Genomic DNA, 123356 nt, shown 5'->3' on the forward strand with positions numbered 1-123356 from the left:
GATGGATAGGAGTGCTAGGGGGGTGACAGGAGGTGATTGATGGGTGTCTCAGGGGGCGGTTAGAGGGGAAAATAGATGCAATCAATGCACTGGGGAGGTGATCGGAAGGGGGTCTGAGGGGGATCTGAGGGTTTGGCCGAGTGATCAGGAGCCCACACGGGGCAAATTAGGGCCTGATCTGATGGGTAGGTGTGCTAGGGGGTGACAGGAGGTGATTGATGGGTGTCTCAAGGTGTGATTAGAGGGGGGAAATAGATGCAAGCAATGCACTGGCGAGGTGATCAGGGCTGGGGTCTGAGGGCGTTCTGAGGTGTGGGCGGGTGATTGGGTGCCCGCAAGGGGCAGATTAGGGTCTAATCTGATGGGTAACAGTGACAGGTGGTGATAGGGGGTGATTGATGGGTAATTAGTGGGTGTTTAGAGGAGAGAATAGATGTAAACAATGGATTTGGGAGGTGATCTGATGTCGGATCTGCGGGCGATCTATTGGTGTGGGTGGGTGATCAGATTGCCCGCAAGGGGCAGGTTAGGGGCTGATTGATGGGTGGCAGTGACAGGGGGTGATTGATGGGTGGCAGTGACAGGGGGTGATTGATGGGTGATTGACAGGTAATCAGTGGGTTATTACAGGGGAGAACAGATGTAAATATTGCACGGGCGAATTGATAAGGGGGGGGTCTGAGGGCAATCTGAGCGTGTGGGCAGGTGATTGGGTGCCCGCAAGGGGCAGATTAGGGTCTAATCTGATGGGTAACAGTGACAGGTGGTGATAGGGGGTGATTGATGGGTAATTAGTGGGTGTTTAGAGGAGAGAATAGATGTAAACAATGGATTTGGGAGGTGATCTGATGTCGGATCTGCGGGCGATCTATTGGTGTGGGTGGGTGATCAGATTGCCCGCAAGGGGCAGGTTAGGGGCTGATTGATGGGTGGCAGTGACAGGGGGTGATTGATGGGTGGCAGTGACAGGGGGTGATTGATGGGTGATTGACAGGTAATCAGTGGGTTATTACAGGGGAGAACAGATGTAAATATTGCACGGGCGAATTGATAAGGGGGGGGTCTGAGGGCAATCTGAGCGTGTGGGCAGGTGATTGGGTGCCCGCAAGGGGCAGATTAGGGTCTAATCTGATGGGTAACAGTGACAGGTGGTGATAGGGGGTGATTGATGGGTAATTAGTGGGTGTTTAGAGGAGAGAATAGATGTAAACAATGGATTTGGGAGGTGATCTGATGTCGGATCTGCGGGCGATCTATTGGTGTGGGGGGGTGATCAGATTGCCCGCAAGGGGCAGATCAGGGGCTGATTGATGGGTGGCAGTGACAGGGGGTGATTGACGGGTGATTGACAGGTGATTGACAGGTGATTGACAGGTGATTGACAGGTGATCAGGGGGGATAGATGCATACAGTACACGGGGGGGGGGGGGGGTCTGGGGGGGGTCTGGGGAGAATCTGAGGGGTGGGGGGGTGATCAGGAGGGAGTAGGGGGCAGATTAGGGACTTAAAAAAAAAATAGCGTTGACAGATAGTGACAGGGAGTGATTGATGGGTGATTAGGAGGGTGACTGGGTGCAAACAGTGGTCTGGGGGGTGGGCAGGGGGGGGTCTGAGGGGTGCTGTGGGCGATCAGGGGGCAGGGGGGGGGGAAATCAGTGTGTTTGGTGCAGACTAGGGTGGCTGCAGCCTGCCCTGGTGGTCCCTCGGACACTGGGACCACCAGGGCAGGAGGCAGCCAGTATAATAGGCTTTGTATACATTACAAAGCCTATTATACACTGTTGCAGCGGCGATCCGGATGCCAGTAACCCGCCGGCGCTTCCGAACGGCCGGCGGGTTACGGCGAACGGGGGGCGGAGCCAGTCCCCGGCGGCTGATCGCGTCACGAATGACGCGATCGCCGCATAGCCACTCCCGCAGCCGCCCCCGCCGATGGGCGTATTGCGGTCGTTTGGGCCCAGACTTTGCCGCCGCCCATCGGCTGGGGGCGGTCGTTATGTGGTTAATGGAGCTGCTGGGGGCAGAATGGAGGGAGCCTGGAGGACTCTGAGAAACTCAATCAACTACGAGGTGCTGAAGGAAGCCCCAGGTAGGTTAATTTGCCCATTTTAATGTCTGCTCAGGGTCCCTTTAAGATTCATGGTCACCTGTAATGGCTACTGCCCATAGCAGTAGGATTCGATCAATAGGGCAACAGTTCAGGGACCCAATGCTTTATAGATGCAACGCTATACTGTTACCTATCAGTGTATCTGTACAGCATTGGGGTCCGCAAACTCTGCGCCATGGAGATCACATGCAGTCACTATAGACACACAGACTGGCGATAATGCTGCGCTACATACCCAACTAGTGGTAAAATATGGCATATGTGCTAATTGGTATAAGCCAAATAATATATATATAGTTTTTAAAATCTCTTTTATTTTTAAATTATAACCGTACAATAAAAGTGCACATTTCTCATTAACAATAGAGAGAAATAACAAACATAGCTCAATTATGCATCAGTTGAAGGTCAGTATATAAGATTATACATATTCTCGCATTACTGTAGTGAACAAAGAACAAACATTTGAAATTGTTCAGGTTCATCACCCGCTATATATTAGCCAGCCAGCATTTAAGTATTCCCTATCACACCTCACACAACCCAGCCTCCCAAGAGATCCCATTGCAACCTCATCAAATTCCATTTGCTGTTTCTCCCTTAAAAGAGATCACAGGTCTCATGTTTTGTGGAGCTCATCCACCAGGTCAGCATTATTACATTAACCTCCCTAGCGTTATGATTATTTGCAGATTTAGGATCTAAAAGCCATACAATTTTTTCATAAGCTTTTAGACCCTAAAAACAAGAAGAAAAAGCATACTTCAGAGTGGTCTGCAGCAGCTCCTGCATGAAACTCACTCAGGCTCAGGCTTACCACCCTGTTCTGTGGCTTTCCGACCCGAGCCTGACTCGGGATTACCGCTAATGAGGTTAATGCGCTCAGAGACAATAGTGGAATCTATCTTCCTGAGCACAGTGCAGAAGGAAAGAGCGCCAGTTAGTAGCGATGTGCGTCTTGCCAATTAGCAATACGCTGTGTCAGCCTGTGCTTGACCAAGCCCAACTTAAACCCTACTAGTAGAATTTTTGAGCATTTAAGCTTTGTTTTAGGTTACCTTTAAAGCAGTTTGGACCAGAACAAAGAAGCCTTCAGACATGCCCAGAACACATGTCCCAGGGTGCCATTGGCATGACATCCTCTGAAGCTGTCATGTCCAGTGGCCGCTGGAGAGATACATAAAGAGCGCACTTCCTCTTGCGCAGACTTGCCACGACTGGTTGAAGTAACAGGACCCGATACCGGAGCTGCAGGCAGCAGAGGACGGCGATGTGGGAGCGATCCGTTCCCATGGGGCTGGAGGAAGCCCCAGGTATGTATAAAAATGTAAGTATCATTGGTCTCCGGTTTTCTTTAAGAGGTAAAAACCAAGGAAAGCAAGGTGGTTAAAGGGAGTCTGAAGTGTATATAAAAACAAAAAACAGATATTCCCCTAAGGAGAGGGAAGGCTCTAGATCCTATAGAGTCTTCCTGTTTCTCCTACGGTCCCCACTTTCAAGCACTGTGTTTGCGACGGGTCGGAGACTGCTCACTTTTGCCGCTGTGGAAGGCTTCAGCAAACTCCGGAAGCCCGAGTGCTCCCTAAGACGGCCGCTCCGTACTGCGCATTTGCGAGAATCCATGCTTGCGCATCTGCAGCATGGAGCAGCCGACTTCAGGAGCACTCGGGCTCCCGGAGATTGCTGAAGCCTCCCACAGCAACGGAAGTGAGACTTCCCTCTCCTAAGGTGAGTATTTGTTTATTGTTTTTATATACACTTCATACTCACTTTAAAGTGGTCTTACAGTCTTGCATAATATATGTTTAAAAAAAATAAAAGCCAACCGTCTCCCATCTCCTCATTGCTTATATAATTATCCTACCTGCCTTTGGCCCAGCATAATGTCATGCGAGTGAAAAGGAAAACCCTCCTCACAGTAAGCTTGAACTTTTTTTTTTGCAAAATCTAGCCATTTTGCAAAACTGTATAATATTCAGCTCGGCCGGATCAACCTTATATCACTAGAGTTTAGTCTGTCATAATTATCTCTGAATATTCTAAAGAAATGATGTAAGCGTGTGTACGAGCATTTACTCATGATTACTGATAAGATTTAATTCCAACTTTCCATGGAAATCGCCAGTGACTTGAAATGTGAGTCAATCAAGCCCCAAAGCTGCTGGTTGATTGACCAGTTGCCAGCTAAATAACAAGAAGCTCCTGGGCTTGACTGGCTTTGTTGTAAGTCGTTGTAGATGTGCACGAAAAGCCAGAATGAAATCTCATGCCTACTGAAAGCAGAAAATTGTTTGCAATATCCATTCTTTTTTTTCACAATTAGGCCTCTTTCCCAGTGGGACGTTGCATTTGATGCGACGTTAAAGTCTAGTCTATGTCTACCATTTCGCATTACCATAGCCTTCCCAATCTCAACAAATATCCGGCACCTGCTTGCACAGCAGCAGCTGCTGTCCCAACTGCCCCAATTGCTACCCTTGCGTATGTTGCTGGTGCTGCAGGTGCAGCTGCAAACCACCCTGGGAACCATCCTGTGAACCATCCTGCAGACCAACCTGCGGCTGCCGCTGGAGCTGCCACTGGCATGAGCAGTTGGCATGCCACAGCTGTAACTGCAGTTTTAACAGCAAATGTGAATACTGTATATCCTTTATCCTTTAGATTCTTTTTCTTTTCTTCACAGAACATTTCTCCTTCATGTAACAGACGACACAGCAGCTTCTCTGATTTATTTATGCGTAACTCATATCGGCTTAGAAGCAGACACTCCTCATATTCTTCCAGGCACTCGGAGACATTTTTTTGAATCTTATCTTTTAGATGGCTTGGTAATATCAGCAAAGGCTATTAAAATAATAGGAGAGAAAAGTACATTAGCAATAGATTTGTAACAGCCTAAAAGAATACCGAGGTGAAAATTAACTGATGAGAAACTATTGTATCTATCCTCTTTCTTCTAAGAATTACCTTTTTAGAAGACATCCCACATTTTTATTTTATATTTATATCTACTTTTTAGTTTTTACTGTTTCATCTCTGCTCAATAACACATTCATTGAAGTATACCAGAGCTAACATCTATGAACAGTTTACCCTTTTATATCTCTTCCAAGCTCTCAGAAGCCATTTTCTGCCAGGAAAGTGTGATTAACCACAGATAAAGATAATTACTGATACCCATCTGATATTGATCATTTAACTGGCTTTCTGCAGAAGTGCTAGCTTTATACCGCTCGATGCAGCACCAAGCTATGCGGCCGTTGCCCACACAGTCCCTCTTCTACATTTCCTCTGTGTTCGCCACACACTCTATCGTGATAAGAACAGCCTTTCCCAATCAATGTTTGATCAATGAAAATGTCTCTATCTTTCTCTTGCACTGTCCTTTTCTCACTGTCTTTTACTGATGCTGCTGTAACTTATCTTCTTATTATCTGTGTCACTGACAATCAATGTTAATCGCCAATTTTTGTGCCTATTTGTTGCTAAAACCAATTCCGGGCATGACCCAGTCGTGCTTTGCGAAATAAAAGGTGTCAGGCTCTGTCCTATAGCATGTCCTGCTGACTTGCTGCAGGTGAACTGCAGCCAGGCAGCTCTGAATTCCCTGTATGCATTTTGCTGCATAATTGCTCGCATTTGTAATGGAAAACCTTTCCTTTTGCTGTCAGCTTGCAGCCTTCAATCAGACTAACACAGGATTGAGTGATTACCATTCAGCTGTGTGGGAATTTGCATGTCTGCCCTCATTGGCTGATGTCCATAGAAAAGCCTTTTCTTCCTTTCAGATCTTGCCTGTCATAGCTTTCAGCTCTACCTTAGCTGGTTCATTCATGTGAATTGTGTATTGTGTATCGCATTGTTTAACCTTGTCTTGCTTGCTTGGACGTTCGCTGTACCCTAATAGCTTGGATTCTGCCATCACCACATTGGTGACTGGTAGTATTCCTGCTGGTCCTGTTCCTGTGGACGTGACTGTAGCAGTGGTTGCTATTAGTTACGCTCCTTCTTGTTTGTCATGTCAATGCCAGTGTGGATGTTTGCTATTACTGGGGCAGAAATTAGATTGACAAACAATCCTCCTGTCTGTCTGTTCCTGCCAGTCCTGTTCCTATGGACGTAACTATAAGCTGCGTTTGCTATTAGTTACGCTCCTACTTGTTTGTCTTGTCTGTGTCAGTGTGGACGTTTGCTATTGCCGAGGGAGCGATTAGATTTGCAAGCATTCCGTCTGTCTGTCTGTCTGTTGTCTGTCCTTGTTACTCAGTGTGATGGGCATCAGATGCTCACTGCTACTGTCGCACTGTGCAACCATTGTGTCTTGTTTATTTATGGCGGTTATCGAAAGCTCAGAGCGGCGGTCGCTCTGTGCAATCTTGCTCCCTTGTCCATAGCTCCAAGTGTGATCTGTGTAACTTCCTCCACGAGAGCATTCCGCTCTACTACCTAATATCACCCAGCTGCATAGTCTTGTTTGCTTTAGTGGTACTCTGGCTTTCTCGCCCTCAGTCGCTATATCTTGCACCTACAAGGCCTGGGTGTAACCGAAGTCGGGCAGGTGTTATTTCTGAATCAGCAGTTTTGGGCGCGTGGATTTGAGAGCCAAGCGCCGAAACTGGGCGCGCCATAGCAGCAATGCTATGCTGCGCAGGGCACAAAGTGGTAATTCGGGGCTCTGGTGGCTGCCAGACCCCAAAATACATCTCCCTCCAAGTTGCGACAACTTGGAGGGGGAAAAAACAAAAAAAACAAATTCTTACCTATGTAGAGGAAAGGCTCTGGTTACTATAGAGCGGTCCCCTCCTTCCAGCGCCGTCAACCCGATTGGTCGAATATTGCTATGTGACGCCAGGGGAGGCTTCGGAAATATCCGTGAGCTAGAGTGCTCCTGAAGACGGGCGGCCCCGTAATGTGCCTGTATGAACGTACTCTTGATGCGCTCATGCATGCGCAGCACGGAGCCACCATTCTTCAGGAGCATTTGAGCTCCCAAAGATTTCTGAAGCCTACTGCTGCAGGGGACTCAATGTATGACAATGCTGGAACAAGGGAACGATGAGAGGAACAGGAAGGCTTTATAGGACCCAGAGCCTTCCCTCATCATAGGTACGTTGTTTTTTCAGTTGACTTTAGCCTGAGTCTTTATTGCATAGTTGGCAGGCAGAGCAGAGCCAGGCAGAGAGGAGCAGCAGTTGTGGAGCAAAAGGAATAGTGGATTAGGCTAGCAGCTAAGTTCAGTATGGATGAGAACAAGGCTTTTTTTCCACGGACAATTGATAGGAAGAGAAATGCCTCTCAAACTCTCACAATTGCTTGCTGCTGCCTGGCAACAGCCTACTGCTGCCTGGCAACTGCCTACTGCTGCCTGGCAACTGCCTACTGCTGCCTGGTAACTGCTCACTGCTGCCTGATAACTGCTTGCTGAGCACACAGTTCATCCGTTCAACAACTTTCCATGGACTCACTTCCTGTTGGCCAATTAATGACGTGCGCAGAAGCATGTTGCTAAAATACGCTTCCGTGCATGTGCAATGTGAAAAACTGCAGTGTGTTGTTTAAAAACATGCACGTCGCCATAGACTGACACGACTTCCGATCCCTCACACACCATCCCAGGAGCCGCCCAACAACATAGGTATGTGATCTCGTTAGATAGGGCACTTCCGGTGCAGTGCACAGCACCTTGGGTAGTATGAACTACCCCATAGACTTTCATTGCCCTGCGGTGTGGTGAGGTAAAGATGCCGCACCCAGTGTGAAAGGGCCCTTAGGTTCAGCAGGCCCACTCTTTATTTATATTCCTGAAAGTATTTAGGTATGTATATTCCTGAAAGTATTTAGGATGTATGTATGTATATTCCTGAAAGTATTTAGGATAATGCACCCTATTTATTTCATGATTATAATTTATTGTTACTATTTTTCTATTATACTGTAAATATGTGATGTGTCGCGGAAATCTGAATATTTGGTGTGATGTGACATATCTGAATAACTTCAGATATGTTGAGAACAGCTGCATTAATAATTCTCTCAAGCTGGTGTCTCTGCCTGCATTAGTTCTGAGTGATATTTTGCATATTTTGTTTACTTTCTATGGTAATGGAAAGTACGGCATTTCGAGGCCTAAAACATGAATACTGTAAATGCAATAATTTAGATTTGTCAGCTGATCAGTATTGTTCCATATTAGTCATCAGCAAGCACTCTATATTACAATAATACCACTTAGTGCCCAAGCGAGCTTTTGAAACCCTTTACGTTTATTGGTCCTGCCTGAATAAGAAACCTACACACAACTCAATCCAAATCCTTTCACACAGTTAGGGCCCTTTTCCACTACCAATCGCTAGCGTTTGCGCTAAACGCTAGCGATTGCGATTCAGCAAAGTCCTTTTTTTTTCCCCCTGATGATTGCGATTTTGCTATGTACTGCATTGCATAGCAAAATCGCGGCAATAATCGGTCTGCGGCGTGATCGCGTTTTTCTAAAAGTCGAATCGCGGTAGTGTAAATTACCTACCGCGATTCCTATGTTATTTAGCAAACCCTAGCGATTTTAAAATTGCTAGCGATTTGCGATTCAGCAATCGCAAACGCTTTAGTGGAAAAGGGCCCTTTGAGTTGTAACCCTTTCGCTGTTTGACATGTTTTTTTACCTGATTCTGTAGAAAATCTTTAAACCTTATTATTATGCTTTCCATCTTCTCATCAGTTCCTTTATTCACCTGTACGCTTAGCTTATCACACAGCTGTGGATGCACAAAAATAAAAGAAAGCTGTCATAGGATGCAATGCAAAATGCTGATTTTAAATAAAGCAATAGTCAGTAATGACCTTAAAATAAACCTCCAGACTAAAAACCTACTCAGCAGCACAGTTTTACAGCACCAAAACTTTGTTTTTCTTACCAAAACCTCATTTTTAGCTGCACAGAAGCTAAGCTCCGCCCCATCAAAGAAAACTGCCCGGGCATTTTTCCTCCGACACTGTGCAAAGCATGATGGGATTTCTGATGTTGTTGTTCTTGTTTGCTAGCAACTGGGTGGGTTGATCAGGACACTGGACAGTTGGGGAGTTGTCTCATGCTCCCTGTCACCTTCTTTCAACCAAAAAGATGGCTGCCGTCATGAAATCACAAACATTTGCCTGTTCTTTTAAAACAGGGTGGGTAAGAAATTATATTACTTATCTATTTTAATTTACATAACTAATGTAACTTAATGACAGTATGTTTGTTTAGGCTGAAGTTCCTCTTTAAAGTGACCCTGAACAAACCTAAAAAATGCAATACTGAGCTCCTCCAGCCCCCCCCCCCCCCCTCCCGTAGCCCGCGAGGTCCCTTGTCGTCCTTTGGATACCCTCCATTCTCCCGCTGGTGGCTCTGTTAGCTGCCTAACCCGGCAAGGAGTCATGCGCAACTACCCATGTGATGTACAGTATTTAACCTTCCTGGCGGTAACTTTGCTAGCTGCGTCAGCACACCGATCGCCGCCGCCCCGCGCCGATTCGCCGCTATCCGCGTCGCCGCGGAACCCCCCCCCCCTAGACCCCTGCGCTGCCTGGCCTATCAGCGCCAGGCAGCGCTAAGGGGTGGATCGGGACTCCCTTAGACGTCACGACGTCTGTGACGTCATCCCGCCCCATCGCCATGGCGACGGGGGAAGCCCTCCAGGAAATCCTGTTCTTTGAACGGGATTTCCTGATCGCCTATCGCCGGAGGCGATCGGAGGGGCTGGGGGGGATGCTGCTGAGCAGCGGCTATCATGTAGCGAGCCCTAGGCTCGCTACATGATTTTAAAAAAAAAAATCAAAAAACCGGCAGCGCTGCCCCCTGGTGGTTTTTAATAGACCGCCAGGGAGGTTAATGCACAGGTCCATATCTATAAAGCAAAATCCACTGTAGATTTACATCATCCTCTATACATCACATCTCACTACCACAAAGCGGGACCCCACATTGCTTGGATATTATTAACATATAGGCGTGGTAGGATAGGTCAGAGGTGCTTAGTAGTAGCAGTGCCACAACGTATTATGTACATGTTGTCTTACTATGAGGTGTGGCAGTAGTAAGCAATAATTAGGCAGTCTGTGATATTGCCCAAAGTAAAGGAAAGATACTAGCGCCTATCCTTAGCCATATACAGTCCCAGTGCTATGATCTCTAAAGCGCTATTGGATGATAGAGTAACAACAGTTTTTGTAACAACAGCTATGCTCAATTTGCTTATCTGACCTGAAGACTCCAAACAGTCTGGCAGCGTAGTAGCCTCCAGTTCCCTCTTCTATGCTGGCATTAGCCGCTCGTGTGCAACATGCAATAGCGGCGTGGAAAGCAGCATGGCGGCATCAAACAAAATTCAGTTGCGTAGATTGCGTAGTGTGACGTTGCATCAACTCATAGTGCTTATAGATTCAAATACCAGCAATGTGTAATTGCGACTGACTGTATCCTATATATGGGACTGTATGCAACTTATGACCATATGTCCCGTTTACTGATCAAAGAATTGGGAATCCAACACTATGGAGCAATTACATACTATGAAAATCTCTCTTTAGCTCATTTTTTCCCCACATTGAACTGCTCATGAATGTTCTCCTTGTGTCCTCTATGCCCCTTTGTGTCCCCGTGTCCTCCTCCTCATGGGCACAGAACAGAGAGTCCCCGACATTGCGACAGGTTGGAGGTGCGTATTGACAGGTGTTCACAAGTCAGGAACTCCCTGCATTTGGCTTATAAGACGCAGTGACTTTTCCCCCCACTTTTGGGGGAGAAAAAGTGAGTCTTATAGTACAAAAAATGTAGTAATTAATTGCTATTGCAGCATGGTGGTTTTTTACTTGGTGCTTCACTATAGATCATACTGGTCAGTGTCCTGTTTCCCTCTATGAGTGGTTGTAATCTATATGTCTACCCTTATTCTATGTTTACAGATGACCTCCCAGGATGGTTACAGGAGATGCCTATTATATTTATTGGTTGCTATTTATAATATATAGGCAGTTATTACCTTTTGTTACCTGTTGAATGCATCTATAGATGAGTCTTGAGCTCATATATGCAGCGATTTTGTAGTTCATTGTAACTTTCCACTAGTTATTACCAATTGTATGGCTTTATGATATTGTATCAATACAATTTGCAGTTGAGCAGCATATACTGGTTAATCCTTGCCCTCTTTTGTATATATTTTTCATTTAGCCATAGACCCTGAACAAGCATGCTGATCAGATGTATCTGATTGAAGTCTGACTGGATTAGCTACATGCTTGTTTCTGGTGTCTTATTCAGACACTACTGATGCCAAAGAGATCAGCAGGATGCCAGGGAACTTGTATTGTTTAAAAGGAAATAAATATGGCAGCCTCCATATCATTCTCACATCAGGTGTGCTTTAAATAATTTTAGACTGTAGGACCACCATCAAAAGATGACTTCTGGCTGAATCACTGATTGATCCTTGACACTATAAGTTGTTTCATAGACAGTTTTTAATTTTCTTTACCAGAAAACGGAGTATTTTTTGAAGTATTAGCTTGTTAGTTATGCAGTTCTCACCTCTGAAGGCCTGGAGCAGTTTCCTATACGTTGCAAATAATCCACACACATCTGTAAAGATAGAACATTAAAGAGCACAAATACATAACAAATAACTATAAAGCGTAAAAGTATATTCAGCCCTATACCTGACCCCCATCACGTAAACCAGGGGTGCCAAACTCAAATAAAGTGACTCGAAATTGAACGCTGGGACCAAGTAGCGGGCCAGCCTCAATGTCTAGTGGAAACCTCCCACCCTTTTAACGTTCCCTGGTGTCTAATGGCCCCCTCCTCTATACAATTCACTGGTGTCTAGTATCCCCCCTCCCTCCTCTATTCAGTTTCTTGTGAAATTAACTTGGCACCTCCTACCCTCCCTCACGATTCACCACGAGCCAGGGGTTACCACCTTGGAAGGTGGACTTTTTTCAGGAGCGGCGACCATCTATACCTAGACATAAGGCCGAGTGGGGAGGGTACTTCCCTACATGCGCATCGCAGTGGTGCCTTACGCAACCCACCTTTGTGAGTATATCTGATGCATAGATTGCTTTTCCGACTCACTCACCCTACGATACTACACCAGATTGGGCTCCCGGTTTCCTCCCAACCTTTTTCTACCCTCCCTACATTAACTTATTCTCCTGAGTTTTCTCTCAGGAGATATTTTTTCGTCTTCTATTTAAAATAACTTTTCAGCACTTTGCAACTGAAAAAGTATCAAAAAACGTAGGTGAAAAAGTACTATCAAAATTATTTTGAGTATTTTCTTGCTGCTGGCCTAAAGGGCGGTTTATTGACAATTTTTAAAATATCACTTAGGAGAAAACTCAGGAGAAAAATGTAATTGCAAATGGGCCCTGATGTCTAGTGCTTTCCCCCTCCCTCCCCTATACAGTTCCCTGGAGGCTAATCCATCCTCGCTCTCTGATACAATTCCCTGATGTCGTGTGGTCCTCCCTCCCCTGTACAGTTCCCTGGTGTGTAGCGGCCCCCTCCCTTCCCTATACAGTTCCCTGGTGTCTAGTGGCCCCCACCCTCCCCTATACAGTTCCCTGGTGTGTAGCGGCCCCCTCCCTTCCCTATACAGTTCCCTGGTGTCTAGTGGCCCCCACCCTCCCCTATACAGTTCCCTGGTGTGTAGCGGCCCCCACCCTTCCCTATACAGTTCCCTGGTGTCTAGTTTAATAATAATAATCTAAACCCTTTTCCAACCCCTAAACAGTGTGCCCCCCCTTTAAAGTTCCCAGGTGTCTAGTGCTTTTGCACTGCTTTAAGCTACATTTACGCTTAATCAGTTGTTACTCTTTTTTTTTCATCTCCATAGCAGTGCATTATGAAAAATCTTTCAGTTAAAATGCATATAGTAGGAACTGAGCCCTAGGAAAACATGGACATTACTTTGAAAATCAGTTGTCCTTTCAGTTACAAATGAGAGCAACTGATTAAGTGTAAATGGGGCCTCAGTCTAATGCCAAATAGTGGGAAAACCACATGTGGGTCACATTTGATGGCTCTGCAGCCCAGACTTGCATAAGTAAAGTGGGAAAAAGATTAAAGGAGTTAGCAGGGTAAATGAATAAAATAAGTGCTACTTACCGGGGGCTTCCTCCAGCCCCAAGCTCCCAGCATGTCCCTCGCCGCAGCCCTGCCCGCAGCCATACGCTGCAGCTCGCTCCCAGGCCCCAGCGATGACGTCAGGCCAACCTCCAGGTCAGCCTGTACTGCGCCTGCGCGAGCGGCGCTGTCAGTCACGTGGGCTGGAGCAGACTGTGCAGGCGCAGTCCTGGGTAAGTAGCACTTATTTTATTCATTTTCGCTGATAACTCCTTTAAAGACAATCTGTAATGAAAAAAACTCCCCTGGGGGGGGGGTACTCACCTCGGGTGGGGGAAGCCTCCGCATCCTATCGAGGCTTCCCCCTTCCTACTCGGTCCCACGGCGGTGGTGAAAATCCTCCCGGAACGGCGGGGATGTAAATATTTACCTCCTTGGCTCCAGCGCAGGCACAGTGTCCGCTCTCTGCACGGAGATAGGCGAAAATAGCCGATCTCCGTCCGGCCGATCAGTAGAGCGGACCCGACGGAGATCGGCTATTTTCGCCTATCTCCGTCAGCAGAGCCACAACAGCGCCCCCCGCTGGAGCCTGGAAAGGTAAATATTGCACAGCCTGACAATTGACGCCTGTGCGTTCCGTGGGCTGCAGCGAGACCGCCGTGGGACACAGAAGGACGGGGGAAGCCTCGATAGGGTCCAGATGTTTCTCCCTACTGAGGTGAGTACCCCCCAAGGGAACTTTTTTTTTCACTACAGGTTTTCTTTAAGTGATCTCTGTTATGCTTTCCTGTTCCATGACTGTACTGGTATTCCACACTGAACCACTGAACATTCATATAAGCTAACAGCAGGCCATATAAACTCTGCTATGGTCAGCCTGTTCAACTCTTCTGTAAACAGCCTTTTCAAGACTAGCACAGCTCTGGCTGTTGAAGTACAATGAAAATAACAGGATTTCAATATAGCTGTCACAGCTTGTAGTAGTAATAGAGTTCTCTGATGGCTTCACAGCTGCCCCAAGTCCCTGAGCAGCAGGCTGGTGGGTTATGGATTAGATGATCAAACCCCACCAGCTTCCTTTTTCCATAACCTCCCACTTTATCCAAATAAGCAGTCCTATCACCTCTCAAGTAATGATGAGCCTACATTTTAACAGTCATTTTTGGTTTGTTTTGGATGTCTTCATAGTTAAAGTATACCTGAGTGGAGCAAGGATACCTAAGGTAAGCACAAAGGGATGTTCATGCTGGATCCCCATACCACTGTGTTCTGTCCATTTCTCTCCTAGTTCCCTCTCTGCCCTGTAATCACCCCTAGAAAAGTTTGACTTTTAGCTAAAGTCAAAATTCCAGACAGGAAGAGGCAAGTGTGCTGTGATGTTCCTTCCTACCACCCTCCTTCCCTTCTCTTATCAGGTATAAATGGTGCAGGGAAGAGGAGGGGATGGGAGGGTGATAGGAGGAAACATAGCAGCAATCCTGCCTCCTCCTGTCTGAAAATGGGACTTCAGCCAAAAGTCAAACTTTTCAAGGAGTGATTATGGAGACCAAGGGGAACGGACAACACACAGAGACAGAGGTATGTGGATCCAACATGTGCATACCTCTGTGCGTATCTTAGGTAGACTTGCTTGGGTCATCTCTGCTCTTAATGGACAGTTTCATAAGCTTTTCTGATACCAACCTTGATCTTAGTAGCCATTTGACTGCATGTCATAGTACAGCTGAACTCATCGAATGGGGCGTGTACTTTTGCTCTGCTTACTACAGTTGACAAGTATGTGTTCAAACTCCTCTGGAAATCTAAATCCATGTCTGAGAAAACAATTCAAACACAGAATACATTTATAAAAAAAAAACAAAAAAAAAACAATACTTGCATAGTGATAATAAATGCCGTGAAATATTGGTGAGCCAAGCAATACTAGTAGGTTGTCCCTGGCTCTCTAGCAAGTTAAATGAAATCTGAAGTGAAAAGGATATATTACTAAGTGGTGAAGCCTCGACCCCCAAGGACATACTGCCAAGGCAGGTTCACAGTGCATGGTTCACAGGTTTTCAAAATCGCAAACACAAACAAAATTGCTGAAAAGAATGACATGCTTTTGCATTTGTTTTTGCAGTTTGCCTTTGCGATTTTGCACAGGTAGCCTCTGAGGAAGGTAGCCTTAATTTGATGCAGCAACCTAGTTGTCAGAAATTTTAAGGAGAAGCTAGGTAGTATTGTTGCAGGGGCGTAACAATAGACCCTGCAAGGGATGCAGCCGCAGGGGGGCCCAGAAGCTACAGGGAGCCCCGTCCTGAGACTGACAACGAAGGGCAAGTAGAGAAAAAACGTTCTGCTCTCTGCACAATTGTTCTAATGACTGCATCTGCTCAGCCACTGATATCGAATCATATAAAGTTTTGTAGACAAAGATTTGTAGACAGTCCCTATTCAGTGTGCAGGGGGAGGGGCCCCACCCAAAGTTTTGCAGGGGGGCCCAGTGATTTCTAGTTACGCCACTGTATTGTTGTATTTTCTATTTATAATTCTGTGGGTGCAATATCTTCAAAGCTCTTCTTTAGTTCAGTTCCTCTGTAATTCCAGTATCTGGAGGACACCAGAGCTGTAACCACAGGGAAGCAGTACCTGTAACTGCCGGGGGGGGGGGGGGGGGGCTGCAGAGCTGTAAAGGAGGAGCCCTTACTAACTTTCCCATCCTCCAATAAAGTGGCCCATCCTTCAGATCAGGTGTTTTTGTGGCTACAGTTGTTATGGGTGTAAAGATTATGATGTCCGCCACTTGTTTTACGACCCTTAAATGAGAGGTCCCCAGATTGTGAGGGTCACTAAGGGGAGGCAAGGGAAAGGGTGTGAACATTGAGGGCCCCATCAAAGTCTTGCTGGGGGCCCTATGAATTGTAGTTATGCCCATGGAAGGCACACAATATATGAGTGCACATTAATTCGGATATATAGGGGACATATGGATGTTTAACTCTTAAAGTAACAGTGAATACTCTAATTTGGTTGCACAGAAATGTTTGTTAGGGGTTGCTGTAGAGGGAAGCAAACATTTTTCCATACCAACCCTGATAGCCATTTAGCCTAGAAACTGCCCTGGCTGTGTACTGTCCATCCTTACACACAAATTGATGTATTCAGTGTTCAGTGGAGCAGGAGATACAATGGACAGAACGTTTACTTACCATCTAGGCATCCTGATCCTCCTCCAGCTATGGCATGGCTGGGATGTGGCATCAGCACACACCGGACAGTACCTTTTTGTAGAGCAGCTAAAACTCTGTCCCTGTCCCCTTGAGCCTCCTAGTAATAACACAGGTATATACATTATTATTATTATTACTACATACTGCGCACAATGATTCTCTATGGAAGAGTCTAATTTACGAATGGAGGTCAACAGAGGGTAATGGAGAACAAGAGATACACAGGGCCGGATTTGTACTCTTTACCGCCCAAGGCCACTGTCACCAGCCGTCCCCCTTCGGTATAAGTAGCGAGATGACCCCTCCCCCATTCCCTCCAGTATAGGTAGCCAGATGACCCCTCCCCCTTCTCTCTAGTATAGGTAGCCTGACGACCCCCAGTATAGGTAGCCAGATGACGCCTCCCCCCCTTTCCCTCCCGTATAGGTTGCCAGATGACTCCCTTAATCCCTCCTTTTCCCAACCCCTTCAGTATAGGTAGCCAGCTCGTCTTCACACCGCAGCAGTCATCAGTTTCACACATTTATCCACTTGTCTCCAGTGCAGACGCTTCCTCTTCCTTTCCATCTCCAATGCTGCCCAAGTCCATAGCCGCCGGCCACAATGCAAACGTGCACACAGAGCAAGATGGCTGCTGCACAGGTGGCTGGCAGCAGAGTACCATGGTCAGGCGCTCGCCTGATCTCCCTGTATTGCAGCATTTGCAAGCTTGCAGTTTAGCCTGCTGCTTTGGTGTCCCTGCTCCTGTGGTGCCCCTGCTCCTGTGGTGCCCTAGGCCATGGCCTAGGTAACCTTGGCCTAAATCCGGACCTGGAGATACGGCAACACAGAAAAACAAACAGGAACGAAATGCTATAATGCAGAATGTTTATTGTTGTACGTCAATGTAAAGTAGAACTAGCGCAGCTCCCATCAGCAAATCAGGCATTAGCAATAGAGTACCCACGTTTACATTTGTTTTATGCTGGGCATACACAGTTCGTTTTTGCCTCTCGATTCTCCGCTCGATCGTTTTTGCTGCTCGATTCTGCAGTCGATTCTCTTATCTTACGCTTTTTTTTTTTTTTTAATCTTTTTCCATTCACTGCTATCAGAAATTGAGCGGCAAACGATCGGGCGGGAGATCGGACATGTCGGAAATTATCTATCGAGCCATCTATCTGCCTCAAATACGATCCGTGTGTTCCAAGCATGAGTCTCTGGTATGTCTTAGTCTCTGGAAGCAATTTTCACATTTCATCAATCCTCCCATTCATTCACCAATAACTTTATCGCTACTTATCACACCTAAATGATCTATAGCTTGCTTTTTTCACCACAAATTAAGCATTTTGGAGGTGATACTTGTTTTCACGAATTACTTTCTATGCATTTTATAGGGAAAAACAAGAAAAAAAAAATAATCTCCAATTCCACCCCCTTTAGTTTTAATAAGCAATGCTACTATATATAAAACCCACATATTTTATTTTACCATTTGTCCTGGCTATCAAAACATTTAAATTATTGTGATACCTCGGGGTCCACCCAGAGCAACAAGGCTAGTAGCTGAATAATGGAAGAGGCTACACAGGTTGCCCAGAGTAACTGCAGCTCTGGGCTTCCGATATCGCTACAAATAAGACACAATGGCAGCGCAGTGCGATGTTGCGCTGCCTATGGTCTGAGTAACCAGACAAAGAACGAACAGACAGACTGACTGACTGACTGTTGCCCAGGGCAGATGCCGTCTGAGCCTCTGGCTAAGTAACAAAACAGATACAAGAAAGAAAGACGGAACACTTGCAAGACTAAGCACTGCCCTAGCGATAGCAAGCATTCAGACAGGTACAAGACAGAACTATAGATTGGAGCGTAACTAGTAGCAACCGCTGCTCACAGTCACGTCCACAGAAGCAGCGCAAGCAGGTCAACAACCAGTCACTAGCAAGCATCCACACAGGCAAGACCACAGGAAAGAACATAACTAATAGCAACCGCAGCCTATAGTTACGTTCCCTGAAACTAGAGTAGCAGGAATACTACCAGTCGCTAACGTGGTCATGGCAGAATCCAAGCTATCAGGATAGTGGACTTCACTGACCCACCACGGATGCAGCGAACGTCCATCAGGCATGGAAACAAGGCAATACACAAAAATACAGAAAAATACCATACGGCTCAACTAACGGATAAATATAGCAAGTCTGCATATATATTTATCAAGAAACTAGCTAAAGCACAAGTAATAAGGTCGCATAGAACTACAATAACAGAACTATACAGAGTAACAAGGTGCCCAGCAGATCAGCGTATTGACCACTATGACGGGCGGGGTATGAAATGGGAGGCAGACTTTTATGCCTGCATCAGCCAATAGATGCAGGTATGCAAATTTCCACACAGCTGAATGGTAATCATTCAATCCTGAGTTGGCTTGATTACCATTTGCTAGCTGAAAGACTATCATAACAAATACATGCAGTACTATGCAACAACATGCATGTAGGAAATCCAGGGCTATCTGGCTGCAGTTCAACTGCAGCAAACCATAGGAGGAATCCTGACAGCATCCTGAACTGCAGAGTGATTGCAAATGACAATAAGACTCACTGCAAATGCGCAACCGAATGCAAGCAAACAAGTCAGAACTGCCCAGTTGCAGCTCCACTGCAAGCGACAGAACATGCTACAGAAGAGATCCTGACAATTATAATCCTATTACAATGTATGGTGACAATATATTATTTAGAAATAAAGGTGAGCTTTTTTGGTTTTGTATATTTTGCTTTCTCGCTGTATTCCATCAATAATTACAAGCCATTATTTGCAAATGTAACACTAATATACCTTTGTGACATACATATTAAAAAACGAAGTCCATAAGGTAACTATTTATGTATTTCTTTTACAAGACGTCACTTTTACAATTGTTTCATTTTGGTAATGGAGGAGGGGGTTGGTTAATTAGGGGTTAAAAATTATTAAATTTATTTTGTAATATATTCATTTTTTTCTTTATTTTTACTTTTTGGCCCCAAGATGGCGTTATATACTATCCTGGAAGTTACCAGGAAGTGTTCAATCACTTTTAAATTTACTTTAAATTTTACTTTCGTTATTAAAAATGAACAAGGCTCCTGATTAGAGTCATGTTCATTTTTATACAGGCACTTTGATTGGCCCAGGGAACACACGTTCACCAGTCACCCACGCGTCAGTCCCGACATGAATGACATATTAAGGTCTAATTCTCTGTACTCTCATTCACGGACTTCATCTCACATTCACTCAACACTGCCAAGCGATATAAACTGCGGTCACTGTGGCAAGTCTGAGGAGAAGATGGCACATCCCAGTTGGATGGGGGGACCAGAACCCTGTAGGTAATTAATGATGCTGTCCCTCAAGGGCACACTCAGTTAAGAACCTCTTATCGGAGGTTCACTTAAAACATTTTTTCTAGTAGTGCTCAGTTCACTTTAACCTCTTGAGGGCCAGGGGTTTATACCCCCCTAGTGACAAGGCCATTTTTTACAATTCAGCACACACCTCACAACTTTAACTGTTTATTGCTCGATCATACAACTTAGTACCCAAATTAATGTTACCTCCTTTTCTTCTCACAAATAAAGCTTTCTTTTGGAGGTATCTGATTGATGCTGCAATTTAGATTTTTTTTTTAATTAATTAAAAAAGATAATTAAAAAAAAGTTTTTATGTTATTCCCTCCTCCCCTCCTAAATTAGCCCCAGACTACCATACATACTCTATACAATACATACACATAGCTCCCAACTGTCCCTCTTTTGGAGGGACAGTCCCTCTTTGGGAGCCCTGTCCCTCTTTCCTCCTCATTTGTCCCTGTTTAAGGACGTTGTCCCTCTTTCTATGTAAATATATATATTTATCTACTAAAAAATGTGTTTGATTGACTCTAAACTTTATTCCTATCCTTTAAATTGATATTCTGGGTCACCATGAGCTTGCTGGTTAGTCTGTACCTTTAAATTGATATATTACTCATTTTAAAATGTTACCATGAAGGAAAATGAACCAGGACAGAAAGGACCAGTGTAGTTTGAATTATAAAACAACATATTTTTCTTATGAAATCTTTATGGTATGCATGACTAGGGGTGTGACGGGGCGTGATCAGGGGGTGTGGCAGGGGCATGGCTTAACCTCCTTGGCGGTAACCCCGTGTGTGACACGGGGTAAGCCGCCGGAGGGTGCCGCTCAGGCCCTGCTGGGCCGATTTTAATAATTTTTTTTTTTGCTGGACGCAGCTAGCACTTTGCTAGCTGCGCCAGCACTCTGATCGCCGCCGGCCCCTGCCCGATCGCCGCTATCTGCTGCGGCGCGGGCCCCCCCCCCCTCCAGACCCCAGCGCTGCCTGGCCAATCAGTGCCAGGCAGCGCCGAGGGGTGGCCCGGGACTCCCAATGACGTCCCGACGTCAGTGACGTCATCCCGCCCCGTCGCCATGGCGACGGGGGAAGCCCTCCAGGAAATCCCGTTCTATGAACAGGATTTCCTGATCGGAGATCGCCGAAGGCGATCGAAGCGGGCGGGGGGGTGCCGCTCAGCAGCGGCTATCATGTAGCGAGCCCTCGGCTCGCTACATGATTAAAAAAAAAATTTTTAAAAAAAAACTGCTGCGCTCCCTCCTGGCGGTATTTTTCATACCGCCAAGGAGGTTAAGTGTCCCTCTTTCTCATCTCAAAAAGTTGGGAGGTATGCATACATAGGCATATGCCTATGATAGAAATTAGATTGTGAGCTGTTTGGAGGGACAGTTAAAGAGACACTGAAGCGAAAAAAAATGATGATATTATGATTTGTATGTGTAGTACAGCTAAGAAATAAAACATTAAGATCAGATACATCAGTGTAATGGTTTCCAGTACAGGAAGAGTTGAGAAACTCCAGTTGTTATCTCTATGCAAACAAGCCATTAAGCTCTCCGACTAAGTTAGTCGTGGAGAGGGCTGTTATCTGACTTTTATCATCTCAACTGTTCCTGGACTATTTACTTTTCCTCTGGCAGAGGAGAGTTCATTAGTTTACAGACTGCTCTTAAAGACTCATTTTGAATGCTGAGTGTTGTGTAATCTGCACATATTATAGAATGATGCAATGTTAGAAAAAACACTATATACCTGAAAATAAAAGTATGAGAATATTTTCTTTGCTGCTAATCTTCTAGTAATTATTCATAGTACACAACCAATTCACTATATCATATTTTTTTTTTCGCTTCAGTGTCTCTTTAAGTGACAAGGCTGTCCTCTGTACAGCGCTGCGCTAGATCGCAAAGGGATGAAACTTTAATCAGAGTGGTGGACTTGCCGGATCATACACAGAAATACAATAATTACTATAATTACAATATATATATATATATATTACACAGTTCTAAACTGACTGTACATATATATTGGGCTGATGCGCAATATATGAAATGTAGCTCTCAAACAACTATCTCACTAGGATAAGGCCCAAGAACCAGCGTACTGATTAGTATCAAGGCCAACGAGCAAGTGAATACTCTGGCCTTAAATACCCAAGAGGCAGAGAAAAAGCCCAGCCCCCAGAATTGACAGCACCTCCTGCAATAAGGTGTCAGCTGATGACATCACAGCTGACAACCCATCAGACACACCCCCTCAGCCTATAAAGGCAGCTCTGAGCTGCGCGCGTCCTGCCAGAAACAACACGCCGACCCACATCTACAGGGGAGCCGGGGATGATTCACGTCTACAGGGGAGCCGGGGATGCAATTGACCAAAGAGGAAGAGGAAGCTTCCTCCACCTGCTCCACATTATCAGAACAGCCTCCAGAGACCACACCAAATAAGTTTGTTACAGTTATCTGGTGTCTAGTGCTTTCCCCCTCCCTCCCCCAAATGCCTTCCTTAGAGATCTAGGGCTTCACCTCCAATATAGACTCTCTGGTGGTCTGGAGTGAGCAAAACATAATGCAAAGTGGGAAACCACTTGGGGGCCAAATCTGGTGGCTCTGCAGGCCAAAGTTTCACATGAGTGCTTTAAAAGGACGTAGCAAAACAGCTAATAAGAACTCATTACCCAGGATAGGAAAAGACAGAAGAGCAAATTATTATAACACATAGAGATACTTTTACAGACCTGTATTTTTTCAATAATATGGGATTTACCGGCTGCTGATCCACATCTCTCTGGGTTTTTCCAATCTCTGATCAGTACATCAAAGAACTAAAAAATGAACAAACAGAAGAAATTTGCAGCAAAGCTTGGATAACGTGTGCAATAGAGCTAGGCCTGGCTAAAAGAGGGAGCTAGTATAGTTGAGGCGAGCCAACGTGAAAGTCCATAGGGAACAGTTCTCCAATCCCAGCAACATCTACAACTTGAAGCATTCTAATTGGCTTAATAGTGTGGTCATATTATTACTACAACCAATCACGTTAGTGTAATTTCCCTATGCACGTTCACGCTGGCTCACTTCAACCATGCTAATGAGGACTGGTTAAAAGGGGTGTAAGGAAAATTATTAATATTAGAAGACTATGGAGGATTTTTCTTTATATTTGTATGAAAAAAATACATTTTGACTATAGCAATCAATGTGCTTCTGTATTTAAACCTTTAAGTTGACTTAAAAACAAAGTGAAGCTGAGCAGATGCAATTTGAGTTCAACAGGGTCTTGTGTACAGCATTGTTCTACCCCCAGCCTTTCTATCCCTCCCCAAGTGCTGTGTACTGTAGTAATGCTTGAGGAGTCTGGGCATGGAGAGAAAAAGCTTTCTATTCTCTGAAAAATTACTCTAATGACTGCATCTGCTCAGCCACTGATAAGGAATCATACAAAGATTTGTAGACAGTGCCTGTTGAGTGCGCAGCAGCCTCTTCTGTACAATGCCCAGCCCACAAGCTCTCTACCCCTCCCCAAGTGCTGTGTACTGTAGTGATGCTGGAGCAGAGATAGCTCTGCTCCATCAGAGGAGGACAGAGTGAGTGTAATAAGCCTAGGCTGGGAGCACATTCGTCTGTTGGTTTTCTGTATGCGTTTTCTGCACACCATGTGTAACTATATGTGTGTAAGCATGCACGTTTTATCACATAAGCTAATTGAATTGATAGAGAAAACGTGTGCAGTGCTTCATCGCTGTCTGTTTTTGTCTGCATGAGGAAAACCCACTCAAGTGAACAATAGCCGATTGAATAACATGGTTTCTCAGTTTACCTGTGCAGAAAGAGAGGGGATGGGAGTTGGGGGGGAAGCACATTTAAAGTTTCGCAGGGGGGCCCAGTGAGTTCTAGTTACGCCCCTGCCTTCTCTGCCACAGTCTTCCCACCACTCAACTTACACATGCAAATTTTACTTAAAGAAACCCTCCCCTTATGTCCTTATTCCAGCGTTGTCTCCCCAGTGAAATTCAACCTGTAGGTCGAAGGTGGAGACTGATGACGTCATGGCAAACCCAGCATAGGATGGTTGGGTGGTAAGCTGACAGTTGTGGGGCAGGCCGGGCTGGAGAGACCGGTACTGGCACCATGTCAATGGCTGTCGACATCATGGCAATGGATAAGAGTTACCCCCCTTCTTATGGAGGAATAATTCGGGGTCGGATTACCATGCTTCTGGCCCCCAAAAGTGCTGGAAGGGCTGCATGTGCCCGCTACAGCAGACTTTCTATACTGGGGCACCAACTATATCTGGCTACAGGCTACCTATACTGGGCCACCACCTATACCTGGCTACCTATACTGGTGCTAGAACCACCTATACCTAGCTACCTACACTGGGGCACCACCTATCCCTGGCTACCTATACTGGGGCACCACCTATACTTGGCTACCTTTATTGAGGACACCACTTGCACCTGGCTTCCTATACTGGGGCACCACCTATACTTGGCTACTTATACTGGGGCGCCTATAGCTTGCTACCTATACTGGGGCACCACCTATACCTGGCTACCTATACTGGGGCACCACCTATACTTGGCTACTTATACTGGGGTACCTATAGCTTGCTACCTATACTGGGGCACCTGTACCTGGCTAACTTATACTGGTGCACCACTCATACCAGGCAACCTATACTGGGGGCAACTATACCAGGCTACCTATACCGGGGCACCACCTATAGTTGAATACCTATACTGGGGCACCTGTATCTTGCTGGCCTATACTGGGGCACCAGCTATACCAGGTATACCAGGCTACCTATACTAGGGCCATCTACACCAGGCTACCTATACTGGGGCACCACCTATAGCTGGCTACTTATACTGGGTGAACCTATACCTGGCTACCTATACTGAGGGCACTTATGCCTGGATACCTATACTAGGGGCACCTATACCTGGCTAGGGCAGGGGGATTAGCTGAGACAGAAGAGGACAAGAGGTAACACAGGGGGATAAATGAGGCACAGGGGGAACAGAGGCGGACAAAAGAGGCACAGGGAGAAAAGAGATGAGACGGGAGATGAGGTCACACAGAGGGACACAAAAGAGACACAAGCTGAGGTGAGAGAGGGGACAAAAGAAGCACAGGAAGAAAAGAAAAGGACAAAAGAGAATGGATAAAGGATAAGAACGGACCTATAAGTCCCTATCTCCATTTGTTAACCGGGGACTACCTGCATTTTGCTAGTATTTGACTCCACCCACAACATGCCATGGCCACACCCACTTTTGGTCGCATCACGCTTTGCATGCCGCTTTCTTCAGTATCGGAGTCATGCACATTTTTCATCGCAGCGCACTTCGGGCACGGACACGGGGGTGGGGCGGCTAGTGGGCGGGCACAGAAACCAGTAAATGGGCCCAGGTAGGGGGGGCCAGGCCTTATGATGTGTGAGGGGCCCCAAAATTTCTGATGGCAACCCTGCCCTCTTGTACGCAACCCCATTGTTTCTCCACCCCACACCTTTCTCTTTTCGGTAGGGTCAATACTAAATACACACCTACTTTTCTGTACATTTTTTTAGGCACATTGTGTGTGTGTTTGTGTTTTTCACGCACATATCTAATGAAAGTCAATGAAAATGTGTACGCGCTGTGTGAATTGAATCTGCACTATATATGTTTTTTTTCCATGCATACAAAAATGCAAATGACATTTTTAAACAAGCGTACAAATCTCCATTCATTTTTATTGTGTGTGCAGCGATCGCATTAATGCAAATTAACACACAAATTTTTTTTAACATTAAATGCTAGAAAACATTTAAGGCTTACCTTTAGTTCAAAGAATTGTTTATTCTCCACATTATTTTCTGTATTATTTTTCGCTGGATTACAATAAATCTGGGAGGGGGAGGAAAGAAATTTGTATGTATCTATTAGTCTATCTTTCCATCTGGATGCAAAAAATACAGTATGCACTCAGTCCTGTCATCTCCTCTGATTATTGAAAGGACACACAGGCCAGGTAATCCAGTAAGAGTACTGGGGGCGTATGTATTAGTACGCCACCGGTGAGCCGCCGGTCCTGTTATGTTGGCTGAGCGAGCGGGTAGGTTATGGGAGTTGAGTCGGGTGCTTTAGTAGTTTAAATAGCCTCCTTTCAATGACTACCTCCAGCCCTCAATGAGTTATGTACTGTCGAAATGTGTAGGCTGGAGCTTGGAGGCACGCGGGCGCTTTGAGTCTGGTGGCTTTTGCCTGGAACAAGGAAACCTGTCAGAGGTTTGCTGGTTGTTATCTGTAGTGAGGGCCGAGGCAGAGGCAAGAGAGGCTCCAGCCTCAGGACGCAGTGTAGGAGGGGGAGCACAACTCACTCAGCTATCATTCCCCTATTGTGTGTGAAGCAGAGAGAAATAAGAAAAGGGGATACATGGCAATGACTGCAATTTAGATAACTAGGGATAAAGGAGTTGGTGTGGGGGGTTGGAGGCCCTGGGGCGTCTCTTAGTCTAATAGCAATCAGTGTGTGGCAGCTGGACTGGGAGGGATGGAGGGGCGCACTTTGGAGGCTCAGCCTTGGGTCCTGGAGAACCTTGTCCCGGCTCTGTCTGTGGTGCAGCCACGTGTACTGATTCTGTTGTGCTTAAATCCACAATCCTGTAGAGATGCTTATACATCTAGTGGTGTATGGGCAGATCTGTGTATGGGCAGAGATCTTTGTTGGCTGCCCATACACCACAGGCCGAGGCCCAATCGCTTTCAGCATGAAATCTGTCAGTAATCAGCCTAGGATCCTGCTTGTCCAAGCCGCCAAGTGTAAAATTTCCCCAGGTCCCCCTCTCCCCACCTGCCACAAAACGTGCCTATGCATGTAACATTTCTCCTGTCCTGCTGCCGTGACACCAGGCTTCTTCCGCTGAGGGCAGATGAGGCTGGGAGTCGGGGCAGTCGGACAGGTGAAATTTACACTGCATGGGCACCAGGTATGGGGAACATTTTACACTTGGGGGCCCGTTGCATTCATTAGTCGTTGCGATATCAAACGGCATTACCATCGTGCACGCGATCAAGCATCTATGAGCAAAATCTTTCCAGCTGTGAGGATCCGCTCGGCTGCCTGCGCAGGCAGGCAGCCTTTTGACCACTGTTGAGGTCTGCATTCTGCAGGTCTCTGGAAGAGAGACCTTTTGTCAGTTTGGCAGCTTGCTGCTGAGGAATTTGCATACGTTTGTCATGCAGATTGCCTAGCCACATCCTTTGTAGGCTTGCTCTATATATACCATGTGATATTACAGACCTGGGCTGGTCATAAGGGTTAGTCCTGTGTAACACTCCTGAAGTGTCAGCCTTGCTCATTGTTTGAAGATTAGCTTAGAGTAATTCCTGGGACTGCACTAGGCAGGTTCCCTAGTGCAGTTAGGATTGCTTATCTGTTTTGTTTGTCTGTTGCGATTGTCCTGTCCCTGCGGTGGTCGACAGGAGATCATTCTGATCTTTGTTCTTGGAGTATAGCTGGAGCAGCGGTTGCTACCAGCTATCTCATCTGCCTGTCCAGCTTGGATTGCACTCGCCTTGCGCTAGTGCTGTGGATCCTTCTGTTCTGTCTTCCTGGATCGCACTAGCCTCTTGCGCTAGTGCTGTGGATCCTATCTCTCACTTATTCCTGTTTTCGTGTATCTGTCTTGTCTGCTACGAACGCTTGCTGGAGGCTCGGTGAGGTAACCGTTAAGCAAGCGCTCGCGTCCTCTGTTTCATGTTTGTCTGTCGGTGGTTAGTTAGGCATGCTTGTCTCTGTTGTGCTTATCACGCGGAGACCGCGCATAAACGCGTGCATTGTTGCGAATGAGTACGGTGTTCGCGTTTAGTTAGGGTTTGTTGTTTTCCTTGTCTCCTTATTGTATTATTTGCTGTGCCTTTGCTACTCTCGTGCTCTGCCTTGCTGTAGCCTTGTGTCACCTCTGGCAATCGCCTCTCTCGCGATTGCGTTCCTACTTCACATCTGCTGTTGTGTATGCACCGTCGCGGGTTGGCGACTAGTTTGGTGCACACACATACAATCTGTCCCTGTGCTCATTCTCTTCCGCAATCGCTTCTCTTGCGATTGCGTTCTCACTTGGTTTCTTCTGTTTTGTGTCCACCGTCGCAGGTTGGCGGCTAGATTGGTGGACATACATACATTTCTCATCTGTGCTTATTCGGTCTTGTGTCGCTGTTAGCAATCGTCATCTCTGGCGATTGCCTTCTCACTTTGTCTTCATGGTTGTGTGTTCATTGTCGCAGGGTGGCGACTAGTTTGGTGGACACACATACCCTCTGTCGCTTTGATCTCTCTCTTTCAGGGCTATCTTGCCCTGCGTTTCTTCCCTTCGTGCAATTCCTGTCTGGCGTGTGTGGCAGGGCAGAGGAGCTGTTCCTCTGCACTCCACAGCTCCACCTGCCGACAGGAATTTCCCTCTACAGGTGCATTGCACCTTTTGCTGGGTTCCCTCAAATTACACGCTTGTGGAGGATTTCTGCAGTGTCAGCGCACGTCTTGTGCGCTGATCACGGAGAGAATTCCACAATCGTTACAGGTGACTAGTTTGGTGGACACACATACCCTCTGTCGCTTTGATCTCTCTCTTTCAGGGCTATCTTGCCCTGCGTTTCTTCCCTTCGTGCAATTCCTGTCTGGCGTGTGTGGCAGGGCAGAGGAGCTGTTCCTCTGCACTCCACAGCTCCCTCTGCCGACAGGAATTTCCCTCTACGGGTGCATTGCACCTTTTGCTGGGTTCCCTCAAATTACACGCTTGTGGAGGATTTCTGCAGTGTCAGCGCACATCTTGTGCGCTGATCACGGAGAGAATTCCACAATCGTTACACCAGCATGTTTGATCGACACATTTGGCCAATTTCACCCTGAAATCAAAACTCAAATTGTTGATAGGGTATGCTTGTTATGACACCAATTTTTATCCGAATCGGTAGATTTATGGGCACCTTTTGAGTGTAAGCGAACTCATAATTTCCTGACTATTGATTGATCTGGAGCACAGTCTCTACCCTCTACTTTCTTTTTGTGCATATCTATTGATCTAAACATTTGAATCTGCATTTGGTATATTCATTCCCTCTTACCTCAAGATAATCTATATCTGTCTTTTTCATGCTGGAATTTAGATTGTATACCTAAAACATGAAAAACAAAATAGTCTGCATTATTATTTTTAATATTATTATTTATATAGCGCCAACATCTTCCACAGCACTTTACAGAGTACATAGTATTGTCACTAACTGTCCCCTTGTTGTGAAACAAGTTGAAACAACCCCAAAAAAGTTGCTTGCTATTGTTCACACAACTGATAAGACGCCAATCCAACAGTTTCACAACAAAAGTTGTTTGATAATTGTTCTGCATAAAAGACCGCTGTTGAGCGTGTGTATGGGGACTTTACAGAGGAGTTGGCCAGGACCAGATATCAGAAAGCTCTGATTGGATGGTTCTTATTTTATTACAGGAAAGCCGTAATTTGGCAGTGGAAACAACCTGACCCCCCTGCGTTACAGTACTGGAAAAAAATTAATAAATGACTCACTACATTTATATAAAGCCGCTTATATAGCTAGAGGCTGCGCCTCAAAATTTGAAAAAATATGGAAAATATGGATTAAGAACAAAGAAACTAATTGAGCTTTCTAAATACTTTATACGACCTTTACCTTTTGAATTTAACAGCCTTAAAACAAATTTTCCTATATGAAGGTATCTCATATTGTTACCCTGCTGATATTTGCCTAATGTATACAAGAGGTATTTCATAATTACATGTTCATTTATAAATACTGAGTTCTATATCTGAGCTGTGGGGGGGGGGGGGGAGCCCAAGGATTGTGCTAGACACGTTACAAATCAGTAAGGATTGTTTGTTCTTTAGGGCTGGTTCAGACGGATGTTTGTGCAGCGTCGCGTTTGGGGGCGTTGCGGCGGCTGCGCGGTCAGGCTTTCAGTAGCCTTCGCGTCGCGTTCTGATGCGGTCACGCTTTTTCTTCCCTTAGGGAGACATTAGCCGTCGCGGTTGGCCGTCCCCTGGAAGCGACATGTAGCTTCCAGGGGCAGCTCGAACGCTAGCGAAAATCGGGACCCGAACGCCGCGTTCGTGTAAACGCGTGTAAAAGCTCGGTGTAAACGCTCCCATTCACTTGAATGGGAGCGTTTAACACCAAGTCCCGAACGCTGGCAGTAAACGCTCTGCAAGCGTCCGTCTGAACCAGCCCTTAGTTGTCTGCCTCTCACCTGCGTCTCTGGTTTGGCAGGCTATGGCCTCGATTCATCATTGTCTTTGAGATAACTTTTTACAGTTCGTTAAATTACCGAATTCGAAGTTTATCGATTTCTAGTTGTATTCATCAAGGTTTTTACGTATTCGGTAATGTGTCGATAACAACGCGGTAACCATTCAGTAACGTGACGATATTTCCATTTTACAGCGGTAATTTAACACAAGGCCATAAGATTCCCATGGAATTGTGGGTAAAAAGGCAGTCCTTTGAACACCACCTAGCAACATTCCGAATAGGGCTTAACACCTGGACCAGGATTTTGGAAGTGGCTTGAGACAATCTCACAATTTCGCCAGCTACGGCTTGATAGGAGCCTTTTCTGAAAAAATGTAGTGCAGCTAGTAATTTAGTTAACCCTGGCACTGCCTGTGTTCCCTTACAAGATGATGTCCTGGTATAGCAAATAAATCCATTCTCTTGCAAATTGATGTTTCTAGACCTTATTCTTGCCCTTCTGCGCCTTTGAATCATTCTCAGCTGATACATAACCACTTTAAATGGCTCCATCTTCTCTGTCAGCAATGATCTGACAGGAATAACGACAGAGCAGTGAAGGAGATAACTAATCCTAAATGTAACGCTAAACCACGCCCACTTTCATTTTCATGAATTGCACTTCCCTTCGTTTTACCGCATCATTACCTAATGCTCGCTAACAGCTGTAGATAACTTTGATGAATCCTGAAATCAACTTATCGAGTTAGGTATTTTACTGAGCTGTCGGTAATTGATTAATAAGTCTTGATGAATCGAGGCCCATGTCTTTTAAAAAAAAAAAAAAATTCTGTTTGCTCTTTACTTTTTGAACACAATAAAAGGAATTTTTAAAAAATCACTAGCGTTTTGCGATCCCAAATGTGAATGGGTCCTCAGGCTCTTTTTTCTCTAGCCGCTGCATGCGGTGGCACTTCCTGCTTTGTGGGTACGCAGATAAATCCCAGAAGCCGGGCCATGCAAGCGATTCGGCATTATTTCCTATGGTAGAGTTTCCCCGCGTGATTTGCCTGTTGGGAAACTCATGGATTCAGCCCGGTTTCCGCACTTGTGGAAATGGTCCCTAAGAGATTCCAGCTTGCTAAATCCTATAAGCTAGTTATTGATTTTGCATAGAAATATAAATCCAAAGTTCTTTTAATCATTACTTTTGATGTTTGATTTAGCTAGAAATGACCTAGCAACAGAGTCTCCAGGACATGTCAAACTGATAAAGTATTTTTCTGCTGAAATAGTAGCTTTTTGCTAGCATTCACAATGACTTGCACTTTAGAGACACCCGCCTCGAGTACCATATATACTCGCATATAAGCCGACCCGCATATAAGCTGACCCCCCCACTTTTACCTAAAAACACTGTAACGATTGTGGAATTCACTCCGTGGTCAGGAATTGTACGAAGGGAAGAAACGCAGGGCAAGATAGCCCTTAAAGAGAGAGAGTAAAGCGACAGAGGGTATGTGTGTCCACCAATCTAGTCGCCACCCAGCGACGATGAACACACAACCATGAAGATCAGGTGAGAAGGCAATCGCAAGAGATGGCGATTGCTAACAGCGACACAAGACCGAATAAGCACAGAGGAGGAATGCATGTATGTCCACCAATCTAGTCGCCAACCTGCGACGGTGGACACACAACAAAGGAAACCAAGTGAGAACGCAATCGCAAGAGAAGCGATTGCGAATGAGAATGAGCACAGGGACAGAATGTATGTGTGTGCACCAATCTAGTCGCCAACCCGCGATGGTGCACACACAACAGCAGAAACGAAGTAGGAACGCAATCGCGAGAGAGGCGATTGCCAGAGGTGACACAAGGCTAAAGCAAGACAGGGCACGAGAGTGGCAAAGGCACAGCAAATCATACAATGAGAAGATAAGGAAAATAACAAACGCTAACTAAACGAGAACACCGCACTCATTCGCAACAGCGAACGCGTTTACCGTGCGATCTCCGCACGTTAAGCGCAACAGAGACAAGCACGCCTAACTAACCCCCGCCACCCAAACATGAAACAGAGAACGCGAGCGCTTGCTTAACGGTTACCTCACCGAGCCTACAGCGTTCGTATCAGACAAGACAGACAGACGGACGAGAAACAGGATAGGAAAGATCCACTGCTCTTTCCGCCAGAGCGAGTGCGATCCAGGTAAAGTAACAGAGCTAGCAGGATCCACTGCTCTTTCCGCCAGAGTGAGTGCGATCCAAGTTCAGGGACAGGATAGGAAAGATCCACTGCTCTTTCCGCCAGAGCGAGTGCGATCCCGGTTCAGGGACAGGATCACAGATCAGAAGGATCCACAGCCACTACCGCTAGGGGCTAGTGCGATCCAAGCAAGACAGGCAGATGAGATAGCCGGTGGCAACCGCTGCTCCAGCTATACTCCAAGAAAGCAGATCAGAAGGATCCACAGCCGCTACCGCTAGAGGCTGGTGCGATCCAAGTAAGACAGATAAAACAGAAGGGGCTACCAGTAGCAACCGCTGCACTGGTTAGCACCCACAGATACACAGGACGATTTCCTATTGACCACCGTTGGCGACAGGACAATCACAGCAGAGAGGCAACATAGACAAAACAGATAAGCAGGCTAACTGCACTAGAGGAGCTGCCTAGTGCAGTCCCTAGAATTACTCTAAGATACCTATAACAATCCAACAGGGAAGGCTGACACTCCAGGAGTGTATTTAACAAACCGTTATGACCAGCAAAGCCTTCTGGTCAGCAGAGACAGCTGGGCAATTTGCATGTATGCAAATACCTCAGCAAAGCAACTCTGAAAGTTGCAAGATGAAGCCAGGTCTCTTTTCCAGAGACCTGCATCTCTCAGACATAAGGAATGGTCAAACAGGTGTCTGCCTGTGCAGCCAGCTGAGAGGATCATTACAAAAACCCAGTAAAAAATGATTGACCCCCATATAAGCCGGGAGTAGGAAATGCTGGCCACCTTATTCCCCTAGTGTGTCCCAGTATAGCTAGTATAGTGCCCAGTATAGCTAGTTTAGTGCCCAGTATGGCTAGTATAGTGCCCAGTATGGGTAGGTAGTGCCCCAGTATAGCTAGTATAATGCCCAGTATAGCTAGTATAGTGCCCAGTATAGCTAGTAAAGTGCCCCAGTATAGCTAGTGTAGTGCCCAGTATAGGTAGGTAGTGCCCAGTATAGCTAGTATAGTGACTATAATCAGAGAAAAAGCATGTGTGCATCAACCAAGTGAACCTGACAAATCTGGCTTTGCAAATTTGGCCTATTGGCTAATCACGAGACATTGCTCATGCAAATAAGCATTTGCTTTCGCATGCCTAAATATGCAGGGTCAAAACCAAAAACCGCAAAACAATCGCCCTGCGGGAATTAGTTCATGCTATACAGCACTATCCAGGGGCGCCACGAGGAGGCTTCCCATTGCCCCCATACTACCGGGGGGCCGCGGGGGTCCCAGGCACTCTCACCGCCTGGAACCCACACAGCGGCACCCCGGAGGTGGAGGCCAGGGGGTACAGGCGATCTCCCCAGCGTGGCCAGCGCCGGGAAGAGCCGCCCACACACACCTCCCAGGATTAAAAACAGGCACTTACCTTAACGTCCATTGCGTTCTGCTATATGCGCATAACCTGGGCGCGACACATAAGGGGCGGACAGGCGTAAATAGCCTGCTCCAGGGCTCTCACCTCCTAAAACAAGCCACTCACTACCTGCCCTCAGAAGAAAGAAATGCAATGCTGACTATAATCAGAGAAAAAGCATGTGTGCATCAACCAAGTGAACCTGACAAATCTGGCTTTGCAAATTTGGCCTATTGGCTAATCACGAGACATTGCTCATGCAAATAAGCATTTGCTTTCGCATGCCTAAATATGCAGGGTCAAAACCAAAAACCGCAAAACAATCGCCCTGCGGGAATTAGTTCATGCTATACAGCACTATCCAGGGGCGCCACGAGGAGGCTTCCCATTGCCCCCATACTACCGGGGGGCCGCGGGGGTCCCAGGCACTCTCACCGCCTGGAACCCACACAGCGGCACCCCGGAGGTGGAGGCCAGGGGGTACAGGCGATCTCCCCAGCGTGGCCAGCGCCGGGAAGAGCCGCCCACACACACCTCCCAGGATTAAAAACAGGCACTTACCTCAACGTCCATTGCGTTCTGCTATATGCGCATAACCTGGGCGCGACACATAAGGGGCGGACAGGCGTAAATAGCCTGCTCCAGGGCTCTCACCTCCTAAAACAAGCCACTCACTACCTGCCCTCAGAAGAAAGAAATGCAATGCTGACTATAATCAGAGAAAAAGCATGTGTGCATCAACCAAGTGAACCTGACAAATCTGGCTTTGCAAATTTGGCCTATTGGCTAATCACGAGACATTGCTCATGCAAATAAGCATTTGCTTTCGCATGCCTAAATATGCAGGGTCAAAACCAAAAACCGCAAAACAATCGCCCTGCGGGAATTAGTTCATGCTATACAGCACTATCCAGGGGCGCCACGAGGAGGCTTCCCATTGCCCCCATACTACCGGGGGGCCGCGGGGGTCCAGGACCCCCGCGGCCCCCCGGTTGTATGGGGGCAATGGGATTGTTTTGCGGTTTTTGGTTTTGACCCTGCATATTTAGGCATGCGAAAGCAAATGCTTATTTGCATGAGCAATGTCTCGTGATTAGCCAATAGGCCAAATTTGCAAAGCCAGATTTGTCAGGTTCACTTGGTTGATGCACACATGCTTTTTCTCTGATTATAGTCAGCATTGCATTTCTTTCTTCTGAGGGCAGGTAGTGAGTGGCTTGTTTTAGGAGGTGAGAGCCCTGGAGCAGGCTATTTACGCCTGTCCGCCCCTTATGTGTCGCGCCCAGGTTATGCGCATATAGCAGAACGCAATGGACGTTGAGGTAAGTGCCTGTTTTTAATCCTGGGAGGTGTGTGCGGGCGGCTCTTCCCGGCGCTGGCCACGCTGGGGAGATCGCCTGCACCCCCTGGCCTCCACCTCCGGGGTGCCGCTGTGTGGGTTCCAGGCGGTGAGAGTGCCTGGGACCCCCGCGGCCCCCCGGTTGTATGGGGGCAATGGGAAGCCTCCTCGTGGCGCCCCTGGATAGTGCTGTATAGCATGAACTAATTCCCGCAGGGCGATTGTTTTGCGGTTTTTGGTTTTGACCCTGCATATTTAGGCATGCGAAAGCAAATGCTTATTTGCATGAGCAATGTCTCGTGATTAGCCAATAGGCCAAATTTGCAAAGCCAGATTTGTCAGGTTCACTTGGTTGATGCACACATGCTTTTTCTCTGATTATAGTCAGCATTGCATTTCTTTCTTCTGAGGGCAGGTAGTGAGTGGCTTGTTTTAGGAGGTGAGAGCCCTGGAGCAGGCTATTTACGCCTGTCCGCCCCTTATGTGTCGCGCCCAGGTTATGCGCATATAGCAGAACGCAATGGACGTTGAGGTAAGTGCCTGTTTTTAATCCTGGGAGGTGTGTGCGGGCGGCTCTTCCCGGCGCTGGCCACGCTGGGGAGATCGCCTGCACCCCCTGGCCTCCACCTCCGGGGTGCCGCTGTGTGGGTTCCAGGCGGTGAGAGTGCCTGGGACCCCCGCGGCCCCCCGGTTGTATGGGGGCAATGGGAAGCCTCCTCGTGGCGCCCCTGGATAGTGCTGTATAGCATGAACTAATTCCCGCAGGGCGATTGTTTTGCGGTTTTTGGTTTTGACCCTGCATATTTAGGCATGCGAAAGCAAATGCTTATTTGCATGAGCAATGTCTCGTGATTAGCCAATAGGCCAAATTTGCAAAGCCAGATTTGTCAGGTTCACTTGGTTGATGCACACATGCTTTTTCTCTGATTATAGTCAGCATAGCTAGTATAGTGCCCCAGTATAGCTAGTAAAGTGCCCAGTATAGCTAGTATAGTGCCCCAGTATAGCTAGTATAGTGCCCAGTATAGCTAGTATATTGCCCAGTATCGCTAATAAAGTGCCCCAGTATAGCTAGTATAGTGCCCAGCATAGCTAGTATAGTGCCCCAGTTTAGCTAGTATAGTGCCCAGTATAGCTAGTATAGTGCCCAGTATCGCTAGTAAAGTGCCCAGTATCGCTAGTAAAGTGCCCAGTATAGCTAGTATAGTGCCCCAGTATAGCTAGTATAGTGCCCAGTATAGCTAGTATAGTGCCCAGTATCGCTAATAAAGTGCCCCAGTATAGCTAGTATAGTGCCCAGCATAGCTAGTATAGTGCCCCAGTTTAGCTAGTATAGTGCCCAGTATAGCTAGTATAGTGCCCAGTATCGCTAGTAAAGTGCCCAGTATCGCTAGTAAAGTGCCCCAGTATAGCTAGTATAGTGCCCCAGTATCGCTAGGTAGTGCCCCCCGCCTCCCCTCTCCCCCGCGGCCGCCGCTGCTTTCACCTGAGCCGGCGCCGCTTCTTCTATTCCCCTCCTGTCCGGCTCCATAATTCACAGCAGCGCTCTTCACGGCGGCTGTAGCAGTAGAGAGCGCGACTTCCTGTAGCGGCAGTTACTATGGGGCGTACATCAAAAAAGAGCGTCGGGAAAAAAGGGCGCGTGGTGTAAACGATAAGCAGTATTATCGTTTATAAAAATATTGTGTAGAATTTCGTTTACAAATAGTGTTTTAACAATTTATAAATCATTAAATAATGTGTATGAAATCGGCAATTCTTAAAACGTTAATCTTCCCTGTTTCTAAACTGAAACTTATAATTACGTTTGTTAAAAAAACAGTAATATTTGTTTAAACATTATAATTATATATTGTTATGAATAATCTTGATTTATCGTTTATTATTATTATAATAAAATGTTAAAATATTGTTTATAACAATGATATTAATATGAGTACATTCATAATAACTGTTGGTTAGAATTATTAAAATTGTACTAAAACTATACCTAACCCTACTCTCACACAGAACCCTCCCTGTACCTATCCCTAACCCCCAGACCCCCTGGTGGTGCCTAAACCTAAGACCCCCCTGGTGGTGCCTAAACCTAAGACCCCCCTGGTGGTGCCTAAACCTAAGACCCCCCTGGTAGTGCTTAAACCTAAGACCCCCCTGGTGGTGCCTAAACTTAAGACCCCCCTGGTGGTGCCTAAAACTAACCACCCCAAAGCCCTCCCTGTACCTATCCCTAACCCCTAGACCCCCTGGTGGTGCCTAAACTTAAAGTGGACCCAAATTAAAAATACAAGATTTCAGAAATAAAATCTATTTTCTAAATTATAATAATAAATAGCAGCCTTTTTTCAGCTGCATGATGACACATATGAAATATTTTACATTTATTGGAGAAACCCCTCCCTTCCTTTCAAATTGCCAGGATTTTTCCGGCAAACTGGTGGAGTAGATGGTGTTTGGCAATGGAGGAATTGCTAATGGCTGCCCCCAGTATAACCCTAGTTATGAAAAGAGAAGGGTGAAAAGCATGCACTGAAATGATCATAGGTTTGAAGGAGTATTTATTTATCTTTGTATGTGTCAGAGTGGTGCAACTAAATATTTTCAATTTAAAAAAATGTTTGATTTGGGTCCGCTTTAAGGCCCCCCTGGTGGTGCCTAAACCTAAGACCTCCCTGGTAGTGCCTAAACCTAAGACCCCCCTGGTGGTGCCTAAACCTAAGACCCCCTATGGATAATAATGTTTTACAAACATTAATAAATAAAAAATGTTATAAAAAAAAATTTAAATCTTTTTTTGGGTGGATAATAATGTTTTAGAAATGTTTTACAAATAGTGATTGTAAAAAATATATTGGAATTTACGTTAGGTACTGATCGCTTTATTTTGTGAATAATAATGTTTTAATTAGTACGGGTTAAAATGTTAAATAATGTTTTAATTAAATAGGATAAATAGGTTTCGTCACAGGCTCATTTTGTAAAGTTAAATCATCACAAGCACAGTTATAAAACATTAAAAATCTCCGGGCGCCGTTTGTAAAACGTTAATAATCTCCGGCGCCCTTTTTTCCCTGTTCGGCACCCATTAAACGATATTTATAATGGGAGTGAATGGGGCGCCTTTTTTGTCCACTTGTCTCATGCGCCCAAATCTCCAGCTTCCTACTATGGGAACCGCTCTCTCTCTACTGCAGCCACCGTGAAGAGCACTGCTGTGAATTACGGAGCCGGACAGGAGGGGAATAGAAGAAGCGTCGCCGGGTAAGGTAAATGCAGCGGTAGCGGCGGCCGCGGCAGGGCGGTCCTGGCGGGGGGGGGCGCGGACCACCACCACCACATGACTCGCATACAAGCCGACCCTCCAACTTTTGACCCACTTTTTGGGGGTCAAAAATTCGGCTTGATACGAGTGTTTGGTTTTCCAATCTCTCTGACTGCCCCCCAGGCCCTTTTATATATGGCTAATGATGAAGTTCCTGGAAGTTTCCGACCCTTATATAGATATATGTTATTGGCTGCCCAATGGTCAATAGCCCTCCAGTGGAAATCCACTGATTTGGAGTTAGCTCTGGTTATTCAGCGTCTTGACTTGATGATGTTAATTGATCAAGTCTATTATTATAGTGTTGAGAATATAGCAAGATTTGATCTTATTTGGGATGCATGGAAATCCTATAGGCAATTTTAGTTCCCCTTGGACAGTTGTGTGATGGGTTTCTAATTGTTTTGTATACCTCTATGACATTCGGGACTCTTGTGCTTAGACAGGATGTTATTTTTCCTTTTCCCCTTTTTTTTTTCTTTTTTTTTTTTTCTTTGATTTTATTTTGGGGTTAGTTCTAGGTTAGGGTTTTCCTTTCAGTCAAGAAGAGCAATGTACTATGGAACTTATTAGATTGGACTGATCCCTAGGATCTCAGTAGGAGGCACTTTTGTGCCCCATTTCCTAGGTTGAACGGTATGGACATCGGAATTTTGCTCTTCAACATATATACGTGTAGGATGTTTATCCACGTTTGTTTTTATCTTTCTTCTGTATATGTTTTGCTATTTTAGCTTCTCCAGCTTGTTGTTATATTTGCCTTATTATATAATAAAGCTCTTTATATATAAAAAAAAAAAAAAAAAAAAAAAAAAAAAAAAAATTCGGCTTGTATGCGAGTATATACGGTACCTGTATTGTGTTGTCAGTCACCCCTGTTATTATTGTCTGTAATCGTATGTATTGTACAGTGCTACATAATATGTTGGCACTATACTGTATAAATCCAATCAATAACAATAAAAACAAGAGCTGGCCAATAATCTTCTAATGGAGAAACCCATTTTAGCATAATTGTCATAAGAGTGATTCTCTGTATTTTTAATTATGTGTACTCTTTGTCAATTTCTGGGGACAGGAAGTGCTCTGGGATAAAAAAAATAAGAGCAAGTATTTTCAATGGGGACACAGACAATATGAAAACCTGATAGAGATTATAATGCCATAAACAAAACATTTTAACTGGGAAACAATTGTAAACAATAATATATTAGTGAACATAAAATGCCTTATAGCTAATACAGAAATCCTTACAATGTCTTTATTTATGCTATGAGGGGAGAAGGGCAAGCATTTTAGTGTGTGTATCAGACAACCTCCCCATGTTCCTTTCCTGCTCTGCTATTGGTTACTTACAAGGTGGGAACTGATCAGCATGGTTAATACAGACAGCTTTGCACTGACTCCTGGGTAACTTGGTGGATTTGTGGTGCCTTTTGTGTCCAGGAGATATACTGCCATCTGGAGGGAACAAGATTTAGTACCTGTTAGCTGCATTAGAAAGAGTTTTGCTGAGAATTCTGGTTGGAAAAGTCTATGCAACAATGGGAATTGGAATTCAAAGATCTTTTTACCAGGGTTTCTTTTTAGTTCAGTGTTGAATCTGTATGCAGGGAAATGGGAGCCCCGGCAAAACATGTCTAGCCACTTCCCGACTACAGGTTATTTTTCCTTAAAACCAGAGCAGTTTTTACATTTCACGCTCCTCTCATTCATTCAGCAATAACTTTATCACTACTTATCACACCTCCAGCGCCCTGCGCATTCACAATATGAGATTTTTTTCGTACCGCGATTGCACAGGAAGGACACGCCAGGGTGGCGCAGGTGCAGTGGTCTTCAACTGGCTAAATCGCTGAAAATGAAAACACTAGCTGGACTAACAAGCCTAATAACAAGAGTGTGCTGAAAAGCTAAAGCGTAATTACCATATTTTTCTGACTATAAACTGCACTTCTTCTCTCCCAAAAGTGGGGAGAAAAATTCACTTCACCTTATAGTCCAAATACAGGGAGTCTTACTAATGCCTACCGATACAAACTGCCGACCCGGACTCCCTGCATTGCCCCCTGCAAACAGAGCCACATGGGAACAAACGGAAGACACAGAGACAGACAGAGCCACATGGGAACAAACGGAAGACACACAGAGACAAACAGGGGCACGGGCAAAAACAGAGGACACAGCAGCATTAACGGAGGATACGGGCAGAAATGGAAGACACAGGCACACTAAGGGACACGAAAGAGGACATAGGAGGACACAGAAGGTCACAAAAAGGCACAGAGGCGGACACATGGATGACACAGGAGTAAACAAAGGAGCACAGAGGCGGACATGGTGCAAAAAATATGGTATTCATTTTTGTTGGGAGCTGAATGAGTTTTTACATCACACTGATATGGCTGCTGTCACTTGTGAACATTTTTAAGTTAAAATCGAATTCCTTAGATAGAAAATAACAGTGTAATGCTGGCAATACACGGGTCGATCCGGCGGCTAATCGGCCGCCGGATCGACTCCCGCCGCGTCCCCGCTCGTCCGCGCGTGCGCGCAGTTCGATTACCGCTCGTCCCTGCCGGTGCTTCCTTATCAGCACTCGATTCCCTGCCATTGTCCGCCGGCGGGGATCGAGCGGGCGGGGGTCGAACGGCTTGATTGGTCCAGCTGAATATTATCAGCTGGCCGGATCAGCTGGTCGATACACGGTACAGAAACGTACCGTGTATCCCCAGCATAAGTCTCCAGAAAAGTTCTAATAGGATACATGATGTAAGTTGTGTATCACTTGCCTTCTTTCCATCGTTATTCAGAATGAAGGGCCTACTCCAAATCCAGATTCCTTGTGTAGCTTTATCAGGGTTGTATCCCCATGGAAAACCGTTTAGTGGGTCTTTCTCTTTCCCCAAATTCCATCCACTTTTCATTTCCTGTTAACATAAGTAAAACATTTTCAGTGCTATTCATGTGCCACGGGAATCGTTATCATTTTTCTAATCTTTCACATAATTAAACTGAAATCCCACTTTTGTTGAAAAATAAGTAATCTCTAAAGATCACCATTACAAATTGCTAAAATTAGTGTGCCACAATGAAATAAACAATTGTACCTATCTTCCTTCTACTAAAAATGACTTTTTAAGATATTCCACAGTTTTATTTTATGTTTAAATCTACTTTTTAAGTTTTAACTGCTTTATTGTTTTTCTCGATGATGCATTCATTGAAGTATGCCAGAGCTAAAATCAATTAACTATTGAACCTTTTTATCTCTTTCCTGCTCTCAGACTCTCAGAAGCAATTTTCTGCTAGGAAAGTGTTTTAGAGTTGGAATTTCTTATCAGTGAGGGTCACACTGTAGTCACTTCCTGTCAGGACTGAGTCAGCCACTTACATACCTGATATTTAACTCTTTCAAGCAAAGAAAGAAAAAAAGGAACATAGCATAGTTATTTGTGTGCTCGGCACTGTACATACCCATGTCTATCGTATCATGTCACCTTGGGTATCCTTTAATTCAAACTGAATACCTTAATTCAGGGCACTGCCTCAGGCAAACTTGTGAGGATGCGCACCCCCCCCCCCACACACACACACACACAATCTGGAGTGATCGCACAGCACCCGACACCCGACTTAGTGTGCTATTGTGTTGAGCATGGCATGTGAGAACATTAAATAAAGCAAAGTAAATTCAGCTTCATTTAATGTTCTTACATTCCATGCTCAACACAATAGCACACTGGCTGGCTGCCTTTGACAAACAAACTGCTCACCGTCATCCAATCCATTCCTCCCCAGTCAGGACAGTAGTGCCACCTCCTCTCTTCTGCTGTGCAAGTCAAATGAAACACTGCTGCTCTCCTGCCTTCCCCCTCCTCACTCACTGTCAGACTCTTCACACAGCACAACTAGCTGCTTTTCCCCAATGATGACCTCTTCACCTTACTCACCTCTCGCTCCTCCTCCTCCTCCTACTCTGACTACATGCTGTTAGTGTAAACACAGATCAAAAATGCCACCCCTGTAACCTCTGCACCTGATGCAAATGTTTCGCCTTGCTTCATGAGAGAACCAGCCCTGGGTGTATGGGCAGCCAACAGATCTCTCTCTAATCAGATTTGATTAGAGAAAGATTTGTCTTTTGGTTGAATCTGCTCATCATCACTAGATGTATGGGCTACCTATAGTCTTTGCATAAGGGCCCGTTTCCACTTGTGCGGTGGGAATTTGTTGCAGAAAGCGCAAAAACGAATTCACATGCGTATGCGAATTCGTACGCGTTTTAATGTGAATTTACGTACGTTTTTAAGTTTTTTGTAAGTATGCGAATTTAACCATGTCAGTGCCTGTGTGCTTTTACTTTGATTTTAGTAAAAAAACCTACGCGAATTTGCATGGAAAATTTGCATAGCGAAAACGCATGTTAATTTCCTATTAATCACATTGTATGCGAATCGCACACCGCAAGGCATTGTGCGTATTCTGATGGCTCTGCTGTGCAGATTTTTCCTGCACAGCAAACCGCACAGATTTAGGCTGCATTTCCACTTGTGCGGTGCGAATCGCCGCAGTAAAAATTTGCATGCGGGTCTATGTGAATTTTCATGCGAATTTCCATGCGAATTCGCATGGATGACGATGTATGCGAATTTAACCATGGCAGTGCTGGTGTGCTTTTCCATTGTTTCTATGCGAATTCGCATGAAAATTCGCATATCCAAACCTCATGCGAATTTCCTATTAAATACATTGTATGCGATTCGCATTGCGGTATGCAAATTTTGATGGCTCTTCCATGCGAATTTTTTCTGCACAGAAAAACGCAAAGGAATCCTGACAAGTGGAAACAGTCCCATTCACTTGTATTGCTATGCGAATTTGCATGCGAAAAACGCATGCGAATTCGCGATAGTGGAAATGGGCCCTAACTGACAAGTGGAAACAGGACCATTTACTATCCTTGGCTATGCGGATCTGCATGCAGAAAACGAATGCAGATTTGCTATAGTGGAAACAGGCCCTAAGTGTAGAAGTGAAAAGTAAATCTACACATATAAAGTTTGATAACAGCGTGAATGTTGAAAGTGACACAGATATGGCCACTGCACTCACGTTCTGTAGCCGGGGGGGAGCTGGGAATCAAACGCCAAATCCAGGCAAAAAAAAACTGAATAAGATATCCCGCTGCACCAAGTGGTTGGGTAAACGTAGAAAATCTTTATTCCGACATCGTAATGTACAACTAAAAGCTCATGCGTATCTGAGCATAGTGTGGCTCCTTAAAGGAACTCCGAGCAGTAACTCAATTCAAAATCTGAACTTACCTGGGGCTTTCTCCAGCCCACCGTAGGTCGGGAGGTCCCTCGGCGTCCATCTGGCTCTTCTCCCAGGCCTTGGTCAGAAATGGCTGCCGGCGACACTGGGCCCGAGTGTCGGGCTCCTTCTTCCTGAAAGGTGATGTGAGTCGTCACCACACCGGCCGCCTCGCGTCATTACTGCAGCCGGCGTGACAGTGCTGCGCATGTGCGGTTTAATCGCACATGCGCACTACTGTCACGCCGGCCGCCGTGATGACGCGATGCGGCCGGCGTGGTGACAACTGACGTCACCTTTCAGGAAGAAGGAGCCCGACACTCGGGCCCAGTGTTGCCGGGAGCCGCCGGGGAGCCATTTCTGACCAAGGCCTGGGAGAAGAGCCAGATGGACGCCGAGGGACCTCCTGACCTACGGTGGGCTGGATAAAGCCCCAGGTAAGTTCAGATTTTGAATTGAGTTACTGCTCGGAGTCCCTTTAAAGGACCACTATCACCAAAAATTGTAAAATTTAAATTACATGCAAACACATACAAATAAGAAGTATGTTTCTTCCAGAGTAGAATGAGCCATAAATTACTTTTCTCCTATGTTGCTGTCACTTACAGTAGGTAGAAGAAATCTGACAGAACCAACAGAACCAACAGGTTTTGGACTAACCCATCTCCTCATAGGGGATTCTCAAGGTTTTGTTTAGTTTGAAAAGCACTTAGTGTGTGTACATGTATTTTAAATGTTACAATTTTCGCGATAGTGGTCTTTTAATCATAGCAAGATGTCGGAATAAACAATACATTTTCTACGTTTACCCAACCACTTGGTGCAGCGAGATATCTTCAGTTTTTTTAGCGTGAATGTTGTTTGCAGTCATTTAGCATCGAAAACGCTATTTTCAACTTTGAAAATACATTGCTTTTTCGCAAAAAAAAAACATTTTTGCCAAAACTCTTGCCATAAATTGCCATTTTTGCCTAAATTGCCATTCATGAGTTAAGAACAAATTACCTTCTAAAGCTAGAAATAGCAAAAATTTGAAAACAATCAACCTGCGAACTCCAGCATAGTAAAGGAAAACAGGGCGGCCAATCACAGAGGAACAGAGGTGTGGGAGGGGAAAACGGGAGGGATAGAGGCTTCAGCCAATCAGGCTGAATTAGCATGCACTGCAACTTCCCTTCTGTGGCAGCCATTCGAGATAATAGTCTGGGGGCATTAATTATATTGTATTGGGGGGGGGGGGGGATTTTTTATTTATTATTTTGAATTGCCTGGTTAGCATCCTTTTAACTTATTTAACAGCTACTTTTAGATGTTATGCCTGACAGTTACTCTTTAAGGTAAGTATCTGATTTTGATTCCGAGCTTCGGCTCTGGATGACTTATTTTGAAAGGCTGGTATCCTGAAACAGAGTAATCCTGGAAGAAGTGCTGGAAGTAATCAGGTATTTCTTTCTCTCTTTCTCTCTGTTTCTTTCTTTCTTTCCTTCTTTCTCCCTCTCTCTCTCTCTTTCTCTCTCTCTCTCTCTCTCTCTCTCTTTCTCTCTCTATTCTTTCTTTAGGTGCAAGATGGCGCCTGGATAGGAAGCCATGGCCACAGAGCTCTGGTTGTAACAACTTGTTTTCTCCTTTTCTCGGGTCCTCCCCTGGCCATGGCATACTGCAGGGGTTTGTCCCAGATCCCCCACTCCATCGGTGCAGTGTGCGGTACACTTGCCCCACAGGCTCCGGCTCTCCAGCGCTCGCTCTGAGGAGGAACGGCTTGCCATGTGGGACACCCCAGCTGATTCAAACCTACATGATGCCGCTGATGCTAGAGCGGCGGTGGATCCGGACACACACCAGCCGTATTGCCGCTGAGGCTTGGCTCCCCAGGACCCTTGACAAGACAATCGGCACCCCTCCACCACAACGAGGCAAACACATGGGAGAGCAGCCGACCCAGAGCTCAGCGTCCACGTAGGATCACAAGCCTTACTGTACCACCGCTGCTAAGGAGACCAGGACCCCACCAGCACTGCTTGAGCAGGAGACCAGCCGCCACTTCCCCAGCTGTACAGAGCCACCATGGCCATGGCAGGAGCCCCATCTGGCTCTCACTCCATCAAATCAGCTCTAGGTGTCCTCTCTGTGCACGCCGCTGGGCATGCCTCATCTCTCCTCAGCCATTTGGAACATCTATACCAGGGGGCCCAGCATGCAGGTCACTGCTAGACTTCTGCTGCAGGACATGCCAGTTGTAACCACTGCCACTGTGCACACATGCAGGACAGGACACCATCCCCACACGCTGGCTGCAACACATGAGCTAAGCCACCACTCCAGTGCCTCTTTGCAGCGCTCTAAGAGCTTCATGCAACTTCCTGTGTAAACAGGAAGTTGCTCTTAGAGATCGGAAGACCTCCGGCGAGAAGGAGGTAATGTGTTCAGCCTGCCGCCGCCGCTGCCTGCCCGCTGCCTGCCCGCTGCCACCAATGATTGCAGGAGGGGGAGCGCTGAGAGGAGAGCCTGAGGGAGGGGGGGGAATGTCCCCCCTCCCCACCGATCTGCGGCCAATCTCTCCTCTTATGCTGCGACCCCTCCCGCCCCACAAAAGTCCCTGAGTGGGCCCTAGGCCCCCCCCCCCCCCCCGCGGCGGCAGGGTCGCATCCCCTATTGTTACGCCAGTGGTGGGGACCCTCGGACTCTATCTCTCTCCTATCGCTCCTTTCTTGTTTCTCTCCTTTCTATTTCACCACCTGCACTTTCCACGACATGTGGTGGGGTGTCTGTAATAGCTGCAGAGCAGTTGAGCGCCGCATAGAGTGTGGCAGCTCCGCTTGACATAGCACTCAGACGGACCCATCTAGTCAAATGTATGTGTAATGTGCAGCGTGCAATGTAATATGATGACTGCTTAAATATCTCTGCAACTATCTTGTATATTTCTATGATTTTGCTGCTACTGTACTATCACCGACCCTGTATGTGCCAAAAATAATTCCGGGTACAACCCCCGTTGTACTTGGCAAAATAAATGATTGTGATTATTTATTTCAATAGGGGACGCAGAGATTGCAAATGCACCAGGGCACCTGTATCAAAGGCACCCACCGGGGACTCTCCTTCAACTTTATTAGCTCTTCTTTGGTTTTGTGCTGATAATAATTACTTCTTGTGGTAATCTTTAACTTACTGTTCCCCTCCAGTGCTTTGACACTGGGGCTATCCAAATCAACTATATACAGATTGATTGAGGGGCCTCAGTATAAAACTTGAATTTCTCTGCAGTGGCGTAGCTAAGGAGCTATGGGCCCCGGTCAGGCCCGAATTTACATCACAGGAGCCTATAGGCACAGATGTCCTGGCACCCTAAAATTCACCCACAAACCCCCACCAAACTGCACTGCAAGTGCGCTGGCTGGCCCAGCTGTCATCTCTCTCTTAGTTCCCTTGTCCATCATAGGTAGCTAGCATTGCCCCCGACTGAAGAGAGATCTGGTCAGTGGAATGCCGTGACGTGGGTGAGTAACCTCTCATATACACTCCGCTCTGGACTTTGCATAGGTAAGGTGGGGGACGAGGCACTTGGGAAGGGGAGTCAGCTGCCTTTCCATCATCAGGCACCTGTAGAACATGCCTACAATGCCTTATGGTAAATCCGGCCCTGGCCCCGATGCTAGTTTTTCATGGCCCCCCTCAGCCCCAAAGCACTCTATACAGTACATTGTTACGGCGCACCAAAACCTGCCAAGGACAACTGCAGTGTAAGAGGTGCAAGAAGAGGACAGGGAACAGCTTGTTAATGATTATTATCATACAAAGCATTTATAGAAGTGATCATTACAACCACAGGATCAATAAAAAGCTAATACTGCGGTTGAGGGAGGGCCCTACGGCGTTTCTGCTAAGTGTGTTCTTAGCCTCAAGTTTCATGTATGGACATCTACTGTATGATATAAACCTAATACATTTGTCAGTCTCACCAGACTCCGAAGGGCTCTCATCAGATAATTCATCAAGAAAGATTTTCCTGAATGCCTCTCTCCCACCACGCTGATCACATAGGAAGGGTAGTCTTTACAGTCTTTATACTCCAAGAAGCACCTCCGCAGCACAGACTCCTGGAGGTATAACTGACCATTTCTATCCACAGACACCAGCTGAAGGCACTGCACAAAAAAAGAACAGAAGTTACAATCAGTAAAGTGAAAAAGTGGCGATTAAAACACACATTCATGGAATTTGTTGTCAATGATCATTTGACCTTATGCATAAATGTATATAGAGTGAGAACTGTGAGTTGCTTATAGCCACTGCAGCCTCACTCACACTATTCTGTGGGTAAGTGACAGAGAAAACAATATGTTCAAGTTACATTTTCTTTTGAGATGTATCCCCCCACACCTGAGTTGTGCCCATTTCTTGCCCTTTTAGGTGCCCTTGGCAAAGAACAACACCCACTGTCAACTCCTCACCCTTGCTGCTAAAGGCTCATACACAGTGGCGTAGCTAAGGGGCTGTGGGCCCTGATGCAAGTTTTAAAATGGGGCCTCCCAAGCGCTCTATACATAACAATTGATACAGCGCACCAAAACCTGCCAATGACAACTACAGTGTCAGAGGTGCAAGAAGAGGATGGGGAACAGTTTGTTACTGATTACCACTATTGAAAGTATCTATAGAAGTCATTATTATGAGCACAGGACCAATAGAGAGCTAATACTGTAGATGAGGGAGGGCCCTTCGGGGGCCCCTCTGGTCCAAGGGCCCCGATGTGGTTGCAACCTCTGCAACTCCTATTGCTACTGCTCATACACACGGGCAACTATTCCACTCAACTATCATCTAAACTTGGTCTGTTGGATTATAGTTGGACGTGTGTACGCTGGCAAAAGACAAGACTTCCAACTGATAACAAGCGGTTTGCCCAATCCAACCGAAGGATCAACCTGCCCAACTATCGTGCAGGTTGGCCACATGTGTACAAGTAGTCGGAACAACTTTCTGTTTTTGCCCAGCTATCAATTCGAAATGAAGGAGGCACTCAACTGGCGTTTTAAACTTGCGTTTATCACAACAGTAGCCGACACGACATGTTTCGGGGTTTCCCCCTTCCTCAAGTGTACATGCAACCTCATTTTTTGCCCAGCTATCATGCAGGTTGGCCATGTGTGTGTTTTGAATCAGGATGATACCACATACTTAAAAGAATAAGAGTAAGCAAGCTTTCGGTTGTATAGCCTTCGTCAGGCTAAACAGGATTGAAGACTGACGAAGGCTATACAGCCGAACTCTTGCTTACTCTTATTCTTTTAAGTAGCCAATAAATGGTATCATCCTGATTCAAAACTTCATGATATTTTTGCATAATACTTGGACAACAGTCCCATCCCACACCTTTTATTGTGTATTGAACAACTATATAAAGCAAAGTGTGCTTAACAGGGTTTCTATGGAGACCTGGTCACTGAGACCTTTAGTCCAGCATTCTTTCTATATCCCCCACCTTTTAATTGCAATCCCCTGGCCCTTCCCTTTCGTGTAGCTGGCGCATGTAATCCATAGCTCTGTTCTGAAAATTGTATTCCATTTAGCAAATTCATTCGTGATTCTGACCTGGTTGTTGTAGCATTCTGGGCAGTGATTTCGAAATAAGCCAGGGACATTTTGATACTCTGAGATGCAGTTCCAGCAGAAGACATGTCCACATGCCATATAGATAGAACTCTGTACTCTTCCATTACAAAGGGTGCAGATAGCATTGGCTGCATGTCCAGTCTGCCGATACATGTATTTAACACACACACACAAAAAGAAGTAAAATCCAAGTAAAATTTATGAAGATAAATCATGTTATATGATTTATGTATTGTAAAATATTACAGTTTTCACACTTTGTGAAGGTGGCTATTTAAAAAAAAAAAAAATAGCATAAATACAACCTCAAATAAACGACATAAGACATATTGCACTTTGTAAAAATGAATGTAAACCTATGGCTCTGCTAAAAGCGGTTGGGGGGGGGGGGGGGGCAGGGGTTGGTGGCTGGGGGGAAGCCTTTGGATCCAAAAGAGGTTTTCTTCTGTCCTCCTCAGCTAGGCAAGAAATGACCTTAATTTGGAACGAGAGCTGCTAAAAAGGCGTATGCTGAGAGGATGAAGCATGACCTGCACTCAAATGTCTCACGGGCTGTATGGAAAGGCATGAAGACTGATACCAACTACAAGCCCCCTCCCCAACATGCAACTCCCAGCCCTGAATTAGCCGAAAAAAAATGTTACTGCAGGTTTGAGAGTCAGACAGCACCTGTGGAACACCTGGCATCATTCTCTCCCCCTCCTGGACTTGAGAACAATATCCTGAGCCCACCCTCTCCTCCAGGGGTGGTTGAGGCTGATGTCTTGCACCTCCTGTCAACATTAAAAGTCAGGAAAGCCTCCAGCCCTGACGGCATGTCTCCAGCATGCCAGAAAGCCTGCTCTCAGCAACTCGTTCCCACTCTCTCTGCCGTTTTCACCAAGTCACTGACGGAGGGCAAGGTCCCTGCAAGCTTCAAGAGGTCCACCATACCTGTCCCCAACTTTAGGCCCTTGGCCCTGACGTTCGTTATTATGAAAACCCTGGAAAGAGCGGTCTTATCCATCCTTAAAGTCATATAGTCAAAATCCGAATTTGTACTTACCTGGGCTTCCTCAAGCCCAGCGTTAGCCATGAGGTCCCCAGCGTCCTCCTGGTGACGCTGTCGGCTCCATTAATTGGCTACTTCGGCCTGAATTCGGCAGTACGAGTCCCCGCCATGCACGTTTCACATCGTGAGAATCCTGTGCATGCGCGGTTCTCTAACTCTGAACCACGCTTTCGCAGGACTCTCAAGCTGGCCAGCATGATGATGCGTAGCGGCTGGCGTGATGATGCAAAACATGCACAGCGAAGACTCATCCTGGCGACTTCAGGCTGAAGTCGCGAATTAACGGAGCCGCCAGCAGGACCGGGAGAGGAGCCAGGACGCCGGAAGACCTCATGGCCTACGGTGGGCGGGAGGAAGCCCCAGGTAAGTACAAATTGTGATTTTTAAACTTGCTCAGTATCCCTTTAAGCCCTCCACCTCGCTTCTCCTAGACCCCTACCAGTACATCTACAGAGCAAACAGGTCCATAGACGATGCAATAAATATCTGCCTGGAGCTCATCAACGACCACATTGCCAGACCAGATACGTACACCAGAATATTACTCCTGGACTTTAGCTCGGCGTTTAACACCATCTGCCCACACATTATCTAGAAAGGTTTAGCCACACTTGAAGTCCATCACACCCTGCGCCTTTGGATCACGGACTTTCTTACCACCAGGTCCCAAGTCATCAAGCTGAGGGACATCCACTCACAAGCAATGACAACAAACATAGGTGCCCCCCAAGGCTGTGTTCTGTCTCCACTGCTATTCTCCCTTTACACAAATAACTGCAGACCCACAGTGGACACTGTTAAAGTCATCAAGTTTGTGGATGACACCACCATTGTAGGCCTCATCACAAAGGACAATGTTCAGGAGTACTGGCAGCAGGTGGAGAGAATTTTCAGATGGTGCAAGGAGAACAGTCTTGTGCTTAACACTGCAAAAACCGTTGAACTGATCGTTGACTTCAGGAAGTCTGCTCCTACCCCACCTCCCATCTACATCGATGTATGGAGATGGCCAGAGTATCTTGCGCCCGTCTTCTGGGCACTACCATCTCCAGTGATTTTAGTTTAAATTTATTTAAAAATAAATAAATACATTGGAGCAGCAATCAGATGCCATCAACAGAATGCTCTGTTGTTCTGGTGGCAAGAAAAGGAGGCAAGATTCATGTGGGTAGTAAGCTGTACGGCCGTGCAGCACACTGTTAAAGCTGCAGTGTGCTGAATTAAAAAAAATTGCCTGGTCACTAAGGGGGTATAAGCCTATGGTCTTTAAGTGGTTAAAATCCCTCCAGGTACTCCTATCAGTGCCCCCCTGCCCCAACAAGCAGTGGCCTGAGGCTATGTTATCGCCAACAAGTCAACCGGCTTACAAGTCTTAACTGATCGGCCATCTAGCTGTAATAAATGGACCGTATGTCTTGTGTTTCTTATGGTTTATGTTCCTAATGTTTTTTAACCTCCTGAGCGTTACGCCGCTCGGGAGGTTTTATTAGTTTGTGCCCCCAGGATTAATTAATTAGCTGCAATGGCTGCAAAACCTTTAGCTAGCACTAGGCTAGCTAGTACAAGTGTCCGGCATCCCCCGATCCAGCCAGTTTATATATTACCCACAATATGGGTGAAAGAGGCGCCCCTGGTGTGTATAAAATTCTCAAAAGCAAATAAAAACGAAATAATGGGAGGTAGCTTACTTCAAATAACAACATCTTTGTAACAACAAAAGATTTTTATTACTAAGCACAGGCAACGCGTTTCACGGGTCTAAGCCCGCTTCCTCAGGCCAATAACAGTGCCTAAAATAATATTAATTAGGACTCCTCAGTACAATCATATATAAAACCAATAAATAAATCAATACACAGTATTGACTAGAAAACATATAGTTGGAATTATGTTCAAACCTTAGATACAATACTATTTACATATGCAGCTCATTAGAAATTCTACACATATCCATGCATATATATATATATATATATATATATATATATATCTGTGTTAGAGAATATCCCCTGTTATACATCAAATCTTTTTGCAAATTATCAATACAAATTTGTCCAAAAGATGATCAAAACCACGTACGTATGTATATATATATATACACACATACCTGTGCTGAGGGTATATCCAATAATAATGCATCAATAATGCATAAACCCATTAGTTAGCAGGGATCTAAAATGCAATGGGCTAAGTGTAATCATAAAAAATAATAATAATAAAGGTTAGGGGCCAGAGAAATCAGTTGATAAAAACCTGTTCAGAGAAATTGGTTGATAATCAACCGATTTCTCTGGCCCCTAATTTTTATTAATATTTTTTTAATTTTTTGCTCACTGGCCAAGTAATTATAGAAATTTTTACATTTGTGTAGAAGTACATTTGTCCAAGTCAATTCTGCTTTTTAGTTTGCATAAGTTTGCATTTGCACAGGTTTCTATCAACTGATTTCTATGGCCCCTAACTTTTATTATTATTTTGATTTGTTGCTCACTGGCCAAGTAATTATAGCAAGTTTTATACTTGTGTAGAAATAAATTTGTCCAAATCAATTCTGTTTTTTAAGTTTGCATACGTTTGCATTTGAACAGGTTTTTATAAACTAATTTCTCTGGCCCCTAACCTTTATTATTATTTTTTATGATTACACTTAGCCCATTGCAGTTTAATTCCCTGCTGACTAATGGGTTTATGCATTATTGATGCATTATTATTGGAAATACCCTCAGCACAGGTATGTGTGTATTTATATATACATATGTACGTGGTTTTGATCATCTTTTGGACAAATTTATTTGTATTGATAATTTGCAAAAGATTTGATGTATAACAGGGGATATTCGCTAACACAGATATATATGCATGGATATGTTTAGAATTTCTAATGAGCTGCATATGTAAATAGTATTGTATCTAAGGTTTGAACATAATTCCCACTATATGTTTTCTAGTCAATACTGTGTATTGATTTATTTATTGGTTTTGTATATGATTGTACTGAGGAGTCCTAATTATTATTATTTTATTGGCCTGAGGAAGCGGCCTTAGACCCGTGAAACGCGTTGCCTGTGCTTAGTAATAAATCTTTTGTTGTTACACAGATTTTGTTATTTGAGGTAAGCTACCTCCCTTTCTTTCGTTTTTATTTGCTTTTAAGAATTTTATACACACCAGGGTGCCTCTTTCACCAATATTGTGCTTATATACCCCCTGACATATCCTGTTGGAGGGGTTCAGACAAACTGCATGTGGTTCACAACACAGGGGTCAACTGTCAATTTTCCTAAGAGAGCGACCGTCACCAGGTCCGGCTGGACCACCCCGAGTGGAGTCGGGTTTATGGTCTCCACCTGCTTCTTGCGGTCGGTTGCCCCTCTGCAACCCACCTTTGTGAGTAGTTTTCATTATACCACTTATAGACCTTATACTAAAAACGTATTATGCTATTGGGCTCCCGTCCTTTTTGTGTTTTCTGTGTCCTTTCTTCAGGGTGTCAAGACCCCTACCATACCATATATATTACCCAGCCTGGCTCCAGCAATCAGTGCAGCCTCCCCGGACAGCTCCGGTCTTCACTATGGGGAGGATCGCACATGACGTTATGACGTCATGCGCAAGCCCAATCCTCCCCATACAGAGACCGGAGCTGTGTGGGGGAGGCTGCGCGATCGCTGGATCCAGGCTGGGTAATGTATAAACGGGGTGATCGCAGGCGATTGGGGGGGGGGGGGTGCCGAACACCGCCTAGTGCCAGATAAAAGTTTTGCAGCAATTGCAGCAAATTAATTAATCCTGGGGGACTCCTGAGGGCAGAGAGCGATATGCCCGACACAGTGTCCTGCATACCGCTAAGGAGGTTAATGTTCTTGCCCGGTAGAATGAAGTAAAGTCTGCACATGCCCAGTAGAATGAAGCGGTTATGCATGGAGGAATAGGAGCTGTATATAAACTAATGCCAGCAGACCTCAATGGAGTGAAAAAGAAAATGTTGCAAAGAAGAATACACTCCTCCACATTGATATGAGAGACTGATAAAGCCACACAGGAAATGATTACCGGTACTTCAAGTCATTGCTGCGAAGGTGGTTCTAAATGATACTGAATCATGGGGTGTACAAACAAGGATTCTCTGTTTTGTTTTCACTTTTGTTAAATAAATAATAACACAGTAGAATCTTATGTGCATTGTTTTCAGCTGAGTGTAGATTTAAAGGGAACCTAAACTGAGATGGATATGGATTTTTCCTTTTAAGTTGCCTGACTCTCCTGCTGATCCTGTGTCTACTATTTTTAGCCACAGACCCTCAACAAGCATGCAGATCAGGTGCTCTGACTGAAGTCAGACTGGATTAGCTGCATGCTTGTTTCAGGTGTGTGATTCAGCCACTACTGCAGCCAAAGAGATCAGCAGGACTGACAAGCAACTGGTATTGTTTACAAGGAAACATCCATATCCCTCTCAATTAAGGTTCCCTTTAAAGTATATTACAACCTACAGAAAAACAATTGGGCACAATGGCTCTGATTCATAAAGGGCTGTGCGATAAAATACCACATTCTACTGCATTCGGTATTTTAGACTTTTGTTTGCTAATTTATAAAGATTTTCACGTGAGGTTGTCAGGTAGAAGCTTGGTAATTTACTGAAAACTGGGCTTCAATTCACAAAAACGTGTTCGGAAACAGTAGAAGAGTGTGGAGTTGTCTTTGTTTTGTTACATGCTGTTCTCTGTGCAGTGATGGCATTGCAATAGTAAAAGGCATCCACAACATGTTTGTTATACTCCCTCTGCTCCCTCTGACTCTGTCTACTAGTCTTTCTTAAAAAAAAAAAAAAAATAGTGTCACAGTTTAGATCAGGGGTAGGGAACCTATGGCTCGGGAGCCAGATGTGGCTCTTTTGATGGCTACATCTGGCTCACATACAAATCACTAGGGGTTGATTCACTAAAGCTACACTGCTCAAGCAGCGCAGCTTACTGTGGCAGCACAAGTAACCTTTTTTAAAGTAGTCATGCTAAGGCTGAAGCATGCACTACTAACTTACTTGTGCTATTCCAAAACGAACGGCTGCTTCAATTGTTTCATTCTGGACCCTGTCAGGTCCAGTGACTTTGTGGGACGAGATCCCCACACTTTGATTGGCCCAACTTGACAGGCAGCCTATTGGGCCAAAGTGAGGGGATCTCGTCCTACAAAGTGAATCAACCCCAAAATCAGCTAGCTAATTGTACAAGCTGTTAGTCGGTATTTCTACTGTCTGGCTCTTGGGGAAATTGCTGATGTTGCTGAAACCCAAGAGAAGCTGAAGAAGTGTCTGACACTTCCGCTGCCCGGCGGATCAACTGTAAAGACATCACCATGGCAACAGGGAGGAGAGCCCTACTGTCCAAGTTTGAAACATATTGTATGGCTCTCACGGAAATACATTTTAAAATATGTGGCGTTTATGGCTCTCTCAGCCAAAAAGCTTCCTGACCCCTGGTTTAGATGAACTTCCAAGAAACATTGAACATGCCATGCTTAGGTGATTTCCTCACTTGTTCCTCCGCATCGTCAGACAGGAACCTAAATATTAAACATCTGGAGGGCTGCAGGGGAAACCTCTTTTGTGCTGGCTCTCTGCTCAGCTGCTTGGAGGGGTAGAGAAGCTTGACTCTCCCTAGAAGATATGGGAGCATATCACAGGGACTTGCAGGAGAGGGGAGCTGTTCCTATCGACTTTCTGCTCCTGTCACTCATGGGTTATCTCTCTCTGCTTCTGTGAGTTACCGGCTACCGCAGATTTTCTGCCATATCAGAGCTGGAGGCAATCACTGCACTTGTTTCTGGGCTTTACCGCATGATCTAATCTTTATGAATTGACATTTTTTGGACATTAGTTGAGGTATTTACAGCACAAGTCGAAAATTTACTTCACTGCTGAGCAATTTCAGCCTTTCATGCGGTAACAGCCTTTATGAATTAACATTTTCCTAAATGCTCGGTAAATTCAGCTGCTTTCTGCCTTACTGCATGTGGTAATGAATCGAGGCCATTGTTGCAATGCCTTAGAAACAGAAAGCTATTATTACTCACTGAAATAAGCGTGAAACTGTTTTATAGGGCCCATAAGACTGAAAAAGGTCATTAAGTCGTGATATGCAACCCAGGAATTGGGTGCTGCCATAGACACTAATGTTAAATTTTTATAATTACCAGCTACAGCTACAGCTGCATTCGTAATGCAAAATTTTGGGGTAAAATCGTATTGAATCAGAATACTGAAAAATTACACGAAATTAGGAGCATTAGGAGCCCTGGAGCATTTACACAGAATTAGGAGCATTAGGAGCACCGGTGATCGGCTACTGTGTAACTGAATCCAGTTTATATAGAAAGTCAGAAGGTAGGTAACAAGGTTAGCTTGGTCCTTAGCCACAAGGCTGTGTCACTGTGACTAGTTTATGGTCATGTTTTTCTCACTAGTTTGATAGCACCTTAGCACTGCTGCACTTGGCTGTGTATCCCTGGCAAAGCCCCTATCCTTTTAGGGGGGGATAAAACATGTTGGGTTCTCTTATGGGGTGGTGATGTGTGTTCTTTGAATGAACATACGGTAGTTTAATGGAAGGAAACAAGTGGCCTTTGAAGAAGTTAGGAAAACTGGCACCTCCATACAAAGGGCTAGATCGTGGGTCACGTAAATTTGGATGCGATACTCGCCATCACATTTGGCCACCGTCCATATAAAAATAGGCTATAATGGTTTAACGCTATAGCTGTATATTGGCTATAATGGTAAAATTGCGCAATTTGCATTGTGGATGGGCCTGGCACCCACTATTTTATTGGGCGAGTCTGGCACCCAAATTGACTGTATATGGCTTATTTTTATATGGACGCCTAAGATGCCAAAGGTGGCGACCAGGAGGGGTGTTTAGGGTTAGGCATGGGGGGGGAGGGGGGTTAAGGTTAGGCAACCACCTAGGGTTACCCGTGTGTGTGTGTGGGTGGGGGGTAATGTTAGGCACCCACCAAGAGATTTTTAGTGTAGGCACCACCTGGGGGGATCCTTAGTGTTAGGCACCACCAGGCCAGGCGGACGGGGGTTAGATTGGTTAGTGCTAGGCATGTGTGTCTACCTTACCTGATCTTAGTTTTAACTTTTTTTGTACTATTTGTTAAAAGTTAAGTTGCATAAACACAACCCTCTTCAACTGATATACAACTATGGAACTGTCCATGTATTTCGAGGTATTGGAAAGAGACAGGTAAAAACCTTTTGATTTATTGTGGCTGAACTTCCTCAAAATTGTGTTGTTCAAATTGAACCTGAAGCCAAATAAAAAAGAAACTATATATACTGACCACAGTAGAGGGAAGCCTCTGGATAGTCCTGGTGCCCTGCGTTCCAGCACAGGGTTAGTTTGAACATATTCGGTAAGAGCTCATGGAATATGTTCTCATGGCGGGGCTCCTGTCCGTATACAAGTGTGGCCGTACTACGCGTGTGAGTATAGTCTGTGCACTGCATGCCCAGTAACACGAAGCCGCATGACTGCATAATGACTGCATAACCTTCACAATCACCTGCAGACAGTGCATTAGGATAAAGCAGTCTGTTGTGGTGCAGAGCTGTGAACATGCCAATAGAGTTGCTATTGCTCAATGCAATGTGCATACTGCAAACAAGGCCTTAGATTCAAACAGCAATGTAAAATGTGAGATAAATGTTATGAAAGGACAACTATCAAAGTTTGTGTTTTTCCTGGACCCCTTTTACAAAGAGGTAATTGTAGTAAAAATCTTTTTTTTTTTTTAACCTCTACCCCTGCTTTACCATACAAATTGCATCCCATGTAACTCCAGTGGGCGTCAAACAATGGCAGAGTCCTCACAGCTGACGCCGTTATGTCCTGAGGTCTGTTTGTAGAAGTGTCTAAATAATATTCACCCTCCATGCAGGGCCAGCGCTTCCATAGAGACAAAGAGGGCAATTGCCCCAGGGCCCCAGAGCCTGGGGGCCCCCCAAGGTGACCCTCCTCCCCTGATACTATGGCGACCCATGAGAGTGGGGACGCTGTGTGTTTACTTTGTATAGAAAAAGGAGAAGGTGAATAATGGGAACCCCAAAATGCTTTTTAGGGGACATATGAAGGACACCTAATGATACTGTGTGATGGGGGGGGGGGGGGGTGGATCATACCTGATTGCCAGCTAAGGGGCCCTAGGGTGATTTGGTTGGAGAGGGGGCATCAGGCCCCCCCAATTTAATTTTGCCCAGGGCCTACTTGTACCTAGAACTGGCCCTGCCTTCACTGCTGGCAGAAAGCCACGTGACCGCAGCAACAAGAGTGTGAGGAAAGTTCCCTCTGTGCATTGTACTGCAGATCCACGCTGAGCCGCCTGTCCGGTGCCCTCTGAACAGCTTACTCAATGTCATTGGAGGTGGGAAGATAACTGATTGAATCTAGGCGGGGATAAGTACATCATGTTTTACAAGAAGCCTCACGTTTTCACAGGAGGCTGCAGTGAGTAGACAGACATTGGGCTTGATTCACAAAGCGGTGCTAACCTACTTAGCACGTCTAAAGTCTTTAGACACGCTAACCAGGGTGCTAAGTAGGTTAGCACCGGATTTCTCAATCAGATCGCGCGCTAACTTTGCGCGCGTAAAGTTTTATGCGCGCAAAGTTTTACGCGCGCTAAGTCCCATAGGCTTTAATGGGCACTTCGCTCGGTGCGCCCTGCGCTCTGTGCAGTACGCGCGTAAAGTTTTACGCGCATAAAGTTTTGCGCGCGTAAAGTTTTATGCGCAAAAAGCTTGTTTAGACGTGCTAAGGGATTTTTCACAGGCGTGCTAACAGTTAGCACCGCTTTGTGAATCAAGCCCATTGAGTGCTTTGAAGCCAGGTTCACAGCAGTCCTCAGATTGAAATGAAAGAAGCATGTAAGGGAAAGGATAACATATGTCTGTCTGTCTGTCTCACTGCAGCCTCCTGCAACACACAATTTACTCGTACATGTCCCCGCCCAGATTTATACAGTTATCCTCCCAATGTCCAAAGTCATAGTGGAAAAGGGGTTTCTCGGGTACCGGACAGGTACCTCAGCACAATCTGCAGTACAATGCAGAGACGGGGCGCTCCTCACACTCTTGTTGCCATGGCCACTTGGCTTTCTGGCAGCATTGGAGAGGGAATATTATAGACTCTGCTACACACAGGCCTCTGCACATAACTGTGTCCCCTGGAGCATGGACTCTGTCCAACGCCGACTGGAGTTTCATGTGATGCAGTTTGCATGGTAAAGCAGAGGAACACTGGATAAAGAAAAAAATTATTTTACTATAATTACCACTTATTACTAAGTCACTCCCCTTAATAAGAAGGGTTCAGGAAAAAAACACCAACTTTGATAGTTGTCCTTCAAGTAGAATAACTATTAAAAAATAGAGCAAAGATACTTATCTCTTCAGTGTCAGAGCCTCTAAATGTAATGCCGGATGAAGGAGCCTAATTCTGTTGTCTGTACCTAGAAGTGAATGGAAAAATTCAACAAATCAACAAAAAGATATACAGTAGCAATAAAAAGTATGTGAACCCTTTGGAAATACATGGATTTCTGCACAAATTGGTCATAAAATGTGATCTGATCTTCTTCTAAGTCACAACAATAGACAATCACAGTCTGCTTAAACTAATACCACACAAATAATTAAATGTTTCCATGTGTTTTTTTAACATATCATGTAAAAATTCACAGTGCAGATGGAAAAGTTGTGCGTACCCCTAGACTAATGACATCTCCAAGAGCTAATTGGAGTGAGGTGTCAGCCAGCTGGTGTCCAATCAATGAGGTGAGATTGGAGGTGTTGGTTACCGCTGCCCTGCCCTATAAAAACTCACTCCAGTTTTGGGTTTGCTTTTCCCAAGAAGCATTGCCTGATGTGAATGACGCCTCGCACAAAAGAGCTCTCAGAAGACCTAAGATTTAGAATTGTTGACTTGCATAAAGCTGGAAAGGGTTATAAAAATATATCCAAAAGCCGTGCTGTTCATCAGTCCACAGTAAGACAAAATTGTTTCTAAATGGAGAAAGTTCAGCACTGCTGCTTCTCTCCCTAGGAGTGGCCGCCCTGTAAAGATGACTGCAAGAGCGCAGTGCAGAATGCTCAATGAGGTGAAGAAGAATCCTAGAGTGTCAGCTAAAGACTTACAAAAGTTTCTGGCATATGCTAACGTCCCTGTTAGCGAATCTATGATAAGTAAAACACTAAACAAGAATGGAGTTCTTGGGAGGATACCACAGCGGAAGCCACTGCTATCCAAAAAAAAACATTGCTGCATGTTTAACGTTTGCAAAAGAGCACCTGGATGTTCCCCAGCTGTACTGGCAAAATATTCTGTGGACAGATGAAACCAAAGTTGAGTTGTTTGGAAGAAACACACAACACTATGTGTGGAGAAAACGAGGCACAGCACGCCAACATCAAAACCTCATCCCAATTGTGAAGTATGATGGTGGAGGCATTATGGTTTGAGGCTGCTTTGCTGCGTCAGGGCCTGAACTGATTGCTATCATCAAAGGAAAAATTAATTCACAAGTATGTCAAGACATTTTGCAGGAGAACTTAAAGCAGACCCAAACCAAACATTTTTTTTAATTCAAAATATTCAGTTGCACCACTCTGACACATACAAAGATAAATAAACATTCCTTCAAGCCTATGAGCATTTCAGTGCATGCATTTCACCCTTCTCTTTTCATAACTAGGGTTATACAGGTGGCAGCCATTAGCAATTCCTCCTTTGCTGGACACAATCTACTCCACCAGTTTGCCGGATTCTGTCCCGGCAATATGAAAGGAAGGGAGGGGTTCCTCCAATAAATGTAAAATATTTTATATTTGTCATGATGCAGCTGAAAAAAGGCTGCTTTTTATTATTATAATTTAGAAAATAGATTTTATTTCTGTAATCTTGTATTTTTAATTTGGGTCCACTTTAAAGAGAATCTGTATTGTTAAAATCGCACAAAAGTAAACATACCAGTGCGTTAGGGGACATCTCCTATTACCCTCTGTCACAATTTCGCCGCTCCTCGCCGCATTAAAAGTGGTTAAAAACAGTTTTAAAAAGTTTGTTTATAAACAAACAAAATGGCCACCAAAACAGGAAGTAGGTTGATGTACAGTATGTCCACACATAGAAAATACATCCATACACAAGCAGGCTGTATACAGCTTTCCTTTTGAATCTCAAGAGATCATTTGTGTGTTTCTTTCCCCCTGCAGTTCTCATGCACTGAAGTGTCAGGCTGCTCTTTTCTTCCTGCAAACAGCTTTGCCCTTGTCTGTAATTCCTCAGTATGTGAAAGCCCAGCCAGCTCAGAGGATGATTTATCCAGCTTGTAAAAGATAAGAGAGAAGCTGCCCTAATCTAAATTATACACAGGCAGTGTGCATAGAGGGGCCTGGAAGGGGGAGTTCATAGCAGAACCACAACACTGAAGAACTTGGCAGCCTTCCAGACACAGGCTGACAAGTCTGACAGGGGAAAAGTACATTGATTTATTACAGAGACTGTCATAGTAGAAAGTGCTGCAGTAAGCCAGAACACATTAGCTTTTGGAACTTGTAGGATGATAAAAAACAGGATGCAATTTTTGTTACGGAGTCTCTTTAAGGCCATCCGTCCACCAGATGAAGCTCAGCAGAAGATGGGTGTTGCAACAGGACAACGACCCAAAGCATAGAAATAAATCAACAACAGAATGGCTGAAACAGAAAAAAATGCGCCTTCTGAAGTGGCCCAGTCAGTGTCTTGACCTCTACCCGATTGAGATGCTGTGGCATGACCTCAAGAAAGCGATTTACACCAGACATACTAAGAATATTGCTGAACTGAAACAGTTCTGTAAAGATGAAAGTTCAAAAAAGACTCCTGACCGTTGTGCACATCTGATCTGCAACTACAGGAAACGGTTAGCTGAAGTTATTGCTGCCAAAGGAGGTTCAACCAGTTACTAAAGGAAACCAGAGATGAATGCTTTGGCACAAAAGAAACATATCCCCCAATAGATTTTACAAAATAAAAACTATACCTGGTATTTTCGCCGTTCTGGTGTGCCGTTTTTTGTGTTTTTAACTAAAACTCCATGCACAACACAGTTAATCAGAAAAGCATATTGTTTAGTGGGCTGTGTGCAAAATATTACCATTTCTAAAAACCTCTTATGACTAACAAATATAGATAAAAAAGAGGTTTTTCAACATTCCCTGACATCAGCAGCTCCTCCCATCGATCTCATCACAGCTTTCTGTGATGCTGCAGTAAAGCAGAGCCAGAAGGGGGCAGGCTTGGGCTTGAAAAGACATCAGAGAAGACAGACTCAGCTATAATGATTCCTGAGTAAAGCTAGACTCAGTCGGGCATTTTATCAGGGCTGATAACCAGGCGTACGTTAAAAAGGGGCGCTGGGAAAAAAGGGCGCGGGGTTTTAAACGATAAACATGGATAACGTTTAAACATATAATGTACTATATTTCGTTTAAATATTCGTTTTTATAAAGTTATAAATCATTAAATAATGTGCATGAAATCGCCAATTGTGTAAATGTTAATCTTCCGTTTAAAAAGTGAAATGTATAATAACGTTTAAAAAAAATTAGTAAGTAACCCTCCCTGTACCTACCCCTAACCCCTAGACCCCCGTATTGGTGCCTAAACCTAAGACCCCCCTGGTGGTGCCTAAACCTAAGACCCCCCTGGTGGTGCCTAAACCTAAGACCCCCCTGGTGGTGCCTAAACCTAAGACTCCCCTGATGGTGCCTAAACCTAAGACCCCCCTGGTGGTGCCTAAACCTAAGACCCTCCTTGATCACTGTATTGTGTGTAGAATAATGTTTTAGAAACAGTAAGGGATAAAATATATTACAATGTACGTTACGTACTGATCGCTTTATTTTGTGAATAATAATGTTTTACAAACAGTAAGGGATAACATTTAAAATAATGTTTTATTGAAATAGTAAACGTAAATCATCACAAGCAGTTATAAAACATTAAAAATCTTCAGGCGCCGTTGGAAAACGTTATTATTCTCGGGCGCCCTTTTTTCCCGTTCGGCGCCCAGTAAACGATATTTATTGTGGGAGTGAATAGCGGCGCCCGATTTGTCCACTAGCCTACTGCTCCCTTTTTTACTGTTACCGATAACCAGGGCCGGCCTTTGACCTGAGCTACCGGTGCGATCGCTCAGGGCGCCGGCTTCCAGGGGGCACTCCTGCCGCCTGTGTTTCTAATACGGACGGACCCGGCTGGGTCCGTCTCGCTCCGCTCCCTAGTGACGCTGCTGGGGTGATAGGGCATGGGGGGCAAACATGCCCGTGCGGCCACCGTGATGGAGGGGGGAGCCGCAGCCGGGGGAGGGCAGCCCGACCTCTCCCTCCCTTCCTCTCCGGGCCACCCTCCGTGCTCCCCCCTCAGACTGCAGCAGAGAGAACAACTCACCTCCCTGGTTCTGGTTGCCGGCGCCTCTCACTTGCAGCTGCCGCTGGTCTCCTCTTATACATAGTCACTGATACACACTAAACTTCCTGCTTAACAGGAAGTTTAGTGTGTATCAGTAACTATGTACAGTAGAAGAGGAGACCAGCGGCAAATGAGAGCCGCCGGCGATCGGAACCAGGGAGGTGAGTTGTTCTCTCTGCTGCAGACTGCAGGAGGGGGGAGCACGGAGGGTGGCCCGGAGAGGAAGGGAGGGAGAGGTCGGGCTGCCCTCCCCGCGGCTGCGGCTCCTCACTCCATCATGGGGGGCACCTACCTAACCTATACTGGGGCAGCTACCTATCTAACCTATCCTGAGGGGCACCTACCTATCTAACCTATCCTGGGGGGCACCTATCTATCTAATCTATACTGGGGGCAGCTACCTATCTAGCCAATACTGGGGGCACCTACCTATCTAAACTATACTGGGGGGCAGCTACCTATCTAATCTATACTGGGGGCACCTACCTATCTAACCTACGCTGGGGGAAGCTACCTATCTAACCTATACTGGGAGCAGCTACCTATCTAGCCAATACTGGGGGCACCTACCTATCTAACCTATACTGGGGGGGAAAGCTACCTATCTAATCTATACTGGGGGCACCTACCTATCTAACCTATACTGGGGGGCACCTACCTATCTAATCTATACTGGGGGCAGCTACCCATCTAGCCAATACTGGGGGCACCTACCTATGTAACCTATACTGGGGGCAGCTACCTATCTAATCTTTACTGGGGGCACCTACCTATCTAACCTACGCTGGGGGAAGCTACCTATCTAGCCTATACTGGGGGGCACCTACCTATCTAATCTATACTGGGGGCAGCTACCTATCTAACCTATACTGGGGGCAGCTACCTATCTAACCTATACTGGGGGCAGCTACCTATCTAACCTGTATTGGGGGCAGCTACCTATCTAAAGTATACTGGGGGCAGCTACCTATCTAAAGTATACTGGGGGCAGCTACCTATCTAACCTATACTGGGGGGACCTACCTATCTAATCTATACTGGGGGGACCTACCTATCTAATCTATACTGGGGGCAGCTACCTATCTAATCTATACCGGGGGCAGCTACCTCTCTAACCTATACTGGGGGCACCTACCTATCTAATCTATACTGGGGGCATCTACTTATCTAATCTATACTGGGGGCAGTTACCTATCTAATCTATACTGGGGCAGCTACCTATCTAACCTATATTGCAGGTACCTACCTATCTAACCTATACACTGGGGGCAGCTACCTATCTAATCTATAGCTGGGACAAATGCCTATCTAACCTATACTGGGGGCACCTACATGGCTAACCTATACTGGGGGGGATCTATAGCTGGTTACCTTTACTGGGTCACCTATGCCTGGCTACCTATACTGGGGGGAATTATAGCTATATGTCAGGAATCAGGATGGATGGAGGCGCGCTGAGCCACAGGCTGCTGTAGAGAAGCGTGCAGCACGTGTGCCACTCAGCCCTGTGACAATGTCCTGAGTGACGACGAGTCCTTCTCTCCTGCTCCCAGAATCCTGGCACCTACACTGGCACTAAGTCTGCAGACTGCTCTGCAGACAGTAAGAAGAGAAGACCGACCAGCAATAAGTAAGGCTCCCCAACCTTCCTACGCTACAGGGGGAATATGCTTATGCTGCTAGATACACTAATGGGTTGGGTCTGCTGCCTAAATACACTAAAAGGGGATCTGCGACTGCAAGACTAGTAGCCAAAGCCTATATACACTAAAGGGGGGGATCTGGTGGCTGGATAGTGTAATGGTTAAGGGCTCTGCCTCTAATACAGGCGACCTGTGTTCGAATCTCAGCTCTGCCTGTTCAGTAAGCCAGTACCTATTCAGTAGGAGACCTTAGGCAAGTCTCCCTAACACTACAACTGCCTATAGAGCGCGTCCTAGTGGCTGCAGCTCTGGCGCTTTGAGTCTGCCAGGAGAAAAGCGTGATATAAATGTTCTGTGTTTGTTTGTTTAGGCTACTAGTCTTGTATATGTAGGCAGATCCCCCTTTAGTGTATATAGGCTTAGGCTACTAGTCTTGCAGTCGCAGATCCCCCTTTAGTGTATTTAGGAAAAAAGATCCCCCCCCATGTGTGGTGCTCTCACACGCGAAGAGGATGAATTTGGGGGGGGGGGGGGCACCAAAATCTGGTTACGCTCAGGGCGCTGTGAAACCAAAGGCCGGCCCTGCTGATAACAAGCAGGCTGAGCAGTGAAGGATAAATCAGAGTGTTTTCTCTAATGTTCCTACTGATGTATATGGTAAAATACATGAGGGTGCATTGTCTCTGGTTCCCTTTAAATCCAAGGGTTCACATACCTTTTCCACCAACACTGTGGATAAGAACATGGAAACATTTAATTATTTGGGCTTGATTCACTAAACTGTGCTAACTGTTATTACATTCACGCTAGCGTTTTGTGCATGTTATAACGCGCATAATGATCGTCGCGCACAATCGTGAATTTTCATGCGAAAACGGATGCGTTTTCGTGTGGAAATTCGCGATTGCGCACGAAAATCGTGATGCGTTATATCACTTGTCACGGTTTAGTGTGAATCAAGCCCTTTGTGTGGTATTAGTTTAACTACCTCAAGACCGCGTCACGCCAACAGGCGTGATCGCGGCTGCAGCCCCAGGACTGCCTAAACCCAATTGGTGTCAAGTCCTGGGGCCGGCTATTGCAGGAGATCGTGTGCGCATCTCCTGCTTGGTGCCCGGAGCCTGTTAGACGGCGAAACTGCCATCTATTTACTAAGTACAGCACTGCGATCTGCAGCAGCTCTGTACTGGGAATCGCCGTGTGACACGGCTGTCTCCCTGGGGCACAAGAGAGTGATCGGCTCTCATAGGCTGCAGCCTATGACAGCCGATCGCCATGATTGGCTGGCTGCGGGGAGCGGGGGAGGGAAGGGAAAAAATATTAAGAAATAGTTAAATTTATTCAAAAATAAATAAGAAAAATATTGATAAAATAACAAACAAATACGGGGAGCGATCAGACCCCACCAACAGAGAGCTCTGTTGGTGGGGAGAAAAGGGGGGGGGGGGGGGAATCACTACTGTGCTGTGTTGTGCGGCCCTGCAACTTGGCCTTAAAGCTGCAGTGGCCTATTTTGAAAAAATAGCCTGGACTTTAAGGGGGTTTAGCACTGTGGTCCTGAAGTGGTTAAGCAAACTATGATTGTTTATTGTTGTGACTTGAAGATCAGATCACATTTTATGACCAATTTGTGCAGAAATCCTTATCATACTTTTTATTGCTACTGTAGCATTGTGCAATAGTGCAGGAATTGACAAACAACATTGATATCAGTACATCTGATAATGATATCAGTACATCTGTTTCACCCACAGAAGCATTATAAACACATTATTCAAGAAAATTGCAATCATCACCAAATTCCTCTTCTTTTTACAAGATGAAAAAAAAATCCTAACTGCCATTCAGGGCGGTGGGAAAGTGGTGAGTGGGACACGGTGGGATAGTGGTTAGCATGCTTGCATTGCAGTGCTGGGTCCCTGGTTCAAATCCCACTATCTGCACAGAGCTTGTATGTTCCCCCGTGTCTGTGTACTCCAGTTTCCTCCAACATCCCAAAAACATATAGATAAGCTAAATGGCTTTCCCCTAAATTATCCCTAGACTATGATACATACTCTACACGATAAATACATAGACATATGACTATGGCAAGGATTAGATTGTGAGCTCCTCTGAGAAACCAGTTAAGTGACAAGACAATATACTCTGTGCAAGACATTGGTGCTATATAAATACTTATAATATTAATGTTCTCTCAGTACCAGCCTTCATAGAGAGAAGCCATCCTGTACTTTCCTACCTTTTCTTTCTCTTTAACCACGGCCAGATGTCTTGTGTTGTATTCCAATCCTCTCTTCCACACTGATTCAGGTTGCTATGTGTCTCATGGGTTTTATTGTTCAGTTGGCACAGCCCCCTCAGACGTGGTTCTGAGGAATAGAAACAGAAACTCAAAATGTTACTTGTTTATTCATAGTTTCATAGTTCACTCATCAAATTAGGACATTCGGTGAGCAAGTTTTGGCTTTTTGTGCTCATCATCACACATAAGGACTGTTCACTCTTTTATTTCTGTCTAAACTTGAGGTTGTTTAAATAAATACCCATTTTTACATTTTTAGGTTAAATTAAAAAAAATGAGTTGTTAATGTGAAAAGTGTATTCCTCGCAGGGCCGGTTCTAGGCAAACTTGTGAGGATGCATTACCCCCCCCTCCCCGATTTGGAATGATTGCCCTGCACCCAAAAATTTACTGTGCTTCATTTAATGTTCTCACATGACATGCTGCAGCTCAACACAATTGCACACTGGCTGGTTGTAAGTTTGTGATAAACAAATTGCTCACCCTCAGCCAGTTCATTCTTCCTGTGTCAGGACAGCAGTGTCAAATCTTCCCTTCTGCTGTGCAAGTGTAATGAAACACTGCTGCTCTCCTGCCTCCCCCTCCTCACTCACTGTCAGACTCCTCACACAGCACAACAAGCTGCTTTTCTCAATAATTACCTCTTCAGCTCGCTCACTCGCTCGCTCTCCTTTCACCTCCTACTCTGACTACAGCTGTTAGTGTCACACAGTGTTAAACCAAGCACTCCAATGGAGATAGGAGTGTGCTAAAGCCGATATGACCCTGATGCCCAAGGGTCACTGATTCAAGAAACCAAGATCAGCAGCAGCACTCTTGAAGAAATAGATCTTAAGGCTGGTTTCACAGTGGGACGTTACAGGCGCACGTTAGAGCAGCTTGTAACGCACCCCACCGCACAGCAATGAAAAATCAATGGGCTGTTCACAGTGCCCACGTTGCGTTACAGTGTAACGCTGCACCATAATATAACGTACTGCATGCAGTACTTTGTAAGCGGCAGAGCCGCGTTAGACTGTTTGCACATGCTCAGTAACGTTGGGGAGGAGCGGAGAGCGGCCAGGCACATGGCTAATTAATATTCACTGCACTCAGTGATGTGCAGTGTTTACTTCCTGGAGCGGCCGCTCTGTGCGGCGATTGGCCGGCGGGACCACGTGATGCCGCATGCGCACAAGAGTACGCATCACGGCATCACGGACGCCAGAGTGAGCTGCACAACACGGCTCACTCTGATGTCCGAAGCAGATAGCACCAGGCGTTGCGTTAGGGGCACGTTATGCCACCATAACGTCCCCTAAAACGCAACGTCCTGGTGTGAAACCAGCCTTATTCAGACACGTAATTAAAATCCCATGCCAAAAAAATGGGCTTAGACGCAGCTACAGCCCGCTGTTTCAAATCCTTCTTTGTCAAGCTGCAAGCTCATAATGACATGTTAGATAGACACACCACTTTATATACCCCTGGTCAGATACAAACTGACCAATCAGGCATACTATCTAAAAGAGCGACCAATCAGCAGGTTACTGTAGTAAGGAAGACCTGATGGGGATCTGCAGATAAAAATAGAACTCCCTCTGACATCACCAATGACGTCACTTAGGGGAGGTAATCACTGGTAAAGGAGAGTAGGCATGGCCAAAAAAAACAACTCCCAGCCAATGAGGGCTGTAGGTTACTGGACAGTGTAATGGTCAAAGGCTCCGTCTCTGACACAGTAGACCAGGGTTCAAATCCCAGCTCCACCTGCTCGGCAAGCCAACATCCACTCAACAGGAGCCCCCAGGCAAGTCTCCCCAACACCGCCCACAAAGCCAGCGCCCCGAATCTGCCAAAAAAAAAAAACCTCGTCTTTGATGTGGCCGTTGGTGTGTGGGCTGGTGCTGCTTACCGTATTTTGTGAGGGTTGGGGTAGCTGCACACATGGAATTATCTAGTTTTGGTGTGCATATTGCCTGTTTTTTCCTCACTTTCTATGCCTTTTTGTATTTTGTATTGAATTTGATAGTATCTTTATTATGAGCGATCACTCAGCAGATTCCTTGTTATTTTTTTCACTTTTTGGCTTGGTCTATCTTCTCCTGCCATTTTGGACTCCAATGGGTGTACTGGATTCTTTGCATACGTTTTTACGTGTTAACGGTTTGTATGTGTATTCTTATGAGTTATTTTTACATGAATACGCAGTCTTTTTGCGTTTATGCGTTATTTTTAGGCGTTTTTACTTCCGATTGGCGGTGGGCGACCTACTAAAAGATGAGCTTTTATTGGCGGACTCGGTACGCCAGGGCTGTGGCGTGCTTTGTGGGTGGTGTTGGGGAGACTTTTCTGGGGTCATCTGTTGAGTTGGCTTGCTGAACAAGTGGAGCCAGGATTTGAACCCTGGTCTCCTGTGTCAAAGACAGAGCCTTTGACCATTACACTGTCCAGTAACCTACAACCCTCATTGGCTGGGAGTTGTTTTTTTTGGCCAAGCCTACTCTCCTTTACCAGTGATTACCTCCCCTAAGTGATATCATTGGTGATGTTAGAGGGAGTTCTATTTTTATCTGCAATTCCCCATCAGGTCCTTCTTACTACAGGAACCTGCTGATTGGTCGCTCTTTTTAGATAGTATGCCTGATTGGTCAGTTTGTATCTGACCAGGAGTATATAAAGTGGTGTGTCTATCTAACATGTCATTATGAGCTTGCAGCTTGACAAAGAAGAATTCAAAACAGTGGGCTGTAGCTGCATCTAAGCCCATTTTTAGGCATGTGATTTTAATTACGTGTCTGAATAAAGAGCTACTTCTTCAAGAGTGGTGCTGCTGATCTTGGTTTCTTTACAGCTGTTAGTGTAAAGACAGAACAAAAATGCTGCGCCTGATGCAAATGTTTCACGTTGCGTCATGAGAGAACAGGCCCAGATTCTTCGTAATTACCTTGCCTTACCTTCCTATGACAACCTCGTACTTTTATTACTGGGCCTACCTAACCAGCCCAAAATTGCATGATCATATATCTTGTACCGTTTGCCTTGTATAACTTTGTCCTAGGTTGTATAACCTTGTTACGTCTGTCATCCTTTATATCATTGTATGTATTGATTGTCCAGCACTGCGTAATATGTTGGCGCTTTGTAAATACAATAAATAATATTAACTACTTAACACACCGAAATAATCTATATCTTGTTTTTCTTTGCCACCAATTAGGCTTTCTTTGAGTGGTACTTTTTGCTAAGAATTATTTTATTCTATATGCATTTTAACGGGAACAATACTAATTTTTTTTTGTTGAAAAAACGTATTTCTCAGTTTTCAGCCATTATAGTTTCAAAATAAAACGTGCTACTGTGGATAAAACCCACACAATTTATTTGCCCATTTGTCTCAGCTATTTCAACATTTCAATTATATCCCTAGTATAATGTATGGCGACGATATTTTATTTGGAAATAAAGGTGTATTTTCTTCAGTTTTCTTCATGTACACCAGCGGTCAGGAACCTTTTTGGCTGAGAGAGCCATAAACACTGCATACAATGTAATTCTGTGAGAGCAATACAATATGTTTCAAACTGGGACAGTATGCATGCGCAGCAGAGGGCTCACGTCCCTGTTTCCATGGTGATGTGTATACAGTTGATGCTCTGGGCAGCAGAAGTGTCAGACACGTCTTCAGCTTCTCTTGGGTTTCAGCAAAATCAGCAATTTCCCCGAGAGCCAGACAGGAGAAATACCGACTAACAGCTTGTACAATTAGCTAGCTGACTTAGGGGCTGATTCACTTTGTAGGACGAGATACCCGCACTTTTAGCCCAATAGGCTGCCTGTCAGGTGACAGGCAGCCGCTACAGCAGTAGTGTGCCTACTTTGCAAATTTTACTTGCGCTGCCACACTAAGCTGCGTTGCTTGAGCAATGTAGCTTAGTGTATCAACCCCTAACTGAGCCAGATGTAGCCATCAAAAGAGCCATTATTACTTGCCAAACTGAGTACGTTGTTTATGTGCTCATTTGCCTGTGTAAATGGTTTTACATAGGCCAAACTACTCACCCTCTGAAAAAGAGGATTGATGAACATTTGGGCTCCATTAAAACTGGAAAGGGCTGTGCTCGGTTTATTAACCATATGAGGGAGGAGCATGCTGGAAAAACAGCAGGTTTGAGATTTGCAGGTTTAGAGAAAGTTGAGTGCCCCAGAAGAGGAGAGGATTGGGACAAAATGCTTCTTAGAAGAGAAACCAAACTGATCTTGAAAACAGAGGCTCTTGGCCCGATATGCCTTAATGATAGAATAGTGCTAGCGAGTATGCTAGACCCTTACTTAGAGCCATCAGGGATATTCATGTCTCTCCTAGGTGATTTACGTGTTTTAGGTTAGTTGTCTGTGTCTGTGACATGTTGTTAGAATTTTGTATGCATAGAAATTATGGAAAAATGTGTGCTATCCTCTTTTCCCCTTTTCTCCTTAGTTTAGCAGAGTAACCAAGCAGCTCAGGGTGACCCAAACTACTAGGAATGTATAGGGGGATAAAAGGAACCAAAAAGCCCTCCTACTAAAAAAGCAAAGCTTTGTGTAATTGCCTTCTTAAAACAGAAGGAAATTTGCAATAATTCAGTTATAAATGAACATTTGTGGTTACCTACAATGCACTACTACTAAATATGCAAATTATTCCTTTTCACCCTTGGTAAGCCAAGCAAGCATCCAGAACCGCTGGTGTATAGCAAGCCTATAGCTTTGAGTTTTACACAGCCATATCAAACCCACATGTAGACAGCCTGTTTCGGACTTTTGGTCCTCATCAGTACATGGCAGGGATTGATAAGGCTGTATGAAATAGGGCTTGGACGAGTACAACAGAGTAACCAAGCAGCTCAGGGTGACCTAAACTACTAGGAATGTATAGGGGGATAAAAGGAACCAAAAAGCCCTCCTACTAAAAAAGCAAAGCTTGGTGTAATTGCCTTCTTCAAAAGAACCCGAGGTGGGTTTGAAGAATGTTATCTGCATACAGAGGCTGGATCTGCCTATACAGCCCAGCCTCTGTTGCTATCCCAAACCCCCCTAAGGTCCCCCTGCACTCGGCAATCCCTCATAAATCACAGCCACGCTGCTGACAAACAGCTTGTCAGAGCTGGCTGTGTTTATCTCTATAGTGTCAGTCTGCTGCTCTCCCCGCCTCCTGCAGAACTCCAGTCCCCGCCTGCATCCCTTCCCTTCCTGCTGATTGGAGGGAAGGGACGGGGGAAGGGACCGGAGGTATGCAGGAGGCGGGGGAGCAGCTGAGACTGACACTACAGATGTAAACACAGCCTCACAGCACGGCTGTGATTTATGAGGGATTGCAGAGTGCAGGGGGACCTTAGTGGGGTTTGTGATTGCAACAGAGGCTGGGCTGTATAGGCAGATCCAGCCTCTGTATGCAGATAACATTCTTTAAACACACCTCGGGTTCTCTTTAAAATCCTTAGTTTAGGAGTTCATCCAGTGTTGCCTGTACCCTTTCCCATCCTTTCCATTTGTAGATATAGGTTTGGTGGGTTCCATTGAGTTGCAACTGTATATGTATTGTCCAACCTATATTCCTGTACACTACGTCCCATATACCCCTCCCTTTCTAAAATGCACATATAGCACTTTAAATGTTGGATGACTTGCGTGGGAGGTCCCATTATGGTGACATATGCCCCGTTCTAAAATATATGTTTGGTTGCATAAATGTGGACTTCGGCAGTGAAGGAGCCTCTTTGGCCCACGTTGGGCTTGAGCGCACTCTACTGGTGAATTTGCCCAGTGCACATGGGATCCAGGGTCTGCTGGTCGCTTGCGGCTATTGCGACCATTGAGTCGCACGTGCGGTGCGTCATGCGTTCCAGAATGAGTCTGGAGCACATGTTATGCCACCTTTTGGTCGCACACTAGTGTTGATCGGATACCTCATTATCCTATTCGAGTTTGGTCGAATTCGGATAGTAAACTATCCGAATTCACTCGAAGTTCAATATCCGATGTAATCGAATATCCGATTCGGCCTCGGATATCCGACGTCACTATCCGAGTCTGTATTCGAGTAAAATATTCGAGCTGGCCTTAAATAGCTTGTAAAACTTGTATTGGAGGTCAATGATGCATGAAACCACCTTTTTTATGAAGAAAAACATCAAGTGATTATGTGGTGATGTAGTAGTTATAAAAAAGGTCTCAAAAATAGTAAATTAACTTCATGAAAATTGTTTGCATGAGAAGGTGTGTCCAAAATGGTTGTTGTAACAGTCTTCATTTACGTCATCTTCATCTTCTTCTATATCTTCTTCTTCTTCTTCTATATCTTCTTCGTCTTCTTCTTCTATATCTTCTTCTTCCTCTTCTTTTTCTATATCTTCTTCTTCTTCTATATCTTCTTCTTCTTCTATATCTTCTTCTTCTATATCTTCTTCTTCTTCTTCATCTTCTTCTATATCTTCTTCTTCTTCTATATCTTCTTCATCTTCTTCTATATCTTCTTCTTCTATATCTTCTTCTTCTATATCTTCTTCTTCATCATCTTCTTCTATATCTTCTTCTTCTATATCTTCTTCATCTTATTCTTCTTCTTCATCTTCTTCTATATCTTCTTCTTCTATATCTTCTTCTTCTATATCTTCTTCTTCTTCTTCTTCTATATCTTCTTCTTCTATATCTTCTTCTTCTATATCTTCTTCATCGCCTTCATCTTCTATATCTTCTATATCTTCTTCTTCTATATCTTCTTCATCTTCTTCTTCTATATCTTCTTCTTCTTCTTCATCTTCTTCTTCCTCTTCTTCTCTATCATTATATTATGTGTCTTGGTTTTCCTTTCTTTTGTAATATTTTTTTTTACTTCATTTGTGGAAATATTTTATTTTAATAACACCATAGTTATATTTGTGTTGATGGCATAATAGGTAGGTAGTGGCACATTGCAAGCCACAGCGCCTTTTTCTGTGTACCCTGGTGGTGGTAAAACACAGACATCAGCAGGAGGAGGAAGTAGTTGCAGGCTTGCAGCTATTTGTAGTGTGTGGTAATAGTCGGTCGGTACTCGGTAGGAGAGTGGGTGGGCAGGTGGCAGCAGAAAATAGTTCTTCTTCTGTTCTCCCTGGCAGTGGTAGCAGCACACAGACAGCAGAAGCTCAATGCAGCTACAGGAGGAGGAGTAATGTGTGTCAGGCAGTGTGATGTGACTGACATAATAGGCCCTGGTTCCTAGCGGTGGTACAAGGGCCGTAAATGAACATCATGAGGTTCCAGACAGCGGTCGTGAAGCCCACATTGTGTCCAATACACAATTGGGACAGCACAGTTTTCAACCCGGACACCTCTAAAATAATTACAATTTTTTTGCAGCTATTGTTGAGCGTAATAGCTGGTGGCGCATGGGCAGCAGCACCTTGTGATGTGTTCCCTGGCAGTGGAGAGGAGAAACAGACAGCAGGAGGAAATATAACAGCAGGCAGTGTGAGGAGGATAAGTGTGTGGCAGACTGGCATTTGGCAGCAGGCAGGAGGGCAGGCAGCGAGACATAGTAGGCCCTGGTTCCTAGCGGTGGTTCCAGGGCCATAAATACACAGCATGAGGTTCCAGACAGCGGTCGTGAAGCCCACATTGTGTCCAATACACAATTGGGACGGCACAGTTTTCAACCCGGACACCTCTAAAATAATTACAATTTTTTTTTTTAATTATTGCAGCTATTGTTGAGCGTAATAGCTGGTGGCGCATGGGCAGCAGCACCTTGTGATGTGTTCCCTGGCAGTGGAGAGGAGACACAGACAGCAGGAGGAAATATAACAGCAGGCAGCGCGAGGAGGATAAGTGTGTGGCAGACTGGCATTTGGCAGCAGGCAGGAGGGCAGGCAGCGAGACATAGTAGGCCCTGGTTCCTAGCGGTGGTTCCAGGGCCTTAAATACACAGCATGAGGTTCCAGACAGCGGTCGTGAAGCCCACATTGTGTCCAATACACAATTGGGACAGCACAATTTTCAACCCGGACACCTCTAAAATAATTACAATTTTTTTTTTAAATTAGTGCAGCTATTGTTGAGCGTAATAGCTGGTGGCGCATGGGCAGCAGCACCTTGTGATGTGTTCCCTGGCAGTGGAGACACAGACAGCAGGATGAAATACAACAGCAGCAGCAGGTGTATGTGTGTGTGCCAGTCGTCACTTCATGTCCCCCTCTCGCCGACAACAGGGGCCATGAATTCGCCTTCCACCCAAGCCTGGTTCATTTTGAGAAACGTCAGTCTGTCCACAGACTTGTGAGACAAACGAGATCGCTTCTCAGTGACGACTCCACCGGCTGAACTGAAGCAACGCTCTGACAGTACGCTGGAAGGGGGGGCAGGAGAGCACTTCCAGGGCGTACTGCGCAAGCTCGCTACAGATCGGCAGGTGCTTCACCCAATACTCCATGGGATCAACAGGGGCCACGCTGTCAAGCCCGCTGAAGGACCCCATGTAGTCAGCCACCATGCGGGTCAAGCGCTGCCTGTGACTGGAGAAGGATGCTGCTGCAGGCACCTCCTCTCTAGTCTTTGGCAGCTCTACACTCATGTAGAGCTCTTGGGTCAGAGACAGCAGGTCTGTGGTGCGCGTGCGCTTGCTGCTGGTGGATGCAGGCACAGCAGAGGTGGATGCAGAGGGACAGCTGCAAATCCCTCAATTGTTGCGCACGGTCTCCTCCTGCAGGCAGGAACTGGCTGAGCTTCCCCTTCAGACGTGGGTCCAGCATCATGAAGATCCAAATGTCCTCCCTCTGCTTCATCTGGATCACCCTTGGGTCCTTGCGCAGGCACCTCAGCATGTGCGCTGCCATTGGGAAGAGTCTGGCCACGTCTGTTGGCACATCATCGGCAGCCCCAGAGCCGACATTGCTGTCCTCCTCTGCCTCCTCCACCTCATCCTCTCTCCACCCCCGCACCAGTCCAGCTGCGCTCTGCTGCTCCCCCTCATCAGCAGCAAGGTCAGGGACCTCAAACCAACTCCAAGCCCTCCTCCTCCTCAGAGGTGGCCTGTGAAGCTACCTGCAGCTCCTGCTGGTCCAAGGCTGCTGCTCCCTCTTCCACCAGTGCATACAGGGCCCTGTCCAGCACACACACCAAGGGGACCCACTCGCACACCATTGCATGGTCCCTGCTCACCATGTTGGTGGCCTGCAGGAAGGGTGCCAGGACTGAGCACACCTGCTGCATGTGCCCCCAGTCCTCCGTGGAGATGATGGATGGGAGGTTGGTGGCGGCACGCCCAGTTGCAGTGAGGGAGGCAACTGTTGCTCGTGCAACGTACTGGCTGACCGCCTGCCTCTGTTCAACCAGACGCTCCAACATCGCCAGAGTGGAGTTCCAGCGAGTTGGAACATCGAGCATGAGCCGGTGTTGTGGCAGGTGCTGCTCCTTCTGCACCTCTTCCAGGCTCGCCACGGCTGTAGGCGAGTGCCGGAAGTGACGCACAACCTTCCTTGCCGCCTCAAGGAGTCGGTCCATCCCCTGGTAGGTCCGCAGGAACTTTTGGACTACCAGGTTCAGGACATGCGCCAGGCAGGGGATGTGGGTCAGGTCTCCCCTGCTGATGGCAGCAACCAGGTTTGCCCCATTGTCGGACACCACCTCTCCGACTCTGAGGCCTCTGGGGGTCAGCCAATTCCTCTCCTGCTCTCGGAGTTTGGCCAGGACGTGGTTCGTCGTCAGTTTGGTCTTCCCCAGGCTGACCAATTCCAGCAGCGCTTGGCAGTGGCGGGGCTTCACGCTGCTGCTGAGGCGGGGGGTTTGGGCTGGTGTGCCGGAGGATGGAAGCGGATCAGAGGAACCTGCTGCTGTTCCGCTGACCTTGCATGGTGGCACCACCCACTGCGTTGTTGGTGCTGCTGCTCTGACAGTGCCCGATGCTGCTCCCCCCTCCTCACCCCCTTCCACCAAGCTGACCCAATGCACGGTGAAGGACAGATAGCGGCCTGTCCCAAACCGGCTGCTCCACGAGTCCATGGTGACGTGGACCCGTTGACCCACTGCGTGCTCCAGCCCTCTCTCGACATTGGCCATCACAGAGCGGTGAAGTGCAGGGATGGCCGTGCGTGCAAAATAATGTCGGCTGGGGATTGGCCAATCAGGGGCTGCACACATCAGGAGCGCACGCATGTCGCTCCCCTCCTGCACAAGGCAGGAGTTGGGAGCACATGGCCCGTGCCAGAAAGCCGTTCAGCTGACGCACGCGACGGCTGCAGGGAGGCAGAACCCTGACCACCCCCTGGAAGGTGTCGCTGAGCAGGGTCTGGCAAGGCCATTTGCTGGCACGGGAAGCAGTGGAGGGAGCAGAGGAGGCCACTGAGGACTGGCTGCCAGAACAGGCCTTAGTGTCGGCGGCAGGAGTTGCAGACGGAGGAGGAGCAGTGCGTTGCTGTCGCACTCCTGCTGCCGACGGCTTCGCAGTGGTGGCGGGTCTGCCACTGCCACTGCCAGCTTCCTTCAACTTCACGAACTCCTCATGCTCGTGAAAGTGTTTCCCTGCAAGATGGTTTACCAGAGAGGTGGTGCCAAACGCAGAGGGCTCCTTCCCTCTGCTGAGCTGCTTGCGACACTGGTTGCAGGTGGCATACTTGCACTCCAAATATGGAAGGGTGAAAAAATTCCATATTGGGGAGGTGAAGTTGCCCCTTCGGCTGGAAGGTGCTGCTGCCGCTGGTCTCCCTGTGGTGGTTGGGGGGGTTCTTGGTGCGGCTGGTGGTGGCACTGGCAGAACTCGTCTCCTGATCAGCACGCTGTGTGGCCTGCATACCACGCCCACTTGTGATCCTGCCCATGCCTGCGATGCTGATCCTTCTAGCAAGGCCCGCAGACGCATCCTCCTCCTCCTCAGAGCTGATGACATCCCCACTACCAGGACCTGGCAACCAGTCTTTGTCCTTCACAGTGTCATCATCATCCTCCCCCTCCGCAAACATGTCCTGCTGGGATCCCCCAAACTCCCCTTCTGCATGCATGGGCGGATGGACAGTCACCGCTGTCTGACTGTCCAAAGCATCATCCCCTAAAGTGCCCATGAGCATTCCTTCCTCCGCCAATTCTTCCGCAACAGCATCCCATAACCCTACTGCGCTTGGGGATAACAAGGTGCTGAGTGACAGGGTGCTGATGTCGCCCGCTGGGGCTGGAGAACTGCACTCCTTCTCCTCCTCCTGCTCCCCAGGCAGTGCTGGTCGGCTGCTGCTGCCCTTGTGAACAGGAGTGGTGGCGGGGGTGGAGGACTCGGTTCCAGAGCTAATGGTGGCCTGCTCATCCACCATCAGTTCCACCACAGCGTCTGCGTCCTTCTCCTCAATAGGACGGCTACGACCTGGCGGTGAGAGGAACATCTGGGCCACACGCTGCTGCTGCTGTGTCTCTGCAGCGTGACTCCCAGCTGTTGGGCGGCCAAGGCGGAATAGCCACTGGTGCAGACGCAGAACTGCGCATGGTGGTGGTGGCGCGGCTGCCACGCCCACGACCTCCTCTCTTGGCGATGCCCTTGCTGCCCCTGCCCAAACCGCAGCTGCCAGTGCCAGACATTGTATATTTTCAATATTATACAAATGAAAAAAAGGTGAGGTGACGGACAGGTGTACTCTACAGCAGAGATCGGTGTAGCGCTAAAGAGAGAGTGTGCACTGCGCACACAAAGACTCTAGCTGACGCTGACTGACGGTGTCCCTATACACAGACTACAGTACAAGTCAGCGAATACACAATAGAAGTAATATATAAACAATAGGACGAGTGTAGCACTAACGAGAGGGTGCGGACAGCGCAGATGTGCACTGCGCACACAAAGACCCTAGGTAACGCGGTGACGGACGGTACCTATACACAGACTAGAGTACAGTACACTACAGTACTACTAACTAAACAATAGAAGAATCTAGCTAAATAATACAACAGGTGTGACTAGATTACAGAGAGCAGATACAGCAGGACAGGTATAGCAGTAAAGCTGGGCCTTGCTAACTACAAAATAGTACAAATCTATCTAACACAGAAGTAGTAGTAGTACAGGAGTAGAGTAGGACAGGTGATAGCACAGGTAAGGTAACTAGAGACTAGAGCACAGAGCAGGGCAGGCTGCCTTGCCTAGGCACAGGGCCTAGCTGCTGGCTGCAGGCCTGCAGCAGCACCAGTGACAGTCTCTCTCCCTCCCTAGTCCCCCTAGTAATCACCCAAACTAAACTGCCTAAAATACAATCTATCTACAATACAAAGCAATACAGTTGAATATCAAGTGTTGGAGTGTAAAAACGCTAGGTTTAGAACAATAGCAATGCACTTGCACACAGACAAAAAGCACTGGAGCAGTCTCTCAGTACTATCAGTCAGTAAGTCGCAAGCAGGACGAGTGAGGCAAGATGGCGTCCGCTATTTATAGAGGGGGGCTTGGCCAGGCTCCCCCTCTGTGATTGGCTGCAGTCAGAGGGCTGGGAGCCCTCTGATTCGCTTGTGAGGACTCGAGGTGACGTCTGTCGTGACGCTATCCGAGCTCGTGACGCTATCCGAGCTCGGATAGCTAGGATATCTCCGGATAGCTGCTTGCTATCCGAGTGCGCTCGGATAGCACAGCCCGGATAGCTAATACTATTCGAGCTCGGTATTCGAGCTCGAATAGTGAAAAAAGAGCTAGGATATCCGAGTAACTCGGATATCCTAGCTCAGATGAGCATTACTGTCGCACACGCCTATCCCTGCCGGCTTCCGTCCGACGTCACCTCCTGGGGTCTTACACATGTGAGTTACGAGCTCCAATCAAATAGAGGCGGCATGACGTCACAGCATGGGCGGGGTATCCCGCGTATATGCTGGGTCTGTTTAATGCCGCCCTTCAGTGGAACGAAGCGTGACCAAGCGTCCGTTCAAGATGCGAAACGCCCGTCGCTAGGCCCACCGTCTTCCCTCACTCCCACCTCTGTTACCCGCTGCCACCATGAACACAGTAAAGGTATGCCACTACTGATTGTTTGACTCTGTATGCCATATAGTTGGATGCATATCTGCAATAAACACTACCTTTGTTCTAAGATTACAATATCTGCATACTTTCTTCTATGCCATCAGGCGGAGCACACGTCTAGCAAGCATCCAGGCTCAGATAAGTTGCTGCGGGAGTCATTATTTGTGTGGTATTAGTTTAAGCAGACTGTGATTGTCTATTGTTGTGACTTAGATGAAGATCAGATCACATTTTATGACCAATATGTGCAGACATCCATATAATTCCAAAGGGTTCACATACTTTTTACTTCTACTGCATGTGTGCCAAGTCTGCCAGGTTGTGCACTACCATAGCTCCCAACTGTCCCTCTTTTGGAGGGACAGTCCCTCTTTGGGGACTCTGTCCCTCTTTCTTCCTCATTTGTCCCTCTTTCAGGTCTCATGCACAGATCTATGTAAATATATGTACTTTTCCACTGAAAAAAATGTCTTTAATATACTCTAAATGTTATTTATATCCTTTACATCGATATATTTCTTGTTTTCAAATGTTATTATAAAGGAAAATGAACCAGGATAGAAAGAATCAGTGTGGTTTGAATTATACAACTGCATATTTTTCAATTATATCTTTATGGTTTGCATTACAAGGGATGTGTCTGGGATGTGATTAGGGGCATGGCAGGGGTGTGGCCTAAATGACCCTCATTCTCACCTCAAAATGTTGGCAGGTATGCACTACTGCACAAGTGCTGGCACAGAAGGGCGTGTCCTTCATCTTGCTCCCATCCCTGGAAGCGTCATGGTCTAGCCCGGGCCAGCGCTTGCATAGTAAAGCACGACCTGGACAACTTGCCACACCTAATGGGGGCTTTTAAACAAGAATGGAGGGAGATGCAGGTGAATGAGGGAAGCGGTGGGCACAAGGAGTAATGCCCATACATACCTGAAGCTTCAATTTGTATAAAACACTTCACCTCGGGTATTCTAGACATCTGAAATGAGACAGATATGAAGTCTGCCATATGGATTTCATTTTTAAACAGCACTTTAATGCCTAAATAACATATAGGTAGAAATGTGTACCCCAAATAGCATAGTGGTGTAGCTAAGGAGCTGTGGGCCCCAATGCAAGTTTTACAATGGGGCCCCCCATAACAACAATTCATATGGCGCCTTAAAACCTGTCAATGGCAACTACAGTGTCAAAGGAGCAAGAAGGGGATGGGGAGCAGTTTTGATTACCACTATTCATAGTATCTATAGAAGTGATTATTATGAGCACAGGACCAATAGAGAGCTAATACTGTAGTTGAGGGAGGGCCCTTCGGGGCCCCTCTGGCCCAAGGGCCCTGATGCGGTCGCTACCTCTGCACCAGCTATTGCTACGCCACTGGGTAGCACCATGCTCCTCCTCAAAATTAAGCCCTGTTCACACTTGCATTGGAGTGGCAAACGGATCTGTGAAAACTGATCTGATCACTGGTCGATCGGATCCGTTTTCACATTGCCACTCTGTTTCCGTTCCGATGCTTCCGTTTTCCCACATCCCCCCAAGACCTACACCCACAAAGTGTGTTTTCTATTTAGAACGGTCACTAGTTTGAACAAACTGGTGCTGCGGAACCATGTGAACGGACGGACGGATGTGAACGGATTGTTTTTGTATCCCACATGTGAACCGGGCTTAATATAGGCTCACCATTTTCACAACCAAAAATGTCAGGCACCACCATGCTCTGGTTTTCCCCCAGCCTACTCTCCTTATTCAGGCTTAGTTTTCTTCAGAGGTTTATTGGACCCTTATGTACTGCGAATTTTACACATCAAATCTTTTCATACTATAATAATATATACGTAATAATTTCCTAATTTAGCTTCCCTAGCCATCACCATTGTAGCCTACTCCAACCCCAGCAACTAAGTACGTGCTGTTCTTCTCACAGCTGCCAGCAGATGGCGCCGAAAAACCTAGTCGAGTTCGTATACTAATCATTGTACGTCATCGCGCCCTGCTGGCGTGTCACTCGCTGCGCCCTGCGGCCTGGAGATTGGAGAAGCTTGAAGCCGGGGTCTGGAGTTATTACCGGTGCCAGTGAGAGGGTCCTAAACACCGGCTAAAAAAATGAGCAAGAGAAAAGCGCCCCAAGAGACGCTGAACGAGGGGATAACCGATTTCCTCATAGGTGAGAATGTTGTGTCCATATATAACAGAGCAATGACAATGGTAACATGGGACATACACCATTCACAATAACCCAGCACAGTGCACCCAGTCTAATGCAGTGCAGCCAGCTCTACGTATACCAGCTAGTCTCTGCACAGAGCACCCAGAATGGTGCCTTGTGTACTGTGCATGGGGAACGTGTGCTGTGCATGGTGAATGAATGTATATGGTGATAATAAGACAGCTGCTGTTTATAGATGGCCACTCAATGTGGCAAAAGGATAGATCCCTCTCTGATCTGAATCTGATCAGAGAGAGGTCTGTTCCTTCCACAATCTTACCATGGATATTCTGTTGATTTCAGCATGAATTCTATCAAATTGCAGCACTGCATTGCTTATTGTGGTGCAACTCTATAGGTGGCCATACAACTGTCGACTTGGTGGCTGTTGACCCCCCAAATGTTTTATGTCTCCCACCCCTGTGCCTCTGCATATATTTTTTTACCTCACGCCGTCCCCGAGTGTCTGCACTGTATTTCCGCATTGGCTCCCCACATAACGCCTCATATACTAAATCCCCATAGTCACATGGGGTGTAAATACTGCGGATAGTCCATGGATGGCGTGATATGTAAAGTATAAATGCACAGGCACTGGGGGATTATTATTTGTATTTATAAAGCGCCAACATATTACGCAGCGGATGCCTGAATGCGGCATCACAAGGCCAATTCCCAAGAGATTTCACGCTGAAATCGATCAGGAAACAGCACGCCGCGTTTAGCAGCAAGAGGATCTCTCTCTGATCACAATTCAATAAGAAAGAGATCTGTCTCTTGGTCCAATCTGCCCACCATTGCCAGATGTATGGGCACCTTAGAACTACTTGTGATTGCAAAATGGTAGCGTTTTTGAGTGCAGTTTTTGCCACTTCAATGCAGAGCAATTTCAGGGAAAGCGATTGTGGGCTCAAATTGCTCTGAACATGCTGCATTCAGAGTGATTGCGATTTCAGCAAATCGCTCCTGTGGGATCATGCCCATTCACTTTCAGCTGCAAAGGTCATTTGGAATCGCTGGTGATTTCTAGAGAGTATATACCGCTGCTGAAGACGTCCTAGTGGGTCCCAGGCTTAAGTGTGTAGGCACCTTTAAGCTGGCCATACACTATTCAATTATCACTCTATTTTTGTTTCATTCAGTATTTGATTGAAGAAACTATTGATTATTTTTCAACCAATATTGCAGCTTAACCTTCTCAGCTCGGGCTATGCCGCCAGAAGGCACCGCTCAGGCCCTGCTGGGCCGATTTGCATAATTTTTTTTGCTACACGCAGCTAGCACTTTGCTAGCTGCGTGTGTAATGCAATCGCCGCCGCTACCCGCCGATCCGCCGCTATTCGTCGCGCCGTGCCCCCCCTCCCCAGACCCCGTGTGCTGCCTGGCCAATCAGTGCCAGGCAGCGCTGTGGGGTGGATTGGAGTCCTCCAATCCACGGGATCTCGAGGGGCTGGGGGGATGCCGCTGAGCAGCGGCTATCATGTAGCGAGACCTTGTCTTTAAAAAAATGACTTTGCTGCCCTCTGGCGGATTTTGATAAACCGCCAGGAGGGTTAATGGTTTTATTGATAATATCCCATAAGCAATCAGAAGAAGTGATTTATCGTTCGCTAATGCACTTCAGTTAGATGATTTGGTTAATTGGATGTCTGATTGGGCTTGCTTTATTAGCTGTTCACACTTGTATCACAATTTTATGCTCATTGTACATGTAATGCAAAATACATTTTTCAGTGTTTCTTTAGTTTTTTTTTTTGTTTTTGTTTTTTTTTAATTTCTGTGTGCCATGTGTGATTCACATGTAATGCAAGTCAATGGAAACGCAGAAAAATTGCATTTGTTGCGTAACAAATCTCATCCGATTTTGAAATTAATTTGATCAATTTCCACAGAAATTAACTTTGAGCACTGAAAAATCACCATATGAAATATAGCTTAGGGCCTGAGCACACTAACTCAGTTGTGCGCAGTTGTACGCAGTTGTACGCAGTTGTGTCCGCTTTTCAGCATCTGTATTATTGATGTGCTGCTGAAAAGCGGACACAACTGCGTTAGTGGGCTCAGGCCCTAAAAACATGCACAAAACCGCAGTGGAAGCTGTGGGGCAGATGGTGTCAGCTTACTGGTCTTAGGTTGGCAGCTGAATTCAGGGAGAAGGGTCCCTATTATTATAATTATTATTATTATTGATTTATAAAGCGACAACATATTCCGTGGCGCTGTACAAAGTAAGAAAGAAACATGGGGTACATAATAATACAGACAATTGTGTACACCAATATACAATATACATAATTCATGACAAATGACTAACCAAGAAAGGCAGTATTGGGCGAAGCAGTGCTTTTCAGCGCTGCTAGATTTGGGCGCAGCCAGCGCCGCCATAGACTATAATGGGAATCAGTCTGTAGCGGCGCTCAGTGAGTAACGTCGGCGCCGTCAGAAGACTGAGCTGAAGTTGCTTAAAAAACACAATAATTCGGTCTCCAGTAATCGCTGGAAGCCGAATTATATAATTCCCCCACTATCCATGGCGCCTGGAGGGGGAATAGAAATTAACACGGCCCGGACTTGTGCAGAAGCAGGATCAGCCATATATCAGCTGTATCCTGCGCCCAAGTCTCCCGGCGCCGTTTTCAAATGTACGCATATTGGGGACCCGAGGGACAAACATTGGGGAGGGGGGAATGTTATGTTTTATTGTCACCACACGCTACATTTTTAGCCATAAATAAACTTCAGTGATATAATTCACCTGAGTTATATGTTAGTTGTATAAAGTGTGTGTTTTCAGTACTTGCTTTCAGATTTGTTTGTCCTTGCATCTACATTTTCAGAACTGGCAAATTATGAACGGAATGTGAACAGAGCTATCCATAAGTACAGTGCCTACAGGTGAGAAAAAACCCATTTACCAATCTATTGCTGTTAATTTGTTTTGGCTGGATGTGCTGCTTGTCAAGTAGCAGTATATCAGCGGTAGTGTTGAAGTTCGGATTCAGGATATTGAATTCTGAAACCTGAATAAGCCAGAAAACCACATGTCAGCACTCGAGCAAGTGGGCAGGGTCACGGGGAGATCAGTCACTTGCGCTTTTAGTTTTCATGCAAGGAGGAAGCAACGGAGTCATGTGATGCGCAAGTTAGTGAACTCCCCGTGACCCTGTCCACTTGCTCGGGTGCTGAAGTGCGGTGTTCGGGATAATTTGTGTTTCTGAATTCAATATCCCAAATTCGACCCCCAACACTAATCAGCAGCCAGCTGCAGTGGGCAAGGCTTGGCCTCTGGTCTTACTTGGTTTCATTAAATGTTCCTAAAACTCTCTGCTTTCCAGGTAATAGATCGATCATATAGAATTAATTCAAAGTGTGTACACACATCCAATTGGCCAATATGACCACTTCCGCGTAGTATGGGTGTTGTATGAGAGCTTACCGACACAATCTGTTTATAGTATTTAAAATACTATTATAAAGTATTTAAGAGCCTCTGTACTAAAAAAAAGTGCCCCTGGGGGGTACTTGCCTCGGGAGGGGGAAGCCTCTAAATCCTATTGCGGCTTCCCCTGTCCTCCTCCGTCCTATGGCGGTCTCGCTCTGGCCCTCGGAATGCACAGCCGACAATTTGTCAGGTTGTGCAATATTTACCTTTCCCATTTCCAGCGGGGGCGCTGTTGCGGCTCTTTGCTCGGAAATACCCGATCCCAGTCGGGTCTGCTCTACTGCTCAGGCAACTTACTGCGTCTGCGCTGGATCCGGGAAGGTAAATATTTGCATGGCCACTGTTCGTGGACCTCTACCACCGTGCGATAGAGGAGGACGGGGGAAGCCTCTGGATCCTCCCGAGGTGAGTATCCCCCAGGGGCAATTTTTTTTAATACAGATTCACTTTAAAATACTATAATTCCGTTATACAGAACTCGGACAAATGGAAGTCTCAACTAACAGATTTGCCAGAGGAATAATGGGGACTTTGCTTTCGGCAGGTTTTGAGGCTTTTAAAATACTTACTAGGCCTCCAGGTGACATACTGGCTTTCATGCACGGGGGAAGCTGTAACGCCTCTAGGAGCCCGCTAGATGCTGCAGGAAGACTGCTGGACGTTGGTGGAGGCTTGACAAGTATTTAGCGTGGGAAGTTTGTGCTTTTTAGGCCGTTTGCTAAAGCAACCGGCAAGCACATGTATCCGGGCATCAGGTGATCCCTGCTGGTGCCGGATATCGGGCACTGCTGTATGTTGGCCCTCATACTACTTGAACGTGTTAAAATTGGCCAAACAAAACTGGATGTGTGTACACACCGTAAGGCAGCCTTTCTCAACCTTTTTTTTTTACCTTGGAGGAACCCTGTAAATAACTTTTGGATCTCAAGGAACCCCTGCAAACAATTTTTTGGTCTCTAGGAACCCCTGCATTTATTTTTCAGGAGGCATGGTCTTTAAATAGGTTAGGCTGCTAATTTCACTATCTCCTATTACACTGCCACTCATTATACTGTCTCCTGACCCCCCAATTTAGTGCTTCTTCTTACAGTATCACCTATTATAGTGTGCTCTATTATACTTCCCCCACGATGGGGTAAAATGCCAAGGAATCCCTGCAGAGTCCTCAAGGAACCCTGGTTGAGAAAGCCTGCCGTAAGGCATAAACAGTTGGGACTCCTAGTTGCAGAAAATGTAAAGTCATCATTAATGGGTTGATTGGTAGGCTGGGGGACTCCCCATTCTGACATTGTTTAGTCTGCATCAAGTGATGAATAGTTGAGAAATCTACTCCTATCAGAGACTGACAGCCACCAGCAGGACATAGATTTCTATATGATGGTGCTTTGTAATTGGCATCAACCCACAAAAGAATGTGCCCAGCTGCCCAGGTTGCTTGATCCTGCTCCAAGTATCAATGCCTCTGTATAATATCTGTGCGCTATTATGCTTTAATGACTGGAAATGGAACGGACAAGAATTTCAAACTTTCATGATCACATTTTCCAGCTGTAATCATCCACATCTGTTCTCAATTTCCTGCAATCGCCACTCTCATGCAGAGTGCACAGCCACAGAGCATTGCTGCTCAAATGTCCCCTGACCGGATTCACCATGAAGACGTCTTCAAGGACAACTTTGCTCTGGAACTGGTTAATCACCCCAAAAGTGACAGTCCACTGCGCCATTCACTTAACTCGGATGCTGAAGCCTTGGATCACAGTTTGTGAATGGCTATCAGTTGACATTCTCATTGCCCACACTCATGCTGGAAGTAAAGGGAGGCTGGACAGGTGCCTACCGGTTAGGCCACACATAGGTGTGTTAGGCAGCTGTGAAAGGTCTGTTTGCTACAAGAGATGTCAATGATATGCACATTTTTTGGCTTGCATGCAAATTTCTTGCTGATTGTATGCAGCTTGGAATTGGGCCAATCCAAATCATCAGGGAGTGCATTTGATTGGCTCAGTTGCAGGTTGCATACAATTTGCTGTAAATTGGCAATTAAAATGAAAAAATTGGCTTTTCATTGATAACGATTTTAGAAAGATTTAGGAAGATGTTATTGAAGGTGAAAGTTCAACCCCCAAAAAGTGGAAATATGTAAACTGAATTGTGTATTGCATTGTGCTGCTGTGCACTGCAAGACAGATGTCACACTTGGGGGTTTATCGCATGCGGTTGTCCTGCAATGTTAGTAATGCTTTCCGATGGACAATCGCAATCAAGTGTTACTATGTACAACCACTACACCAGTTTTGTTGCCTTTCTCCCCCCCCCCCCCCCCCCCCCCCCACACACACCGCATGTGATTCCTATTGCTGACAATCAGCTTCTGTCAGAGTGTCAACCACATAAAACCATGGCAGTTTTTTCCTCAGACTCAAGTGTGGTCCCTGCCTGATAAATATGCAGACCACATATCCGATTTTTATAATATGCCCCTTCATTTCCAGTTGTGATTCATTTCTCCATTGCGTTATTCAGTCCATGCTCAGACAAGTTGCCGTGCTTTATATGAAGTACCTTACTCCTTTTTAACGTTATTCTTGTTCTTGCAGGAAAGCTGCCTCTGTGATTGCAAAGTACCCCACAAAAATCAAGAGTGGAGCCGAAGCCAAAAAACTGGTCAGCACCCATATCCTATACATAATATGTATTACAGAAAGAAGGGCTTAATGTGGTAACTTGCAAAACTACCAATGAGATTTACATATGTCTTATAATGTGTATCAAGGCTTGTAGACAAGAGGTTCATTTTAAATTGGTAGTATAGTTTTTATCAAGTGTATTTCAGATAACCTAAAATGAGGTGCTGATTAATAATACCATTGCCACTTTATAAATATGTGTTTCTCAGTTACTGTTAGGGGCTTGTCACACCGCTGCGGTGCAGTGCGTAATTTTAGCGCAGCCTAATACTACGACAATTAAAGTCTATGGGGCAAATCGCACTACACGTGATGCGCTGCGGTTCAAGTAGCTACTCTAACACGAGTGCAAACCTACGTTACCGTGCGGCGGACTTGAAGTAATATAATGTATGGCAAAGCGTGTATTTTAAAATGACCGCCGGAAGTTTTACGCATTGCGCATGCGCGGAAGTGCATTTTAGTAATACAGTTTGCGCACGTCATCAATTCAGCCACAGGAAGTGAGCGTCACTTCCTGCTTGGCCTGCTGCCAGACGGGGATCTCGACGTACTAACACGATAATCCCTGGAGGCTGTTTACAGTGTGAAACCGGCCTCAAAATTATCATTATTATGATTGCAGGAAATTGGCAAACACTTTATAAACTTGGCAGTCATTTGAATTTGTCACTGTTCTAAATATAATGATCAGCACCATTATAAATCGGTCTCTGAAGCTGAATTGTATGTGCCTTGTGTCACTTATATCTGTAGACATAGCAGTCTGTCGTAACGGATTACTGTGTACATCATTTAGCATGAGTTTTTTTCGAAGTTAACAATAACCTCTTCCATTTTCAGGATGGAGTTGGAGCCAAAATAGCAGAAAAGATAGATGAATTTTTGGCTACAGGAAAACTGCGGAAGCTTGAAAAGGTAGCACACTGACCCTAAAGTTCTCAAAATCTTGACTAATTGTCTCCCGATTTTTTTTTTTTTTTTTTTCCTAACCCCTTTTTAGTTTCAGACGTTGATAGCCTTCAGATTTCTGCAGCACTTGTTCTCTTGCTTAAAGATTAAAACATTGGTAACTAGCAAGTGATTGGCGGTTGTGACAGAACTCATACTTTTTATTACTTCCCATTTGGTCAGCCAAGCCCCATTGTTTTTAGTGCTTATCCACAGTGAAAATATAGCACTCCTCAATCAACACACACTTAAAGTGAACCAGAGATGAAGCATCCTCTTGTATTTTACCATATATATCTGTGGGAACATTAGAGAAAACACCTACCCTGCTCTCTGTTTCATTCTTCACTGCTCAGCCTGCTTGTTATCAGCCCTGATAAAATCCCTGACTGAGCATTCAGTCTGGCTTTGCTCAGGAATCATAGCCGAGTCATTATAGCAGAGCCAGAAGGGGGCAGGCTTGGGCTTGAAAAGACATCAGAAAAGACAGTCTCAGCTATAATGATTCCTGAGCAAAGCCAGACTGAATGCTCAGTCTAGGATTTTATCAGGGCTAATAACAAGCAGGCTGAGCAGTGAAGAATGAAACAGAGAGCAGGGTAGGTGTTTTCTCTAATGTTCCCACTGATATACATGGTAAAATACATGAGGGTGCTTCATCTCTGGTTCACTTTAAGAACCAGAATAACTGGAAAGCATTTTTATTAGCACTAGAAGGACAATGCGTTTTGCGGGATACTGCCTGCTTCTTCTGATCTGTATAGTTGCCGTGGGCAGGGAGAGCACAGCAATGCCGGGGAGCGCTGCAAGTTAACCATTTAGCACTACAGTGTTACCAAGTTAAAGTGGGATGAAACTCCAACTAAAAAATAAATAAAAATCATCCAATAAGACATTACTTATTTAGCTTACCTATACTGTTTTTTTAGTCTTCAGATTTATGAGAAATTTGACATGAAAAATAAAGAATATTTCTGCCGATTTCCCTTTTACTGTATCTCTGCGATGCCAAAAGTGACATCACTTCTGTCCTTTTCTTTTTTCCCAACCCAGCTCAGTTGTTAATTTTCCCTCCCTACTGCCAAAGCTTACTGTCCCTCCTACAGCAAACATCACCCAGAAAACAGGCTTAGGGCCCATTCACACTAGAGCGTTTTGCCGGCAATTTTGGCAAAACGCTCAAGCGCTTGCTAGTGCTATCATACCCTATGGGCCCGTTCTCACTTTGGCGATTTGCGTTAATCACCGGCGATTAGGCAAATCGCCAAACGCAAACGTGTAGCCTGCACCATTTTCAGGTGATTTCCCGGCATTCGCGTTTCAGTGCTATAGCGCTTCGCTAAACGCGATCGCGGAAAAATCGCTGCAGTGTCCAGTGATTTTTTTTTTTCCGTGTTAAATCGCGGAAAAATCACTCCCGCAAAACCTGGTGGTAATCTCCGGCAATTTGCATTTTTAAGTGTGAATGGGGCCTTGGGGCCCTTTTACACTTAATGTGTTGGTATGTGTTGGTACACGTTGGTACGCGTTTTTTTCCATTGCAGTGCATTGTGAAAAATATTTCAGTTAAAACGTGTTAAGTGTGAACTTTGCTATAGGAAAACATGGGACTTACTTTGAAAATAAATCAGATTTCTTTCAGTCATAACTGAGATCAACTGATTAAGTGTAAAAGAGACCTTACACACAGCTAGTAGTATTTCTATGTAAAGGTAGCCATACATCTGGCGATTCTAATTCAATCAACAAAGTGATCAACTTTATTGGGGAATCGACTTCAGTATAGTTGATCGAAAGTCGATCGACTAGTAACCTACACATTACAAGCGATATCCTATGCGATTTTACCTTCACTAGTCGATCTGACCAATATTGGGTCTCCATGCTCTGAATGCAAATCAATCCAATGATATGTGAACAGTAGCCGATTTCAGTGCGATTGACCGATATCTTGCATCCTACTCAATCGAGTAAGTTGGTCAATTCGACATGATATCAGCCGCTGTTCATTGATTGGGAATTCTGGAACACACTCGATTCTCTCTCCATACCTTCTTTTTAGTTCAAGTGTAATCCTTTCTCTCCCTCATTTTTAGGTGAAATTAATTCTAAAATGTGTTGTGTCCCCTTTTTGTAGATTCGACAAGATGACACGAGCTCCTCCATCAATTTCCTCACTAGGGTTAGTGGAATCGGGTGAGTTACCTGTACTTGTAACTACATCTTTCACTCATTAGCAATGCAGAGGTCTGCAGTTGAGGCTAACAGTAAAACCTTGGTTTGGTTTGCAAGACGAGTAAAACCATTTTATGAAGTTTTGACATGATAAGCAAGCAGTGTCTTCGTATACAAGCAAAGAAACATATTTGTGCGCTGCATCATCACAACTGACCCAATGGTCCTCTCTTATGCTGCAGGACTGTAAATCCTCATAAGTAGGCAAAAGCTTTGGATAAGTCCCTTGTTAAAGCTACACAAAAAAAGGTTGGGGTGAGTCAACAGATAGCAGTGAATCTGTTATAGTGAAAGGGTTTTGTTTGTTTTTTACTTTATACAGCAGAGTCCCCGTTTTTCGAAATTCAGGCAACAGACAGTCTCAACTAACTGGCATGCCTGATAACTGAGACACTTTTTTTTGTTTTTTGTTTTCTTTTTTTTGGGGGGGGGAGGGGGGGAGATTTGAAGGCATTATTTAAAATACCGAGCCTCCAACAATGTCTTGTAGTCTCCCTGCAGCTCCTAGAGCAGTGATGGCTAACCTTGGCACTCCAGCTGTGACAAAACTACAAATCCCATCATGCCTCTGCCTCCCTGAGTTATGCTTTGAGCTGTCAGAGTATTGCAATGCCTCATGGGACTTGTAGTTCCACCACAGCTGGAGTGCCAAGGTTAGCCATCACTGTCCTTGAGGCTATCCGGCACCATGCACGGACGCCGGCGGCTCAGGTGACATGTCTGTTTGCAGGCACGGGGATGCTGGAAAGCCACTAGGAGCTGCAGGGAGATTACAAGACATCGCTGGAGGCTTGGTGTGAATTTCTGGGTTGGAGGTTTGCGCTTTTTCTACCGTTGCTCACGCAACCGACAAGCACATGTATCCGGCATCAGGCTAAACCGAGGTTCCACTGTATTTCTTTGGGTAGAACAGTAATAATGTTTTGAGGTTCAGTTGCATTATCTACGATTGTTTAATTCTGTTTGATGAAGCCTCTCTTGCAGGATGTGTTGTGAAATTATATGTACAGTGCAGACAGTTCCCTTGAATGGATGTAACTTGTTTTGCAGGCCAGCAGCAGCCCGCAAGCTAGTAGAGGAAGGCATTAAGACGTTAGAGGGTGAGTTCTAAGCAGTATTGTGAATCATTCTCTTTTGTATCCAGTGCTGAGGTTGTCACCCAATAAGGAAATTACAAAACATATCGGGGCAAAAGCTCTGGGACCCCCTATCAGGCTTGCAGAACAAATGGTGTCTAGAATTATCATGCAATAAAACAGGATTAGTTCCACATATCTGCAAATATATATTAAAGCCCACCTGAAGTGAGAAGCACATGGTCGCTGCCTTAGATATTTCCTTTCAATCAACACCAGTTACCTGGCAGTCCCGCTGATCTCTCTGGCTGCAGTAGTGTCTGAATCACACACCTGAAACAACCATATGTGGCTTATCCAGTCAGACTTCAGTCAGGAAAATCTGATCTGCATGCTTGTTCAGAGTCTATAGCTAAAAGCATTAGAGGCAGAGGATCAGTAGGACAGCCAGTGCATTGTTTAAAAGGAAATAAATATGGCCGCCTTCATTCCCTCTCACTTCGGTTGTGCTTTGAGCCATAGGGATGTGACAAGCCTCCTGTTTAATATTACTCTAGCATCCTAAAGGCAGGACCTGCATGACAATAGATAAACCTGCCAGAGACGCACATGGAGGCAGCTATTCCCCTCTATATGTGAGGTGAAGCTTCTTAATTCCTAACAGTACCAGACAGCTGGGATTCTAGCACTGCCTAATCCTCATCAAGCAGCAGATAAACTTATTGACATATTCCATTGTTGGCACTTCATATGAGCCCCATACAGACTGGCGGCTGAAACAACCATTTGTGAGCATTTCAGTTCCTGCCTTCATGTATTCTGGACTCAGCAGAGCTGCACAGTCTTATAGAAAGGGAAACAGAAATGGAATGACTTCCCATTGTAGATGGAAGAAATCAGCCAGTAGACTGAAAAATATAAGGTACAGATGCTATGGGTAGCCTGTACAGTAGTGTTAGTGTTTTAATTCAGCTTGGCGAATTCAGGACACCCGAATACTCCCGTCTGCCACTGTTCAGCACAGAACAAATGGACAGAGACAGGAGGAGTTCACTGACTTGCAAGTCATGCTGCATTTACAAACCGGAAGGAGGAAGTATCGGAGTCACGTGAAATAAAGGTCAGTGAACTCCTCCGATCTTTCCAGTGTACTGTATTTTTTTGTGTGCAAATCAGAGCATCAATGCACAGCAATTGAAGGGTTAAGCAGAGAACCGCTTCATAGTACACCGGGCAGCAGGTGGCTCTGATTGAGGATTTCAGCAGGGGGGAAGAGCACTTCACAAATCCTGCCTAGGCTGCACTGCACAATCTGTAGAAGTACTATTAAGCACCTCTTATTCTGCGGCAGTTAAGCAATGGATTTGCACTTTTTCTTATTAGGATTTATGAAGTTTCTAATTATCATGCAGAACAGTTCAAAACTGTCATTAATGCTTTGATAAATCTGGCTCTTTTATCGAAGAAAAGTGGGAAATCCAATCAGATGTATCGAACAAATGAAAAAAAAATGCTTTAAATTTTTCTGTACAACCGATTGTTTTTATTGAATTGCTGTAAAATTGGATCATTTTATTGTATCATGTGTGGTCATCTTAGTACTCTTGAGAGAGAGAGGTATTGTGATCCATTCCTAGCTGTTTATGAATAGTAGCCTGTGCCAGAAGTGTAACATTTTAGTGCCAACCTGTTTCATCTCAGGGTCATTCCCTTGCTGAACACAACTGCACTCAATCTACATAGGCACTGGAGGAAAACAAAGGAAAAACACTGATACTTTTTTAGCGTTACACCAAACATTAAAATGAAATAAAAGTGAAAACATTTTTCTTTGATTTCTTGAAATAATGAAAACTTTTCATCCTAGATCTAAAAAACAATGAACACAAGTTAAACCATCATCAACGAATTGGAGTAAAGTGAGTTTTGCTATTATATTGCCATTCATTTGTGGTGCTTTTCATTTTCACACACTTCCTTCTGTTGCTCGCAGGCATTCTTACACCCAGGGCCGGACCGAGGCAGAGGCGACAGAAGCTCCAGCCTCAGGGCGCAGTGTAGGAGGGGGCGCACAACTCACTGATCTATCATTCCCATGTTGTGTTTGCAGCAGAGAGAAATAAGAAAAGGGGATACATGGCAGTGACTGCAAGCCAGATGACTAGAGATTAAGGTGTTGGGGCCCTGGGGAACCTCTTAGCCTAATAGCAATCAATGTGTGACGACTGGGGTGGGAGGGAAGGAGGGGCGCACTTTGGTTACTCAGCCTTGGGTGCTGGAGGACCTTGTCCCGGCTCTGCCTACACCTCTCATCTGCCCAAGTTTGTCCCTTTTTTTTTTTTTTTTTTTTTTTACACTTTGAGACAAGACATTATGCTGTAAAATATGACAGCTTGCAGGCTGTAATATACGGACCGAGGGGGAAGCCCTCCGTACCATACTATATTGTATGGTACGGGAATGGACGGCCTTGCTGTACACACTATGGGCACATGGGGACTTTTAGTTCTTTAACAGCTGGAGAGCTAAGTTTGCCTATCACTGCGCTAGGCTAATGAAAGTTAATGGAGTTGAGCCCACGATTGGGACTTGCCAAAATCGCGATCATGGGTCCTGCAGCATCAGTAAAATTATTGCAAAATAACTCTCAGCCTTTTGGGAGTGGTTTGCAAATGCAAATGGGTGCTCGGCCTAACTTTGTTCACAGTTCTCTAATACATAATTTCGGTAAGATTGTACAATCAAGATTGTATCATTAGTGGACACCTTTAGAATTTGCTCTGTACAATGTGGGGTGTAGTTGGGGCTTACACAATTACATGGTACAGTTTAATATATTTAAAGGGAACCAGAGATGAACGTTTCACACAAAATAAACATATCAGTCGATAGCTTGTAAAGAATAAATGCTCTACCTGATAATTTCACCGCTCTGGTGTGCCTTTTTTAGTGTTTTTTTTTATCCATTATTGCTCCAGGAAAAATCCAATATGGCCGCCGGCTCATATCCCTTCTGCTTCCGGGTTATGAGTTGTTCTGGATGTGCTGTCTAGGCTATATGAGAAAGGCTGCTATCTAGGCTAAATGCAGCCTTTCATCTGTGTGCTTTCATTTTGGTATGATGTGCAGCTGCCTGTAGGAAGTGTCTCTCATAGGAATGAAACTGCAGTCATCATCATTATCTATGCAGAGTGCACACAGAGCACACAGATCATATTGCAGCCACACTTGTCTGTTTCAGAGCTTCTCTCTTAGCAGGAGCAGCCCCTCCCATGTCATCAGAGCTCTCAGTATGCAAAGCAGGAAAGCTGAACCAGGAGGGGGCAGGCTTGGGCTTGAAAAGACTCCACAGAAGAGTGACTCAGCTATAATGATTCCAGGTCAAACCTAGACTGAAGGCTCAGTCTGGGATTCTTTTTTTTTTTATTTATAAAGAGCTTTATTATATAATAAGGCAAATATAACAACAAGCTGGAGAAGCTAAAATAGCAAAACATATACAGAAGGAAGATAAAAACAAACGTGGATAAACATCCTACACGTATATATGTTGAAGAGCAAAATTCCAATGTCCCTACCGTTCAACCTAGGAAATGGGGCACAAAAGTGCCTCCTACTGAGATCCTAGGGATCAGTCCAATCTAATAAGTTCCATAGTACATTGCTCTTCTTGACTGAAAAGAAAACCATAACCTAGAACTAACCCCAAAATAAAATCAAAGAAAGGGAAAAAGAGAAAAAAAAGAAAAAAGGGGGAAAAAAGAAAAATAACATCCTGTCTAAGCACAAGAGTCCCGAATGTCATAGAGTATACAAAACAATTAGAAACCCATCACACAACTGTCCAAGGGGAACTAAAGTTGCCTGTAGGATTTCCATGCATCCCAAATAAGATCAAATCTTGCTATATTCTCAACACTATAATAATAGACTCGATCAATTAACATCATCAAGTCAAGACGCTGAATAACCAAAGCTAACTCCAAATCAGTGGATTTCCACTGGAGGGCTATTGACCATTGGGCAGCCAATAACATATATCTATATAAGGGTCGGAAACTTCCAGGAACTTCATCATTAGCCATATATAAAAGGGCCTGGGAAGCAGTCAGAGAGATTGGAAAACCAAACACGTCTCGTATTAAATGTTTCCATGAATTCCAAAAACTTTGTGCACGAGGGCAATCCCAAAAAACATGCACCAGAGACCCTTCTATACCACAGCCGCAGAAACAAGACGAAGAGGCCAAAGGATAAATTTTATGAATTTTAACCGGGGTGTAATACCACCGAAACAAAAGCTTAACCGCCGTATCTTTCACCAGTCGGGGATTCTTATCACAGCTGATAATAGACTAATTAAGCAGATAAGACTGAAACTAAAAGCAGCGTAGGTGTTTACTGTCATGTTCCCACTGATAAATGTAGTAAAATACATGAGGGTGCTTTGTCTCTGGTTCTCTTTAATGAAGAAACAGAGCTGAGATTAGGAATTTAAAGAGGAACCATAGTGAAAATAATGCCAGTGTTTAGCCATTGTAATTCTTTCCTCACCCTGGTTTACATTCTCAGACTTATCACTGGTGGGGACATCTTTAGTCCTGTCAGGTGCATCACTGCAGAATGTTTTGTTTAAGGAGAATTCTGAAGCCAGTGAAAATAATGCCTGGTCTCCCAGAATGCTCAGGGAGGAGAATTCTGCATAGCTAAACAGCCTAGGCTAAACATCACTGGGAGAGAGGGGCTACATACCAATATAGAGCGATATATATAGAAAGTGTTTCTGATGCTTAAGCCAGTAGCATTACAGTAAAAGTGTGTATCCTGAATAATTTACTGTAATCTACTTAATGTCGCTACAGTCCCTCTTTAAATTAGATCTTGTCTCTTACCTTTAGATACTTTGAAGATTTTGAGATGCGTATTCCCCGAGAAGAAATGCTGAAGATGCAGGTAAAAGCGTGACTTCCTGTTGGCCACATGTGAAGCTTGGTGGGGTGGGGAGGAATGTTTGTTTGTAAAGGTAATTACAGTCTTTTGTTGAGAAAACTCAGCCCTTCCAGTTCATTTTGCAAGGATTAATGGCAAATATTGTTTCTGCCTGATTACTGTATTTTATGGACTATAAGACTCACTTTTTCTCCCCCAAAAGTGGGGGGAAAAGTCACTGCGTCATATATTCCAAATGCAGAGAGTTCCTGACTTGTGAACGCCGGCCAATACGCACCTCCAACCCGCCGCAATGTCGGGGACTCCCTGTACTGTGCCCATGCAGATGAGGACACGGGGACAAAGGGACATAGAGGAGGACACAAGGGGGACAGAGGACGACACAGGGAGACACAAGGGGTACAAAGAGGTACAAAGGGGGCATAATCCACAAGATGCCCCTTTACCATGGATGTACCAGGTTTAGTATATATTTTACCCCCGTTTTTTTTTTCTAAACCTAGGTGCGTCTTATAGTCCGAAAAATGCGGCACTTCGTTTTTGTGGGCATATAACAGAAACTGACGAGATGAAGATGTCCATGTTTGCTGCTGGATAATAGATTGGGTCGTGCACAGACATTATTCTCCGTTAAAATGACTGATTGAAAAAATGTAATGTATGCTATTTGAACTAATGCTTAGGTAGACACGGTACAATTTTCTGTGCGATTTTCCAACCCGATTGTTTTTTTCCACACAACTCTGCGCTCAATTCTCTTATCTTCATTAGAGCACAGAAACAATCGGGAGCAATATCGGACATGACGGATTTTATCAATTGGATCCATCTATAGCACGGAAAATCCTACCGTGTGTATTAGGCATAAGAGAAACTGACATAAAGTATCTATTATTATATTTATTTACTTTTTTTAAAGGAAATTGTTCTAGAAAGAGTAAAAAATCTGGATCCAGATTACATCGCCACAGTCTGTGGCAGCTTCAGAAGAGGTAAAGACTGTTGTATGCTATACTTTCATTCCTCAGTGCTGTAGGACTAGGATTGCCATCCGTTCTCCAATGAGGCTTCACTTGGCAAACTGTGGTGACGTCTGGACCAACCAATGCAAACGCTAAAGGTGGCCACACACCATATCATTTTTTTAACTATCTGTTCAATTCAAGAATAGCAATCAATTTTTCTGACTGATTTTAACAATCCAAAAATCTGACCAATGTACCACACACCTATGTTTGTAATTGAAAGCTCAAAAAAATTGATTGGAACAGTACATCAAGTAATTGACAATACATGACACTCCATGTAATTCTTGATAAAGTTGGTCTGAAATTTCCAACATGACCAATCTCCAAAAATCTGAAAAAAAAAAACCTGGAAATTCGATCAAATTTATTGATCGAAAACAAAGAAAAGCTCTTTTCGGAACAACCTATTTCAAATTATCGAATTGGTGAAAAATTGGATCTTTTAATTGTATGGTGTGTGGCCACCTTAAGTCTCAAACCATAGATGTTAGACTTGTTTATTAACACAGGTTCACAAAGCAGCATTTGCCCAAAGCAACCAATCTCTACAATGTTTTTTCGGTCATCACTTTAAAGGAAATGTCCAGGCAAGCAAAAAAAAAAATCTACTTAACTAGGGCTTCTTCCAGCCCTTTGCAGCCGACGTGTCCCACGCTGTTGCTCCGCTCTCTGCCGCCGGTGCAGAGGCTGATGTACATTGCAGAAAATGACCAGCACTGGAAGACTTTGAAGAAAGGGTTTTTTTTTTAATTCACCCCCACTAGTGAACAAAATGTAACCAACAGCCATTTAAAGCATCAGATGTAATTATAGCTCAAGTAAAAATAGCTGTCATGCTACCAAGCAATGGACCAACTACCAGATGGATTGGGCAGTGTCACATTGTGGCATAGTTCCAGCAATGGACTGTTGCCATTTCGGATGGTATATCCATCCTTTGTCAAGTAGGTAATGCAGCCGACATGTCCCACGCCGCAGCTCAGTTCTCAGCCACCAGTCCAGGGTCCCTGCCGGTGCAGAGTCCAACTTTGCGAGGTCGTCCTCTACTGTGCCTGCGCGAGTGCCGCTGTCAAAGTCCACAATGTCCGGAGTGTACTGCGCAGGCGAGAGCAAAGCTGGGGCGTGTGGGACATGTCGGCTGCAAGGGGCTAGAGGAAGCCCTGGGCAAGCAGATCCCTTTTTTTTTTTTTTTTTTTGTTGCTTGCCTGGACATTCCCTTTTTACTCTTTCGGGACTGGCCGCCTAACCCCTCTTAAGGACCAGTCGATTTTGGGCTAGCTGGGCATGGTGTCCCGGCCAGAGCGGAGGGGAGCGCCAATCGCCGGGGGAATGTCAGGAAGGTGAGTGGATCTTCTTCCCCCTCCCCCCTACCACCGCAGGTCTAATGGTGATCACTACGATCCTCCAGCAGTCGTAGTGATCAGGAGCCAATCACGATGGCCCCTGATCACTGAGGGGAGATGTCAGCTGTCATATGACAGCTTAATCTCCTCTCTTGGGTGTGCACAATCATGACGGGAGTGAAAACAGCAGACAGCGTAAATCCTACGCAGCATCAGGCTTAGACAGCCATAAGTGCGGCTTAGGATTTACCTACGGCGGTCCGCAAAAGGTTAAAGTGAACTTAACGTGGAGGAAAGAAGCTCAATTTTAGTAACCTGGGGCTTCTTCCAGCCCCTCGTAGTCTTGCAGGTCTCTGTTTCCTTCCGTGCCTCACAGACCTATGCTCAGAACTTCCTCTCTGCTCTAAAAGATAAGCAACAGCATAATAACCTTTAAAGAAAAACAATTCCTTGTTACATCTTACAGAGCTTATACAGAGATCCTGCAGAGTGGTTACTTACTGATTTCATGGGTTAACCTCCTGTTTACATATTAGCTCAGAACTCAGCAGACTTGGCAGACAGCTGACAATTCAAATTACACTAGCTCATTACTTGCTGAGAAGAGAGAATTAGACAGGTTGTTCTTTATAAAGACACACAGTGGATGTCTCTGTGTTTACCTTGTCTCCTGTAAAAGAGTTTAGGTCCATTTTAAACCACTGTGCCCCTCTGAAAGCTCACTGACTAGATAAGTTGCAGGCTACTGCGATGCATGGTCCCTTCTGAGCCTCCTCAGTCTCGCTCCCGCGGCCAGCAGCACACCCTGGTAGCGTGCAGGCAGTCCTGGCTTCTGGAGTGCGGTCTAGGACAACCACAAAATGGAGCGTGCTTGAGCAGTAGCCTGCAACTTGTCCGGTTGGTGAGCTTTTGGTGGGCCACCTAGTCCTGGTTACTCCACACATTACCCTTACCAATCCTAACATGTCTGTTCCCAGCCCCTCCACTGGTTCTCTTCATTCCTGACTTGCCTATACTGACCTTGGGTTCTTCACCTTTAATCATGCAGTCTTCCCTGCTTTTCCTTCAGATCTGCACATGGACAGTGTTAATAACTGAGATGTGATCTGTCACTGCTTCTTCCTGCAAATGGCACTATAGAGCGGATTTGCAGAGCCCCTGGTAGAATTGCCATGCTAGGCTGGTAATTGCAATAGTCTTTCTGTCCGCTGACTGAACCCCTTACGGTTTGAGAACAGATGCTGCAGGGTACATAAACCAATCACATCAGCCCTGACACCGTCTTCACTACAGTCATAATAGCACAGGAGCCAGTTGTGGCTGGAAGCCAGCTATTCTACTGATGTGTTTGGGTTGTGGGAAAATCTGAGATATTATTTCATATTTCTTGGTTAAAAAAGTTATTACAGCTGAACTAAACATGAAATGATTAGAGACTCCCAGGGCAACCAAACAATACACAGAGTCACCATGTGCAGCCAGAACCTTCTGCCAAGGCGGCCATTTTGTGATGCCAATAAATTATTTTTGCTGCCGGAATGGATGTCACTGCAGAGCTGAGGGCTGGCAGCACTTGTGGTTCCCAGTCACTGTCACTAGGCAGTGTGCACTGATTCTAAGGGATGTCCTAGTTACAAGCGTCATTCTTTCCATGTTGTGTTCAGGTGTAGAATCCAGTGGAGATATGGATATTCTCCTCACACATCCAGACTTCACCTCAGAGTCTTCAAAGCAGGTCAGTAATGCCTTCATTTTTTACTTTACTAAACACCACAACATCCTGTAAATATTCTTGTTTACATGTAGATATTTTCTCTAAACAAAACCATTATTAACCTTTTCCAGCTATTGCTAATTGAAATGTATGCCTTGTTTGGGACCTATAGGGCTTGATCAACAAAGCGGTGCTAACCTAGTTAGCACGCCTAAAGACTTTTGGGCGTGATAAGCATTGCACTAAGTAGGTTAGCACCGCTTTGAAGGAAAAACTGGCGCGCAAAGTTTTGTGCACAAAGTTTTGCGCGCGCAAAATCCGCTGCACGCGAAAAGTCGCATAGGGTTTAATGGCATTGCGCGTGTAAACTTTGCTCGCGTAAAACTACGTGCAAAACTTTGCGCGCGAGTTTATTTTATCACGCCTAAACTCAGTTGGGCTTTTCACCAGCGTGCTAACAGTTAGTACCGCTTTGTGAATCAAGCCCATTATCACGCAAGGGCGTAGATTTAAATTACCGCGCCACATCTCTTTTGTCGCTGAGGCCCACTCGACCTGCTGTCATTATAACAGTAGAGCTCCGCGAACTGGTCAGGAGACGATTTAATTGGCTTCTGATCCTGTGATCAATGTGAGCAAATCCCATTGGCTCACAGGGTCATGAGCCAATGAGATCGGCTCCTAACCAGTTCACGGAGTTCTGCTGTCATAGCGACGGCAGAGCGAGTGGGCCTCAGCGACGCGAAAATGACGGGTCAGTGAGCCCAGTTTTTGTACCAGAAGTCTCTGGTCCCTATTTTTTCATTTAATATGATTGATTATTAAAAACGCAAAACAGAAACATTAAAAAACTGAAAACACAGGAAAAATGCAGAAACGCACACAGCAGAAAACTCTTGGTTTTCTGCACATACCAGTGTTCTCTCAGCCTGACAATGACCTTTTATTGGTCGTTTCCAATTAGTCTGCAGCCAGTCTAATTGTTTAGATTTGTGAATAGGTTTTTGCAGCAGCCCTTTGATATACAGTACAGTCTGCTGCAGTGAGATATGGTGACATAGTGCATGTAGAGCACAATAGCCTATAGTGCGGACTCGCTATGAATATACAGTGACTGGGAAACAGATAGTTTACTGTTAGGTTATGATTAAGTCATCCAGCATCTCTCTATAGATTGGAATGAACATTAGCCCAGCCTCTGGTGAGCCTGCATACCAGAGCAGAGGTCACTTCTTCTCAGGGGACTTCTCCTACGTGATCTTCAGCAGGAGGCCTCAGCAGCTTCCTGTCTGGCTGGAGACTTCAAGGTTTTTGATATAAGTTTAACTCCAGCTCTGTAATTTAGATCAGCATTCCAATAGTGACATATGGTAGGGCCAATTATATCAGGCCTCTGTTGTTCCAGGCCACCCTTAACCACTTGAGGACTGCGGTGTTAAACCCCCCAGTGACCAGGCCTTTTTTCATAAATTGGGCCACTGCAGCTTTAAGGGCTCGCTGCAGGGCCGCACAACTCGGCACACAAGTGACATAGCTGTCTGTTGGTGGGGTCTGATCGCTCCCCCAGTGTTTTTTTTTGGGGGGGGAGGGGGGCAAATATTTTTATTTTTCTAATAAAATTGGTGATTTTACTTACATTTTTCCCTCCCACCCTCCCCCCGTCAGTCTATCAGCGCGGTCGGCTGTGATAGGCTTCAGCCTATCACAGAGGACCGCGTCCCTGTGTCCCAGGGGCACAGCCGTGTCACCCGGCTGTCCCCAGTACAGCGCTGCTGCAGATCGCAGCACTGTACAGCATAATTAGCTGGGAGACTGAACTCTGTGATCTCCTGCTAGCCCCATGATCGGCCGCGGAGTGAACTGTCATGACAGTCGTTGAATGTGAATGATCATTGCGGGTCGTCGCCCATCGTTACATTATTTTTTGTTAAACGATGTTGCGTGATGTTGTGGAAATTATCATTCAGCGTGAAAAATTGTGCCATTGATATGGACCTTAAATGATCACAGCTTATGTGAGTGCGAGGAGAAGAAATGTAATGCTTAAAGTGTACCTAAGATGGTCTGGAGAGAAACAATTATACATACCTGGGGTGTCCTCCAGCCCCCTCTAGGCTGATCGCTTCCTCGCTGCCCTCCTTTGCCTTCTGGATCCTCCGCAATTCGCCTTCACTGCTCATAGATGAGCCTTGGGCCTCCATAACCCTGCCACTGGTTCACTAGCTGTCCGTCCTTGTACCACTATTTATGGGCACTAACCACTATATGCCAGGAACACCCCAGAAGACCTTGTGTTTTTCAGATACTCTGACCCATTTCTATAGCCTTCAATAACTGCCAAAGCTGTCTATTTCAAGAAATGCACCCCGCATGCCTGGGTTTTGGAACACTATAATATACTTTCATTTTTATTTCGCACCGCCTTCCGCCCTGTTGAAGCTTTGAAAAAAAAAATGACAGGGGCTTAGGTAAAATCTATTAAAGATGGCTGCTGATTGCTTACTTACAGGCTAGCAGGGGCTCTGCACCAGATGGTAGTCTGTGTCCACCACTATCTTAAAAGAAACCTGAGATTAGATGGAGATAAAAAAAAAAATTATACTTACCTGGGGCTGCTTCCAGCCCCTTCCAGGCTGATGGCTCCATCGTGGTCGTCCTGTGCCGTCTGGATCCTCCGCAATTCGCCTTCACTGCTCATTACTTAAAAACATAATGCCAATCATGAGATATATAGGTGTCAAAATGCACAGTGTACCGCAAACAAGTCGAGTTACCCTTGCCAACACCATCCACCTCTGAAGGCACCTAGGGAGGGGCAGGTAAACAGAGCTGGACCAGGTAGCAAAGGTGAGAGGTGGCCAGAATTGTTTTCCAAGTCTCAAACTGTTAGAGCATCTGTGGGATGTGCTGGAAATCCATGGACGTTTGATCCATGGAGACTGCAAATTGCAAATTAGTACGGTACCTAAATGATTTGCTGGTAATGTGTTGGTACCAGATGGGGAACAACTTAGAAAAAGTAGAAAGACAAAAAGAAAGAACAACTGAGAGCCCCCCAATAGTATATTATTGTTGATATAAGGTAATCTTCAGTTTGTACAGCAGATATGGATATACTCCCAAGTCTGGGTTGCCGACCTCAGGCAATCACTCCAATCGCATATGGGGATTTTGAGCCTGTCCCCACTCAGGCTAAGAAGTCGCTCTCCGTAGAAGAAAAATAAGGGTGTACACACCCATCCACCAGGTGGATAATGATATTTGTAGTAGTTACAGAGGCAATTGTAAAAAATATGATACAGCGCTCACCACTCCTAAACCTCTAGAAAAGTCCAGACTGCTGCTAGCTGTCAAAAGGGTACACAAAGATCTCCTTTAACCAAATGTAAATGTTCACAGCAGCGCTTCCAGCAGCGTGATTCCTCAGTGTGGTTGCTTCCAGATCCTATAAAAGCAAGCAGATATGGGCGCTCATAGCGGGTAAACCTCTAGCACAAGTACATCCTGTATATAAACCACACTTAGTGCCAGAACCTCCACCGCATGCAGGACAGGGGTCACGCTCCCCCCCCCCCCCCCCCCTATAGCCCCTGCTCACCAGCTATTTGCTTTCAAACAGGCATATCACATGTATTTCTGTAGATCTATAAAAAAGCCACTTCTCATAGCGTAAAACCGTATTTAATATGGCTAAAATGCCCTGCTTAAAAAACTTTGTACCAGATAAAAGAATATCACAAGCATATCTCACAGCTCCATTAGATGAACGCCAGGTTCCCTGTCGCGGCACCGGTAACCTCCATCTCTAGTGTGTGTTCCAAGAAGCGTGCGTGTCTAGCTCCGCCCTACACGTTTCGTCACTCGAGGGCGTGACTCATCAGGGGCTCAGGACACGCTCGCACGCTATGCTCTTAAACCTGGCGTTCATCTAATGGAGCTGTGAGATATGCTTGTGATATTCTTTTATCTGGTACAAAGTTTTTTAAGCAGGGCATTTTAGCCATATTAAATACGGTTTTACGCTATGAGAAGTGGCTTTTTTATGCTTTTTTATAGCTCTACAGAAATACATGTGATATGCCTGTTTGAAAGCAAATAGCTGGTGAGCAGGGGCTATAGGGGGGGAGCGTGACCCCTGTCCTGCATGCGGTGGAGGTTCTGGCACTAAGTGTGGTTTATACACAGGATGTACTTGTTGGGACAGTAAGAGGGGAAGATAGAAATTGCTGGCACTGCAAAGATCGTTGCACATCCAAGGAGGGGGAGGAGGGAGAGGAGGGAGCACTGCACGGCCCCAAACGGAGATGTATGTGGAGTGTATCCTCAGCGTGCTCAGGTCCAAGTTACAGCATGATTGAAAGGAGGAGGAGAAAGCGCCGGCACTGCTGTCATACACTTTATTTAGACATTGGTAAAATCAATGCAAGGAAATTCTTCCAGACAGATTAGGAAAGACACATACCGTGGGTAGATGTAGCAGGTGCAGTGGGTTAACCCACTGCACCCACCGCACCTGCTACATCTACCCACGGTATGTGTCTTTCCTAATCTGTCTGGAAGAATTTCCTTGCATTGATTTTACCAATGTCTAAATAAAGTGTATGACAGCAGTGCCGGCGCTTTCTCCTCCTCCTTTCAAACAGGATGTACTTGTGCTAGAGGTTTACCCGCTATGAGCGCCCATATCTGCTTGCTTTTATAGGATCTGGAAGCAATCACACTGAGGAATCACGCTGCTGGAAGCGCTGCTGTGAACATCTACAAGTAGTTACAGAGGCACCAGCAGAATAAAAAGTAGTCTATTAAAACCAAATAAAAAAATTAGAGGACCGGGCGGATCAGTCTCCCCAATATATATGACACAACCACCATATATAGTATCCAGAAAAATATATATTTAATCAGTACTCCACATAAAAGTTATGCAACGCGTTTTGTGAGTCCTAAGCCCGCTTCCTCAGGCAAATACAAGAGCAACTCTGAGGTTGTGCAGATGCACCTATCTGCACAACCTCGGAGTTGCTACTGCACTTGTATTTGCCTGAGGAAGCCGACTTGGGACCCACGATACGTGTTGCATAAATTTTATGTGGAGCACTGATTAAATATATATTTTTCTGGATACCATATGTGGTGGTTGTGTCATATATATATTGGGGAGACTGATCCGCCCGGTCCCCCAATTTTTTATTTGGTTTCAATAGACTACTAATTTTTATTCTGCTGGCGCCTCTGTAACTACTACAAACTTAGAAAAAGACGCAGCACCGTCAGTTTCAAATCTTCAAGCTCTTTTATTAAGAAGCGTCATAATAGTACAATACAATAAATGGCTAGCACATAATATTGATGTTTCCAGAGGTCAGCCCTCTCTTTTTCAAGCCGTCTTAGCCACTGAAATACTAAGACACAAAGGCACTACTTATACTCAAAAAGTACAAAAAGTACCCACCAATCAGAAATAGGAGAAAAGTGGAAGCCGGGAGGGAGGAAAGACACACCTCTCTAATCTCATTGGTCGCTCAATCCACAACTCTCTACACTTCAATTTAGCTCATTAGACAAAAAGGTTCAGACCTATAGCACGTCCCATCTGCTGATTGGTTGCTGCTCCATCCATTGTTGTGGTATCAGATGGCACAGGACACCTCTTGAGGTCTTCTGGAGTCTAGGTATCAGCGCTAGTTTGGTGGGTCAGGCAAGGTATTCTTAGTGGCTGATCACTGTAAATTTTTTAAAAAAATGTGTGCATGGTCGATCAAGTTTTCCTGGACGGAGCAGTGCTTTTTGGCGCTACTAGATTTGGGTGCAGCCGGCGCCACCATAGGCTACAATAGGAATCACAACTGAGCGGCGCTCAGTGGGAAAGGTCGGCGCCGTCAGAAGACGGAGCCAAGGTTGCTTAAAAAACACAATAATTCGGCCTCCGGCAATCACTGGAAGCCAAATTATATCATTCCCCCACTATCCATGGCGGCCTGGAGGGGTAATAGTAATTAATACTGCCCGGACTTGTGCAGAAGCAGGATCAGCCATGTACTAGCTGTGTCCTGTGCCCAAGTCTACCGGCACCCATTTCAATTGTATGCTTCCTGGATGCTACATGCAGCTTTTGGAGTCAGCGACTTTTACAGTTACATTGTACTCTCCTAGTGCTCTAAACATGAAGCCAAATGCTTTCTGGGCAGCAGCAGAAAAGTGTTTGAAGGTGATGAAACCAGTTGCTGGAATCTGTCCATCTAAAGCGGTGCGAAGCTGATGCAGCCTCTCACACACCACTCCGGCCATGACAAGCTGCAGAAAGCTCCACCTTTCCCCGGAAATGATCGATAAAGCTATGGTGGAATACCGATCATCAGGTTTTATTTTGTATAATAGATTTTCATTAGATTGATGTCTTACATATAATGTGTTAAAAATGATGCATTGTGTACAACCCAGGGCTGTGGAGTTGGTACAAAAATCTTCCAACTCCAACTCCGACTCCTCGGTTTATGAAATCACGACTCCAACTCCGACTCCGGGTACCTAAAATGGCTCTGACTCAGACTCCTGGACTCCGACTCTTAAAACTTAACAGGGCTGTGGATTTTGTACAAAAATTATCCGACTCCACTGTTTACGAAACCACGACTCCAACTCCGACTCCAGGTGCCCAAAACTGCCCCGACTCCACAGCCCTGGTATAACCACCTCATTAGGATATGGATATGTTTTGTTTTGTAGCTTTGCTTTTATGTCTTCTTATATTCTGTCATGTAATTGGTTGGTGTGGTTTGTGTGTTCACAGCCGCACCTCTTGCACCAGGTGGTACAGACTCTGGAGGACTGCAAGTTTCTCACAGATACTCTGGTGAAAGGAGACACGAAATACATGGTAAGATACAGGAAGTGCCCTCAGCAAGGAGTTCTGAAATGTTTGCATGTTGCTGATTTGAAGGAAACCTGTCATGATAGATAAGTGAGGATAAGGATTTTTTTTCCTATGTATTCAGTGGTCTGCAGCTATTGTATGGACACTGACTCTGCATACTTGTTCCAAGTCAATGACTACCTCAGTAATGATTCAGAGATAAGTTTGACATCCTATAAATAGCGCTAACCAGAGCCGGGACAAGGTCCTCCAGCACCCAAGGCTGAGACACCAAAGTGCTCCCCCCCATCCCTCCCACCCCAGCTGTCATACACTGATTGCTTTCAGACTAAGAGGTGCCCCAGGGCCCCCAACTTCCCCAACACCTTAACGAACAAGCGACACCCGTGCTAACCTAGAAATAAAAAACACATATATAAGTAGATAAATACTAGTTCTACTTACATAACAGATGTATTGTGCTGTCCACTTAATGATTCCTGTGAATTCTACAAACGAAAAGCAGAAAATCCTATTCTAGGCAGTGGCCATTTTGCCAAGCTAATGCTGACATCATATCCTCCCTGACTCTTGTTTCTCCCCCCCTCCCTCCCTTCTCTTGCTCATTGTGTATTCAGTAGCTGCCCTCCTCCCAGAGTCTTTTATTTTATTTTATTTTATTTACACATCCAATCACTGAGTCACCTCAGCCTTGCTTGTAAACAGAAGTGATCAGCTAGGCAGGGAAATAAATGGAAGAGGAGGAATATATTATAGATAAAAAGAACTCCCAGCATTCAACTTTTTGGCACTGTTTGGCACTAGGGCCAGTGCTCCTAAAGTATGTGATAACTCCAAACCATAACAGCAGAAAAAGTTTTGAATGCAGGAATAGCATCTTTATCACTTAACCAGCCTGGCGGTATGGACAAGCTCAGCACATCCATTACCGCCGGAGGCTGCCGCTCAGTCCCTGCTGGGCCGATTTTTATCAAATAAAAAGGTGCACACGCAGCCGGCACTTTGCCAGCCGCGTGTGCTACCTGATCGCGATCCGCCACGTGCAGCGGCGAAAGAGGGTCCCCCCAGCCGCCCGAGCCCAGCGCAGATGGACCAAACAGTTCCGGCCAGCGCTAAGGGCTGGATCGGAGGCGGCTGACGTCAGGGCGTCGGCTGACGTCCATGACATCACTCCGCTCGTCGCGGCCTTTCAACAGGAGCGCCCTCTAGTGGGCTTTCATGCAGCCAACTTTTAGTTGGCTGCATGCGATAGTTTTTTTTTTTTTAATAAAAAAAAAAGTCCAGTCGCCAGCCTGGCGATCCTAATAGAACGCCAGGCTGGTTAATACACTCAGACCAGTTGCTGTTGAAATTTGATTTTTATGGTGACAATACCGCTTTAAAGAATACCCGAAGTGACGTGACATGATGAGATAGACATGGGTATGTACAGCGCCAAGCACACTAATAACTGCTGTGGCTCTTTTTTTTCTTTCTCTGCCTCAAAGGGTTAAATATCAGTTATGTAAGTGGCTGACTCAGTCCTGACTCAAACAGGAAGTGACTACAGTGTGACCCTAACTGATAAGAAATTCCAACTATAAAACATTTTCCTAGCAGAAAATAGCTTCTGAGAGCAGGAAAGAAATAAAAAGGGTGAATAGTTCATAGATTTTAGCTCTGGCATACTTCAATGAATGTGTCATTGAGCAAAAAACAATAAAACCATTAAAACTTAAAAAGTAGATTTAAACATAAAATAAAACTATGGAATATCTTAACGTCATTTTTAGGAAAAGGAAGATAGATACAATCGTTTATTTCATTAGTTTATTTTCGCTTCGGGTGTCCTTTAATCTCTAGTTATCTGGCTTGCAGTCATTGCCATGTATTCCCTTTTCTTATTTCTCTGTGCTTCAAACACAATAGAGGAATGATAGCTGAGTGAGTTGTGCGCCCCTCCTACACTGCGCCCTGAGGCTGGAGCCTCTCTCGCCTCTGCCTGGCCCTGGCAGTAACACATAGTACTAATGTTACAGGTTAAAGTGGACCTGAACTCTTGCACAGGACAGAAGGAAAACCGAGAGAAGGGCACCCTGTATGAGAGTTTAGCATGTCTAATTCCCCCTCATCTGTGACTAATCACAACTGTAATTTGATCTCTCAGCTGTGTCCGCTCAGTAATCTAATTTATGAACACAGGATGTTAACAATATGTCAGTTTCCATGAAAGAAGGAATTGGACACACTGCAGATTTATTGCATTAGCTGTAAAAAAGAAATGTTTTTGTTTAACTACCTGCGGACCGAGCGAGTGCGAATCTACGTCGGGCAGGGGGCGCTGCGGTCCTGACCGGACGTAAACTCTGCGTCCCATTGACCGTGCGCCCCCGCCCGTCTCCGCCGCTCGGTCCGCTCTGCCCCTGCCGCTCGTTACTGCCCTGCCGCCTCTATGACGGCAGAGCACTGTGAGCTGGGCAGGAGCCGTTTTCATTGGCTCCTGGCCCTGTCATTACTGTAAGCCGTTCCCATTGGCTTACATGGAGTGACAGGGTCAGGAGCCAATGAAAGCGGCTCCTAACCGGCGCACAGCGCTTTGCTGTCATAGCGACGGCAGAGAGAGCAGCCTGCGGCGGGGACAGAGCGGCGTGTTCTTCGGGAGCGGCGGATCATTGCGGCGATTCGCCGGGAAGCGGCGATTTACGGGACCAGCACCCTTTGGTCCTTAAGGGGGCAGAGGGTGCTGGTCCAGAAAGGGTTAAAGGTTATTATGCTGTTGTGTATCTTTTACAGCAGAGCGGAAGTTCTGAGTTCAGGTTCACTTTAAAAGAAGAACCGAGACTGTGATACTTTATTTTTGTATTTAAAATTGTTTATTTAAATTACTCAAAAAAATAACGACTGTAAACATTGAAACAGTGTAGTGAACTGAGCCATAGAATGTAAATAAAAAACAATGATATGCTGAATCAGACTGTATTGTAGAAACTGTAGCCCAAAAAAGAAGCAGGGCTGTGGAGTCGGAGTCGTGGAGTCGGGCAATTTTGGGTGCCTGGAGTCGGGAAAAAATGCACCGACTTCGACTCCTAGTGAATTTGTAACTGTAATTAAAATAGAAAATATGATAAAATGTTCTATTTCTCAGATAATAGTCATTAAAAATAATGTATATATACAGTATATATACAGTATATATACAGTAATAGCTGTGCTTAGTTCACAAAAATGAAATAAACCAATCAAAATTAGTTACTTGTGCTGCTTCAATAAAGCAGTCCCTGTATTTTTAAGGTCAGATATACATATCTGATTGTGACTGTATATATGATGTGTACACAGGAATCTCTTATATATACTAAATAACATCTATGCTGTAAGAATAAAGCCCGATGTGTAGCCGTGTCACTGAGATGGTCAGCGAGATGGAAATAATTCTGCGTCGATTCTGATTTATGCAAATGTATGCACTCCCTTTGCTGATGAAATCAAATAATGTGATATGTTATTAAAATTTGGTTTGGTGACTACAAATTAAAGGGTAACTGAGACGGATGAAAAGTAAAGTTTTATACATACCTGGGGCTTCCTCCAGCCCCCTTCAGGCTAATCAGTCCCTCGCTGTCCTCCACCACCAGGATCTTCTGCTATGAGTCCTGGTAATTCAGCCAGTCAGCGCTGTCCGGCGCATGCCGCTCCCACAGCCAGGAACATTCTGCACCTGCACAATAGTGCTGCACAGGTGTAGTATGCTCCTGGCGGCAGAGTGTGTGCATGCGCACTACGCCTGACTGGCTCAAGTACCTGGACTCATAGCAGAAGATCCAGGTGGTGGAGGAGGACAACGAGGGACTGATTATCCTGAAGGCGGCTGGAGGAAGCCCCAGGTATGTATAAAACTTTAATTTCATCTGTCTCAGGTTTACTTTGTTACACAGTAGTACTATACTCTATATATGCACTCCCCACAGAGCTGCAGGGAATCCACTGAGAATGCTGTGCACATTGAACGCAGAGGTGTTGTCTGTTTACAATCTCCTCATTCCCCTGCAGAGTACCTGCACATCATTCTTACATGTACCCACACTTACATTGCCTAGGGCCTGATAGATGTTCTTTGTTCCGGTTTGTACCTTTTACAAGTACTCTTACCAAGGACTAGTTTTAGTCTAAAGGGAATAAATATAGTAGTCTCCATATCCTTCTCACTTCAGTTGTCTTGTAAAATTCCTAAGCATTGGCAGTTAAGAGACAAATTTCATGTTACATACTTTTAATCAACAAAATTGTAATATGCAAATTAGAGGAGTCTGAGTCGCGGAGTCGGAGTCGGTGGAATCCTAAACTGAGGAGTCGGAGTCGGTGGATTTTTGGACCGACTCCACAGCCCTGAAAAGAAGGCAAGACTGCAAAGACCACCAGAAACTTAGGAGTGAGCCAGACTGTGATACTTTTTTATTCTGTTACTTTAATCGCATCCTAGCAATGTTCAGTTCTAGTGTCCCATTGAGGTCACTTGTCTGTATAAATCAGGGGTCCCCAAACGGTTTGGGCCAAGGGCCGGGTCAACATTCTTCAGACTGCTGGGGGGCCGGAGTATACATAAAATGATGAAGAAGTCTTTGCGGACCAGACAGTGAAGCATACCCAGGTGACAGCGTGCAGTCCAATTGGACAGCAGTGTTACCTGATGTGGAATTTTATTGGAAACCAGCGAATGACTGCTTTCTGGCTTCCATGTGGATGGGTGGTGCCAGCACTGCTATTCTATATGCGGACCACCATTATTTAAAAATGTAGCTGACTGCATTTTGTGTGTGTGTGTGGGGGCCGATGAAAAAGCCTCAGGGGGCCACATTCAGCCCACGGGCCTTAGTTTGAGTACCACTGGTATAAATGCTTGTTTTCTCACACCCTCATTATAGTGTGCGTTGTCCTGTTCTGTTACAGGGTGTGGGCCAACTACCATCTGAGGGAGGCAAACAGTATCCCTTCCGGAGAATTGATATCAGGTAATGTTGGAGACTCACTGCTAAATGTGATTATTTGGAATGAAAGAGGAGCACATCCCATTTATAACACTGTGAATAAGATTATTTCCTCTCATGTGCTTTAAAGAGGAACTGTAATGTGAAAATGTCCCCTGGGGGGTACTCACCTCGGGTGGGGGAAGCCTCGGGATCCTAATGAGGCTTTCCGCGCCGTCCTTCGTCCCTCGGGGGTCTCGCTGCAGCCCTCCGTACAGCGGTGATGTAATTATTTACCTTCCCGGCTCCAGCGCAGCCGCTCTGACGGCTGTCGGCTCCGAAGTAGGCGGAAATACCCGATCGCCGTCGGGTCCGCTCTACTGCACAGGCGCAAGTCTCCGGCGCCTGCGCAGTACAGCGGACCCGACGGAGATCAGGTATTTCCGTCTACTTCGGAGCCGACAGCAGCCACAGCGCCCCCGCAGGAGCCTGCAAAGGAAAATATTGAAATTACAGTCAGGTCTGTTGCCGGCTGTTCAGGGGGCTGCAGCGAGACCCCCGTGGGACAGAGGACGGCGTGGGAAGCCTCATTAGGATCCCGAGGCTTCCCCCACCCGAGGTGAGTAACCCCCAGGGGCGTTTTTTAATGTTACAGAGTCTCTTTAAAGGTAGCCATACACTGTACTATTTGCATTTGTTTCCCCAATTAGACAATGCAATTGTGTGTGTGTGTGTGCGTGCGTGCGTGCGTGCGTGTGTGTTTTGAAACCCCTCCCACAGTGTGATGTGACCATGGTCCATACAGTTTCCTATGTAACCTCGTTGCATTGTGGGAAATAAGGGCTGTTTCCAACTGCCAAGCAAGCTATATTTCAATCTGTGAAATGAAATGTTAGTTTACTGATGAGAGTTCTATACACAGGGATCACCTGGCAGGACTAAGTAGGTTGCTACCTGTGTTTCTGAATTTCAGAATGTAAATAAGAGTGAGAAAAGATTTTACAATGGACAATCGCTGGCTAAATAATTTATAAATGAATATTGTAAAAAAAAATCCATTTTATTAATTACGTTATTTTCATCCAGTTCCTCTTTAAGTCCTTTTAAAGTCAAAAATCACTTTTTTTTTTTTTTTTTAAATCCAAACAGACATTAGTCTAGTGTACAAGGGGCTTTTAATATCCGTTCATGTCGAAGCTATGCAAGTAAATGACAGACCAATTAACTGATGTCAATCTGAAGTTTTCTTGTGTACAGGAACTCTATATTTTGTTAATTTTATGTATGATTAATATGATGTTTTCACTCTAATTCTAAATAGTATTTTGATACTACAACAGGCTAATCCCCAAGGACCAGTATTACTGCGGAGTTCTCTATTTCACCGGCAGTGACATCTTCAACAAGAACATGCGTACTCATGCTTTGGAGAAAGGATTCACCTTGAATGAGTATACATTACGGCCGCTGGGAGTCACAGGTCAGCTGGTTTTTGTTTTTGTTTTGTTAGTAATGTCTGCATCTGTTTTATGGTCTTTAGTTTTTTTGTTAACCCCTTGAGGTTACTTAGTAGTAGATTCTCTTACCCAGCTGATAATCCCTGTGATAAAAGCTAAGGCTATGTCAGTGTCAGGCTGGACTCGTAGTGAATACTATCCTGACTGAAATTGAGAACTCTTTTTGTCAAAAAGTGGAATTACAGTCTGGCATAATATACAATACAAAAATTGTTTCCTTACTCTTTATTGCCCATAAAGTTCTCCTGCTTGCTTTGTGTCCACAAGTACAGTCATCTGTGTAAAAACCACAAAGCTCCCTCAGCTCACGAAAACTCTTTGCTAGGAACTGGAATTGCTTATATAGCAAATCATAAAATCCATTCAGAAATGTTTGTCAGCAGCTCAGTATAGCGCTGGTGCAAAGTACAGCCCGCACCTGGGCAGTAGCAGGGAGCGGATTATGCACTTGTGCACAAGCACCTCTGTACTACTGCGCTGGGGCAAACCTACTTGGGCAGTGTGGCCATGCTGGTATACAGAGGGGAGTGCAGTAGCGAAGATGAAGAGGGTCCCAGCTGGCAATGAAGAGGATGGGGGAAGTTTCTGAAGGACACAGACTTCCCTCTTCAGCGATATCCAACTTTAGATTACAGGTGTGCTGTACCAGGTTTTAACTGTTCATATAATCAAACAGAATGGCCAATTTGGCTCAGGGTTTTCTTCCATACTTGTGTAACTGTCATTTCTTCATTTCTCTCCTCAGGACAAGCAGGTGAGCCTGTCCCAATAGACAGCGAGAAGGACATATTTGACTACATCCAGTATAAATATCGTGAGCCGAAGGAACGGAGCGAGTGAGAGGCAGCCATGCTTCGGTGTTATCCATCCCTTCACACACAGAGGAAATCCCTCCAGCTGGACGATCTGTAGAGGAGAATGAGGGAAAACAGGCTGCTCTATGGAATGCAGTGTGTGATGTGTGTGTTAATAGCGTTATAGAGGTGTGTGGTTTGTGATTTTTGAATGCTGAATAGATTTACAGTAGATAGATGGTAATGCATGTTATAGGAAACCTGTTACGTATTGTTTGTTTTTTTTTAACTAAAAGCTACTGGCCAGCTGGTTTTACAAAAAAAAACAAAAAAAAAACTCCGTAAATACTTTTATGTTAACAAAGAAACGGGGCAGTCCTGTCATGAGGCGGTGAATGGCCTTATATACAGCAGTGGAAGCAATGTTTAAAGGGAACCCAAGGTGAGAGGGCTATGGGGGCTGCCATATTTATTTCCTAGTAAACAATTCCAGTTGCCTGGCAGTCCTGTTAATTGTCTGGCATAAGTGTCTTGAGTTAAAATTCTGGAACAATCAAATGGCTAATGCAGTATAACTGGAGTTGGAGTACCTGATCTGCTGCATGCTTGTTCAGGGTCTATGGCTAAAAGTATTGGAGGCAGACGATTAGCAGGACAGCCAGGCAACTGGTATTGCTTAAAAACAAATAGATATGGCAGTCTCCATATCCCTCTCACCTCAGGTTCCCTCTAACACTAGTGATGGTCATGTCTAGGAGAACTCATCGAGAAGCATGTGATCAGTTTAGTCAGGTTTGCCTGTGTACAGGAACTCTGCCAATGTGAACGTATGATAAGAGATATTTGTATCACGTGGCAACAGATGCAGTATGGAAGGAGGCTAAACGTCCATCTCCAGTTGCTGCTGGGCTTATATGAGAAATGCACTATAGCAATCTGTACTAGATAGGGTTTTCTATGACTGGAAGCTATGGCTGATATAGTCCTATGACTGCTGTTTATTTATGGAGATTTTTTTTTTTTATTCAGTACTGAAACTTTTAACGTGTGCAGTAGACTGCAGGCAAGAGCAGCTTGCTTGTAAAAAAAAAAAAAAAAAAAATGTTTAATGGTTATATTATTTTGAAGTACTGTATGTCTGCAGAACCACAAAGCCTGGTTTAGAAGTATTAAAGTATGCAATCAGTTTGGACAGGTGATAGATATGCAAGTCTCTGATTGGCTAGTCAAGATCATGTGTTAAAGCAGGATGGAATCACAGCCTTGCAAATCTATCAGCTGATCACACAAATCTCATGCTTCTAGACATCACTAGTCCTCAATAGCTGTTGGCCTTGATTCATGCCTTGTGCTGGAAATAAATATCCTTTTATAACATTACTAGATAAATTCTGAGAATGAACACTAAGGATATTGCAAACAAGGTTAAATATTCCATTTGAATCTTTATAAAAAAAAATATCCATGTTTGATCAGTTTCCTTCCGTGTGCTCGGTCGCGCGCTCAAAAACTGATTGTCTTGAAGGGGGAAGAAATTGTTTCACCAATATGACACACAAGTGGGGATACATAAAACCTGTGCAAGTATCAGCCTAGTACAGTGCAGCAGGGCCCTCAGCACAGTTCCTCCTCAGATGTTACTGTAGTAGGTAATGAATAGCCTGGTTCAAATGGGCCTTTAAGCTTTTCATTCAGTACAAGATATCCCAATGCAGTTAAAGGAATGTCATTTGTAGAAAAAGATTGCAGATGCCTGTATTTTCAGGAATATTAGCGTCATGTGACTCCAGTGCTGCACTTCCCAACATTGTGGGAGGTGCTCCATGGTCCTGTTTAATGACCTGCCTTCTCCAGTACTAGATAATGCACTCCTATGCAGGACTGTATAAGGAAGGGCCCATTCACACTTCAGCGTTTTGCTGCGATTTTGGCAAAATGCTCAATGAAACCCTATGGGCCTGTTTTTACTTCAGGGATTTGCGCTAATTGCTGCAAATCGCCCAAAATGCAAACGCGTAGCTGGCACCATTTTCAGGCGATTTCCTGGTGATCGCGTTTCAGTGCTATAGAAGCGCTAAACGCGATTGCAGAAAAATTGCCACGTGTGAATGGCAATTTTTCCGCGTTAATCGTGCAAAATTGCCAAAGCAAAAATGCTAGCATTTTGCAATCAGCAAGTGTGAATGGGCCTGAAGAGTTGCCGTATGGTCACATGGCCACACTAGCTGTCCTGAGAGAGGTATTTACAGTGTTTTGTGACACTGATATCTTTTCTCCCCCCCCCCCCCTTATTAGAGGCAGGTGACATTTCATATAGCATAATAATCTTGGATATCCACTGTGAAGCCTCACTGTGCGCCATAAATAAAACCACCTGCTGAACCTTGTGACCGCATGTTCCAAATCACCAGAAACATCTGCTATTAATATTTCTGTTCCGTGCTGTGGGTTTGTAGCAATGATGTGGGCTAGTGTAGGTCACTGTAACCTGCAGTGGACATTATTCTGTTTACAGTCCTGATGATGTTGGGTTGTGTCATGGCCAGGCAGTCTCATCAGGGTAGAGAGACCTTGTGTGGTCATTGTTAGCAGTACCTTATCAGGGATACAGAGACTCTCACTGTTTCACAAGCTTTTTATTTATTTTTTAAATACCAAAATTTTTACTTTTTTTTTTTTAACTTTATGTAAGGATCTACTACATGAAAGGCCCAATTTTAATGAACTTTTCTCAGAAGAAATAGCAGCTCATGAAGACGCTCAGGAGAATGTTATGGAATGTGTGCTCAAATTCCTTATGTAGACATACATAGGCCTTCTGGCCAAGATTTAATAGTCTTTCTTAGCCTGAAAAATGTGTTCTGCTGTTGCACCAAGAATCATGGAAATGGACAAAATGTTTGTTTGAGAGGGAACCTGAGGTGAGAAAGATAAGGAGGCTGTCATGTTTATTTCCTTTTAAACAATGCAAGTTGGCTGGCTGTCCTTTGGAGCATGTCTCTAATGCTGGGCATACACGGCGCGATAGTTGTTATCAATCGAGCCGCTGATGGCTCGATTGATAATATTCAACCTGTCTGCTCACTGCGGCGGATCAACTCCACACTCGATCCCCGCGGCCGGACAATGGAAGAAACAAGCGGATAAGGTGGTGCCCGCGGGGACGTGCCGGCATCGAGCCAGCGGTTCGATTCCGGCGCATGAACACGCTGTGTATGCCCAGCATAATGCTGGGAATACCATACTTTTTTTCATCAGATAGATAATTTCTGACATGTTCAATCTTATTTTTGAACTTTTTTTCTGATCGATTTCTCATAGAAGTGAATGGAAATTGATACAATTAATCGGAAATAAGATTGGACAGTAAATCGACTGAAAAATCTCGTTGTATATTCCCAGCATAAAGCTGGGTACACACAGCACAATTGGGAGATCAGCAAATCGATCAGATAATTTCTGACAGGATTTTGATCGATAATATGATCAATTTTGGGTGGCAAAATCTATCGCATTATCAATCGGGAACATTCAGATCACCTGCCGATCTGATGGAACTGTACCGTGTGTAATAGGCTTTATATTTTATCCGTAGACTCTGAACAAGAATGCAGATCAGGTGCTCTGCCTCAAGTCTGACTGGATTAGCCTCAAGCTTGTTTCAGGGTTATGAATCAGACACTACTGCAGCCAGGAGATGAGCAGGGCTGTGGCAACTGTTATTGTTTAAAAGGAGATAAATATGGCAGCATCCATTTCACTTTTAATTTAGATACCTTGAAATCAGTTGCCCTAAGGAACTGTATTACAGGGAAATACATACATTCATACCTACAACCATGTAAGAAAGTTATGCAGCAATTTTTTTTTTAATCTGTTAACTTCCTTTGTATATTTAACTTCTTGCTGACCAGCTAACACCTATGGGCGTGGCCACGGCAGCAGCCCCAGGACTGCCTAACGCCAATTGGCGTCAAGTCCTGGGGCTCTGTTTTGCAGATCGCACACATCTCCTGCTCGGGGGGGCGGAGCTCCACCCTCTCTTTAATCCCGCTCGGGAGACTGTTAGACGGCGAAACTGCCGTCTTAACACATAGTACAGTACTGCGATCAGCAGCAGCGCTGTACTGGGGACAAGAGAGTGATCAGCTCTCATAGGCTGAAGCCTATGACAGCCGATCACGTGATTGCCTGGATGCAGGGAAGAAAGGGAATAAGAAAAAAAACAACCTGTATGTTTTCTGTCAAAAACACACGAATAAATATTTATTAAAAAAACGAAACACCTCGGGGGCGATCAGCCACCACCACCAACAGAGAACTCTGTTGGTGGTGGGGATCACTTGTGTGCTGTGTTGTGCGGCACTGCAGCTTGGCCTTAAAGCTGTAGTGGCCATTTTAGTTAAAATGGACCTGGTCTTTAGAGGAGTTTACCACTGTGGTCCTCAAGTGGTTAAATTCCCTGGATAATTGGCTGGTCACTGTGTTTATGATGTACATGGAATTCAAATCTTGGCAATAAAAAAAAAGAAAAATCTTACCTTTGTTCATTTGTGCTCTGTGTCAGAGAAACAATGTATACACCTCAGACATAAGTACCGTACATCACATCTAACACTAAGGAGGGACCCCCTGAACACCTCCTCTGAACTCTTGCTATGCTGTCATGAACCCCCCTGATCATTCAGTGGTGACAGTGTGTCTTCTTGCTGTCACTCTTGGGAAGGAGCATGGCATTTATGCCTCTTTACACTCCCATTGCATGGCTGACAATGAGGGGGTTGCATGCTGGTAAAACTCCTGGGGGGGGGCACAAAGGGGCAGTACAGTCTGTTCGCTGTGGTGGTTGAGAGTATCAGGTGCTTCTTGTCACATGACTCCTGAAGGTGGTAACCAGCAGGCTGTAGTTTGGAATGGAGGGTGGTGTACATTGCTTGCTGTGGATGTAGCAAGAGGATTACATTAATCGCTGAAATGCACCCTAGGCTTAAAGTGAACCAGAGATGAAAAGAAGAATGATATAAATTGGATCTGTCCTACTCCTACAATGACTCTTAGATATCTCATGGTCTTCATAGTCTCTGCTCAATTGCAATATCTCAAGAGTCCCAGAGTGAAAACTTATGAACTACTGACCTTTTTATATTTTCCTCTCACAGTACAAAGCATCTGCTTAGGAAAGTGTTTTATAGCTGTAATTTATCAGTGTGCCAACTGAGTTGACTGGAGAAAAACTGTCAGTTCCATAGCTAATTATAAACTTTCAGGCAGGGAAGCAAGAAAAGGAGCCCAGCACAAGTGTCTGTATGCTCGCCCCTGTATATGCACATGTCTATTTCATCATGTCACATGTCATCTCTGGTACACTTTAAAGCACACCTGAACTGAGAGGGATATGGCAGCTGGCATATTTCTTTTAAACAATACCTGGCTGTCCTGCTGATCCTCTGACTCCAATACCCTTAACCATTCACCCAGAACAAGCATGCAGATCAGATGTTTCGGATTGTAAGTCTGACAAGATTAGCTGCATGCTAGTTTTAGGTGTGTGATTCAGACACTACTGCAGCCAAAGATAAGCAGGACTGCCTGGCAACTGGCATTGTTTAAAAAAAAAAAAAAATCAGCTTCCATATCACTTAATGCAAGCGTACTTAACCTGCCTGGCGTTCTATTAAGATCGCCAGGGAGGCTGCGGGAGGTTTTTTTTTTAATAAAAAAAACTATTTCATGCAGCCAACTGAAAGTTGGCTGCATGAAAGCCCACTAGAGGGCGCTCCGGAGGCGTTCTTCCGATCGCCTCCGGCGCCCAGAATAAACAAGGAAGGCCGCAATGAGCAGCCTTCCTTGTTTTGCTTACATCGTCGCCATAGCGACGAGCGGAGTGACGTCATCGACGTCCTGACGTCAGCCGCCTCTGATCCAGCCCTTATCGCTGGCCGGAACTTTTTGTTCCGGCTACGCTGGGCTCAGGCGGCTGGGGGGACCCTCTTTCGCCGCTGCTCGCGGCGGATCGCCGCAGAGCGGCGGCGATCAGGCAGCACACGCGGCTGGCAAAGTGCCGGCTGCGTGTGCTGCTTTTTATTTGAGCCAAATCGGCCCAGCAGGGCCTGAGCGGCAGGCTCCGGCGGTACTGGACGAGCTGAGCTCGTCCAGACCGCCCAGCAGGTTAAAATGTTGTTAAAGGGGCACTATGGTGTAAAATTTAAAATATGTTGAAACAAACAAATGAGGTACGTTTTTTTTTTCTAGAGTAAAATGAGCCATAAAGTTTCTCCTATGTTGCTGTCACTTACAGTAAGTAGTAGAAATCTGACAGAAGTGACAGGTTTTGGACTAGATTTTGGACACTTCATAGGGGATTCTCAGTAAGGCTTTTATTATTTATAAAGATATTCCCTAAAAAGGATTTAAAGGGGTTCTTCTGCGAATGAGGAAAAAAATAAAAAGTGGTTTATGCATAAACTATTAAACATCCTTCTAAAATAATGTAATTTTTTTTTTAAATGAATGGTTTCATCAATACAACATGTAATGTAAACAGTGACCTATGAAGGACTTTGAGGCAAATCCATTTGTTAGGGGTGGTGTTTTTACTTTTCACAACCATAACTCCTGCTAGAAGTGGGTTATACCACTGAAAACTACTTAGGCAGGAGTTATGTTTGTGAAAAGAAAGTAAAAACACCACCCCTAACAAATGGATTAGCCTCCCAGCCATCATCGGTCACTATTTACATTACATGTTGTATTGATGAAACCATTCATTTTTTTAAAAAAAAACTTTACACTATTTTAGAAGGATGT

General features: G+C 45.3%; 2 protein-coding genes across 3 annotated transcripts; one reads left to right on the forward strand and one right to left on the reverse strand.

The window, feature by feature from the left end:
* Positions 1–2426: 2426 nt before the first annotated feature.
* On the reverse strand, positions 2427–82708 carry LOC137562862 (RING finger protein 112-like). 2 transcript variants are annotated; one of them, XM_068274633.1, is made up of 16 exons: positions 82658–82683; positions 81711–81759; positions 67736–67865; positions 59784–59849; positions 49265–49436; positions 47632–47817; positions 41146–41283; positions 39710–39814; positions 28924–28974; positions 25639–25707; positions 22555–22641; positions 16406–16523; positions 14898–15028; positions 11676–11726; positions 8770–8862; positions 2427–4954 (listed from the first exon to the last, which is right to left on the reverse strand). In XM_068274633.1, coding segments are annotated over exons 4-16 (1656 nt in total). In that variant the 5' UTR covers positions 59786–59849; positions 67736–67865; positions 81711–81759; positions 82658–82683; the 3' UTR covers positions 2427–4501. The 2 variants fall into 2 exon arrangements, with proteins under 2 accessions (XP_068130734.1, XP_068130735.1); XM_068274634.1 differs by lacking the exon at positions 81711–81759 and having other exon boundaries at positions 82658–82708.
* Positions 82709–82776: 68 nt separating this feature from the next.
* POLB (DNA polymerase beta) lies at positions 82777–118014 on the forward strand. Its single transcript, XM_068274635.1, has 14 exons — positions 82777–82950; positions 85830–85887; positions 89035–89101; positions 89968–90042; positions 92213–92271; positions 93361–93410; positions 95254–95305; positions 98285–98339; positions 99256–99328; positions 102372–102442; positions 109212–109298; positions 114222–114283; positions 115579–115718; positions 116501–118014. The coding sequence occupies exons 1-14, from the start codon at positions 82890–82892 to the stop codon at positions 116593–116595; spliced, it is 1005 nt and encodes a 334-aa protein (XP_068130736.1). The 5' UTR covers positions 82777–82889; the 3' UTR covers positions 116596–118014.
* The last annotated feature ends 5342 nt before the right edge of the window (positions 118015–123356 follow it).

Source organism: Hyperolius riggenbachi, chromosome 3, assembly GCF_040937935.1.
Source record: "Hyperolius riggenbachi isolate aHypRig1 chromosome 3, aHypRig1.pri, whole genome shotgun sequence".
Classification (NCBI taxonomy): Eukaryota; Metazoa; Chordata; class Amphibia; order Anura; family Hyperoliidae; genus Hyperolius; species Hyperolius riggenbachi.

Coding starts and splice junctions, on each gene's coding strand:
- LOC137562862 (XM_068274634.1), bottom strand. Junction 25,708..28,923: donor CAGATATAGATTATCTTGAG/GTAAGAGGGAAT, acceptor TCCCCCTCCCAG/ATTTATTGTAATCCAGCGAA. Junction 8,863..11,675: donor ACTGCTCCAGGCCTTCAGAG/GTGAGAACTGCA, acceptor GTGCATCCACAG/CTGTGTGATAAGCTAAGCGT.
- POLB (XM_068274635.1), top strand. CDS start 82,890: ATGAGCAAGAGAAAAGCGCCCCAAGAGACGCTGAACGAGGGGATAACC. Junction 82,951..85,829: donor GATAACCGATTTCCTCATAG/GTGAGAATGTTG, acceptor CTACATTTTCAG/AACTGGCAAATTATGAACGG. Junction 92,272..93,360: donor ACTAGGGTTAGTGGAATCGG/GTGAGTTACCTG, acceptor CTTGTTTTGCAG/GCCAGCAGCAGCCCGCAAGC.